We start from the raw sequence: 144,179 nt of genomic DNA, 5'->3' as shown, positions 1-144,179 counted from the left end.
ACTTCTTTATTGTTTTTGCTAGAATAGGAATCTCTCTAATGGCTTGTAACAAGGGAATCTTGATACAGACATTCTTCAATTCATCTAGAAAATCATAGTCGGGCAACAAGATTTGTTTTTCCACCCCTTTGTCAATTTGTAATCTTTCAGGAAACGGAGGTGTGGATGAAGATGCAGGTTGCTCAACTATAGGAGTTGTGGGGGTTAGCTCTTTTTCTTTTTCTTTCTGAGTGTTTGGGTTTTGAAGAGATGCTTCAGAACCCTTATTGGCTTCAAGAGATTCTTCCTCAGAAATGCTTTCATTTTGGGCATCTATAGAAGGTTTATCTAGAACTCTACCAGATCTGAGTTGTACATCATTGAAAGGAACAATCATATAGGCAGGAAATTGTTGACCTTCTACCATGTAAGCATTTTGAGGGTTTTTATTATTGGGGTTTGGCAATGGCTGAGAAGGAAGTTGATTTGACTTCTGTTGGAATGGAAGCAAGAGTTGAGAATTTGGGTTCTGTTGAGAGGGTTGTTGTTGTTGAAATGGAAATGATAGTTGTGGGTTTTGATTTGGAAGTTGTGGAGCTTGTTGGTTTTGAAAAGATGGAGGATATTGATAAAATTGAGCAAATCTCCCATAAGGATTTTTCATTCTTTGTACCCATGATTGAAAATAATTTTGAGGTTGGGACCAAGGTTGTTGCCAAGGATTCCAATTTGGTGGAGTTTGAAAGTTCATAGAGTTATTAAACCCTTGGTTTTGTTGCCCCTGCCAAGGTCTCCTTGCAACAAAACAGAGAGACTCAATTGTATTTGGATCTTCTTGGAAGACAGCTTTGAGCCCAGGAATTGAAGGACAATCCTTGGTCTCATGATTCTCCAGGAACAAATCGCACATGTTTCTACAACTTTTGCATCCAAGGGACATTCCCTGAGAGCATGTTTTTTTCTACATTTTGGGCAAAAGATGGCTAAAGCTTCAGCTTCTGCGTTCTGCTTATTGTGGATCTTAAGAGTGTCTAGTTGCTCACTAAGACTCCCTAAGATATCAGTTTTGAATTCATCAAGCATATTGCCAATCTCAACCCTACTTACTGATCCAGTTGCAGATTTGTTTGCTCTGATGAGAGAAGGATCTCTAGGCCCTTTTCCAGTTTTAGATTTTCCTCTTGAGAGATGGACACACAGTTCTGCTATATCATGAAGTGGAAGTTGAGATATGTCTCATTTTCCCATCATGTTCAAAATATCTATCCATTCATCTCTAATGGCTTTTAATAGAAGGGCTTTCAAGGTTTCCTCATCTAAGTTACTCATTTTTGCTCTTTTCAGATTGTATTGGAAACTTTCAAGTAAATCCTCCAAGTTTTCATCTTCTCGTTGTACCATTTTAAATACTTCATCCTTGTGGTTGGTAGGCATACAATAATCCATGTATCTATCCAGAAATGTTTGTTTCATATCATTCCAAGTCCTAATGGATTGAGTGAGTAATCCCATGAACCATTTCAAAGCAGCTCCTTTCAATGTTGAAGGAAACAGTTTGAGTTTTTGAGAGTCTTCCAGATAATCATAGGTTCGACACACGACCTCAAACTCAAATAGAAATGTTTCAGGATCTTCATTTCTTAACCCATGAAAGTTTGGGAGGACAGATGGTGAAATATTTTTCATTGTTGCTCGAGAATCCTCATCGACTATAGGAAATCCAAATGAGTTATCTCCATCCCTATTTCCCCCATTGTTACTTCTACCTCCTCCATTATTTCCTCCTCCCCCTCCTCTACCTCTACCTCTACCAAATCCGTTAACTCCCTCTTCTGTCATGGTAGTTTTCTCAGAGATTTCAGAGTCCTCTGGTTCCTCTACTAATGGCGAACGAGGAGGAATTTCTCCCTCTTCTTCCTCAGATGATTCTACTTCTTCAATTACAATGTGTCTCCCTGTAGAAGAAAAGAAAGGATCTTTTCCTAATTCAGATTCGATGGATGGTGAGGAAGAGTCTCCTAACTCAACTACTGTCTCTTGAATTCCAGGAATCCTAGGGCTAGGAGTGTAGGTTGGAGATGATGGAGGTGTCTCTTGTCTATTCCTTGAGGTAGAAGGAGTTGTGAAAATCGAACTCTTGGCTCTAGCTAAAAACCTTCCCCTAGAATCTCTTGCTCTATGCATATCATTTTTATTTTTCTTCAAGTCAGGCTAATAATTCTCTTTCTGATCTTCCAGGTCACTCTAGGTGCAAGAAGAGAGCATACTCAAGAAACTATTAAACCAATAACTTTCTCTTTTCTGATCCTCCATATCACTCTAAGTGCAAGAGGAGAGCATACTTTGAGAGGTTATCAATTTTCCTTGAATTTTTTTTTTTTTTTTTTTTTAAGAAATTGGCTACCTAGTTTCACTTCCCCGGCAATGGCGCCAAAATGTTTGGTCAATTTAGTGTGTTCTAAATTGCTGATTAAAATGTCAATCTGAGATTCGTAAACTGACGAAGTGAAGTGTACTATATGTACAAGATAACCATTTTCTTAGTCTTTTGTCGTTTTTGAGTTTTTTAGTTTGTTTTTGGATTTATCTTTTATGGATTCCCTAGTGTGTGATGGCGAAAATGAAAGTTAAGTATGGATGGTAATGGTGATTTCTACAGTGATTTTCTAAACTTAAAAGTGTTCAAAAAGAAAGCTCTAAAATAATTGTAATAAAATCAATTTTTATGAGGAAGTAAATGTATCAAACAGTGAACTAATGACAATGGCCCAGTATCCTTACTGCTGTATGAAAAAGAAAGTAAAAACTGAACTTAAAGCAACTCAAAGACTAAAAGTAAAGCAACTAATTCACACTACTTCAACTCTTCTGATCCTTTACCCTTCAACTCAATCTGCCTTATGGGAAGCAATCATGAACAAGTTAAGCAATATGATATCTAAATTGCAGGAAATTAAATTGCATAAAGGAAACTAATCACACTACTTCAACTCTTCTGATCCTTTACCCTTCAACTCAATCTACCTTATGGGAAGCAATCATGAACAAGTTAAGCAATATGATATCTAAATTGCAAGAAAGCAAACTAAATCACACTTCAATAAGTAATATTTTGATTCCTTACTAATAGAGTCACTTGACTATAGAAAGAAACCATAAACAAATGAGTAGTATGATGTCTAAGTAGCAGAAAAATAAATAAGCAAAACACAATTTGAAAAATGACAGTGCTGGAATTAAACTTCAGAAAATGAAAATTAGCAGGAAGGACAAGATGATCTCATATGTCAGTAGTTATCTAAAAAAATATGTAAATCTGCCCGGGCTACCTACAACAAAACCTGTAAAAGAAGCACTGATCAGCTGACAGCTATAAGAAAACATAAATGAAAATGTAAACAACAGTGAATTAAAAACATCAAAACAGCATGTTATATACAAGCTAATAATTATGAAAGCAGAAACATAATAAAATCAAATGAGAACTATACAAAGCTTTGGTGCGCAGGGGCCCTCTGCCACCTCAGCCAATCAACAAACAGTCACAAAAACGAGCTCAGGAAAGTAGTCTTCTCATGTATTAAAGCAACAACAAAACACGTAAAACAGAGTACAGTGGGGTGATAACAACAGTAAAAAATTACATCCCAAAAGCTTTTACACAGCGTTTATCAACGCATTATTTATAATGAAAAGTGTTGTAACTAACTCCTAAATCCTATGCTGTTAACTGCGTTGCCAGAGACACGTAGATCTCCTCAGCCCAAGATCTAGCGTAATGGTCCTCATGTCCATTAAATCCTCGGAGTGGTAGATGCTGGATTCAGGTTACGGGGTTGATCTCCAGGTGTGCCGATATCTCCGTGAGCTGAGGATTGTGCCACGTAAACCTTCACGTGCTTAAAACAGAGACGTGCCACCGCTAAATTCCTTGGTTGGCTTTGCCTTTGACCCTTGTTGACCGTGACCGTTTATGGATGATTTGGTTGATCTGAAGGGACACGTTCCATGTACACGTCACCTGTAGCTTGCCCATGTGGCTCGTTTCTTCATAGGACACCTGTAGCATAGCCTTTAACAAAATGGCTGCGGAAACCTGTGCTGGCTGCGGAAACTGACAAGTTTCCGCAGCTGCCTGAACAAAAATCTAAACCAAACAACAATCATAAGCATAGTTAGAAAACCATGTCAGAAGCTCTTTTTAGACTATAATGCAATGATTTAACAGCTTGGTGGATGAAGTAAGTGGAAAAAGAAGGCTGAGAGGGTGTATAAGAAGGTGCAGGTTTGAGGCTCAACAATCATGCATTAGAATCTAGGGCTTCATTGTTCATTATGTAGATAAGGATATAGCTAGGGTTTGTCATTATGATTCAATATCGATGCTTAGGGGACCCTCTTATGGTTTTCATAGTGAGGTTAAGATTATTCATGTTTTTAGTGGTTTTAACGTTTTTTTTTTTTAATTGAATATAAAATTGTGTATAGTTATTAGTTTTGGATTATATATATATATATATATGGGGGGATTTGTCTCCAGAAAAATTTATTGTTTACTTCATCTCGATGATTCGGGTATTTTGAAACTCGTCAAAAACTTTTCCAATTGGCCAGGGACTTCATCAGCGACTCGGAGACTTCCAAGCCATCCCCGGGTTGTCCCTCAAAAAATTGGGACTTTTCAAGGTACCTTAGGACGTCACTCGATATCATGCACATTAAGCTTTCAAAAAATAAAAATTTAAAACCTAAGTTCTAAACTTTATAGCCAAAAAATTAAAAAACAAATTTTGAAACCTAAACCCTATCGCAACCTAAACCTATCGACTAAACTAAACCTATCACATACTACACACTACACTACATGACGACAATGAAAGTAAACACTGTTACAAGGACACATCGACGAAAGTAAACACAGGTTGCAAAGGTTGCAGGTAAACAATGAGATCAAGCGAATGTTGCAGGTAAACACAAGTTGCGCGTTTTGCAGGTAAGAGTCGAGCGAAGTCTGAGATGGCGAGCGGAGGTAAACATTGAACAGATAACTTCATTCACAGCAACAAAGGTAAATAGAGTTGAGAGAACTCAAGCGAAGGTCTCATATGAGGTAAGAGTCGAGCAACTGTGAGAAGTGTGGGACTTTTAATTTGGGATATATAATTAAACTTTAATGACTTATTCATTATTATAGTTTACAATCACTATACTCCATGAATTAATTTGCCCTCAATTTGAACTTGTCTCTTTCTCCATGTTTGTGACAAACCTTTTCTTGGCATGAATCTTCAAAGTTTCTCAATGTCACAATCACCATGACTTTAATACCATATTAAATGTATGCAAGAGACAAGCTGGAAAGACTAGATGATATATCAATGTAATACTAAACTACTAGTGGTGTTGTCTATATATGTAGCAAGCTCCATTATTCATTTTAGGAACCAATCAACTAATTCCCTGAATACATTAACATAAACAACCTTTATTATATATAATTTATTTCACTTTATGACATTATTACTTTTGTACATAATATTTGTTACTCCTAAAATAAACATTGCTCAGTATATAATAGTGATTCTGAATGGTTATGATATACATTACACTAATGATAGGTCCCCCAAGGTTCTTAATTTCTAGACTATGTGTTCATGTTTATAGTTTTATTAAATTTTACTTTTAGTCTTTAAAGTCTAGTTGTTACTTAAATTTTCAAATGATTCATCATGCATCATAGAATGATTATGTAGATAGTGGTTGATTGTAAGTTGTAGCAAACTAGTAGTACTTCTTAAGTTCTTGACAATGGGCAATGATGACTAAATTTGTTTTTGTGATGTGCAATGATGCTTATATAGTATTAGACTTTAGTATTTTATTTTGTAATTTGGATTTCAAAATTAGTAATAGTTCTAATTTTTATATTTTAATTTATCATTCATGTTTATGCTGAATTACTAAATTTTATTTTAATTTTAAATTTTTAATAAATATAAAAACTAGTTCTCTCACTTACCATCCCCAACTTGTTGTCCCCTGAAAATTTAAGGGCGCACTCTAGTTGTTTCGGAAACTCGTCCCCTTGTCTCCACAACTAGTGCAACACACATATATATATATATATGTGTGTGTGTGTGTGTGTGTGATTTTCAATTGGGCATGTCTCTATTTGGAATATTCAAGGTTTTACACCTACTTTGATCGCTAATGTGTTGGATTTTCACACTCACCTCATTGTGTGGACTAACCGCCATTCAAAGATCCACCCTCGGACCACTCAAACTAATGCCTGCGAGTTTTGGTGTAATGGAAAACCTCAACATGGTAGTGTAATGGAAAACCTCAACATGGTATCAGAGCCTTGGCCTAGGTTTGTTTCCCTGATTTTATTTGCTTTTGAGGAGGTAGGGGTGAGGGGTGTTGGATTTTCACACTCACTTGGTTGGGAATCGAGCCCCTTATAATGATTTCGAAATTTACTAACACCCATGAGTAATTAATTTTATTCTTATTCATCGAATTAAAAAAACATTCTAAATTTTGAAATAAAAAAATTGTTAGATTAACCTCATTTCACTGAGTTAATTCCATAATATTTTTAAAATCATCAATCAAATTAAATTCAAAGCAATCAAGATAAAATACGGACAACTTGTATGACCAAACACAAAGTCAACCAGACTTGTGACTCTCACGCAAAAAATCCAATTTACAATCCAGAATTCCAATTCCAAATTAGATTGTGCAAATGCAAAGGTTAAGAAAACAAACCTTGTTACATGTGAATTAACGAGTGCCCATGCAAAGCTTAGGAAAACAAACCTTGTTGTAAATTTTGTTAACGGGAATGTTGAAACTTACGGATCGTGCTTTTCATGCTTTTTGTTTGAGTTGGGGAAAATAATATTGATGTGAACAAATAGTACAAAGAAGGTGGCCACCTCTGACTTCAACTCGCTTCGAGAAGCCAGCAGCTATCAATTATATGAGTATCGAATCGTGGGAAGAAAAAAGGTGGTAGCACGCGTTGGGAAACAAAATACAAGGGAGACTTGTGTGGAAAATAACGCTGGCTGGCAGTTTCCTAAAACTAGGAGGAAACATGGAGTGGTCTGGTCAAAAAGTAGCGGGGCCCTGAAGAAACGCCTCTGCATAATGATGTAGACTAGGCAGGGAAACTATGAGACTTCCAGATTGTTACCTTACATTACAAAAAATTGTGCATTCTAATGATTACATATATGTTTCTTAGATGAAATGCATAGAATGTAAGGATTAATAACTTCTTGTTTAATTTATATTACAAGAATGTGGTCGAAGTCAATTCGTTTCGTTTGGACGACTCTATTTCCATCGCATTGGGAAGAGAAATTCTAGAAGACATTTTAGTGGAAAGATTATTGTGTTTGTAGCAAAACATTTATTTCATTTTATTATTATTATTTTTAAATGGTAATTATTATTATTTTTAATTGAATCTGAACTTTTATTAGGTTTTACGTGTTAATATCATTTATAAATTAAAACATTTTGTTTTATGTCATTAAAAATATTTAAATAATAAAGTATAAATATAGTTTAATTCAAAGTTAAAATGAGTTATAGTGAATATAATTAGCATAATCACATTAGTAAATTTGGTTAATATAAGTCTATAGGCGTATATCAAGCATATGTACAACCACATTAATAAATATTATTAATATGCACATGCACAACCACATTAATAAATTTGGTTGATATATATAGATAAAAGCATATATATTAACACTGTTAATCATATTGTTAGATTAAATAGAATTTTTATAAACCCAATATTACATTATAAATCTAATATTATACATTATTATTATTATAAAACTTAACACAACCAAGCTAACCTATAATCTGATTACCAAAACAAATATAACACAACTACCTAAAACCTAATATTATTACAATCCTAAATTAATAAAATCTAAAATAAATCCAAATGAATAATAAAACTTAAAACCTAATTACTAAAAATAATAAACCTAAACAATAAACTAATAAAACTTTAAATAGTAAATTTTAAATTTTAAAACTAAATTAATAAATCTATGTTTTAAACCTAAATTAATAAACTTAAAGGATAAACTGGTGTATATGGCTTAACAAACCTAAAAAGGTAAAACTAAACCCAAAAAAAAAAAACATAAAAACTAAAAATAATTAACGGTTAAAACCTAAAACCTAGGCTAACCATCACACTATGAGGAAGTAATACAGATCACACACTCAGTAGCTAAGACGAGTACCATGAGATGGCGAGCTTGAGTAACACCACTAAACAAACTACTTGATCCACATGCTAATAGATTTCTTTAACCACAAATGAATGCAAAGGGAATACTACAAACATGGTACATGGAGTTTTATTTTATTCAATATATTAGTTTTTAATCAACTCTCAGGTCCAAGTGGAGAAAGTTTGGAGTGAGTCCTTTTTATTTAGCTCTCTCAAATGAAAACTTTTATTTTAGTCTGTTTGATTGTGACTAAAACTAAGAATATTTTGAGTTTATCGAATCACAATTATTAAAACAATTATTATTTTTATTTTTTAAAGAATTGAAATTTCTACACCCAAATTTTAATATAGACCACTCCTATCTAAGTAAATATGGTATACTTAATAGAAATTAGAGTTTAAAACAATTTTTATTTTTTAAAGGATTGAAATTTCTTACACCTAAATTTTAATATAGACCATTCCTATCTAAGTAAATATGGTATACTTAATAAAAATTAGAGTTTAAAAAGATCAAAGAAGATTTATGAAAGAAGATTTTTTTCATCACATTAAGTTGAAGAAAGGAAATTAAAAAAATAAGGATTATTGTTGCTTTTCATGGAGCACATGACCTATGTTAAGTTGGATCTCTTTTGAAATTAACATTATATTGCTTATTGAAACTTTAGAGCATGAAGAATTTAAAGCCCCTAAAGTTGGATCTCCTTTGAAATTAACATTATATTGCTTATTGAAACTTTAGAGCATGAAGAATTTAAAATCCCTAAAACACAAGGATATGTCTTGTGGTTAATATCAAACAAAAAATTCTTGGTATGAAAGAATTGGAGGCATAAATTGTTTTATTATATTTATAATGACTTAAAACATGATATTTATATTGTGTTAAAAGAATTGAATGTTAAAGCAATAACTAATTAAATTATTATTTTAAATAATGATTCCAACCTTAATCCTTTTATGGCTAGATGAGGATCTTGTTTTAGCTAGAAAATATAAAATAAATTGGAAGGTTTTAAAAATTTGTTTGTTACTAAGTTAATCAAGATCTATAGTTTAAAAATACAATAATCTACAACATTCTAATGAAGTGGCTAAAATCCAACCAAAGGGCTTGTATTCATTGGCTTGGAAATAGTGTCATAGATTATGCAATACTTGATATCCTTATACACAACCAAATAGTAAATTTTCACATTAAATGACCATGAGTCTAACTCTAACCATAGACCTAGGTGGGTGCAAGCTAATGATGGTCTCTAATGATGTGCTAGTGGCAAAGAAAACTTGGAAAAACAACAATTTGTCAACTTGGAAGAATGAATAGAGGTACTTACACAATGAATTTTAAGATGGTGTTAAAAGATGAAATGTAGACAAATGAATTAGCTTTCTAAATATATAATTTTTATTTATAGAAATTGGGTTTAACTATTCAAATTTTTAGATTTCCTATCATTATTATGTTGTTTTTCATGAAAAAATATAATGCATATGTTTCCTTTAGTGCAACATTTGAGTACCTAAATGATGAAACCTTGCTACAAAAGTTTTTAGTTTTTTTTTTTTTTTGGGACCATTTCTCGATTTGTGCGCGTCATCCTTGCGCAGGGGCCATACTAACCTTGCTACAAAAACTTGTAGAGTTGTAGAGAACATAATGTTCTTGTGCACAACCTTTTTTCAAAATTTACAATCTTCATTTTGTATTTTGTTTTAATCAGGAAATTCATTATATCCTTACAAAGCCTTTTTTTAGTGCAACTTAAAAGGGCCTTAAGATTATTAAACAATCCTTTTTTTTTAAGATTGTAGATCTTAATACCCTATAATGCCCCATATAATTTTTTTCCCAAATGGTTATGGCCCAAAAATTTTATAGTGGAAATTGACAAGGGATGTATATCAAGATTTTGATATATGTGAAGAGAAATTATATTAAAAACAGTAAAATTCTTAATTTATTTTTAATTATATATTTAGAATTTAGGGTTTGTCTCGTCTATACGAAAATAATGCCAACTCTCTCTTTTTGATATATGTGAAGAGAAATTATATTAAAAATAGTAAACATTCTTAATTTATTTTTAATAATACATTTAAAATTTAGGGTTTGTCTTGTCTATATGAAAGTAATTCCAACTCTCTCTCTCTCTCTCTCTCTCTCTCGCTATATATATATATATAGCGAGAGAGAGAGAGAGAGAGTGGTGCAGGTGGGGCAGAGAGTTGTGGGAGACACAAGGAGGAACAGAGAGATAGAGTTGGAGGGGCTTTTTTTGTGAAATATGGATTGAGAGAGAGAGAGAGAGAGAGAGAGAGAGAGGTGGGGGTGGAGGGGCAGAGAAAGAGAGACAGGGGAAGAGTGGGACATAGAGATATGACAGGGGGAAATAGAACAAGGGAGGGGTGACGAGTGAGGGAGGGAGATAGAGAAAGGTTGGAGGACATAAAGAGAAAGACAGAGAGTTGGAGGTAGAGTGTTGTGAATGAGGAAGGGATAGAGAAATAGAGGAAGTAGGAGGGAGGATGGGAGAGAAGGAGAGAGAGGGGGAGGGATTGAGGGGAGAAAGAGAGAAAAGGAGATGAGAGAGATAGATACATAGAGAGAGAGAGGGAAGAACAAAGACAGAGATAAAGAAAGAAAAGGATATGAGGGAGATAGATACATAGAGATAGAGGGAGGGAAGAACAAAGACAAAGGGAATGAGAGAGAACTTAATTGGGGTTGCTTTGAAGAAGGAATTAAGGGAGAAAGGGAGGGATAAAGAAGGAAAGGAAGGGGGAGAGAGAGGGGTGGTTGTAGTTAGGGAGGGAGAGAGAGAGGGTGTGTGTGAGAGAGAGAGAGAGAAGGGGGAAGAGAGAGGATGAGTGAGAGATAGAGAGAATGATATAGGGAGGAAGATAGATATATAATTGGAGGGAAATGTGAGAAAGAGAGAAGAATAAGAGATGAGGATATAGGGAGGAAGAAAGACATAGACAATTATATATATATATATATATAGAGAGAGAGAGAGAGAGAGAGAGAGAGAGAGAGAGAGCCCCATGTATCTCACCACTCTCCCTCTCCCTCTCTTCCTCCCTCTCTCTCTATTGCATTCTCACTCACTCTCTCACCCTCTCTCCTTGTTCCTCTTTGTCTCTCTCCCACTCTTCCCCTTCCCTCACTCTCTCTCTCTCCCTTCACCTGTCTTTCTTCCTCCCTTTCCCTCTCTACATTCTCACTCTATACCTCTCTCTCTCCCCATCCCTATCTCCTCTTCCCCATGAGACCCTCTCTCTCACACACATCTCTACACTTTTGTACCCTCCCTTCTCTCTCTCTCTTGCATTAAAGAAATATTTAGGTCTAAAATAGGCTTCCTAAGGAATATTATAAAATGATAGTGGAAATACTAAAATAAAATTAGATTACGTCATCAAGTTTTGGAGAGGAAAAAGAAAAACTACTTTTCAACTTGTATTATCAACTTATCTTCCTACTATTTTACTCAAGTTTCGAGCAAGAGCACTCGTTGGATGCATAATTTAATTTTTCATCCAAAGGGTACCCATGTTTTATACTTTTGGTGGACCCTACTACATGAAAAATGTGAAATACATACAAAAATGTTATTGCAATCACAATTTTCATGTAGTAAGGTCCATCTAAAGTATGCAACATGGGTATTCCTTAGATGAAAAATTAAATTCCACATGTAATAAGTGCTCCGCTTGAAATTTGTGTAAAATTGTAAGGAGATAAATTAAAAATAAACTCTTCAATTTAGCAATCAAGCAAGACTTCCCTAAACTGTTAACTCAAAGCCTTGTTGTACTTACTTTTAAAAAATGAGAATAAAAAAAAATCCATCTAATTATATTAATATTTTGATTATACCCTTTTTAACCAAATTACATATGGGAAAAAAAATCAACATATAAATAAAATCATAGAAAACGACTCTAAAAACTAAATTAAATTTAGAAACTACACTTAAAATGACTGTGAACAAGTCTTAAAATAATAAAATCAATTTTCTATATTTTCTATATTGTTCCATTAACTTGAGAAGAGCTTCTCACATAATACCTTAAAAAAAAATTATAACTAATCACATAATATGGACTAATCTTAAAATACCCTATAAAAAGATTATAACTAAAATTGATAAAGTTGTACGAGAATATAATTTCCATTTATATAATTCTTATCATGTAAAGCTTAAATAGATAACTACATTACGGTGCAAACGTGCAACTCGCCAATGTAATTATATTTTTAATATTATTCTTATCCCTAAAGTGTAGACTCGTGAATAATATAAAAACATGTAATTATATTTTTAATTACATTCTTATCCCTAAAGTGTAAACTCGTGAATATGGAAACATTAAAGTGTGAACTCGTGAATATAGAAACATTGAATGGGAAGCAAATAGGAAAAGGTGGATAAACCACTCTTGCAACGCCATTCTTCTCGGCAAAGAAAGCGTCGAGCATATAAAAAAAACCATTTTTTCCTGAGATGAGGAAAAAAAAAAAAAAACAAAACAAAACAGTGAGATTAGTGATCCATAATATCCGCACATTCACATTACGCTCTAGGCTATGACATGTCTCTTTTGTTGAGATTTTCTGTTTGTAATGAAATAGGAAAAATCTCAGCTGGTGACAACAATAGGAATTCAGGTCCTAGATTAACTCCAGGTTGTTGGGAGGGAGTTAATGCCTCCTATATTTGATGTGAGGGAATTAATGAGGCTGTTAGATTCTCTAGGCTATATAACAGGCAACCATTCGGATGTTTGCTAAGAGAGTGTGAGGATTTCTTGATGTAATCTCCAATTTGATTAATAAATTCCTGATGCCTATGTTTGGTGGACGTAGCCCAGATTGGTTGGGTGAACCACGTTAAAAATTGTCTCCTATGTGCTTGATTGTTCTGCTGTGTTTATTTAATTTTGTTGTGCACCTGAACCAACAATTGGTATCAGAGCCTGTTGGAGGTGCTGAGATTGATTGCTGTTGGTGCGTTTGACTGGAGGTGTTCAACATCGTTGCTGCGGTGGAGAAATCGATTGCTGCGTGGGCTGTTTGTAATCGATTGCTGTGGCTGCATAACGTGGATTGCTGGAGCCGTCCATTGCCCTGCGCGCTGAGCGTGGATACATTTCAAACCGGCGTGGATCTGGAATACACAAACCTGCGTTGAAGTATTATGCGCGGAAGAGAGCAGAAGGGGCGTATAGCTGTTGCTGTTGGTGCGTGGAGAGCGCACTGCCTTTTGCTGGAGAAATTGGAGAGCACGTTGCTGGAGTGGGGCTCTACAAGAAATACGCGTTAAATATTGGTATGTTGAACTGCGTGGAGCCTGTTTTTTAAATCGCTGGTGTGTGTTTTATTACATCGTTGGTGCGTGGTGGATTTGTAAACCAAATTAGGTAACTTACTTGTGAAATATAGATTGCTGCGTGTATATGGTTTTGTAAAACGGCGTGGCTATATATATTTACAATCGGCGTGCATATATATATATATTTACAATCGGTGTGGATAGCAATCTGCGTGGCTATGTGTTCAAACAGCGTGGATATATAACCATGCGTGGGTATATATATTTCAAACAAGCGTTGATTCATAGTTAAAACGGTGCGGATGTATGTTTTTTTTAAAACAGCGTGTATATGTATTGGAAAAGCATGGATATATGTTGTTTCAAAACAACACGGATATATGTGATCAACAGCGTGGGTATGGATTTGAAAAACAACGTGAATATCCATTGAAACACGGCGTAGTTTTACATATATATGTTTTAAAAGAAAAAAGGTTGAAACGCATGTTAAATGGTGGGATGTTAAAATATATTGGGGTATATATTTTGGGAACCAGGTTTGTTCAATACAGTACTCCCACGACATTTCCAGGACATCCATCAAAATACTTGAAACAAAAGTTAATAAAACAAATATTTTTCTGTTTTTGGCGGAGGTCTACTGTAATAAGGCAGGCAGTTTTTTTGTTGTGTCAAAACAAAGGCATAGGCAGTTTGGTTTTTTAATTGCTGGTATTTAAACGTTAGTTTTGGAGATTACTGTGTTTTTTTGCTGATACAAGATGGCCAAAACACAAAGTGCCCGGTTTGAAATTGAGAAATTTAATGGCAAGAATAATTTTGAGATCTGGAAGGTGAAGATGCACGATCTGCTGGTTCAACAAGGTGTGGCGAAAGCACTGTTGGGGAAAAACAAAAGACCTCCTTCCATGACGGAGGATGATTGGGATGAGATGGACGATAGAGCTCTGAGCGCAATTCGGTTGTGTCTGGCGGACGATGTTCTGTTCAACATTGTGTCAGAGAAAACCGCCGCAGGCCTGTGGTCGAAGCTTGAGAAGCTCTATATGACGAAATCTTTGACAAATCGGATTCTCCTGAAACCGCAGCTTTATGGTTTGCGGATGAAAGAAGGTACCTCAATTGCTGATCACCTGAATGTTTTTAAAACCTTATTGGTGCAATTAGACAGTCTAGATGTGAAATTTGATTCAGAGGATAAGGCAATAACTCTATTATGTTAATTGCCCGAATCCTGGGATCACTTTTTTACTTCCATACGCTTTAGTACATCAGATATCCTTGAGTTTGACGATGTTGTTGGAGCCTTGTTGGCTGAGGAGACAAGGAAGAGGTCGAATGCAGACACCTCTACATCAGAGGTAATGATGGCCAGAGGTCGCTCACGAGAGAGACACTCCGGGGGAAAGCATAGCGACTCTCGTTCGAAGTCCAAAGGAAAGAAGCCAAAGGTGAAGTGCTGGCATTGTGGCAAGGCTGGACATCTAAAAAAGGATTGCTGGAAGCGAAAGCAGGCTGCTAAAGAAGGCTCTTCGACAGAAAAGAAGGAAGCCAACACCACAGATACAGGTTCAGTATCCGGTTCAGGTATGAGTGATGAAGTATTGTCAGTTAATATTTCAAAACATGATCAACATTGGTTGTTAGATTCCGGGGCATCTAACCACATGTGTATTCATAAAGATTGGTTTAAAACATATAGATCAGTTGATGATGGAGTCGTGTACATGGGTAATGATGTCACTTGCAGTATTGTTGGAATAGGAAGTGTACAACTACAAATGTTTGATGGCACAACCAAAATATTAACTGATGTGAGGCATGTACCAGATTTAAGGAAAAATTTGATTTCATTAGGAGCACTTGATTCAAATGGATATAAAACTGTAATTCAAGGTGGAGTTATGAAAATCTATAAAGGTATCTTACTAGTGATGAAAGCTAAGAAAGTAGGAAATCTATTTCAGTTAGAAGGTAGAACTGGGTCAGATCATGTGTCTGTGTCTGAACATGACAGTAGTTCCATTCACTTATGGCATCAAAGATTGGGGCATATGAGTGAAAGAGGATTGAAAATTTTGGCTGACCGAAAGTTACTTCCTAATCTAAGATCTGGAAAATTGGATTTCTGTAAACATTGTCTGTTTGGTAAACAAAGTAAACAAAAGTTTAAAACAGGCAAACATACTAGTAAAGGGATACTTGATTATATCCATTCAGATGTTTGGGGTCCAGCCCCTACAGCGTCATATGGTGGTTCGTCTTATTTTGTATCATTCATTGATGACTTTTCTCGGAAAGTATGGGTCTACATGTTGAAACGGAAGTCTGATGTTTTTACAGTTTTCACGCAGTTTAGAGCATTGGTAGAAAACAACACTGGTAGAACTATAAAATGTTTAAGAACTGACAATGGTGGTGAGTTTTCCTCCAAGGAGTTTGACAGCTATTGCAAGGATGCAGGGATCGAAAGACATAAGACCACGGTTTATACTCCTCAGCAGAATGGAGTTGCTGAACACATGAACATGACTCTTCTAGAGAGAGCAAGGTGTATGCTGAGTAACGTCGGGTTGCCGAAGGAGTTGTGGACGGAAGCGGTGGCAACAGCTTGTTATGTGATAAACCGATCTCCATCAACGGCGATAGGCTGCAAGGTTCCGCAAGAGGTATGGACAGGACACCCTTGTGACTATTCTAAACTCAGAGTGTTTGGCTGTGATGCATATGCTCTAGTGCCTAAACATCAACGAACTAAATTAGATCCGAAATCAAAACGGTATATCTTTGTTGGGTATGGTGATGGAACAAAGGGATTTAGATTGTGGGATCCTACTACCCGCAAAATCATCATCAACAGAGATGTAAAGTTTAATGAATCCTCTCTTGTACAGTTAGATGTAGATAGAAGATTGAAATAGGATGATGTATCTGATTTCCAGCATATTCAGTTTGACAGCATTTCTAATGATAGTCATAACGACCATAGTTCAGAATCTAGTCATGAACAGGTCTCAGATGGCGATCATGAAGAAATTCCTACAGTTGATAGACAACCAATTGTGGAAGCACCAGAAACATTCTTAAGGAGGTCTACAAGGATCAAACGCCCTCCGAGAAGGTATGATGATCATGTTACTTCAGTTGCTTTGATCGCTAATGATGATGAACCTTTGTGTTATCAGGAAGCCGTAGAAGGTTCAAATAGTGACAAATGGAAAGCAGCCATGAAGGAAGAAATGATGGCCTTATGTAAGAATGGCACGTGGGATCTGGTTGAACTTCCCAAAGGCAGGAAAACTGTGGGATGCAAGTGGGTGTTTAAGGTGAAACGGGGTGTGAATGATACGGAACACAGGTACAAAGCGAGGCTGGTTGCAAAAGGGTTTTCTCAGAAAGCTGGCATAGACTTTCATGAGATATTTTCACCAGTGGTTAAAATTGTTTCAATTAGAATTGTGTTAGCATTAGTGGCTTTGTTTGATTTGGAGTTGCAGCAGTTAGATGTTAAGACTGCATTTCTACATGGTGATTCAGATGAGGAAATATATATGGAACAACCGGAAGGGTTTGTTCAGCATCGCAATGAGAAATTTGTCTGCAGGCTCAAGAAGTCATTATATGGCCTGAAGCAGTCGCCTCGGCAGTGGTATAAGAAGTTTGATTCTTTCATGTTGAGTCAGAAATATATTAGAAGTGAATATGATCATTGTGCTTATTTCAAACAGTTGAATAATGGCATGTTCATTATCTTAGTGTTGTATGTTGATGATATGCTTTTAGCAAGCAAAAGCATTGAAGAAATCAACAGGTTGAAGACTCAGATGGCAAGGACGTTTGATATGAAAGATCTAGGAGCGGCAAGACAGATTTTGGGCATGGAGATTTTCAGAGACAGGAGTAATGGTAAGCTGTGGCTATCACAACAGAAGTATGTTGAGAAAATACTTTTGAGGTTTGGTATGAATAATGTGAAGCCTGTGTCAGTCCCTTTAGCTTCCCATTTTAAGCTTTCTTCGAGTTTATGTCATAATACAGATGAAGAAAAGGTTTATATGTCTCGAATTCCATATGCCAATATAGTAGGATGTTTGATGTATGCGATGGTGTGTACGCGACCAGATATTTCTCATGCAGTTGGGGTTGTCAGCAGGTACATGGCAAATCCGGGTAAAGAGCACTGGTCAGCAGTGAAATGGGTGCTTCGGTACTTGAGAGGCACAAGTAGTTATTGTATTTCTTACAATAAGAGTAGTGAATTTGTTTGCGGATATGTTGATTCCGATTTTGCAGGTGATTTGGATAAGAGAAGATCAACTTCAGGGTACGTCTTTACTCTTGCAGGTGGAGCTATAAGCTGGATGTCAAAGCTACAGAACATTGTTGCTTTATCCACTACTGGTTTGGTTGAAAGGTTTGCTTGGTGAGTTTGGTAGGTTACAGGACAACATCAGGTTACTTTGTGACAGTCAAAGTGCAATACATTTGGCTAAGAATCCGGCCTATCATAGTAAATCAAAGCATATTCCAATCAAATATCATTTTGTAAGACAGGTTATCACTGAAATGGGAGTCTCTCTTGAAAAGGTGCATACAAAGGAGAACTGTGCAGACATGTTCACGAAACCAGTTTTGTTGGAGAAGCTACGCTGGTGTTTGGCTTCTCTTGGCTTGCAGAAAAGATAAAATAATAATAACAGGGCATCAGGCGAATTGTTGTCAAGGTGGAGATTGTTGAGATTTTCTGTTTGTAATGAAATAGGAAAAATCTCAGCTGGTGACAACAATAGGAATTCAGGTCCTAGATTAACTCCAGGTTGTTGGGAGGGAGTTAATGCCTCCTATATTTGATGTGAGGGAATTAATGAGGCTGTTAGATTCTCTAGGCTATATAACAGGCAACCATTCGGATGTTTGCTAAGAGAGTGTGAGGATTTCTTGATGTAATCTCCAATTTGATTAATAAATTCCTGATGCCTATGTTTGGTGGACGTAGCCCAGATTGGTTGGGTGAACCACGTTAAAAATTGTCTCCTATGTGCTTGATTGTTCTGCTGTGTTAATTCTGTGTTTATTTAATTTTGCTGTGCACCTGAACCAACACCTTTGTCGTGGTTTTAGTTGCATTTGGAAATTTTAGCTCAACGAAGGGCACCGATTCAAATGCCCACGAAGTTACGGTGGGAAAGGGGTGTTGAATTTAAAGAGAATTCTAGAAGAAACGGACCACTGAATTAAAAGAGTCTCACCGAAGTAAACGACGGATTAGATGAGGTGGGCTCTTTTGTCAACGTGGGATTTTGTCTTTATCTGCTCCACTTTTGGGGGTTGTTTTAGCGGTACAACAATATTCGTGGAATCTGTTGGTCATAAAAAAAATTCATATATATATAATTGTTTAAGATATTGTAAAATTGTTTAAATTAAATTTAAAAAAAAAAATTCAAATATGTAATTATTTATTGTTTTAATGATGATTTTGGTGGTTATTATTAATTTCCACTTAATTTATTATTGATTAATTAAATCCCAGGAAAAGTAATTAATTATTAAATTTAATTTAGAATTTAATGTTTTTATTTAAAATCTTTAAGAGAGAAAATTTCTAAAATATTATAAATTTAATTAATTAAAAAGAAAGGAATGTCAATATTATAATAAGTGTTTGTGAAATTCAGATTTAATGTGAGTGTATCTCACACATTCTAAGAGAAATTGTTCTTTATCTTCAATTTTTTTAGTATCATAGAGATAACAAATTCTTTTCACCTATATCATTTTAGGCATCGTTCAATACTCTATTTCAATGTGGAACTTATGAAAGTTTGTTCTTATTTTATCAATGTTCATTTTCTCCTTTATCCTAACTCACTACTATACAAAGACATTTTTAAGACAAGAAATCTTTTGTCTTAAAAAATCACTTTTTATTTTAGTTATTTTACATTAAAATTTAATATCAATTGAATTGTCTTAAATATAAAATTTGAGACAAAAACAATTTGAGACAAAAATATTTTAAGACAAAACTTTATATTTAATACAAAAATAGTTTGGGAGAAAAATCTTTTAAGACAAAACTTTATATTTAAGACAAGAACAATTTGAAACAAAAATATTTTGACAAAACTTTATATTTAAGACAAAAACAGTGTGAGACAAAAATATTTTAAGACAACTTTATATTTAAGCCAAAAATAGTTTAAGACAAAACTTTATATTTAAGACAAAAATAGTTTGAGACAAAAATATTTTAAGACAAAACTTTATATTTAAGACAACGACCACTTAAGACGAAACCCATTTAAGACAATTAACAATTAAGGCAAAAACATAACAACTTAAGAAAATATTATCTAACAACTACAAAATTGACTTTGACAATGCGCCCTAAGTCTGCCAGCTTGTAGGCTACTACTGTGTTTCGCCTATATCGAGATTGCTAGTTCACTTACCATTCACGTTATCTTATATAAAGACAACGATTTGTTGGGTTCTTCGTTTTGTTGGGGTAACCAAATCCAAAGAATGCGACAACATTTCCTGGCAAGATTTCCCGGACATCAATTCCTCTTATGTCCCTTTGATTTCTGCTGATACGATTTGAGACAACATGTCTTTCGTTGCATTCGGCACTACTACACGGAGGGTGATTTTAAGAAAAAATAAATCTTTTGTCTTAAAATTTAATTTTGTCTTAAAATTTTCAATACAAGGCGCTAGTAAAAAAGGTAAAGGATTAAGGGTCTGTCTTTACATTGTTGATGGGTTCTTCAAGAAGCAAAGCGATGGAGGCCGACAACAACTGATGGGATTTAGGACGATGAAGGCCGACAACAGAGGTGTGCTTCATGAGAGGAGCGATGGAGGAACTTTCGTTGAACGTGGATAGGCAATAACATAGTTGGAGTACTTTTCGGGGTCTCCATCAATTGTGTTTTAATATGTGTTTTTTTATTGTTTCATTTATTTTGAACGCTACTTCTATCCATTGGTTGCTGTTATCAACACATTGTTGTGTTGGAACTCTTGACTGTCATCAACAACATGAATTAGATTCACTTGAAGGATTGTTGAAAAATGCAACAACAAATTCTCAATTTTATTTTGCCTTTGATTAAATTGAGAAAATTTGAATATCCATATCAACAGACAACTTGGATGCAATTAAATTATATGACATGGCTTGTGTCACCCAGTTTACTCAGTAAATTCGAGTTGGAGAAGTTAGAGTTCAGTTAAGCATTTGTGATTGCTAATTTGTAGCAATCAAAGTCAGTTATCTCAAGTTGTTTTCAATTGAACTAGTTCTAACTGTTGGAGGAACTAGTGGAAGGTTAGTTATGTAGTGGGACTTTAGTCAAATTCAGTGATCATCTAGTTAACCAATCAATCAACCCAAAATAATTAGTGCATGCAGAGAATTCGAGTTCCGTAGTTGTGGTGGAGATTCCTAGGCAGTGTAACATCAATTATAGACTAGTCTTGAGTTTACGATTGTTGCATACAGTCAGATGATCAAACTTAGGAATTCCACAATCCATTTTGGAAGTATTCCTAAATAATAGTGGCCTAATTTCTCAAGGAATTGTGCAAGGAAATAGGGGCTCAAGCAAAGGAAGAAATTGACTAAGCCTAGGTCGGAGCTTCTTAGTGAGCAAATTGCTTCAAGCAAGCATTGGGGTTTTTAGCAGATTGCTTTCCCCAGGAAAAATATTGTTTGCATGTGTGTTATTTCTTATTGCATGTTTGAATTTTTGCTCTAAGTTGTGAATTAACTTCTGCAGAGCAGTAGAGTAAGTTTGTGTTTTGTGATTTTCAAAAAAATTCATGAGCAGTTGAAAATCTACACCACAATTTCTACATGGTATTAGAGCATGATTCACATTAGAGTGGGAATTTCAAAGTTGTTTCTCAGGAGGTTCGAATTTGTAGTTCAGTTTAGCAGGATCTCTTCATAGCTGAGAAGATAACCATCAATGGTCTGAGGCTAGAGTATGCCTTGGAAGGAAACTCTAATTTCATCGCATGGAAGGATCACATGGAGGAGTTATTTGATGACAATGGATTGCTATAATACATCAAGAGAGATGTTGCAAAACCAGCGGAATTTGATGCCCAGAACCTTGCTCAGTGGAAGAAAGATGTAAACAAGGCAAGGAGAATAATATTGGAGGGAGTATGGGACCACATTGTCACCAATCTCCATGGGAAAGAAAATCCTTATGTAATGTGGTAAGCACTAACAAATCTGTTCTAGAATAGTAGTGACCATAGGAAGCTGGCGCTCAAGGATAAACTTTGAAATATCAAGATGTAGAAGAATGACTTTATCCCACAGTATCTGAGCAGGTTCACACAAGTTCATGATGAGCTTAGAGTAGTTTGTGTTATTATTTCAGAGGATGACTTAGTAAGCCTAGCCCTTCTAGGCCTTCCCAAGAGCTAGCATAGCTATCAAGATTCAGTGAACGGGAGGGAAAAACTATCGAATTATGAACGCTTATTGTCTGATTTGGTATAGGAGGAAATAAGGCGGAATACGATAGATGGGACCTCATCCAAGGACAAGGATGAAGAAAAAATTGCATTGGTTGGAAATGGAAAGAAGGGAAAAGGGGTGAAATCTCAAACCAAACTAGAATCCAGCTAAGGGGGAAAGAAGAAAGATTTGTCAAAAATTAAATGCTTCCATTGTCATGAATACAGGCAATATGCCATAAAGTGTCCACACAAAAAGGCCAAGGAAGAAGACCTTAGGAGGAGCAGCAAGTGAAGCCTTGGCTTCACAGTTCGAGCTAGACGTTACCCTTATCGCATGGATGTCCAGCATGATAATTGAGAGTGTGTGGTACTTGGACTTAGGTGCATTGTTCCACATGATACGGTGTAGAGATTTTTTCAGTGACCTGGAGGAGAAATATCTCCAAATGCACATCAAGGTAGGGGATGACGAAAGGTACAACTTGACTGATATTGGTACAGTCACCTTTTAGAGAGAGTAAGACTCCCCTCTCATGCTCAAGGATGTCATGCATGTTCTAGGCCTAAAAAAAATCTCATTTATTGTGTAGTTTTGGAAGACTGTGGTTATGATGTGATCTTTAGAAAAGGAAAAGAATTTCTTATACACATAGCCACGAGATAGGTGACGCAGATCGAGGTTTGTGTGAAGAAGTTTTATAAGCTAGATGTGGAAGGTTGTACTGCATTAAGCACTAAGGTGGAGAAAGTGCAAGGTCGTGATGTCAGTGAACTTTTTCACAGAAGACTTGGTCATTTGCATCATGGCACCTTGAATATTATACAACAAATACCACTAGCCTCCCTAAAGGAGCACTTGAGTAGCAGGATGTATGCAAAGGATGTACGTTGGGGAAGTACACAAAATCCACATTCCATGATCGGGACAACAAAACACATGCAGTCCTAGAAAGGATCCACTCTGTTATCTGTGGACCTTTCTCAACTACCTCCATTGTTAGACACAAATATTTGTCATTTTTATTGATGACTTCTCACAGAGGTGTTGGATCTTCTTCATGCAAAAGAAAGATGAGACATTCTCCAATTTCATAGAATTCAAGGCACTTGTTGAGAAAGAAATTGGACCCATACCTTGGCAACTTAGTTTGATGTTAGTTTCATATAGCTAAAAATGAAAAAAAAAAAATGAACTTATTTTGTATTTTTGAATGCTTGTTATGGTTTGCCAATTTTTTACATGATGTTTTGAGGTCTCGAAGTCAAGACCCTCGGTGAATTTTTTTACGTTTTTTAAATGATCTTTTTGAGGTCTCGAAGTCAAGACCCTTAGTGACATTTTTTTGTTTTGTTTCTGAGGTTTTGCAACATTAGGAAAACATCAAGTTTAGGATAAGAAGGAATATCAATAATTTGTTGAGCTTACCACTAGGAGCGTGAGATTACACTTCCTCCTCACTTAACATGTGGTCCCATTTCCTATCTCCTTTACACGTTTTTAATTTCTTTCTCTCTTATATAACATGTATAAAGTTGATTGTGATATATATATATATATATATATATATATATATATATATATATATATATATATATACATATACATATACATATACATATACATATACATATACATATATATATGCTTCATGTCAACCTCATGTTAACCATTGATAGACTTGCACATAATTCTCATATACAAATGTAAAAATCAACTATTTGTGAAATAAGGTTTTTTTTTAGACACCAACACATACACACACATAGATATATATAAAGTGGATATTGAAAAATATTTTTATTATTAAAATCTTTTTAAATGTTGTGTCAACTCCATATTGCGTACAAAAGGAATTATACAACTCTTATAAAACGTCTCTTTGGCTTAATAAATCTGAATTGCACCTGCTATAAATTTAATTATAACATGCTTCTAAGAGACATGGGTGAGATAAGTTCTTAAATGGATAAATTCAACTTTCCATTTAGAAATTTTCTCCAAATTTCAATTGAAACCTTGTTGAAAGTTTCTACGTTCCGTTTTAATGATAACTTTAATCATATAAATTATCTAAAAAAAAGATTAAACCAACGAAATTAACAAAAAAAAAAAAAAAAAAAGAAAAAAAAAAAAGACGTTATGTCATCTTGATAATAAATATTTGAGGCTCTTATGTAATGTTATGTTTTAGAGTTGTTTGGGACATAATTTTATGAGAGAAAATGTTGTAGTACTTACTAGGTTGAGCCATGCCGAAGAATATCATCTATGACATTGCTTTCTAGATCAACTAAAATCCATGGCCACAATGGACAAGCCTTTAAAAGGTTTTAATTAGGGTTGTATGACTCTTTTTTCCTTGTTGATCTCTGTCAACGTTGGTCATAGCTTTACATTTAGAGTCAAGGTTTATTGTGATAACTTTCCTACTGGATTCCCCACAAGGATCTCACCTATTCTTGGTAATTTATCAAAATTATCACCTAGACAAGCTTTTAAAACGTTTCCACTAGGTTTGTACGACTCTTTTTGCCTTGTTGGTCTCTATCAATGCTAGCCATAACTTTACAGTTTTAGCCAAGGTTTATTGTGATAACTTTCCTGTTGGATTCCCCGCCAGGATCTCACCTATTACTACTAATTTATCAAAACTATCACATATTTTTTTAGTTGTTTTCATTTGGATCCCTGCAGTTGCTTATTTGAAGTTTTGGAAGACTAGATTTGGCACTGAAGAATAGATCTGGTATTGATATTATGTGGAAAATACTTTGTTTCTATGAATAGATTTATTTATTGCTTTGATGCATAAAATTATATTTTTTGGTGCGCTTACAAGAGATTTAGTTTGGAAATATTTTATTGGGAAATATAGCACAAGAATGCACCATAAACCATAATGGCATAAAGGGAGCACAACACAACAATTTGATATTTAATCATTTTAGTCAGAACTATAACAAAAACTTTCTTTTAGTAGCTAAACTAAACAAACTGCATATTAGATATTTGTTTATTCCTAACAATATATAACATGTACTTTGCAGGTGCCATGGTTGTTTTTGAGTGCAAGGATCATGATGGGAAAGGCTTATTCTATGATGAAGGACCCACTGATGACAATAGGCTTTTCAAAATGTTTGTAGAGGGTGAACACAAACATGAAGGTTGTGAGGCATTGATCCAGGTGGATATTTGTGGCCACCTGCCTATTCCACTTGGACCCTCACCATTGTTTCTTTCAGTTTTTCAATTTCCTTAATAGTAGCACAAATTACTATTTTTGGCAGTTTTTCGGGTCTTGAACTTATGGATCCATTTTTAGGCCCTAAACGAAGTTTTTTGGCAAAATTTCTTTGGTGATTGCTAATGAAATCATATCAGAAGTTGTAGTCCTCAGAAATCTCTTTCCAACGAGGTATCATACGCATCAAATAGAGATAATATGACCAAGTTACGACCCCGGGAATTTGGCTGCCCAACTAATCCCAACGGGGCCATAAACTCTTGGTGTTACATCTCCTCGGGTTAGGTTTTGGTTGTTTAGGGTTTTCTCTTATCGTTCAATAATAAAAAGGCCCTTGAGCCTCATTGTAACTTAGTTTAGAGGCATGTAGCCACCACATATCTTCTCAAAGATAAGCTACCATCGCCTGAGCTATCTTATTTCCATTCTATTTGTAAGCATAGTTCAATATTTTTCTATTAATGAAATGAAGTGTTTTTCTGTTGCATCTCTGTGTTTATGATTATATTTGTAAGTTGTAGTGTTCCTGTTTAAGTTCGGATCAAGCATGTAGAATGGTAAGTCCCACATCATGCAACTTTCCATTAGACAACAATCACGATACAGTCTCTTTAACCCAAAACATTGGCACTGATTCCAACGAAAGAACAATTGTGCCTTTTGCCTTAAGATCTAGTAAGTGTTGTCATGCTTGTTAGGTTGTGATGGCATAGTATAATACGTATTCTGAGTAGGTTTTTAACCATTCTTATTGCATGGTGCCATATCTCATAGATTCTCATGATATATAATCTATGTTATATATAGGTATAAAGGTTGTATTATTTAGTTTAATGATTCATGCATTATGATGGTATTCATTAACTTCACTAATTTGTGATTAAGACTATAGAAGTTTGGATTAATCACCATATCTATCACTCATTTTTTCCTCTCTTTCTATGCTTTTTACTATTATAGGCCCTAAAGTGGTTAGGCTTAGGGATACATGGTTGATCCAACACAACATCTTCTAACTATTATCTGATCCAATCCATTATGAATCAGGCCTCCCCTATTTGGAGGTGTTTTTTCCCCAAAAGTTAAATAATTCTAGGAATTTAGTGCCTACTCAATGTCTGGCTCTGGTGCTAGTTTTAATTAGGTCTCTCGGGTCTAGCATGTGACTAGGGTCTTTCTCAACCTCCTTTCCTGGCTCTTATTAGGGTCTTTTTTCTTTGTTGAAGTTGTATTCTCTTGCTCAACATCTTGTTAAACTTTTTCTCTCATTCTTATTATCTTTGCTAGGTCTGCAATTTTTCTTCTTCAAATTGTGTTGGTCACAGTTAATCAATTCCTTGGTGTATGTTAAAACAAAATCTCACACTTCTTGAGATAACATCCAAAAGATTAAGTGTGATATTCATTGCACCTCAGAGGGGGACACTGTCACCTCACCAACTTTCTTCTCACTTTTGGCCATCTTTCCTCTGGATGAAGGGGAATTCTCCTTGTAGATCATAGAAATCTAATGTCCCAGTCAAGCCAAGTCAAGATCTCTCCAAGGCATCTACTTCACACTCCATGGATCAAAGGATTTGATCAATTTGGGTTTAGGTGGTAGATAGGATTTCTAGGCTTCTTTAGGGTGATTAGAGTTTGAGTTCAATGGAAATGTCCCCAAACATACACAACCATAAGATTCCTTAGAGAGTGGAACCATAGCAAAACAACATGAATGACTTGCAAAAGGTATAAGGTGATAGAGAATGAATGATCAATGTCTTAGCTTATCAATGAAATTTTGGGCATATGGAGTCAGTGGGAAAAGTTTCCAAGAGAGATCATGCATGAGATTCACAAGACAATGTTGAGCACTAAGGGAGCTAAATGAAGGTCTCTCACCTTGTCAATCATGAATCTAGGGCAAAAAAAAAGGAGAGGTAAATGAAGGTCTCCTACCCTTGTTAACCTAGGAGACTCAATTTTTGAGATAAATGAAAAGAGAAAGAGGAAACAAAGGTCTCTTACTAATTCAACCTTTTGACCATGAAAACCAAGATACTATTTATTTCTTTTAAATTTTGCACAAGTAACCCCCAATCTCCTCCACATGGACATGCAGGTCCATAGTGATTATATTTCCAAATAAACCATAGGTAAGGATCTCACCGTTGTTCTGTATTTCCTTGGCAAAGGAATAGGCTTTTCAACCATGTGGACTCGCCAAGTGATCTTGTAGGTTGGCCCAACCTTCTTGTATTTAAGGTCACTTAAGAAAATATGGAAAAGTTGGCTCCAATTAAATCAAAATGTAGATCCCTGTAGGTCAGTCCCAGTTCCATTATAGGTCAGTCAAACGTTCAAATGTGTATGTGTATTTTCTCCAAAGAAAACAAGTTTTAATATTATTAAGATATAAAATGACATATAGTAGATGTTGTGCATACTATTTTGCTGATATAGCGCCCCCCCTATGATTATTCAGAATGCTAGAAAAAAAATACCTATAAAAGTGCTCCCTTTATATAAGAGGGATAACAGTACATCCTAAAAATACTTAAAGTATCAAAATAATAAGCCTTGAAGGTTGTTTCAGTATTAGTGTCGTGGAAAAAAATAACATAAACATATGTCAAAAAGGTATACATTATCAGTTGTCAAGATATCTCTGTGATAACTGTCATAATGGGGATGTTCCTTAAAAGAGTTCATGTTGTTGTCTGTCTTTTACTTTAGTGAGTTTCCAACAGTTTGGTGCCAGGTCCAATCCTGCCTTGGATAGTTTGTCAACATCTTTGTTTTGGTTCCCATATATGTGACCATAACTTTACGGATGATAAAAACCAATTTCTAGATCAGTTGGCTTAGACATTGCATTAAAATCAAGTAATGAGGGTAAAGAAATAGATCTCAAATCTATGTGTCTTGCTGCAAAAAAGCATGTTAGTGATGTAGGGTATTCACTGAACATGGATGAAAGACAACCACATGACCATAATAAAAGGAAACTCTATATTCTATAGATTTGTATTGCATAGGAGCACAAACTAAAAGTTCAAATTTTGTTTTAAAATTTGTTGTTGATGACATGGATAAACCTCCAACCAAAAATCGATCATCCTAAATATATTAATCTAACCTTATTTTATCCCATTTCACTATTTAGACTCCATCCTATCATATCTCACCTCTACTTTTATTTTTTAACATAGCTGGGTTCCCCTCAACTTGGGAATTACATCTTAGAAGTTAGAATCCCCCCCAAATGCTCATTTTATTTTCTTTCATGGAAAGGGTCATTCTAATCTTTTGAATATTTTGCATGTTCAATGCTTTTGTGAAAATATTTGCAAGCTTATTTTCAGTTTTGTAGCATTCATCTTCTCTGTGTTGCATTTTTTTCCTGTTGAAGTGATGCATGTTCTTAGTTCTTACATGAAGTCTAGTCTCTTCATGAACTTAACTACACTCTCATTATCATAGTAGAGGGGTTTGGCTTGAGTATTTTGAATGTTTATGTCACCTTGAACCATCCTTAGCAAGTTTGTTATATTGATGGTTGCATCCTATTTTCTATGTGCATCCTCAAACAGATCCATCAAGGCTATATTTACCATATTATGAAGTTTATTTTTCCACATTTATTGACATTCTATGGCCTTTTGTGCCTTTAAGGTAAATCCTAAAACTCTTCAACAGTTTCCAATTAGCTTTGTTTTTTTGAAAAATATGCCTCATATTTACAAAAAAGTATTTACAATAGAAATGCAGAAGTGTATTTGCGTGAACTTCATAACTTCTTCTTAAGAGGCACCAAAGCATAAACAAAATCAGAATATTCGTTGTGATATAAATATTTGGCTATGTGAAGGGAAAAAAAATCCTTTTTCCAAAAGGCTAAAAGGCTAAAGTTGATGGTGTACCTCATCTTTTGACAGTGTACTAAAATTAGACAGATAGAAAATATTCTGATTAAAAATAAACATACACATGAATTCCATGGTACAAACAACACTGATATCCACATGTAATTATAAGGCCCTAGAAAAGCACTATACAATGACCATCAGTGTACGAGGCAGCGTGACAATGCACCCTGCCTTCAAGTAACAGATCATGCTGAGTAGTCTCAAACAAGCCTCAACATCAATTGGAAAACCAACACTCCTAGAAAATGTGCTTGACAGTCTCCAAGTTATTTCAAACTGGGCAGAGTATATCTGAGAACTCTTGTCCAACCTAACCTTGGAAGGAATTCGATAAATGACCCACCACACAAAAACTTGCAGCATATTGGAAATTTACACCATCCAAATTCTATGAATATGACAAACCCAATGCTCTTCTAGATACTTATATACCAATCTTGTGTTAAGAATTAGGGAAAGAAGATGTCTTTAATGAAGCACTAAAAACATTATATGGGAGTCACATTGAAGAAATAGGTGGCCAAACCACCACTCCCAGTCCTGCCAAAATGGCCTAGGAATATCAATGTACTTGAAAAACTTAGATGTTGCAATAAGGGCTCACAACTCTATGATCAAGGGGGAAACAAGAGGTGAGAGGGCCATACTCCTGAGTAAGAGGTTGCCACTCCTTCTAAGCATGAGTGATAGAATCCCATATTTCCGCCTGGAAAAAAATCCCTTACAACTCAATCTTTGCACCTGAAGTGTGGCATATTTGCAACACCATCACTGCTAACTTTCAATTTTTGGAGAAGAGATTTCATTGCTAGCTTTAAAATCTGTTCAAAAACTTGTATTGTGAAACATTCAAGCTCCTCTCTGTTCACTACGATCATTGAACAAAATAACTTAGAAGCTCATTGAGAAAATAGAGAAATAAGCCATTGAACAACATAACTTAGAAGCATTTATGGGTCCTGATGGAAGAGATGGAAGATCAATTGTGAGTTAATTTTATGTCTTACATCTATTTGTCATATTGATTACTTAATAGGCTAAAAGGCCAGATGGAACATGTGGCAAGTTTATCTGTTGGCAAAATATTTTTCTGGTTTCAGGGCTTTTGCTACTAGCTTTCTTCCTCGCTGGCTTTGTAATCTATGATAACTATAAAGAAGTATGATAATTTGTGTTTATTTCTTGGTACTTTTTACAAAATTAAACTTGGCTAATTTTTCAAATATTTGCTTTCTTAGGCATAAAAAATTCTGCCTTAGCATTGACTACTATTAAGTAATTTTCATCGGTTCCTAGAATGACCTGCATCTAAGGATGGCTATTATATTTATTTTTGGACCACTCTCAGAAATTAGTTTTTGTTTCAACCCTGCCTTGCTTAATTGTTTCAATGTTTCTTATCTAGGGAGAATAACAAATAAAGCTAGGTGGGTGTTGGATTCACTAGGTAGACTGTGGCATAGTTGATAATTACCTCATTCCAGATTTCCATCATACCCACTCATATGGATTCTTATTTCATGTGATGGAGCATTGGTGGCTCTCTTCAAAGCTCGTGGGACCTCCCAAGTGATGGTGGTGAGAATATTACCTTTGAGCCATCAACTTCACCACCTTAACATTAAAAAACCAACTTGGCTCTCCTCTTCTTCCTTCAAACTTGTTATATTTCACCAGTGGGGCGGATGAAACCAGGCTTCCCAATGATAGGTTTGATGCCTATTTACCTCAATTACAGGGTCAATTTTAGTTTGTGCCTAGGTGTAGGGATCACGTCTCAATCACCCTATTTCCCCCACCATGCACTAGTATAGACCCATGGCACAACATTCCACACTACAATCCTCCATTTATTGACATAGCTAGAGCAATGAAGAGGTTGTATATACTGTTGGGTGGATAGATGCAAGAAATCACTTATGAACAAACAAGCGAGCAAGCATGGAAATATTATGTTGGTTTAGAGGCAGTTTAATTGACAAGCATGTTGTTTGATATGGTGTGCATTCTCAGTGTATCTTTAATGTAAAAGTGAGCAAGAAGATAGGGAAGTTTTGTGCAAAATATTTCAAGGGTTCACTTTTCTTCTTTTGAACTTATCAATTTGACTAATTAGACTATGAATTTGGATCACCACAAATTGACTCTTTGAATAAGAGGTCCATTGCGATTTTCTCTTTGAGAGTCTCAACACCAATGAACATTGTAACTAGGAGCAGTGTTTAGGCTTCAAATTTTCAATTGGTTAACAACTTGGAAAAAGATGGTTCATTGTTTGTTTGTTTCTATTTATGAGTCATGATTGTGCATCATGAATAACATAATTTATGACCAACAACAAACATTCAATGTCGATGAGAATATGCATTGGACTTTGATGCCAATTCTAGACTATAACTCAATGCATGCCTTGATTAACCTAAGAGCTTGGCTAATGATGGTTCAACTTTGTATTGGTTTTCTTTTTTTTATTATTGAAGACTAATTAGAATTACTATTTGTAACAACATAAATTTGTACCTTTAACAAAGCTTTCAATAATGAAGCATGACTGTATGCAGCATTGTGATGCCAATGGTAATTTACCAAGATACAATCATATGGCACCTCAACTATTATTGAATTGATTTTGAATAACACACATATGTTTGTTCAATTATTTTTCTTATGTTAAAATAAATAGGATAATAACACCCCCTCGGGCCAATTGAGTTATCAAACCTTGAATTACAATAATTTAGAAATACTAGTTGATACATTTACAAGTTGGAGTTTTGATCATGATTTCAACGAACCAAATTATATGAAGTCAACAATGCTGATAAGTTTGTAATCCACAATTAAATTCATCAGGGAAAGTCAGATGATGGTAAACTTTAAATACTCCTGCGAGTGTTTGATTACTATTGGAGTTGTGGACTTTATTATTACACTTAATTTTTCTCTACTTATAGCTTTTATTTCATTCGAGTCCTATCTATTGTTTGTCATTCTATGAGTCAAACATGAATTGTTTTGTGTATATGTTAATTTTGGTCCTTATAAACTCTTCTATAGTGGCACCCATATTCCAATCTATAAGGATATAGATATGTCGTTATGTTACAAGTAGTATCCAAGCAACAATTTTTCCTCTAGCAAAGTAGGAGCAAAAGAGGGATGAATATTGTGAGTGCATATGGGAAACAATGTTCAAGAAAACTTTGTTAAGCTCCTAGCATTCATAAGCATAGAAGCGAGAAGGTCAAAATTGTAGAATGTGAAGGTAGTATGCATCATAGTTGAGTTCTCCATCATTCCAGATGGCATCATTATTTAACTTTTTCCACCTTCAGTTCAAGTCAGTGGTCCCACATTGTTGATTTTTAAGTCAAAGGTTCCTATACTTGTTTCAATTGACATTTGATTCCATTTCAAATTGTTTTGGTGAATATAATATCTTTTAATATGAAACACTAATGTACAAAGTAGAAACTTTCCAAAGATAATTACAACTACAGCCAATATAAAAAATTGTATTCACAAGCTTGGTTGGTCTTTCTAATCTGTTTCAAAAACGGGCCATAGATCTCAAACAACTTTTCTATCATTCCTATATTTATTTTATGTTTATTGATCTCATTATCCCCTTTGGTTAATCCCTCTGCTAATATTCAGTGAAGGGCTAAACTTGTTGGTTGAATGACTTCGAAAGATGGCAGACTGTAATGGTGCAACATTCATTTTGATTTTATGCATTTTACAATACTAATTGGGGGCTGTAATTTTGTAGAATTTGCAATGGAGTAGCAGGGGATGTTTGCGGATGTGTTTCAAAAATCCTTTTTAGAAACAGAAGTGGGTTTTTTTTTTCTCTTGTTAAAGAGACATGGCCTATAGATCCATATCTTGCATCTATTGGGTCTTGTTGTTTAATAGGGGTGCTTTGTGGTGGGATAATTTATGTTGCCAACCTAGGAGATTCCTGTGTTGTTTTGGGACTACAAGAGAAATTTTTCTTGTTACAGAGGCATGGCCTACAAATCCACAGCTTGCAGTAGTGGGGTCTTGTTGTTTAATAGGGGTGCTTTGTAGAGGGATACTTTATGTTTCCAATTTGGAGATTCCCGTGTTGTTTTGGGACTATAAGAGAAATTTCTACCATGCAGTTGTCAATGGAGCATAATACAGGTATTGAGACTGTGAAGCAAGAGCTACATTCTTTGCATCCAGATGACTCTCATATTGTGATTTTAAAGAATGTGGTTTAGTGTGTGAAGGGTATCGTTGAGGTACATTTAATCTATGCTTAATTTACTGCGTTAATACTCGGCAATTTTATGTCTTTGCTATCTGGTTGGATGTAAAGTTTTTAATGCTTATTTATCTATAATACTTCAACTTGCTTGAAGAGTTTTCATGTTCTACTATGTTTCTTCCTTGCAAATGCTTTCTTTGAATAAATCAATAGTGGAGAGGTTACCTTGATTATTTATTAAAAAAAAATTAAACTATATGTCCAATTTATAAATCATCATCAAATAAATGACATGTTATAGACAATCTTATATTTTGTGACTTTTGTGTATCTATTTTGGCTAGAAAAGGAAATTTTCATGATTGTTAAATCATAGTAAATCTAGATATCCACCCAGTTATTCATGTAGTGGATAATAGAACAAGATATCAACATGATAATTCACTCTTTTTTTCAAACAACTAGGAACAGATCTCATCCAACTTTGTTTGAGAGAATGGATTTGTTCGATGGGTTACCCACTGTTGTCAATAAATTCTTCTTTTGGCTTTCACAAATATTTGGGGAGATTAGGGAGTTTCATGAATACAAGCATGACAGGGATAGGTGTATTTTTAGGGTCAAAGTCTAGAAACCAAAGTTTTAAAAAGAGACGATACTTTTCGCAAAACTAGGAGCCATCCTTCAAAGTTCCAGATATGTTCTATAAATCATATTTTTGAACTATATGATCTAAAACCTTCTAGAAGAAAAACTGAAAATGACAACTTGGGTCCAATTTACTTGTATCAGAGACATTACATCTGCTTAGGGCCATATGTCATTAAATCTACCAATCAATAAGGGCTGCATGATTATAGATTTTACAACGATCATGCCATTATGTGTTGATATTTTTTTTTTTCAAATCAATGCCTATATATGCAATTTCAAGCACTGACATAACTCACATAATTTTTTAAAGGGTGCTAGCTCAATGGAAGAACATATGCCTTACTAAGCAGGGGGTTGGTGGTTCGATTCCACTGTGCCCTAACATGAATTTATCAATGATATTGTAGTTTTTTAATTAAATACTTTTTTATATTGGTTAATTTCAATGGAGATATGTTTTTCTAGATTCATTATGTTATGTTGTCTCTAAAGAGACAAAAGTGATATTGTATTGTATTTAAATATAGTTTTTCATTGTCTTTAGAGAGACAATAACTAGGATTAAAGATATATTGTCTCTATAAAGACAATATGTCTTTAATCCCAACTATTGTCTCTGTATAAACAAAAAATGAAATTGTCTCGTAAGAGACGATAATGCTTATGTTATATATAGTCTTTATAGAGACAATTGTTTAAGACAATAATTTGAGACACTCACTTAAAGACAATATTTAAGACAATACAAAAGTTTTTTTTGTCTCAAGTTAAGACAATTTATGAAAAATTGTCTCATAAGAGACAATAATTCTTGTGTTATATATCGTCTTTATAGAGGCAATTGTTTAAGACAATAATTTGAGACACCCGCTTAAAGACAATATTTAAGGCAATACAAAAGTTTTTTTTTATGTCTCAAGTTAAGACAATTTACCCAAAAATTGTCTTAAAACCCCCTTTGTGTGTAGTAGTGACTAAAGAGAAAAATAAATCTTTGACTTTCTAATTTAGAATTGATCACCTCATTGTAATTTCATAATTTTCTTCATCCTCTAATTTTCTCTAGCATTATAAGTTCTGTTAAATTTAAACATAATAATATTTTTAATAATACTATTATTTTACAGAGTGGCATCTTCCTTACATTTTTATGCCAATTATACTTGAGTTGCTAGTGATTTTTATTGTATTTTAAAGCAATCTTAAGAAGCCTTTTATCTTCTAATCTTCTTTTTGTACATTAAATACTTTGTCATAGCCTTGGATTTTGAAGTAATTAGGAGCCTCATGTCTTTGGTGTCACTTGTCTTGTTGTTGGACATTTAATACCTAGTCATAACCATGTTTTCAATGGGGAAAAAACTTGATTTTACAAAGAAAAATATGATATGGTGTATTGCTCTCAAATTGATCATTATAAATTATAAAATAATTTTGAATTTGCTCCACCTTCTTTTCTAATTCCAACTTCAAATTTGAAATCCATTTTTAAAATAATATGAACATAAATATCTTAAATAAAAATACCCCTAATCTAAAATCAAAATATATTTATTAATTTATGATTATTTTTAAGTTTATAATAAATTTTAGCCTCTATTTTTTTGTCTTAGTTTAACCAGACTGCTTTTTAGCCTCTATTTTTTTGTTAAACTTCAAGATTTTGGGTGCCCAGAAGTTTCTAAGTACCTAGAAGTTTTTGATGGTGCTGAATCCATTTCCACCTTCAAAAACACGATTTAAACACTCCTTCTGCAAGATTTGTTGAAATTTTTTCTCTGGATTCCCACCAAAAATGGCCCTTCGAGCAATTCCTAGACCTCGGTAAACTTATCCCTAATTTTTTCCAAGATTATAATTTTAGCTAAAATAATATATATATATATAAAATATTGCATTAATAAATTTATTTTATATATTTCCATTTATACTGAAATAGATCACAATTTGAGTGGCTGGTTAGCTCAATGTGTTTCCCAGATTTAAACCAGGTTTATTTAAATTAAGTTCTCGTAAAAAATGAACTTTTCGAAATGATAAAAAATCCTATTTTTCTAACCTCTTAATATTGAATGAACGTTCTTTAATAAGCATTTTACTGCAAAACTTAATGGTCCGCATAGGGCGAAAGCAAAGATACAGAGGTATTATTGCGGAAATAATATTCATGTGAATAAATAGTACCTCTGACTTCAAGTCGCTTCCAGAAGTCTGCAACTATCAACTATATCGAAGGATGAGAAGAAATCATGTAGTAGCAGGTGTTCCAAAACAAGATACAAGGGAGACTTGTAAAGACAAGTTGGTGTAAGCATGTGGAAAATAACGCTGGTTGGCAGCTTCCTAAAACTAGTAGGAAACATGGAGTAGTCTCGTTCAAAAGTTGCAGGATAATATAAACTAGTAGGAAACATGGAGTAGTCTGGTTCAAAAGTTGCGGGATAATATTTTTTTTATTTGATTTTTCGGTAAATTTGATATTGGTGGGATTATATTATGATTATGTTTAAGAGTAACATTAAAATAAAGTAGGGAATTGAACTGGTGACTTATCATTTAGAAGTGCAACATCTAGTAAGAAAAAAATTTATTGTGTTAGTAACTAACATGTATTTCATCATTTTTTTTTTAATTATTATTTGTAATAAAAATAAGTTCACACTCTTGTAATTAGTTTTTTTCAAATAAAACACAACGAAAAAAATTATAAATAAAATAGAATTTTATTATATTTTATGTAAAAAAAATTATAAAATTAAAATAATTTGTCATGAAAAAATAATTGAGCATAAAGATTAATCTAAGTAAAAGTAAGTTATATGCCCACGAGGCTTTGGATTGACGGTGAATGGGTGAACTGTTAAGACGTGCTTACCTACCAATTAAAAAAATAAAAAAAAAATTGTACTCACTATAAATATCGCATACTTATTTAAAGTGGGAGTTTAAAAAAGTCAAGAATATTTAGTTAAAGTGACATCACCAACCCCTTTCGGTTGGAGTGATATCACCTTCCACATGGCTCCAATCCAAATATGCCATGTGTCACTCACTTTCAGACCACTTGGTCCCTCAAACCCTCAAAATTAGCTAACACTTGTCCCACTCTTCAAATACCACGTGGCTCCCAGGCCACTTCACCCACCACGCCGGCCAGGGGATCTCGTCTGGGATTCTGCACAGAAAAAATCAATTTTCCATGTTATAAGCGTTTTGGATTTTCCCAGCGTTATTTCTCCAACCGCTGACCAACAAACCTTGCCTCCTAAGTCACCCTCCTCGTAAGTCACCTCGGGAATAAAATCCCAGGAGTTTTCCTTTGGGGATCCCCTCGAAATCTCCGAGGACGAAGTTCCGAGACACGTGGACAATGCCTGTGCTTTCTCTACTCTACAGCTCAGATCTCTCCGCCTTCGCACTTGGACATGGCTGATAACCATATGGTACTTCCGCTGTGTGTCTCTGCACTTCTCATGGCCCTAACTTCCAGCAAATAAATTCAATATTTAATTTTTAAATATATAAATAAATATAATATTTTTAAATTTATATATTTAGATTTAAATTATAATAGAAGAAAGCTGAAAGATATAGATAAAGAATTGCAATTCTTATCTACATACTTCAAAAACGCTTCTATATCCTCACATACGAGGAAACAAATATGGGATCTTGAAAAAATGAAGCAAAGGATTCTAGCAGAGGAAGAATCCACATGGCGACTCAAGAGTCGAGCCATATGGCTTAGGGAAGGTGACAAAAACACCAAGTTTTTTCACAGATTTGCAAATAGGCGGAGGCAAGTGAACACGATTTGGGAGATTAAGGATGAAACTGGTAAATCTGTTTTCTCCCAAGAGGATATATCCCGTGAAGCTGTTAATTTCTTCAAAAAGGCCTACAACAGAGAGATTGGTAGTGACATAGAAGATATCCTATGGGGCATAGAGCTGTACCCTACTATGTTTGATGAAAAACAAAACGCTACCCTTTTCTCTGAGGTCACTGAGGATGAATTAATGACAACGATGAAATCCTTTCAGAAAGACAAATGCCCGGGGTCGGACGGCTGGTCTATTGACTTCTTTATCCACTTTTTTGATTTGTTTAAGAATGACATTCTAAATATGGTCAAGGAATCAAGATTAAACGGTAATATCAGTCATCGAATTACCTCCACTTATATCGCTCTGATCCCTAAGAAGACCCTCTCTGCATCCTTCTCAGATTACCGTCCTATTTCTTTATGCAACGTCTTGTATAAGACAATCTCCAAAATCATAGCAATACGAATGAGGAATGTTTTATCTCTGCATCTGACTCCTGAACAACATGGTTTTCTCAAGGACAGGAACATCTTAGACGCGGTGGCCCTCACTCAAGAATCCCTACATTCTATACATTACAGGAAATTGGATGCTGCTATATTAAAAATTGATCTAAAAAAGGCGTATGACAGTGTGGACTGGGGCTTTATTCGATGTCTCCTTGCCAGGATCGGACTTGATAACAGATGTTCCAGGTGGATCATGGCGTGTGTGGAGGAGGTAAATTATGCAGTCTTGATCAACGGATTACCCACGCCTTTTTTTAAAGCAGCCAGGGGGCTTAGGCAAGGATGCTCCTTGTCTCCACTGCTATTCATACTTGTAATGGACTCTCTCAGCCTCCATATCAAGAGGGCGATTCAACAAAATTTCTGTCGACCCCTTCCTTTATGTAGAGGGATATTCATATCCCATAATTTTTTCGTTGATGACATTCTTATCACTGCAATTCTGTGCAGAGCATCCTGGATTTGCCTTCATGAGATCTTGGGAAGATTCCAATGCGCCACTGGCATGAATGTTAACGAAGGGAAATCATCCTTTCATGTTCAAGACATAAATGGGAATCTAATTACTTTCCTTTCTCAGTTATTCAACATCAAAGCTATTCCTCTCCAGAATGGGCTCAAATACTTGGGATTTAATCTGAAATCAGTTGGATATTGGGTGGCGGACTGGTCTTGGATAGCAGATCGATTTTATAAGAAAATTGCAGCATGGGAGTATACATGTCTAACAAAAGGAGGCCGCATGATTCTGACTCAAACGGTTCTTGTTCAAACAATGGTCTATTGGGCGCACCTGTTCTATATCCCATCTGCTATAATAAACAACATGAACAGGATGATTGCCAACTTTATATGGGGATGTAAAAAAGACCAATTCAAATTCCACCTATCCAAACTATCTGCGTTGGCGCGCCCAAAACATATGGGAGGATGGGGCATATTAGATTTATCACATTTTAGGAAGGCACTTCTTTGCAAATCTATGTGGAAAGCAATTATGGGTGACTCGTTGTGGAGCTCGGCCATTCGCGCCAAATACATGGACAACAGGGACATGTCATTCTGGATCAGGGCAAATCATATTGGGACCCCACTTGGATCCACTATTTGGAGGGGCTTCAGGAAATTGGAACCATTTTTCAGGCAAAACCTTATTTGGAAATTCCAGACAGGAGCAAAGATCATGATTGGATGCGATGAACTTGCTGGAGGGGCTGGGAAAATTCAAATATATCCACAATTGCTAAAATCGCTACACAACAGAGGTATTTTCTTTTGGGCCAGCGCCATTCGTAAATGGGAGGGAGCCATTCCCATTTGGAAGACAGCAAATGATTTACAGCTCCGGGATGACTTGGAGGTTCAATGGAATGATGTTTTATTCTCGCTGCGTGCCCATGGCTTTTATCGCTCTGCCGACAAAGATTCTCTCATATGGAAGGGCCTGGGTGGATCCTCGGCAGTCCAGGTAAAACAAATATATCTGCAATTTCTAACCTCGGAGGCAGGTAATATTGGAGACATCTTTCCTCCTACTTTCTGGAAATCGGGATGCCCCACGAAGATCATAATTTTTGCATGGCTGGTGTTCCACAATAGGAACCTCACTTGGGAAAATTTACAAAAAAGAAATTGGCATGGGCCTGCAATCTGCCTTCTTTGTAGAAACAACTCTGAAAACAATATACATCTATTTCTCACATGCCCACAGGTGCAGCCTATCTGGAAAAATCTAGCGGCTCACTATGGTTTCTCTAACTGCTCCTTCCCTTCAATTCCTGAAGCTTTCAAAAGATGGAGCACCATGAACAAAGAATGGAGGCCCATCCCATTATTGACCATTTGGGCTATATGGAAATGGAGAAATGGCAGGCTCTTCAATTCAAAAGTGGAATCCAACTCTTGTTTTTACATCTATCCTATCTCTATACAACGCCCTAGATATGTCCGGACAGATCAGGAACAGGAAAGGGAGAAATCATATGGCATCAGTCAACAGGAACAGGATTGATAGAAGACACACGACATTGATGTCCACGGCTCCTCCATGTGCTTTCTTCGACGGTGCTGCACAACATGGGATGTGCGCATGTGGCGTTTTCATCAGGACAACAGATGAACAAGCATTTGAAATTCATTGGAATGCTGGACCGGGATCCAACAACAGAGCTGAGGCGGTGGCATTAGCGGGTCTCCTTTCATTTTGTACTTTCCTTGACATTCCGAATTTACAAATCTATGGAGACTCGAAGTTAATAACTGATCATGTTTTGTCAAAGCACAACATAAAAAACATTCATCTTGCTGGATGGCTGGACAGGATTGCAGCTTTATGGAACAACAAGAGGAACTATACTATTTCACACATTGCTAGAACAAAAAACAAGAAAGCTGATGCATTATCCAAAAAGGGCCTAACTTCTCCCCAAGGCGTATGGAGGATGCAGATCCAAACGGCAAGCAACTGTTTCCAGATCCAGGACTTTTGCCTCCCGGGTATATAACTCTTTATCAATGGAATTATTCTGGTATGTTTTCTATACTTGGTCATACATTGGCATAACACACAGCAAAGGTATGAACATATATATTTTCTGTTTTGTCATGGAAATCATTTTGTTTTATATATCTGGTGATCATATGTTTCTATCTCCATCAAAAACATTTTGTATAAAAGCAGGTTATTTGCCTTACAATCTTGTCAATCTCAAGATGTGGAGAAATCCACACAACAGTCTATGTAAAGGCTTTATCAAATCAAGTCATATATGCTGTTATCATCCATAACAATGAATACAATATAAATATATAGCTTTTTTTTCATGCTGAAAAATGGTGGAGATCACTGAACCACATGACACCAGTTAATAAAATTGCAACACGAGATTTTCCAGATCTTTCAGAAATTATGAGATGGCAATTTGTTTTAATTATTTATTTTTTTATTTTTAAATTCAAATTAACGATCTCAGCTGGGAAGCAAGCTTTATTTTGAAACAGTTGTAGTCTGGACATGGTAAAGGTTTGATTTTGGAAAAAACCTTTTTTTTTTTTTTTTTCTCTTTCAGTACGGAAAAAAACTTTGTTATTATACTGAAAATTATTGTATACTTTTTACCTGTGCTGGTAGAATCCTATGAATAATAAAAGTTTATGTTTAATTGGGTCGGTGGAAGTAATATTACTTTCTTCATCTAAATTTAATTCTCATAATGAACTTAGCTTTATTATTTAGGAATTTTTTAATAATCCAAATATCCATATTTTTTTCTATAAAATATGATGAATATATTAATATGATAACTAATATTATTTCAAAATCCCTGTAGAAATATGTTGCTAAACATGAAAATGAAGTGTAGAATTCCATGCCAAACCCACATTACAATTTTCGCAATAAATTTAATGTATCTTATTGTATACATTTTTATATTTAAAAAACAAGAAACAAGGAAAACACCGGCAATCATGTGTCTTGCTGGTGTGTCTTTTTGGTGCACCTTAAAATCCGAAAAAAATATTCATTAAACCTAGTTTTTAAATTTTGACTGTTCAGAAAATGTATAGTTAATCTCGAACGGTTAAATTAATAAGTGTTTATAGAGAGTGATGCTCTGTAAAGTATCTTAACTGCGTCATTTTACGAAAACATCCACTAAATGTAAAGAAACAAGTTAGCAAGATATCTAGCAAGAGTGAAATTCTGCCCTCTTAAGGATCACTAGATCTAAGGAGACCAGTTAGCAACCAAACACCGAGAGACATTTGGCAAGAGTAAAACTGCGCCCCCTTAAGGACCACTAGCGGGTAATTCCAGATGACATGGTTTTCCTTGAATACTAATTATAAGTCAACCTGCTTGGTGTGTGTGGTATCCAGTGATGGTTGATAACTAAGTTATGATGGGTTTTCCCACTATTTAAAGAATTAAGTATAAAGATAGATTATATCAAGTTAAAATAAGTTATAATGAACATAAATATGGTATTTTTAATAAAATTAAAGCTTAAAAAATCATACTAAGTTGAAGAAAGAAATTAAAAAAAAAAAAAGAATTATTGTTGTTTTCCATAGAATAAAAGATGAATGTTAAGTTGGATCTCTCTTCAAATTAATATTATATATTTTTTGAAAGTTGGATATGAAGAATCTAAGATTCCTAAAACATAAGGATATGATATATAGTCAATATAGAACAAAAAAAAAAAAAAGTTTTATTATAAAAGAATTGGAGAAATAAATTATTTTATTGTATTTACAATAACTTAGAACATAATATTTATAATGTGTTAAAAGTCTTTATGCTAGAATAACTACTCAAATTATTTTTTAAATAATTATTTCAACCCTAATTTTTTTATGGTTAGATGAGTACCTTGTTTTAACTAGCAAATAGAAAAAAAACTAGAAGGATTTAAAATGTGTTTGGTACCGAGTTAATCAAGATCTATAGTTATAAAAGTATAAACTTTTACAATGTTTTAACCAAGTGGTTAAAATCTAACTAGAGGACTTGTATTCATTGGCTTGGCAATAGTGTCATAGATATGTACTATTTGATATTACAACCAAATAGTAGATTTTTCCATTAAATTACCATGAGCTTGATGATGTGTTAGTGGCAAAGCAAACTTGGAAAAGTAACAATATGTTATTTTTTATGAAAATTATAATGTAAATGTTTCTGTCAGTGAACCTTTGAGAAAATAGCTTCTTGTGCACAACTTTTTTTCAAAATTCATAAACTTAATTTTGTTTGTTTTTTTCTTTTATTTTTTCTTTTTCTTCCCTTTAGTTATGAAGGGATTATATCATTTAAAGTACAAGGTCTTCCATTAGTGCAACTTAAAAGGGATTAACATTATGGAACAATCCTTATTTTTTTAGATTGTAGGTCTTAATGTCCTCTAATGTACCATATACTTTTTCTTTTCCAAATGGTTTGGGCCCAAATGTTACGATGGAAATAGGCAAGGGATGTATATGAATGTTTTGACATATGTCGAGAGAAAATTATATTAAAAATAGTAAACATTCTTTTTTCCCTTTCTTTCTTTTTTTAATTTTATATGTCGATTCTGCATAATCGACTTTATGTGTCTGTAGTTTTATGAACAGAGTATTTTTCTCACCTACATGAAAATAATGTTAGTTATATATATATATAAAACCCAAACTGCTAGGTTGGTGATCTTGAACCTTTATCCGAAGAAAGAAACTCATTGGGCATGTAAGCTTCTCACCTAAAATAAATTTAAATTCAAAAAAACATTTGTGCTAAAAATGATGATGCATTCCTATCAACACAGACATGTGTGTGTTCCTAGTAGTAAGAATGTGTGCGTTCCTAATTAACGGAACCCACCAACATTCCTAGTAGTAGGAACTTGAGCGCACACATTCTTACAACTAGGAATTCATTTACATTTTTAGCACCATGGACACCTATTTGTTTGTTTGTTTATTTGTTGTTTTTAATTATTTTCAATGGGGAGTTTATGTGCGCAAAAATTTCTTACTTCAATATAAGTTATCGAAAACATGGTAATTTGGGTTGCCAATATATGAAAACTTCAACTTTTGAGAAAACATATTATAAGAAACACCTCTTCCTCTTGGGCCATTAAGATGCTTCCATTCATTCCAGTATACAAGTTCTTATTCAATGAGAAGCAATTTTAATTTCGATTTGGCATGTGATCATTACTAAGGCTATTTCTCTCAGAGTCATGTGCTTTCTAGTTACAAGTAACCTTAATTTCATAAATTTACTATTTAGAAATATATAATAAAAATAAATCATTCATATATATATAAAAATGAATGTGTGTGAGAAATAAATTTAATGTGTGTGTCATGATTTTGATATGATGATTCTTTCACTCCATTTATTATTGGTTATTTGAATTTTATAAAAAGATTGTAAATTATCATGCTTGTTTTAGAATTTTATATATTTTATGAAAATAGAGAATTATTTTCAAATTATCATAGTTTTGGTTAGTTTAAAAGTGAGGAATTTCAATACTATAATAAATGTTTCTAAATTGATATTTAATATGGGGTAGTCAAGGTATTTTAAGAGAAAATATTTTTGATCTTTAATCTTTTTAGTGGTATAATCAACCTATGTCATTTAATAAATTGTCCAATGTCATTTTTATGTTCAACATTATAGTGTCACAAAAATAACTATATGTTTTTTTTTTTTATCTTTAATCTTCTTAGTGATATAAAGATGACACATTCTTTTAACCTATGTCATTTAATAAATTGTACAATGCCATTTTAGGTTCAACATTACATTGTCACAAAAACTAATTCTTTTAACCTCTCCTTTTCTAGGAATCGTCCAATGCCCTCTTTGAATGTGGAATTTTTCTTTTTAGTTTGAAGATTAAGAATTTTATCTTCAAGATTAAGAATAGAGTTGAACACCTCAATACTATAAAATCTTAATTCTATTTTGTCTTCTAATTCTTTTATGGCACTATAATTTAGTTTTAAATTTAAATAGAATAATATTTTTAATAATACTATTATTCTATAAAGTAGCCTCCTTACATTTTTATGCCAACCTTACTAGAGTTGTGGGTGGTTTTTGACTAGATTTTGAAGAAACCTTAATAAGCCTCTTGTCTTCCATGTTGTTTATCTTGATGTTGTACATTAACTACCTAGTTTTAACCATATTTGCAATGGGAGAAAGACTTGCATTTTTAGGGAAGATAGATATGGTGTATTACTCTTAATTTTAAGATTATAAATTATAAAATGATTTTGAATTTAATTTATCTTATTTCACAATATTCTAGAAACATTCTAACCCAAAACTTCATACCCATGATAACATAAGTGATAAGAATATTAAATAAAAGTTTATTCTTATACAAAGTCACAATATGAGTTGATTTTGTTGGAGCATATAACTCTTACTCGTATTATGTGTGTGATCAATTTTTAATTATTCATATTACTAGTACAACCACAATAAAAATATTATTATTAACTTTGATTTAAGAAACTCTCTAACACATTAGATTGGTTGATAAGCATTTAGACCAAGCATATGTTGAGCATATTCCATTGAGAATCAATCTAGGCCGTCAATTAAAAAAATAAAAAGTCAATAGAGCCTCATCCACCTTGTTGAAATAGGAAGCTTTTGTCTAATTAGCCATTATTAAGTAGAGTTCTAACCTCTACAAAATGAGTATGTTCATATTATTTAGAAGATTGTTGAAGCCTATTTGGTTGAGAGATTCTCTCCATATAGTTAACTTACTAGGTTGGTATTTAGTTGAAATATTTGTTCAACCAAATAATTAAGTGTCTAAGATAATTTCCTTATCTTAAAATAATATTATTGTAATTACATGTATCATTATATTAAATTAAAACACAATTCTCAATTTTTTTTATATATATACCATAAATCTCTGGTCAAACTTTAACACATTAAAAATTATTTTTAAATTCATAATAAACCACCTTTATTTTTATTATTTTTTAAATTATATTATAATTTAAATTAAATTTATAATAAATTTTATTAAAAAATAATAATATTAATAAATACACTTTACATATAAACGGTTTCTAAATATTTCAATTTTATACTAAAATAAAATTTCCCATAGAAAAATTCCTTAGTACAGCCATACAAAATGAGATCACAATTTTGAGTCTTATTACCATGATTAAAAGCATATATTTGAAAATATATAAAATTCCACTGATATTAAAGTTCTCAAACTGATTGTTTTTATAGTATTTACCGCTAAAACATAATGTTCCCCATAGATTTCAAAGCCAAATTAAATTAATATTCTTAACCTGTACCAGCAAATACAACAGTATTATGCAACCTGTTTTGATGTTGCATGGGTATTTTAAATTCCATTGGTTTGCATGCCTGATGCCTGTCGGGCCTCTGTTATTAGCGTCAGGTACAACGGAATAGGCTAAGGATTGCGGATGGTGAGATTTGCATGTTTTTTTGGCAAGATGACAGGCGTTTCTCAGAGCACTGTTGAGATCATACGAGTGATTTGGATATCCGTTTGAAGGGCCGAGTCCGTCTAATAATAGCTGTGAGTTAATCTGGATGTACGTTCCGCTGAAGTCGTATTATTCTCATCTTCCTCTATCTATTATCATCAGTTCTTGTGGGTTTGGATTGGATGTTTTTTTGTGGTACTTATTCTGCATAGTGGGTTTGGATTGGGTTCGTTTTGGGTTTATTGTGCATAGTGGGGTTTGGCTTGGGTTCACCTAGCTTTCTCTTGGTTGTTTCTGAGTGGTTTTTTTCGTTGGTTTTAACGTTTTGTATTGAAGGTAAAAATCTGTTTAGTTATCGGTTCTGGATTATATATATATATATATATATTTTTTTTTTTGCACGGGATCTGTATCTGTAAAAATTTATGGTGTTTATTTTGTCTTGACTATTTGGATATTTTGAAAGTCATCCGAAACTTTTCCAATTGGCTGGGACTCCATCAAGAACTCAGGGACTTCCAAGACGTCTCTCAAAAAAAGTTGGGACTTTTCAAAGGACTTTAGGAAATCCCACCAAGATCATGCACATTAAACTTTAAAAAATTAAAAATCTTACTGCTAAACTTTAAAGTCTAAAAATTAAAAAACAAATTTTGAAACCTAAACCCATCGACTAGACTAAACCTATTGCATACTACACACTACACTACACGACGATGAAGGTAAACATTGTTACAAAGACTAAACCTATTGCATACTACACACTACACTACACTACACGATGGCCTATCGACTAAACAAAACCCATCGCATACTACACACTACACTACACGACGATGAAAGTAAACATTGTTACAAGGACTAAACCTATTGTATACTACACACTCCATTACAAGATGACGATGAAAGTAAACTTTGTTACAAGGATAGGACAACGAAGGTAAACATAGGTTGCGAAGGTTGCAGGTAAACAATGAGATCGAGCGAAGGTTGCAAGTAATCACAAGCGAAGGTTGCAAGTAATCACATGTTCCGAAGGTTGTAGGTAAACAATGAGATCTAGCGAAGGTTGCAAGTAATCACTTGTTGCGAGTGTTGCAGGGAAGAATCTACTGAAGTCTGAGATGGTGAGCGAAGGTAAATGTTGAACATATTACTCTATTCACAGCAACAAAGGTAAATATTGTTGAGAGAACTCAAGGGAAGGTTGCATGTGAGGTAAGACTCGAGCATCTGGGACAAGTGTGTGGGACTCTTAATTTGATATTTATAATAAAATTTTAATGATTTATTCATGTTTACAGTTTACAGTCAATATACTTCATGAATTAATTTGCTTTCCATTTGAATTTGTCTCTTTCTCCATGACTGTGACAAACCTTTTCTTGGCCAAGTTTCTCTATCTCACAATCACCGTGACTTTAATACCATGTTAAATGTATGCAAGAGACAAGAAGGAAAGACTAAATGATATATCAATGTACTACTAAATTACTAGTGGTGTTGTCTATATACTTAGCATTATTTATTTTAGGAACCAATCAACTAATTCCCTGAATACATTAACACAAACATCCTTTATTATATATCATATATTTCACTTTATGACATTGTTACTTTGGTACATAATATTTGTTACCCTTGAAATAAACATTACAATCGCTAACTCAGCTTAATGTTATAAGGCAAATAGATGGATGGTAATACTCTTTGTGCTCACTAAATAATAGTGATTATGAATGGTTATAATATACATTACACTGATGATAAGTCTCCTAAGGTTCTTAATTTCTAGACTCTTAATTTGGGATTTTTAATTAAGTTTTAATGACCTGTTCATGTTTATAGTTTTATTAAATTTTACTTTTAGTCTTTAAAGTCTAGTTGCTACTTAAATTTTCAAATGATTCATCATACACCATAGAATAATTATGTAAAGAGTAATTGATTGTAGTACTTCTTAAATTCTTACAATAAGCAATGGTGACAAGATTTGTTTTTGTAATATACAATGATGATTATATAATATTAAACTTTAGTATTTTATTTTACAATCTAAATTTCAAAATTAATAATAATTCTAATTTTTATATTTAATATATCAATCATATTTAAGGCTGAATTACTAAATTTTATTTTATTTTAATTTTTTAATAAATATAAAAATTAATTGTGGCACTCACCATCCCCAACTTCTTGTCCCCTCAAAATTTAGAAGTACCCTATAGCCATTCCAGAAACTCGTCCCGTGTAACCCTTGTCCCCATGGCCAGTGCAACGGGAGTGTTGAAACTTACGGAACGTGCTTTTCATGCTTTTTGTTTGAGTTGAACTTGAAGAATTTGTATCGATTTTCTCACTTTTTTATTCGGAAATTTTAAGGTTTTCAGTTGAATTGAATTAGTAAATAATTAAAAAAAATTCACGGAGCAAAGAAGATTTTCCAGTCTCTGATTCCAAAATTTAAGCTTGCGAGTTGACCTGAACTAGTAATTTTTAATTTTATCTTAGACAAATGGTAAGCAGCGTCAAAAACAAAAATAGAGAGGCATTACTGGGGGAAATAATATTGATGTGAACAAATAGTAAAGAGAAGGTGGCCACCTCTGACTTCAACTCGCTTCCAGAAGCCAGCAGCCATCAATTATATGAATATCGAATCATGGGAAGAAAACAGGTGGTAGCACGCGTTGGGAAACAAAATACAAGGGAGACTTGTGTGGAAAATAACGCTGGCTGGCAGTTTCCTAAAACTAGGAGGAAACATGGAGTGGTCTGGTCAAAAAGTAGCGGGGCCCTGAAGAAACGCCTCTGCATAATGATGTAGACTAGGCAGGGAAACTATGAGACTTCCAGATTGTTACCTTACATTACAAAAAAATCGTGCATTCTAATGATTACATATATGTTTCTTAGATAAATGCATAGAAGGTAAGGATTAATAACTTCTTGTTTAATTTAAATTACAAGAATGTGGTCGAAGTCAATTCGTTTCGTTTGGACGACTCTATTTCCATCGCACTGGGAAGAGAAATTCTAGAAGACATTTTAGTGGAAAGATCCATTGCGTGCACTGTGTAGGAAAACATTATTTCATTTTTTTATTACTATTTTTAAACTAACAATTAAATTGTAATTTCCTTAAAATGAATCCGGATTTTTATTAGGTTTTAGGTGTTAATACCATTTATAAATTAAAACATTTTTATTAGGTTTTAGGTGTTAATATCATTTATAAATTAAAACATGTTGTTTCATATAATTAAAAATGTTTAAATAATTGAGAATAAATATAGTTTAATTTAATTTTTAATTTAAAGTTAAAATATAATTAGCATAATTATATTAGTAAATATAGTTGATATAAATTTATAAAAATATATCAAGTACATATACAATCATACTAATAGATATGATTGATATACACAAGTAAGAACATATATATTAACATTGCTAAATTATCATATTATTAAATTGAATAGAATTTTTATAAACCTAATATTACATTATAAATCTATTATAATTATTATTTTTTTAAGTAAGATTAATCTATTAATATGATACAAAAAAGGTGATTACAGAGAGGCATGGCCTCCAAAGTACTGAGCAACAACCATCACAAAATAATTCGGTCTAGTTGTGACTGCCCCAATAGAGAGGAAACCAATTGGTCTAGCTGTGACTACCCCAACAGAGGGGAAACCAGTCCAGGAATTCAAAAAGACCCACATATGGGTTAACAGTTTTGACCAAAAAACAAAATGAAATCTCAGAGATTGCGTATACTTAATCATAAAACATAAAATTAACTAAAACTCCCAGTCAGCATGAGAAACATCGACCTGGCAAAAAAGCGACACCTGGCTACCAAGTGTCAGGGCTACAGGTTGTCCGGGGCCGGTTCTTCTTCAATCCTACACGCATATTTGTACCAATCATCCTCGTCAGCGGACGTGTCCTCGCCCTGAGTTGGGTGGATGGTATCAGTGGTCCGCATGCCCGCATGCAGGCCAGACGTGTCGCCTCGTCGGCTGCCCGAAGCTTGAGTGTCACCAAGATTGCTTCCCACAGCTTGCTGATTGCCAGCCGGTGCTTTGCCATGCAGGGCGGCTCTATCAACGTCGGGTTGCTGTTTGCCCGGGATGCAAATGCCTCTGCTGCTTGGAGCTGCCCTGTTCTGCTCTTCGTTGTGTGCATGCAGAGGTTCCGACGGGTCCAATTCTTCAGTGAAAGTAATAGTAACAGTAGTAGTGATGACAGGCCGGTTCAGAGTACTACGAAAACGGAATTGAGTGGTATGGGGTGCTGGATGCGGGGGAAGGGGGAATTTTGTTGTATGAACTGCAACATCCCTCCATTCAGAGCCTTGAAATCGAGTTCTTCCCCTTCCGCTTTGGGTGTCTGGATATCGGCCATGGAAAGGTTCGAAAGGATTGGGATTGTCTGCTGAGGAAGCAGGGGAAACAGAGTCAGGGCTGGGAGTAGCAGGAGGGCAGATGATGTCACCGCGCGTGCCTCCCCTCCTGCTTCACATTCGATGACGAACCATGGCAGGATTGAAGGCGAGGTTAGCAGCAGAGGAGGTGGTGGAATAATTGCACAGAGGATGGACCGAGGAGGTTTGAGCTAGAGCTAAGTTGCAGAGCCTAGTTTGAGAATAATGAAATCCGTTACCCAGGTCAATACAGCTTAGCAGCCAGCATCGGTGGCCAGTTACAGTGCGTGAGCATGGCTCAGAGGCTTTCAGAGGACAGACACAGTAGAGAAAAGGGGGAGGGATAACAGAATGCTTTGCAGACCCCATAGTGATGAAATATGTGGTGTAGTCTCGGCCTTGGGACGCATTTAATGGCACTTGCAAGGTGCCTTGAATGTGCCTCAGGTGGGCTTGGGGGAGGACGCAGGCGGCCATGTGGCCAGCCCATCCACCGCTGACCATCTTTTCGAATTAATTACCTGGATAATCACCCGCATCCGGATATAAATCTATTATTATTATTATAAAACCTTAACACAATTAAGCTAATCTATAATCTCATTACCAAAAAAATATAACACAACCACATAAAACCTAATATTATTATAAATTTCATACAACTTAATAGTATTACAATCCTAAATTAATAAAACCTAAAATAAATCTAACTAAATAATAAAACTTAAAATCTAATTACTAAAAATAATAAACCTAAACAATAAACTAATAAAACTGTGAGTGATAAATTTAAAATTTTAAAACTAAATTAATAAATCTATATTTTAAACCTAGAGTAATAAAACGAACATGTATATGACTTTTTTTTTTTTTTTTCTGAAGGTGGCAAAACCTATCAAACTCAGGTGTCAAACTAACAGTGAGGACAGCCATCTCTGGCTGCTATCCGCGAATGTCGGTTTGACTCATCACTGTTATCAAGGAAAACCACGCCACCTGTAATAACCCGCTGGTGGTCCGTAAGGGAGCAGGCTTTCACTCCTGCCAGATGCCTCTGGGTCTTGGGCCGTTAACCTGTTTCCTTACGTCCGAGGAAGACGAGCTCTTAGCCAAGCAGAAGCAGTTTTACGGCATACTCCAGGCCGAGAACATGTATATGACTTAACAAACAAACAAAAAATAAAACTAAACCTAAAACATAAAAACTAAAAATTATAAACAGTTAAAACCTAAGACCTAAGACCAACCATCACACTATTAGGACGTAAGACAAATCACACATTGAGTACGTAAGACCACTGCCATGACATGGCGAGCCTGCGTAACACCACTAAACAAACTGCTTGGTCCACGTGCAAGTAAGACGACTGCCATGAGATGGTGAGCAGTGACTAAACAAACCGCTTGATCCACATGCTAATACATTTCTTTAACCACAAATAAATGCAAAGGGAATACTACAAACATGATGCTAATACATTTCTTTAACCACAACTAAATGCAAAGGGAATACTACAAACATGCTACATGGAGGTTTATGTAATAAAATACATTAGTTTTTAATCAACTCTCATGTCCAAGTGGAGAAAGTTTGGAGTTTTTCTTTTCCATTTAGCTCCCCCAACTGAAAACTATCGTTATCTTAACTCTTATTTCAGTTTGTTTGATTGTGACTAAGACGAAGAATATTCTCAGTTCATTCCATCATAATCATCAATATATATATTAAAGATTTGAAATTTTTATATAGATGACTTTATTACAGTGAATATGGTATATTTAGTAAAAATTCAGTGAATATGGTATGTTTAGTAAAAATTAGAGTTTAAAAAGATCAAAAAAAGATTTATAAAGAATATTTTTTTTTTCATCACACTAAATTGAAGAAAAGAAATTAAAAAAATAAGGATTATTGTTGCTTTTCATGGAACATAGGACCAATGTTAAGTTGGATATCCTTCGAAATTAATATTATATTGCTTACTGGAACTTTGGAGCATGAAGAATTTAAAATCCATAAAACACAATGATATGTCTTGTGGTTAATATTAGACAAAAAATCTTGGTAGGAAGGAATTTGAGGCATAAATTGTTTTATTATATTTACAATGACTTAAAACATGATATTTATATTGGGTTAAAAGAATTTAATGTTAAAACAATAACTAATCAAATTATTATTTTAAATAATGATTACAATTCTAATCTTTTATGGTTAGATGAGGATCTTGTTTTAGCTAGCAAATACAAAATAAATTGGAAGGTTTTAAAAAAAAAATTGTTACTGAGTTAATCAAGATCTGTAGTTATAAAAATTTAATAATCTACAACGTTCTATGAAGTGGCTAAAATCCAACCAAAGGGCTTGTATTCGTTGGCTTGGAAATAGTGTCATAGAATATGCAATACCTGATATCCTTATACACAACCAAATAGTAAATTTTCATATCAAATGACCATGAGTTTGACTCTAATCATAGACCTGGGTGGGTGCAAGCTAATGATGGTCTCTAATGATGTGCTAGTGGCAAAGCAAACTTGGAAAAACAACAATCTGTCAACTTGGAAGAATGATTAGAGGTACTTACACAATGAATTTGAAGGTAGTGTAAAAAGATGAAATGTAGACAAATGAATTAGCTTTCTAAATATATATTTTTTATTTATAGAAATTGGGTTTAACTATTTGCATTTTTAGTTTTCCCATCATTGTTATGTTGTTTTTCATGCAAAATATAATGCATATGTTTCCTTTAGTGCAACTTTTGAGTACCTAAATGATGAAACCTTTCTACAAAAACTTGTAGAGTTGTAGAGAACATAATGTTCTTGTACACAACTTTTTTTCAAAATTTATGAACTTAATTTTATATTTTTTTTAATCATGAAATTTATTATATCCTTGAAAGTACAAAGCCTTTTTTTAGTGCAACTTAAAAGAGCCTTAAGATTATTGAACAACCCTTTCCTTTTTAGATTGTAGATCTTAATAGCCTATAATGCCCCATATATATTTTTTCCCAAATGGTTATGGCCCAAAAATGTTATAGTGGAAATAGAGAAGGGATGTATATCAAGATTTTGATATATGTCAAGAGAAACTATATTAAAACCAGTAAACATTCTTAAATTTTTTTAATATACATTTATAATTTAGGGTTTGTCTCATCTATATGAAAAATGCCAAAAATTTATCTCTCTCTCTCTCTCTCTCTCTCTCTCTCTATATATATATATAGAGAGAGAGAGAGAGAGAGAGAGGTGGGACTTAGAGATATGATAGGGGGGAAGAGAACAAGGAAGGGGTGGCGAGTGAGGTAGGGAATAAAGAGAAAGAGAGAGAGTTGGAGGTAAAGTGTTGTGAAGGAGGAAGGGATAAAGAAATAGAGGAAGTAGGAGGGAGGATGGGAAAGAAGGAGAGAGATGGGAAGGGAGTGAGGGAAAAAAGAGAGAAAATCATAGGGGGCAGAGAGAGAGAGAGAAGAACAGAGACATAGAGAAAGAGAGAGAACTTAATTGGGGTTGTTTTGAAGGAGGGATTAAGGGAGCAAGGGAGGGATAGAGAAAGAGAAGAAGGGGAGAGAGGGGCGGTTGTAGTTAGGGAGGGAGAGAGAGAAGGAGATAGAGAGAGAGAGGGTGTGTGAGAGAGAGAGATAGAGAGATATAGATGGGGAGAGAGGAAAAAGATAGTGAGGGAGTGAGGGGAGAGAGAGAGAGAGAGAGATGGAAGAACAAAGACATAGAGAAAGAGAGAGAACTTAATTGAGGTTGTTTTGAAGGAGGGATTAAGGGAGAAAGGGAGGGATAGAGAAAGAGAGGAAGGAGGGGAGAGAGGGCAGTTGTAGTTAGGGAGGGAGAGAGAGAAGGAGATAGGGAAAGAGAGAGAGGGGTGTGTGTGTGAGAGAGAGATAGAGATAGAGATGGTGAGAGAGGTAAAAGATAGTGAGGGAGTGAGGGAGATAGAGAGATAAGGAGAGAGGTAGGTAGAGAGAGACAAATATGGATGGGGGAGAGAGAGAGAGGAATAGAGGGAGAGAAGCTGAGAGAGAGAGGGATAAAGTTGGATGGTGGTTATAATGAAGGAGGAATTGAGAGAGAGAGAGAGAGAGAACGGGGAAGAGAGAGGATGAGTGAGAGATAGAGAGAGTGATGGTGGGGAGAGATGGAGAGAGATGGATGGAATGGGGGAGAGTAAGAGAGAAGGATGTAGGGGGAAGATAGATATAGAATCGAAGGGCAATGAGAGAGATAGAGAGAGAAGAATAATGAGAGAGAGGGAAGAAGAGAAAGAAAGACACACACACACACACACACACACACACACACACATATATATATAGAGAGAGAGAGATTTGGGGGCAAAGAAGAGGGAGTGAGGTATATAGAGAAAAAGATAGAGAGAGATAAAGAGATGGGAGAGAGAGATCCCCATCTATCCCACCAGTGTCCCTCTCCCTCTCTTCCTCCCTCTCTCTCTATTGCATCCTTACTCACTCTCTCTCCCTCTCTCCTTGTTCATCTTTGTCTCTCTCCCACTCTTCCCCTTCCCCCTGTTCTCTCTCTCTCCCTTCACCACTATCCCCCACTTTCCCTCTTCACCTGTCTCTCTTCCTACCTTTCCCCCTCTACATTCTCACTCTATAACTCTTGCTCTCCCCCCCTCCCTATCTCCTCTTCCCCATGAGACCCTCTCTCTCACACATCTCTACACTTTTGTTCCCCCTCCCCCTTCTCTCTCTCTTGCATTAGAGAAAATTTTAGGTCTAAAATGGGCATCCTAAGGAATATTATAAAATAATAGTGGAAATAATAAATTAAGAGTAGATTACCTCATCAAGTTTTGGAGAGAAAAAATACAAAAAAACTACTTTCAATTCGTATTATCAACTTATCTTCCTACAATTTTACTCAAATTTCAAGCGGGAGCACTTGTTGGATGCATAATTTATTTTTTCATCCAAAGAGTACCCATGTTGCATACTTTTGGTGGACCCTACTACATGAAAAACATGAAATACATGAGAAAATGTGATTGCAATCACATTTTTCATGTAGCATGGTCCATTTAAAGTATACAACATGGGTATTCCTTGGATGAAAAAATAAATTCCACATCTAATAAGTTCTTCGGCTCGAAACTTGAGTAAAGTTGTAGGGAGATAAACTGAAAGTATGAGTTGATTATTTTTTCACCTTTTCACTCAAAAAATGATGAATCATCCTCCATGGTTGATATCATCATACTGAATCCTATTGGTCCTTATAAAGTTTATTTTTTTGTAAATTTTTATTTTGAGGCTCATTTTTTACCTCAAAATTTCTCTAATGTTCACTTCCTCTCTTTCTCTTCCTTGCCTCACTCGCCTCTCTCTCCAAATTCCTCCCTCTCCCTTCCTCTCTTTATCTATCCCTCTCTACCGCCCCTGGTCCCTCCTTCATAATAACCCCCCAAATATATATCTATCTCCTTGTCCCTCTTTCCCTCTCTCCCTCATGTATTCTCTCTAAACATACCTTCCTCCCTCTCTCTCTTATATAAACTTCAACTCTCCCTCTCTCTCCCTTCCCCAATATCCCCCCTCTCTCCCCGCCCCATTCTTTTTGCTTTTACCTCCTTATATTCCTCCCTCTCTCTTTCTTCCTTTCCCCCTCTACCTCTCTTCCTCCCTCTCTCCCCCCTCCTCTCACTCTCTCTTTCTCTCTCTCTTTATTTTTCTTGTCCCCCTCCCCTCTCTCTATCTTCCCCCCACCCTTTCTCTCACTCTCTTTCACCTGTCTCTACACCTCTCCCCCCCCACTCCCTATCCTCCAACTCCCTCTCTATTTTGTGTGTGTGTGTGTGTGCATGTCCATTTCCCTCTCTTTGTTTCATTCCCTATCTCTCTCTTCCCCACACCTCCCCACCCCCCAAATCTCTCTCTCTCTCTCCCTCTATCTATCTCTCTCTCTCTCCCTCTCTTAGGCTCACTCAATCTCTCACCCTCTCTGCCTTCCTCTCTCACCCACTCTACCTCTCCCCCCCAATCTCCCTCTCTTTTCGTTCCTCACTATTCCCTGCCTCTCCCTCTTCATCATGTTCTCTCTTCCTTGTCCTCTCTCTACCATACCTCTCTCTCTTACTTCTACCATTCTCTCTCCCTCTCTCACTCTCACTACATCTTTCCCTCTCTCCTTCCCTTCTTCTCTTTTTCTTAGCCCTGCCCTCTCTAGATCTTCTTGCCTCTCCCTTGCTCTCTTTTGCTCTCCTTTTTTCCTCCCTCACTACCAACCCTCCCCCCTCTCTCTCTCTTACACACACACACACACACATTTTCTCTCTCTTTACCACTCTCTCACTCCCTCCCTTCCCCCCTTCCATTCTCTCATTGTTTCCCTCCCTCTCTCACTCCCTACCACTCCCTCTCGCTCTCCCTTCCTCTATATCTCTCTCCCCTTTATGTCCCATCACACACACTCTCTCTTTCTATCCCTCCCCCCTCTCTCTCTTGCATGTTTTTTCTCTCTCTCCCCCTCTCCTTCTTCCTATTTCTCCCCTACTTCACCATTCTCCCTCTCTCTTCCTTCCCCATTATCCACCCATTCCCCTCTTTACCTCTCTTTCTTCTTCCATCTCCTTCTCTAACCCTTCACTCTCTCTCTCCTCCCTTCACTACACCTCTCTATTTTTCTCTCCCCTTCTCTAGCCACGCTCATTCATCTCCCTTCTTCTATTTCTCTATTCCTCCCTCCTTCCCTCCCTTAGCCCCTCCCTCATAAAACTCCACCCCACCAAGCTCTATTTCTCTCTCGCTCTTTTACTCCCTCCTCGCTTCTGAAAGATCATAGACATACAAGTGTGCACTTGCTTTCAAAATCACACACACTTATGAAAACGTCCATGTTATTTCAAAATCACATGCACTTTTAAAATACATATACATTCTTGAAAGCACACATTCTTTTGAAATGTGAGTGCATTCTTGAATAATCCAAGCTAGCAAGCATGTGTGGCGGTTTAGGGAGCATCAAGGCTATAGGATAGGGAGTGTGTGCAATTTTTTAATAATGCACACTTGTTTTGGCAGCAACACATTCATGATGGCCCCATTGCCACTTTTGATTCCATCGTAGCACCCACCTTTAATCCCAACTCCAAAGTTTGTTAAGCACAAAAATCCTATTGAAGGGAATTTTTATAAGTGAAAGCACTTGATCTTCAACAAAGATAAATATTATTTTTTCTAAGGATTTAAATAATAAATTAAATATCACATCGAACAAGGGTAATATTGTAGAACATTATCATAATTTTACGACAACCCTCTCTACTTCAAGTAACAAGTTTGCTATCAAGGTGTTGTGTAAAAAGGAAAATATAATGACCAACCCTTGTATGACAAAGAGTATAATATTATAATAAAATCCATTAGAGATGGTTCTAATGAGTTGTTAAAAGACGACAACATAAATAAATAAAAAGCACAAATTAAAAGAAAAATGTGGTATATAAAAAAAAATTATATGAATTCCCACTTTGAAATTTTTTATGAATCCTTTAATGTTGTGGAAAACATTCAAAGACATTCTTTAGTGAAGAATTTCTTCTATAGTAGATATAGAGTTTAGGGTTAAGTAACTAGTAATAGGGAAAGCCAAGGAAAATGAGAGATACCAAACAAAAATCTTAAAAATTGGAGGCCTCGTTCACAAGCTCTTCAATTTAGGAATCAAACATGGCTTCCCTAAATTGTTGACTCAAAGCCTTATTGTACTTACTTTTTAAAAATGAGAATAGAAGCCATCCCTCTAATTATATGAACATTATGATTATCCCCTTTTTAGCCAAGTTACATAAAATTATATGGAAAATAAGATCAACATATGGGTAGAACCATGGAAAAAAATATAAATACTAGATTAGATTTAAGAATTATCATTAACTGTGGAACACCTTTTTATACTTAGGGTTATTGTGGTGGATGAGTCTTTAAATAATAAAATCAATTTCCTATATTGTTTGTTTCATTGACTTGAGAAAAGCTTTCAGATACTTTGTTTCATTGACTTGAGAAGAGCTTTCTTAAAATAACTTATAAAAAAATTATACCTAAAAAGTTGTGATAAAATTTTACAAGAATATAATTTCCATTTATATTATTCTTATCATTAAAGTGTAAACAGATAACTAAAAAATTTATACCTAAAAAGTTGTGATAAAATTTCACAAGAATATAATTTCCATTTATATTATTCTTATAATCTAAAGTGTAAACAGATAATCATATTGTGATAAAATTTTACAAAAATATAATTTCCATTTATATTATTCTTATCATGTAAAGTGTAAACAGATAACCATATTAAGTGTAACTAGCCAATGTAATTATATTTTTAATATTATTCTTATCACTAATATTAAGTGTAACTAGCCAATGTAATTATATTTTTAATATTATTCTTATCACTAAAGTGTAAACTGGTGAATATAGAAACATTGAATTGGAAGCAAATTAGGAGAGGTGGATAAACCACTCTCGCAAGACCATGCTTCGAGTATCAAAAAACCACTCCACTCCACAAAGCAACAAAATAGTGAGATGACTAAGGCACCTCGGGTGGGACTATTTAGAGGTGTGTTCCTGAGATAAAATAAGATAAGATTAAAAGAAAACAACAAAACAGTGAGATTAGTGATCCATAGTATGCGCACACCACCCTCTAGACTCTTACATGTCCCTTCGTCGTGGAAGTCTAGTGCTGAGTTCTTTGTTGGGAATTTTTCTGATAAAATTCCAAAAACAAAATGACTAAACACAGAGACAATGCTCTGTTTTAAACACACAGGATCTTAGCACAGGGAAGCTTTAAAAATTTCTTTGAGCAGACAGAGATTTCACACACACAAATAAAGGATTTGTATTCAAAATAAACTGATACAAAATTCTTCCTCTTACACTCAGAGGGATTCACCAAGAGGCTGCTTCAAATGCAGTTCCAAAACCAATAACATACAAACTGTTACAAATTTGCACAAACAGAAAACATTTCTGCACTGCTGTGCATTCCTCTCACATTGCTATACTACGCTGCTGCGTATTTTTTTGAACATCACTCGCGCTGCTGCATTCTATTTTCTTCGCACTACTGTGCATTACAATACCTCTCTACTTACCCAAAAAAAACATTACATAATATATATGACAACAAAAGGAAATTACTTCACGTTTTCACTGGCCATACTTCCGTAAAAGAAATAATAAAAATTAAATGGTTTTTACCAGCTTTTACTTGTGCCCATACTCCCGCTGAAATAAAATTAAAGACTTCACCAAAACTTACCAACCCACAGTAAATAGCATTTACTGCTTTACTGACATTTACTGGCGGTCAATAAATGTAACTTTTACTTCACGTCAAATTTATTTAATGCTGGCCCATACTTCACCCATTGACTTCATTTAAATCGCATCGCAGAATCCCATTTGGTCAGAACACAAAATTGGGGCACACACATATGATGCGATCTGCGATATGCGATCGGATCGCATCGCACCATCGCAATCGCCATAAAACACAACACATATCAGAGGGTGACAAGGTGAGTTGCGATTTGCGATATGCGATAGATCGCATCGTAAATAAAATAAACTTGCAGTTGAAATTATATTTCAACACTCCCCTTTAATTTCAACTGCTGGGTTATCAATCATACCCAGACATTTCCTCAAAAATTCAAAGCTCTTCTGATCCAATGGCTTGGTCAGAATATCCGCAACCTGTTCCTGAGTGCTGCAATGTTGTAAAACAATTTCTCCATTGTTTACCAATTCTCTGATATAATGAAACCTTGTATCAATGTGTTTCGTTCGTTTGTGAAACACAGAATTCTTGGACAACGCAATAGCTGAGCTATTGTCACAAAAAATCACCGTTGTTGTTGCCTGCTCTTGGCCTAAGCTCCTCAACATTCTTCTCATCCAAACCGCTTGACATGCTGCTGCTGTAGCTGCCACGTACTCTGCTTCTGCTGTAGACAACGCCACGATTGGCTGTTTCTTGGAAGCCCATGAAATGGCTCCTGAACCCATGTGAAAAACGTAACCGGATGTGCTTTTCCGATCATCCACACTTCCAGCCCAATCGCTATCGGTGTAGCCAACTAAATCTGAACTTTCTGAAAAAGTATACAAAATGCCAAATCTTTTTGTACCTTTGACATACCTCAGAATTCTTTTTGCTGCCTGCCAATGTGCCTCCTTTGGCTTCTCCATGAATTTGGAAATTAAGCTAACAGCAAACATTATATCTGGTCTAGTTGCAGTCAAATACATTAGGCTGCCAACTATGCTCTTATACAAGCTAGGATCAAAATCCTTGCTGCTGTCCTCTTTGCTGAGTTTTAATCCCATTACTGTGGGAGTGATTGCTGCCTTGCACTCTTGCATATTAAACCTGCTCAACACTTCATTTACATATCTTGCTTGAGAGATAAAAATTCCATTTTCATTTTTATCTACTTCTATGCCCAAGAAGTATCTCAGCAAACCCATGTCAGTCATCTCAAATTCCTCTTTCATGACTGATTTGAAGTTTTCAATGAGGTAGTCATCATTACCTGTAAAAATTACATCATCAACATACAAGACAACAATTAAAATCTTGCCATCCTTTTCTTTGATGTAAACGGTGGGTTCTCCCTCACATTTGTCAAATTCATTTTCCAATAGATAGGAATCTATCCTACTGTACCACACTCTTGGCGCTTGTTTCAGCCCATAAAGAGCTTTCTTCAATCTGCAAACTTTGTGCTCTTGGCCTTTCTTCTCATAGCCTAGAGGCTGTTCAATGTAAACCTCCTCCTTTAACACTCCATTTAGGAATGCTGACTTCACGTCCATTTGGTAGACTTTCCATTTGTTTTGAGCTGCTATGGACAGCACTGCTCTCACGGTTTCCATTCTTGCAACCGGTGCGAAAGTCTCCTCATAATCTCTCCCATACTGCTGCTTGTATCCCTTGACAACAAGTCTTGCCTTGTGCCTTTCAATTTTGCCTTCAGCATTGCATTTGGTCTTATAGACCCATTTGACTCCAATGACTTCTTTACCTTTTGGTAGCTCAACCAAATCCCATGTCTTGTTTCTTTCTATGGCATTGATCTCCTCATCCATAGCTTCTATCCATTTCTTATTTTTAATAGCATCTTCGAAATGAATAGGATCATCAACATGACAATACAAGGCAAATAAGGAATTCATTCCTTCATTATAAATGTCACTTAAATTTCTGAACTTCTTACCTCTTTCACTTGGTGTACAAGTGCTTGAAGATGCACTTGAATTTCCTCCTTGTGGTGTGCTTGGAGAAGCACTCTCATTTATCCTCAATGGTGTTCCTTGTTGTCCTTGTGTTGGCGTTGCTATTTGGGGATGTATTTCAACAATCTCTTCATCATCTTCATCATGAGACAAACAGTTTTTAACATTAACTGTTTTCTCTATGCTTCCATCCCAAGCTTCCTCCTCAATGAACTGAACATCTCTGCTCACAAAGAATTTCTTGGTAGATGGGATATACAGCCTGTAAGCTTTGGATTCCTCACTGTATCCAATGAAGATACATTTCTCCCCTTTGCTGTCCAACTTCCTCCTTAGCTGATCAGGAATGTGTGCATAAGCCACACATCCAAAAAATTTCATGTGGGTAACTCCTTGCTTTCTCCCACTCCATGCTTCTTCCGGCACTTTGTTCATTATAGCTTTTGTAGGACACCTATTCAAGATATATACAGCACAGTTTATGGCTTCAGCCCAATAATCATTTGGCAAATGCTTTGCCTTCAACATGCTCCTCGCCATATCCATAATGGTCCTGTTCTTCCTTTCAGCAACTCCAGTTTGCTGTAAACTGCTTGTGAATTCCATTTTCTCTGCAAAAACATAAAAATTCTTTGGAGATATACTCACCTCCTCTGTCTGTTCTCAAGACTTTAATACGCAGCCCACTTTGATTTTCCACGATTGCTTTGAAATTTCGGATTTTTTCAAACACTTCCGATTTGTTCTTCAAGAAATAAACCCAAGTCTTTCTTGTAAAATCATCAATGAATGTTAGAAAATATTGGCTGCCTGCTAAAGATTGATTTTGCATCGGTCCACATAAATCTGAGTGGACAATCTCTAAGGGTGCTTTTGCCCTTATGCTTTTCCCGCTTGGAAAACTTTCTCTGTGTTGTTTTCCCAATATGCAGCCTTCACAAAGGCTGTCCGGTTTCTCTATCAATGGTAATCCTCTTACCATTCCTTTTCTGCTCAACAAGTTAAGACCTCCAAAGTTGAGATGTCCAAATCTCAAATGCCACAACCAATTTTCATCTTTTGGTTGGCTTTGGAAAGCCTCTTGGGTAACTGCTGCCATTGCATCTTTGTTTTTCAAATCTGCCCTTATTCTGAGAGGGAACATTCTGTTCCTCGTCATCCTCACTTCAGCAATGCATCTTTTGCTGGGTGGAATATCCATGATGGTGCATACATCATTCTCAAAGAAAACATTGTAACCTTTTTGGACAAGTTGTCCAATACTCAAAAGATTACATCTCATTCCGGGAACATAATAGACATCTGCTATGGTTTTCCTTTCTCCTTGCTTTGTAAATATTTTAACTTCTCCTTTACCCATAACAGAAATTTTGCTATCAGTCCCAAGTGTGACTTGTGACTTCACACTTTGATCTAAAGCAGAAAACAAAGCTATGTTTCCTGTCATATGGTTGCTGCAACCGGAGTCTAGAAACCATATATCTTCACTATTTGTTTCAGCCATGTTACAAGCTAACAATACATTATCTTGGCTCACATTTTCTCTAGTAATGTTTACACTAGAGCTATTACTCACATCATGCTGCTTCTTTCTACATTCACTGGCATAATGCCCATATTTTTTACAATAATAACATTGGACATTGGATTTTTCATACCTTTGTCCTTGAGCATGATGTTGTCCTCCTTGTTGGCTGCTGCCTTGACATTGGTTCTGATTTGGATTGCTGCCTCTTCCTTGATCATTTGCTGGACTGTTCCTTCCACCTCTGTTCTGGCTTCTGCCTCTTCCTTTCTTATTTCCTCTGCCTTGACCTCTTCCTCTTCTAAAGGACATCTGGGTCTTGAAGGCTTGCTCTAGAGATGAGTTTTCATTTCTACTCAACCTCTGCTCATGTGTGATCAGTGATGCATGAAGTTCATCAACTGAAAAGTTTGAGAGATCCTTTGTCTCTTCTATGGTGGTGACAATCACATGGAACCTTGAGGGTAGGCACCTCAATAGTTTCTCCACAATCCTCCTTTCTTCAAGTATCTCTCCATGAGATCTTATTTGTGTGACCAGGCCAATTACTTGAGTGAAGAATGAGTCAATATTGTCTGACTCTTTCATGCACAGGTTCTCAAAATCTTTCCTCAGCAACTGTAGCTTTGCTGTCTTCACTCTCTCCATGCCTTGATAGGCTGTTTTAAGAGTTTGCCATGCATATTTGGATGTCTTAGCTGCTGCTAACCTTGGAAACACGCTTCCATGCACTGCCTGATACAAGAAGAAGAGGGCTTTTGAGTCCTTCTTCTTGTGGCTCTTTAACAGATCCTTCTCTCCCTGAGTTAATGCATTAAACTCATTTTCATCTGCTGGTTGTTCAAAACCATCCTCAACTATTTCCCATAAGTCTTGGGAAGCAAACAAGGCTTTCATTGTTATTGCCCAATAGTCATAGTTTTTACCATCAAATAATGGGAGTTGCATACCCATGCTATTGCTGGTGCTGGTGCCAGCCATTTTTGCACTCTTAACTATGCTTCAAATACTTCACTGTGTAATTAAAATAATAGACTGTCTTCAACAACAACACACAAAAAAACTTTGAGTAATACCTTGGATTCTTTTGCCTGAGTCTTCACTTTGCTGGAGAAGCTGCTGCAGCAAAAGTCTTTCCTTCAGCTTCTTTGAACCCTTCAAAGAGCCTGGATTAGCTCTGATACCACTGTTGGGAATTTTTCTGATAAAATTCCAAAAACAAAATGACTAAACACAGAGACAATGCTCTGTTTTAAACACACAGGATCTTAGCACAGGGAAGCTTTAAAAATTTCTTTGAGCAGACAGAGATTTCACACACACAAATAAAGGATTTGTATTCAAAATAAACTGATACAAAATTCTTCCTCTTACACTCAGAGGGATTCACCAAGAGGCTGCTTCAAATGCAGTTCCAAAACCAATAACATACAAACTGTTACAAATTTGCACAAACAGAAAACATTTCCGCACTGCTGTGAATTCCTCTCACATTGCTATACTACGCTGCTGCGTATTTTTTTGAACATCACTCGCGCTGTTGCGTTCTATTTTCTTCGCACTACTGTGCATTACAATACCTCTCTACTTACCCAAAAAAAACATTACATAATATATATGACAACAAAAGGAAATTACTTCACGTTTTCACTGGCCATACTTCCGTAAAAGAAATAATAAAAATTAAATGGTTTTTACCAGCTTTTACTTGTGCCCATACTCCCGCTGAAATAAAATTAAAGACTTCACCAAAACTTACCAACCCACAGTAAATAGCATTTACTGCTTTACCGACATTTACTGGCGGTCAATAAATGTAACTTTTACTTCACGTCAAATTTATTTAATGCTGGCCCATACTTCACCCATTGACTTCATTTAAATCGCATCGCAGAATCCCATTTGGTCGGAACACAAAATTGGGGCACACACATATGATGCGATCTGCGATATGCGATCGGATCGCAATCGCCAGAAAACACAACACATATCAGAGGGTGACAAGGTGAGTTGCGATTTGCGATATGCGATAGATCGCATCGCAAATAAAATAAACTTGCAGTTGAAATTATATTTCAACATTCTTGTCGCCTTTGCAAAGTCAAGCTCAACGAAGGGCACCAATTCAAATGCCCACCAAGTTACGGTGGAGAAGGGGTGTTGCATTTAAAGAGAATTCTAGAAGAAAAGGACCGACGAGTTAAAAGAGTCTTACCGAAGTAAACACGTAACAAAAGGGATTAGATGAGGTGGCCTATTTTGTTAACGCGGGATTTTGTCTCATTTGCTCCTGTCCTGTTTTGGGCTTTGTTGGAATCGATTTGTAAGAGTCTCAACTCGCGGTAAAACAATATTCCTGGAACCTGTTAAATCATAAAAAAAAATTTCGCATCACGCTCATGAAAATTTATTACCATAGTTCTATTCGGAAAGCCCCGTGAGCGTTCCTCAACGTCAATTCCACAACAATATTCCAGGAATCTGTTAAATCATAAAAAAAAATCACATCACACCAATGAAAATTTATTACCATAGATAGTTCTATTCGGAAAGCCCATGAGCGTTCCTCAACGTCACTGAGTACATCAGAAAAATTCCATGTACTCAAAGACGTTTTCCATCTCTATATATCTGCTAGCTTACAGCAAACAATCTCATTCTCATTCGTGCCCGCAGATATTCAGCTGCAGAATGTAGTAGCTACTACCAACTCTACAACTTCCCACTTTCATATATTCTTGCCGTCACCATCCCTCCCTTTACAGACTTCAAACTTTCACCAGCACGTCCTCAGTTTGATTTCTCTGTAAAATCCCGCATGACTAAACCCTCCCAAAACCAGACCCGCCACAGCAGTCCCGAAAGCCTCTCAGTGAAGTCGGGGCAGTTCAAGGGAATCCGAATGAGAAAATGGGGAAAATGGGTGTCAAAAATTCGAATGCCCAATTCCAGCGGTAGAATTTGGCTGGGCTCCTATGACTCTCCCGAAAAGGCTGCCCGCACATACGACTTCGTTGTGTACTGCCTCAGAGGATCCAAGGCGAGGCTCAATTTTTCCCACTCCCCGCCGAAAATTCTCTGCGCTTCGTCCCTATCGCCGACGCAAATTCGAGCCGCAGCCGCCAAGTTCGCCGCGCAGGAATTTTGTCTGCCTTCGGAGAACAGCGTGGCATCCTCATCGTGCAGTTTGGAAGTGGAATGCCACATGGAAGACCGGCAGATTACGGAAAATCAGGGTCCAGCATTTCAGGGTCAAACAAGTTGGTGTAAGCATGTGGAAAATAATGTTGGAAGTAATGTTTATATGTCATATGTAATTGTCATTAGGAGTTATGAAGAGCCAGTCTTGTTTTTAATATGTGAGTTGTAATGGTGATTTGTTTGTGTCGAAGTTGGTAATTTATGCTTTACATATTTGCACCTGTGATGATCAATAAAAAGATCAAGCAAAATTTGTATTGTGTGTAATTGCTCTTTGTGCTCTTTATCTCAATTTCTAACACGGTATCGGAGCCATAAAAGTCGAGATCTCCTGCACGTGATTGTGATTGTGATTGCGTTGTTTGTTTTTCAATTGTTTGTTTCGACCTGTGATACACGGATCTGGATTTATGATCCTGTAATGTGATTTATTTTCTTTAGCCCAACGTACAACAAATAGTCTACCCTATCGATTATGTCAAAGGCAGTGTATATGCTACAGAGTTGATCGTATGGATGGGACAATCTTCTCGTTTTGCTTTGATCTTTGCAGCATCAGCGTGTCAACTCAAGATTGAGGAGCAACAATTCTAGTTTTGATCATAGTGGCATCTCAAGATTGAGGAGTAGCGGATCTATGAAGTGGCTATACTTGCAATCCAAATAGATTTAAGAGTGGTTTTTTTTGGAGATGGTGAGGGTGTAATAAACAACATGCCATCATGTCACGTTTTGGGGATTAGATTCCAACGTCGGTGGTGCAGGAGTAAAAAATCAAATAGTTTACTCTTTGGGACTCCTCGTCCCCCTTCAAGGCTCATATTTTATCTCCTTGCTGAGATATGGGCTACTTGAACCTATCTCCTAGCTGAGATTTGTGCTTCGCGAAGCTCTGTAGCGTGACTCAAAAGCAATACTCATTCAGTTAGATAATCTTCACGGACAAAAGCCTTCCTCAGAAAGCGAGATAGAAAGCGTGGGAGAAGAATTGATCCATCGTTTCTACAAGGTGAACAAGATTTGGCTTAATCTTCCACGAGAGTCCAGGTTGCTACACTTCAACTCTCTTTTGAGTTTGTAATTCTACTAGGCGTTAAGGTTGCTATCGTGTGTACTGTTCGGCTTAAAGTGACGCCAATCGTTGCATGTGGCACACGGCCAACCCTCAAAGGCACTCCATTTTAAAGGCCCTACATCATCAAATCCTTTAAGCTGGATACAACTGTTGACTCAGAGAACTCACGTTTACATTTTTCTTGTCTATGTAACCATTGGATATTGCAAGAAGTTTGAGCTATGTGTGATACAGACAGATCTAAAGCTTTATGCATTTGTCGACATGAATCCTGTGTAATTTTTCCAGACCTATGTGGAATGAGCAACCAAGAAAATATGATAGATCAGGAAGGTGAAGCTCTTGGGAGGCAATTGGGTGTTTCACGAGTGAAGAAATCACGGCTTGGGTGATTTCTTTACTTAATTTAGTTTTGTTTGTGTGTTTAAATGTGTTTTTTATTTCATGGTGTGGGTTTGATATTTAGTTGTGTGTAAATTCATATTAAGAAGGATTGATGGTTTTTAAACTAGAAGCCTCGATGTCTAAAATGTCAATTCGTGTGTTTGTAATTTTGGTTATGAAAAGCGTTGGTGGTTCTTAAACTGGAAGCCCCGGTGTCTAAAACATCAATTCTTGTAAGGTCAAATTGTTTGATCAACTTTTGAACACATTCAGTATCCAAACCTCCATCCTATCAACTGACCAATAGCTGAAAGCAAAATATCCAACAGATGGTGGTTGGTCCATAGGATGGTTCATTACTTGACGGCTCTTATCGCGGAAGCCCTAATGAGTCAAGGTGTCAATATTGTTGATCCTGCAAAGTTCATCAACGATGGTTAGAGGTGGTTATGTTTTAAATGGAGGTCAAGTAACAGCTTGAAGATGTGGTGGTGAAAGAGTGGAGCTTGCAAGATTCCAGAGTGGATATGACTGCTGATGAAGACCAGTCAGACAGATTTATTTATTGTTGTAATATGTTTTCCATGTAAGCACTAAGGAAGGGTGTTGGAAGTAATTCTTCCATGTCATATGTAGTTGTCATTAGGAGTTATGAGGAGTCAGTCTTGTTTCCAATGTGTGAGTTGTAATTGTGATCCGTTTGTGTCAAAGTCAATAATTTATGTCTTATATATTTGTACCTGTGATGATCAATAAAAGGATCAAGAAAGATTTGTATTGTGTGTAATTGCTCTATGCGCTCTCTATCTCAATTTCTAACAAATAACGTTGGTTGGTAGCTTTGGAGTAGTCTGGGCAAAACATTGCGGGCCCCTAAAGAAATGCCTCTGCATAATTATGTAGAGTAGCCAGGGAAAGTCCACTCTAAATATTACATATATTTCTGACATAAAATGCATAGAGTCCACTCTAAATATTACATATATTTCTGACATAAAATGCATAGAATGTAACGTGGTCGAAGTCAATGTCTATTTCTATCGAGAGAGAAATTTTATAAGATAATATTTTATTTTTTTTGTTAAATTTGGTATTGGTAAGGCTATATCATGATCATGTTTAAGAATAACATCAGAATCAGGTAGGGAATTGAACTAGTGACTTATCATCTAGGAATCTAGGAGTAACTTAACAAGACACACAATCACCATCTATCCAAAACATCATGAACAAGACAATATAATATAATAGAAAGATTCATTATATTTGTAGCAAACATGTATATCATCATTTTTTTAATTATTATTTATGATAAAAATAAGTTCATAATATTGTAAATTTGTTTTCCCAAATAAAACACAATAACAAAAAATTACAAAATAAATTATAAATTAAAATATCATAAAGTGAAATTTTATTATATTTTATATCAGAAGGAATTATAAAATTAAAATAATTTGTCCTCACAAAATAATTGAGTATAAAGATAGGTTAATTTAAGTTAAAGTAAGTTTTAATGACTATAAATATGGCATCTTTAGTTAACGTGAAAGTTTTAAAATGTTAAGGATATTTAATTAAAGTGACATCACCAACCCCTTTATGTCGGAGTGATGTCACCCTCTATGTGGCCCCAATCCAGCTATATCACGTGTCACTCACTTTCAGGTTACTTGGGCCCCTCAAATCCTCAAAATTAGTTGACATGTTTCCCACTCTTCAAATTCCACGTGGCTTCGAGGCCACTTCACCCACCACGTGGGGCATGGGTCCTGTCTGGTATTCTACATGGTAAAAATAAATTTTCCATGTTATAAGCCTTTTGGATTTTCCTTGGGTTATTTATCCAACCGCTTACCAATATACCCCACCTGCTAAGTCACCTCAGGAATAAAATCCCAGGAGTTTTCCCTTGGGATCCCCTCAAAATCTCTAGGGATGAAGTTCTGAGACACGTGGACGGCGCCCATGGTTTCTCACCTCTACAACTCATATCTTTCCACCTTCACACTTGGACATGGCTCCGAGCCATATGGTGCTTACGATGTGTGTGTCTCTGCACTTCTCAAGGCTCTAACTTCCAGCCCACACAACATAAGCATATATGGCATGGGATTTTCACCATGGAATTTGGTCACGACACCCTATCACACAGGCTTATTCAACACGAAGGTCAGGCCCTACAACTCAGCCTTTACTCTTTCCATATATTTGTTGATAAGCTTAAAACTTGGATTCGGTGGTTTTTGAAGGGAGCGCTTGGTACTATTAACGCACTTATGACGATCCCTTCCCTAGGCCTTCGAGACATAGTTCATAGATACATATATAAAAATGTATGCAGGCTCATCCGAGTTTTTCCATTTGAGCTTGAGCTACTTCGTCCCAAACTTAGCCAACAAATGCGTGACTAAACTATATGTTCATCATAAATATATACATAGGCATATGTATATCCAAGGTTATCGTTCTTAAGATTAGTGATATTCAACAAGGCTCAAATAACCATTTCTTTTAATTTTGTCACGCATACACAGGGGTATGCCCATTCGTTTTCGTTGCAACCCTTAAGCGAATATCGAGCTCATGAGAGTTCAAAACCTACAGGCCTCTACAAATGATAATAAGAAGAAAAACAAACCCATGGATACATGTAGGAATTCATTCCATTTATTCAAGAAATTTATAGGAACACAACCTTCCTCAAGTAGGTAGAAAAATCACGTTTCATGACATATCACATGCATTGAACCAACACATTAAATACATATCAATACAAGTCTTATGCCAACACATGAAATTATACCATTCCATATCCATGCATTTAAAACAACAATGATCATTCAAACATGAATACCACATTCCTCAGCATTACAAGGCATGAAAAAACAATACATTAAGCAAGCATAAAGCATTTAGGACATGAGAGTCATAATCAGACACTTATCTTTGATAAGTTGAGTTGGGAAACTGAGACTGGGACTTCAACTCTCCACCCAACCTTAGACACATTGCAACCAAGCCTTTCTTGCAATGGTCACCCCAGATCCAAAATCTTGAGCTTGAGGAAGATTGCCTAAGGGATCAAAACAAATCTACCATTTGAAATAGGAACTCCAGAGGACCATCCACCTCCACCCACCATCTACTTCATGCAGTCAACATCTCATTGGGAATCCAGAGGCCCACCACCTCCAAAATTCAATTCACCAAGGGAATGCAAAGGCTATACCTCCACCTTCAAGATAAAAAGGGAATCCAGAGGTTGTGCCTCCACCCTTAAATTAGTAAGGGAATCTAGAGGCTATGCCTCCACTTTCAAATCAAAAAGGGAATCCAAAGGTTGGACCTCCACCCTCAAATTGACAAGGGAGTCCAAAGGTTGCGCCTCCACCCTCAAATCAACAAGGAAATCCAAAGGTTTCACCTCCACCCTCAAATCAACAAGGGAGTTTAAAGTACGTCATAAAACCAAGAAAATAAACAAAGGGGGGCTAAATGATTTCTCCTACCAAGAATCCGAGTAGGTCTCCACCCAAGCCGTCAAGGAAATATGGAGAAAATGATCTCAATCCTCCAGGATTATAGGGAATCGAAAGACTGTTGTCCTCACCTGAGAGGTATTCTTCCACCTCCCAATGCTCAACTGAAAAATGGTTCTTCTCCCTACATTTAGATAACATCATAGAGTTATTATTTTCTCGTTCTTGCTCTGCTGCTTACTCCTGTGTTGTCTTTGTTTTGTTTTTTTTCTCTTCTCTTATAATTCAATCATCCTCAATGTGTGGGAGTGCTCTCTTGCCAATACTCTTTGTTATGCAGCGCATGATTATAATATCTCTCTTCCCCAAGAGTATGCTTGTCCCTTGCTTAGGTGGTTTCCACCATTTTTTGGTTGTGTTGGCATACAATGCTATTGCCCCTTCCTTCTCGTCCATGGTGGTTTGGTCTTGCGTGGTGGTGGGGGGTGTTGAGTGTCAACACTTCCTTCCACCCCACTTCCTATTGGTTGACTTCTTTGTCCCCATTGCACATGTATCCCATTCTTTATTAATTTTGTCCTTTCGCCTTGTAGATTTCTCCAAAGAAGACATGGTTCGTTTTTCCTTCTTTCCTGCTCCATTAATTTGTAAACCATTCCATTTATTGGAAAGCTTCTAGCCTTTAATGGTTGTCATGAAATAAGTAAATATTGCTTCAAATCCCAAGCAACCTCCGTCCTCAAACTCTACAATTCGTGTCCTAATTCCCAAGCCTTTTAATTATAATCAAAATATATTAATTATTTACAGTGAGGGGGAATTAGCCCAGGGTTGTCACAAAGTTAGAAGGTTTTTTGAAAGAAATAAGTTATTTCAACCTACTCTAGTATAGTATGGGTATGATTTTTAACACTTACCAAATAGGATATGTTAATTAAATTCAAAAATATCACTTAAACTAATTTTATGTATAACAAAAATGACCTTGAGGAAGTGTCTTCATACAAATATCTCATAATTAACTTTCATCACAATCCTAGTTGGACCTATAGCAATGAGAAAAGGATAAATGGATGATGGAAAGCTTATTATGGACTTGAAAATAGTGATAAATTAATAGACCTTTGGCTATGGGATAATAAGAAACTCCTCTTTAATATTATCGTCACTTCTATTCTCTTATATGGTTGTGAAGTTAGGGTCTACAACATCTCTAGGGAGTCATGGAGAAAGATTAAGAAAACATAAAAGTGCTTTATAACTTATAATCTCAAAATTAAAAGCAATACACTCTATATTATTGTCATCACAAAAGAAAACCTTTCCTACATTGAGAGTATAGCTTATGATTAGATACCTAATGTATAAGAACAAGGGCACAAGAATCTAGGGCATCTAGGTTATAGTGAGATTCTTCTGATGATGATAACAATTTGTGAAGCACTTTTTACTTTTCTTATTATCTCAATCTTCTCTTATTATTATTAGTGTGAGTTTTGTTACTTCATCAAACAATTAACAAAACAAAAGAGACAAGAACACAAGATGTTGGCTCTTAGCCAGGGTAAAACCTCTCTCTCCTAGAGAGGAAAACCCTTCTGCAAATTTCTCTTATTGAAGCTTCAATTGATAAATGCCAAACCCTAGACCCATGACCAATGGATCCTCCAAGCACAAGACACAATATTCCTTTTGTCCTTCAATCATTGCCTCCCTCTACTTTGCACCTTTATTTCTTCTTTCACACTTCTTCTGGCAACTGATAGCCCTTTTTTCTAGCAACTGCAAAAACCCTAAGTCTCCTTAGATACCTCTTTAGTGCCTTCCTTTTCTTCGCTAAGAAATATCTCTTCTTATTGATATTTCGACCAGATAATGAGCCTCTTCTTCTGGTGTATCTCTGAGTTTAGAGGTTGTTCCTATTAACCTTAGCACAGATCTAATTTCTTCACACGTGTGGCAGATCTAGAGCTTGAGATAACCCTTTTCACTTGCTCCCTTCCTTCGCTAGATGTGGGACCTCCTTCACTTGAGATGGAGCCTTATTTGGAGTCAATTCTTGGACCAATCGAACTCTATTGTGCTGATGCTCTTGTGAATCTTATGTGACTGCAGGTCTACCCTCCTTTCTTCGCACATGGGACAGAATTAGGCCCAAAAATAGTCCTCCCAAACTTGGTTTCTCTTTCCTCTTCTTCGTTGCCCTAGAATCAATTCAATGCTCCTTTTTCGCACCCTTTTTTTGTCCTTCCTTGCTTGCTGATTTCAGAGATAAGTAGTGATCATTTTTTGAGGTTGAACTTCACTATATATAGGAGATTGCCTCTCCTATTTGGGCCAACTTGAGCTAGTGAGACTGACATGACTTCAAGTGTACCAAAATTCATTCTTAAAGTTGACTTGAAGAGAAGACTTGTCCTTGTGCTTTGGAAGATCATTTTTGACACATATCTTTGACAAAATTACATAGGTTACATAGTGTAACATGCTCACATGGGTCTTCAATAATTACATTGACTCTTTTACTTTCCTAGAAGCACTTAAACATGTGCTTGACCTATCAAATGGGCAAGAAACCCATTCTTGATAATGACAAAAATAATAATTCTATTTTTTTTACAAGTACAAAGACCAAATTACATTTATGAAGACCGAACCTAGTTACACTTATGAAGACCAAGTTCTGATGATGATAACAATTTGTGAAGCACTTTTTACTTTTCTTATTAGCTCAATTTTCTCTTATTATTATTAGTGTGAGTTTTGTTACTTCATCAAATAGTTACCAAAACAAAAGAGACAAGAACACAAGATGTTGGCTCTCAGCCAGGGCAAAACCTCTCTCTCCTAGAGAGGAAAACCCTTTTGCAAATTTCTCTTATTAAAGCTTCAATTGACAAATGTCAAACCCTAGACCCTTGACGAGTAGATCCTCCAAGCACAAGACACAGTCTTCCTTTTGTCCTTCAATCAATTCCTTCCTCTACTTTACACCTTGATTTCTTCCTTCGCACTTCTTCTGGCAACTGATAGCCCTTTTTCTGGCAACTGCAGAAACCCTAGGTCTCCTTAGAGACCTCTTTGGTGCCTTCCTTTCCTTTGCTAGGCAATCTTTCTTCTTCTTGATATTTCGACTAGATAATGAGCCTCTTCTTCTGGTGTATCTCTAAGTTTAGAGGTTGATCCTGTTAACTTTAGTATAGATATGATTTCTTCGCACGTGTGGCAGATTTAGGGCTTGAGATAGCCCTTTTTACTTGCTCCCTTCATTCGTTAGTTGTGGGACATCCTTCACTTGAGATGGACGCTTATTTGGAGTCACTTCTTGGCCCAATCAAACTCTATTGTGTTGCTTCCCTTGTGAATCTGACATGACTGTATGAAGGACCTCCTTTCTTCGAACGTGTGACAGAATTAGGCCCAAAAACAGTCCTCCCAAAATCAGTTTCTCTTTCCTCTTCTTCGCTGCCCTAGAATCAATTCAATGCTCCTTTTCACACCTCTTTTTCATCCTTGCATGCTCGTTGATTTCAAGATGAGTAGTTATCCTTTTGTGAGGTCGAACTGTCCTATATATAGGAGACTTCCCCTACTATTTGGGCCGCCTTGAGCTACTAAGGCCAACTTGACTTCAAGTGTACCAAAATTCATTCTTTGAGCCGAATTGAAGAGGAGACTTGTCCTTGTGCTTTGGAGGATCATTTTTGACACATATCTTTGACAAAATTACATAGGTTACACAGTGTAACATGCCCACATGGGTCTTCAATAATTACATTGACTCTTTGACTTTCCTAGAAGCGCTTAAACATGTTCCTGACCTATCAAATGGGAAAGAAACCCATTCTTGATAATGAAAAAGATAATAGTTCTTTTTTCTTTACAAGTACAAAGATCAAAATTACATTTATGAAGACCAGACCTAGTTACACTTTCTTCAACAGTGTCAACATACTCTAGTATAGTATGGGGATGATTGTTAACACTTACAAAATAGGACATGTTAATTAAATTAAAAAATATCACTTAAACTAATTTTATGTATAACAAAAATGCCCTTGATGAAGTGTTTTCATACAAATATCTCAGAATTAACTTTCATCACAAGCCTGGTTGGACCTATAGCATTGAGAAAAAGATAAATGGATGATGGAAAGCGTATTATGGACTTGAAAATAGTGATAAATTAATAGATCTTTGGCTATGGGATAAGAAGAAACTCCTCTTTAATATTATCATCACTCATATTCTCTGATATAGTTATGAAGTTAGGGTCTACAACATCTCCCAAGAGTCATGGAGAAAGATTGAGAAAACATAAAAGTGCTTTATAACTTATAACCTCAAAATTAAAAGCAATACACTCTATCTTATTGTCATCACAAAAGCAAACCTTTCCTACATTGAGAGTATAAGTTATGACTAGATACCTAATGTATACGAACAAAATAAGCAACATGGAAGATAAGAGGCTTAGTGACACTACGTCAAACTTCAATGGAAACTGTGTGCAAGTCAAGCAGGATTAGAATAAAGATGCAAAGCCTTGGAAATTATTCCAAGGAATAAAGAAAAATATCACTTTATAGAATAATGAAAATATTAAAAATGATCTTACATCTAAATGTAAGGAGATATTGTGGTGTGATAATGAATTAGAAGATAAAAGAAAATAAGATACTAAAAAGGAATTGATCAACCCTAACCTAGTTTATCAAAAGTATCTCTTTGTGTTTTGAGTAGTGTAAGGAAATAACAACATTGCTAAAACAAGTGTTGTGGGGTAACATAGTTGTTTTGGGGTAACATAGTCCCTCCCACTTAAGTGGAAATTATGTTTTTAGAAAAATTGTAAATTGATATATAAAATAGAAAAATTAGTTTCCTACTAAAAAATAAAGATTTAAGTAAATTTGTCTTGAATATTAATAACACTCTCCTAAAAATGAAAATTTTATTGCATGAAATATGTATTAAAAAACTAAAGATTTTAAATTGAGTACTAAAAACAATCAAATTTTAATTAACTTTAAACTCATAATCTAGTTTACAATTTGTCAAATTTCAAGTGAGATTGTCATTTTTTTTATTTTATATTTAGCATTGATTATTTTATTTTAAGATATTTTTTAAAAATATTATTTAACAAATTGTAAAAATAAATTAAAATTTATTAACACAACATATATCTTTCAATGAAGAAAACGTCCTTTATTTATTTTTTTGGCTATCCATTTCACCAACATACCTTTAATCTTCTCGACCTGTTCACTAATAAAATATATAATGAAAGGGAAAAATAAATTCATCATTGAAAAAGGATGAATAGAAGCACAACATGCATCTGAAGAAGCTACTGCCAATAAAATATAGTTGAAAATGGTAGAAAGAATCACTCAAACTATATAGGTTGATCAAACAACAAATAGAAGCACAACATAAACTATATATGCATTACTTTCCATTATTCGAATAATTTACATTCTCGGTCTATTATATCGATGTTTTTTTAATCATATTATACGCTGAACACTTGTAGCATCTAAGATTCAATTGGGATGAACGTTTCCTTCGTTGTTTATGCCAAAACATAGAATTCGAACACGTATGTATCTACAAACCACTTTGGTGGTAAACAAGAAAAAGGCTTAAAACTATGTAAGGTGACTAATCATGATCATGTATATGCAACCAATGTAAGGTGGTATTTGTTCAACTTACTATCACCTTTCCATGTCCACATGATTTATTTGAGACCAGGCTTCAGATCTTGGTTGTAGAACTTAAAGTACTCTAGCGTATCCCCGTAAGTCTTGAGAAGTTCCACCAGCAAGAGCGAGGGTTTTACTTTGAAAATCTTGAAATCAATACACAAAGTCCCTTTCCATCCCTGCGGTGATCCCTATAACTGCAGCTTATAGTCCTCTGAATTCTTTAAGTTGAACCAGAATAGCTTGGTTGTCTCTTCAAGCTTCAACATTATGCTCAATGTTGGCTTAGTTGACGTGAACCTCGACTCTTCCTCTTGCTTCTCAACCTTGTTCTCGAACAACTCCGTGAGATTGAATGTTGGCGAGTGGGAGATGAGGTTGAAGGTATTAAGATAAGTCGGTTTAGGGGTGAAGAAGATTGAGCTAGCATTGCCATCTTTGTGGGTTTGTGGGCACTTCAAGCCCCTCAAAAACCAAGGGACCTACATCAGCTGCGCAACGATGATCCTTGCCTGGTGTCACGCCCCCAATTCTTTTTTTGTTTAATTGGCCAGGTGCGGCACCGCCTAAGTTAATAACTTGTTCACCGTTAATTAACTTTGCGAACTACGCCTTCAACAATTCATAATAAACATGAATTACATATTATCAATGTGTGGAAACCATCAACAATATAAGAATAATAATAACTCGACAATAATATAAAAGAAGAGATCTTTTATTATATAAGAGGAATTACAATGACCGGGAGCCGCGCTCCACCGGCGTTAATAATACAAGTGGGCGCCCGCCCGTGCAAGAGCGCACGGTGGTCTGCCTTAATAATCCACCGAATATAATAACATACACAAACTTGGCGTTGGGCGGGCGGGCGCACCCGTGCCCAAGCCTCAACCCAATACAATTGTATATACCGGCGTGGGCGCCCGTGCGCACCACTCAACCTTCGCAAATCCTACCACCGTGCACGAACAACCCTACGCCCGGCTCGGCGGGCTCATTGCCTTAGTGCGAGCTGCGGTAGACTACGCTCATCTCTTGTGCGCACAACTCCTTTGTGCGAAGAGACTTCGATGAGCTTGTTGATCGATGTCCAAATGAACGTGCGTTCCTCCATGTTTATATGCGCCCATGGTAGTCGCCTCCCCATTCAGCCAACCTCCAAACTACATAACACTTCGCCCACCAAACGCTCTTTCCATCGTCGGCTTGCCCAACATGGGGTTGCGCCCTTGGTCGGCTTGAACGCATAAGTGAACCGCCTGTCCACCATATATATGTGCGAACACTTCTCCATAATCGCGCGCCCGTGTGGATGCCTCGTCGTTTATGGAGCGCTCGCATTTTATACTTAGTCGTTTTTCATGAGGAGAGGGAGCGCGCGCCCGTGCACAACCGCAGGGCGTTACATCCTCCCCCACTGGAAATCATTGTCGCCCTCGACAATCCTGCTCTTCTCCTCAACTTCCTGTCGTACTTCTCGATCTTGTTCTTCCATCTCCAAAGTGAATCCTCCGTTTCCCAGCTGTCTTCCTCCGGTGCATCCTTCCATCTGCAAAGAAATTCCCGTCGCATGTGGCAACCAACTCCTGTAGTTCTGAGACTCAAAATCTTCTCCAACTCTAGTCCTGGTCTGTCCACAATCCTGGCTGGTCCTCTCGTCGGTTCAACTCTCTCCGGATGGTCTGAATCAAGTCTACATCTCTTCAACTGACTCACATGAAAAACTGGGTGCTTCATGTGCATATGGCGTGGAAGCTCCAGCTCGTAAGCAACTTCCCCCACTCTCTTCTTCACTCGGAATGGTCCCTCATACTTCCGTGTCAGTTTGCTCATCGTCCCCTTGGCTGGCTGAAACTGCTCCCCGGTAATCCTGAGAAACACCATATCTCCCACATTGAAGTGTGCCTCCCGTCTCCCACGATCAGCATACTTTTTCATCCTCCTTGCAGCATCGTGCAAGCGTAACCGTGCTAACTCCAAGGTCTCCTCCCAAGCCTTCATGAACTTCTTCGCATGAGGACTTCTCAAGAAGCCTCCCATCACTACGGTATGCGGTGCAACCGGCATCTGTCCATTCACCAACTCAAATGGACTATACCCCGTCGCAGAACTCTTTTGAATATTGTAGCTAAACTGAGCAATATCCAAGAGTTCAGGCCAATTCTTCTGATCAGCTGTCACATAATGTCACAAGTAGTCCTCCAACAATGCGCTGATCCTCTCGGTCTGCCCATCTGTCTGTGGATGGTAACTCAAACTCATCAACAACTCTGTCCCGACTAGCTTGAACAATGTGGTCCAAAATCTCCCTGTAAAACGCAGATCTCTATCCGACACAATGCTTAATGGCATCCCCCAATACTTCACTATGTTCTTAAAGAACAACTCCGCAGTCCGCTTGGCTACACATGGTATCTTTGTAGGAACAAAGACAGCATATTTGGAAAAATGATCAACCACGACCATAATCCCATTATACCCCTGAACTTGTGGCAACTGAGTGATGAAGTCCATCGAGACACTCATCCATGGCCTCTCTGGAATTGGTAAAGGCTGCAACAGTCCTCCTTGCCTCTGAGTATCTGATTTGTCTTGCTGACAAATGATGCACGTATGTACATACTCCTCTACATCCTCCTGCATCTTCTCCCAAAAGAATCCTCTCTCCAACAATGCCAAAGAACGACGCTGCCCTGGGTGGCCAGCCCATGGAGAATCGTGGCATTCCTTCAAAAGGTGCCTCCTGAGCCCAGATGACTTTGGAACATAGAGTCGGTTTCCAAAGAACAAGAACCCATCTCGTAGAAAGAACTTTCGTGTCTTCCCTTCCTTTATCTGCTTCACTATATTCTGCGCCAAAGTATCGGTTTCAACACTTTCCTTGATCTTATTCTGCATCTCTTCCGACATCTGAACTCGACTCCTACTCCTTGTTGCCCGGTCTTCTCCCTCCAATGTTGCAAGTTGTCCCTTCCTGCTAAGGGCATCTGCTACCGCATTGTGCCTTCCCGGTCTATACTCGATAGTCATGTCGAATTCTGCCAAGAAGTCCTGCCAACGAGCTTGCTTCGCAGAAAGCTTCGGTTGTGATGCAAAATAACTTGCTGCAACATTGTTAGTCTTGAAAACAAACGGCTTCCCAATCAGGTAATGCCTCCACACATGAAGACAGTGGATGATGGCAGTCATCTCCTTCTCATGGACCGGATACCTCCGTTCTCTATCCTGCAACTTCCGACTCTCATACGCCACCGGATGCCCATCCTACATAAGAACTCCTCCTATGGCAAAATCTGAAGCATCTGTGTGTACCTCAAACGGTCTCTCGAAGTCAGGCAACTTCAGTATCGGTGTTGTAACCATCCTCTTCTTCAAGTCATCAAATGCCTATTGACACTTGTTCGTCCAACTCGACCTCTTGTCTTTCTTCAATAAGTCTGTCAGTGCCGATGTCACCTTGGAGTACCCCTCTACAAACTTTCGTTGGTAGTTGGTCATGCCCAAAAACACCCTCATCTCATGGACATTCTTTGGTTCAACCCAGTCCTCGATCGCCTTTACTCTGCTCAGCTCCATCCGTATGTACCCTTGACCAACAACATGCCCAAGGAACGGAATCTCGATCTGAGCGAACACACACTTAGACTTCTTCAAGAACAACTGATTTGACCTCAGTGCCTCGAACACCATCGCCAAGTGCTTCTTATGATCCTCCATGTTGTCACTGAACACCACTATATCGTCCAAGTACACTACTACGAACGAATCCAAGTATGGTCGTAGAACATCATTCATCAAAGTGCAAAACGTAGCAGGAGCATTGCACAAACCGAATGGCATAACAAGGAATTCAAAGCTACCATACCTTGTTACTATCGCGGTCTTCTTCTTGTCTCCTTCAGCTATCCGCCCCTGATAATACCCATGCCTCAAGTCCAGCTTGGAAAACACTCGGGCTTTCGCAAGCTTGTCAAAGCAATCAGCAACCAATGGCAAAGGATACCTGTTTCTTACCGTCTGCTTGTTCAATGCACGGTAATCACAGCACATCCGTAGCTCATTCGAATCCTTCTTCCACTGGAACAATACCGGAGCTCCATAAGGGGACCTTGAAGGTCTAATGAAACCTGCCTCAGTTAACTCCTTTAACTGTCGTTTCAATTCCTCCAACTCAGGCCCTGACAATCGATAAGGTGCTTTAGCCGGGGGTTGCTTTCCTGGCTCAAGCTCAATGCTATGGTCCACTGCACGCCTTGGTGGAAGTTTCTTCGGAAGCTCATCAGGCATCAAATCCGCATATTTGGTCAGCACATCAGATATCTCAGCTGGAACAGGCGTCCCCACTCCATCACCTTCGACATCCTTGAACATCACCGCATATGTCTCCATATCTGACTCCTTCATAGCCTTCTCCAAACTCAGTGCCGAAACATGCTGCACCTTGACTTCCCTTCTTTGCCTATGAGTGGGCAAAGTCCAAGTTTGTGACTGTCCAACCAGCACCACCTCATCACAGAAGGGGACAACAATAGCCTTGTTTCCCTTCAAGAAATCCTGTCCGAGTATCATATCAAAGTCGTTCATCTCCATCACCGTGAAGTCCAACTGACCCTTCCAGTCTTTTATCTGCACAGGTACTTCGTGTACCAAACCCGCCACTTTAGCTCTAGAGTTCACTGCCTTGACTTCCATATTCGATGGGAAGATCATCAGTCCAACCTCTTTTTCCAACCGTGTCGTCATGAAGTTATGAGTGGCCCCCGTGTCCACCAGAGCTTGAATGGTCTTGCCATGAACCATCAAGTCCACAAAACCCAAACTGTTCATCCACGATTTCTCCATAACTTTTCCCTATTCATCAAGCTTCTTCAACCCTGAATCAGCTTCACCTGTCATAAGCAACGGCTTCACCACCTGTGAACCTGCTCTGATACCACCTGTCACGCCCCCAATTCTTTTTTCGTTTAATTGGCCGGGTGCGGCACCGCCTAAGTTAATAACTTGTTCACCGTTAATTAACTTTGCGAACTACGCCTTCAACAATTCATAATAAACATGAATTACATATTATCAATGTGCGAAAACCATCAACAATATAAGAATAATAATAACTCGACAATAATATAAAAGAAGAGATCTTTTATTATATAAGAGGAATTACAATGACCGGGAGCCGCGCTCCACTGGCGTTAATAATACAAGTGGGCGCCCGCCCGTGCAAGAGCGCACGGCGGTCTGCCTTAATAATCCACCGAATATAATAACATACATAAACTTGGCGTTGGGCGGGCGGGCGCACCCGTGCACGACCCGTGCCCAAGCCTCAACCCAATACAATTGTATATACCGACGTGGGCGCCCGTGCGCACCACTCAACCTTCGCAAATCCTACCACCATGCACGAACAACCCTACGCCCAGCTCGGCGGGCTCATTTCCTTAGTGCGAGCTGCGGTAGACTGCGCTCATCTCTTGTGCGCACAACTCCTTTGTGCAAAGAGACTTTGATGAGCTTGTTGATCGATGTCCAAATGAACGTGCGTTCCTCCATGTTTATATGCGCCCATGGTAGTCGCCTCCCCATTCCGCCGACCTCCAAACTACATAAAACTTCACCCACCAAACGCTCTATCCTCCGTCGGCTTGCCCAACATGGGGTTGCGCCCTTGGTCAGCTTGAACGCACAAGTGAACCGCATGTCCACCATATATATGTGCGAACACTTCTCCATAATCGCGCGCCCGTGTGGATGCCTCGTCGTTTATGGAGCGCTCGCATTTTATACTTAGTCGTTTTTCATGAGGAGAGGGAGCGCGCGCCCGTGCACAACCGCAGGGCGTTACACCTGGGGCTTCAGGTTCGACAACCAGAGGATGAGCATTCGAATTCGGAGGAAAACCAAGGCATATATACAGTGGTTTCCAACAAGTGTCGTGTACCATCTACCTTCAGTTAACGCACCAGCCGCCTTAGATTAGTTCTCAGATGTCAATATCAAGTGTCGGTATTAAGGATGATGCATCCACAATTGGCATTACATTTTCTCTAGCAGAGAGTTATCGATGAGACTGAGACAAATGAAGTGCTGAAATAATAAGACATTAAAATTTTTGTCCAAAAGTGTTTACAAATTATTTTTCCTAACTGTAATAAGAAATATATTATTTATTTCTAAAATTTAACATTAAGTTTTACATAATTCAAAACTAAATTAATAATAGTCAAACTGTGAATTGATTACTAAGTTTTACATAAGTCAAAACTAAATTAATAATAGTCAAACTGTGAATTGCTTACTAGAGTCTTGCTTCAATAGGGATTAATAAGAGAAAACCCTCACAAGATCCATAGTGAAACAAGACATTCGCAATTCCTAAAATGTAGTGAGTTGAAAGAATTTATCATCATTGTAACATTAATAAAGTTGAAGATAAAAAACAATTTCTCATAATATATTTTGACTATTATCACACTAAATTTCAATTCCAAAATATTTGTTACATTACCAACTTTATTAACCTTTTAACTTTATCAAAATACAACATACGATGGGTTTCGTTATGTTATTATGGCGATGGAAGTTCGGGGTGAGTGTTTCAAATTGAAGCGTCAAGCCAACTTCTTGGCTTATTGATGGTTATTGGAGATTCAAAGCAACGACGCACTACACCTCAAAATGTAACAAAGGTGGCATAAGTTTGAAGAAGAGAGTCGTTTTCTCCTCGGTTTTCTATTTATTTTTGTATTCTTCATGGTGTCCTTCATACTGGGTGAGCTTTCAAATTCCAAATTACCAGTGGCTCTCACTTAATAATTTGTATGAGTTATGGTTTATTCTAGTGTCTATTCCTGGGAGCACCATTGGAGTTGGACAAAGTGTCCCTAGGGAATTGAGTAGGCCTTTATCCCAATTGAATCCCACTCCATTGGGTCTGAGTTATATTGTGGCTCTTCGACCCACTGGTGTAGTGGTGTGTGGTCTTTGGAGGGTGTTTGTTTACGAGTGTCTCAGCCTCCTCTTGTGGTGGTGCGCTCTACTAGAGTTGAACTAGTGGTGTGTGTCCAGAATTGGGGGTGCAACGAGTTCAAAGTTGGAGGGCATTATGATCGGTGGTTGGAAACAATTACAGTCATCGCTGAGTCTGGAGTGGGAGCTAGACCCACTCGCGGAGTATGTGAAGGGAGGCCACAACCAAGTGGGTGTCAAGGTGGTCCAGGGGAGGACCACATGTGAAGTAGAAGGCGGACGTGTGTCATGGCGAGGAGTGAATTGGGGGGCAGCAAGCGATCAACAGTTGGAGCGCACACCTTGAATTTTGCAAGCATGGCTCTGCATTGCAACTCCCATTTGGAAGGTAGCGTCAGTGGAACCACAATGGAACCTAGGCCTTGGTGTTCATACCAGAAAAAGGAGGAGGTTGGATCAAGCATGACTCCAAGGTGAGCTTCATCGAGCCCTCGTCAAAGTCGTTGGCCAGTTAAGAAGAAGAAAGGCAGCCCCTCTCGTACAACTCCAACACCCCCGAGGTAGTCAGTGAAAATGCAGATGGAGACCTATGAGAACAACCATCATGAGGAACATGAGTACAATGACACTTATGGGAGTGAGTGATGGTGGTATGGTGTGGGCACATGCACATCCCAGAGAAATCCAAGTAGCTTGTGGCCTGACTAGCTCACCTGGAGCAACACCTCAGCTTTCCTTTTTGCCCTCCCCCTCCACCAGGGATATTGCCAGACAACCCAACCTCTGTCAGCATTGATGATTGAGTATGTCTTTTGGCATTTTTTTCCTTTATGATTATGATCCTCTGGTTTGTGTCTTTTTTGGAATGTTATTTTTGGTCGGGTGGCAATGGTCAACAAACCCGGTCAGGGTAGATCTTAAGAAATAGCCATATAAATATTTACATTTCCAGTTAATAGAAAGTTATGACTTAAAATAATAATAATTATTATTATTATTAAATCAAAATTACTTTATCAATTTGGTACTAAATAATTGTGTAATTTTAATTTAATTTCCAAATAAAAATAATATTATAATCAAAATATCTATAAGTTAATGAGCTTAATTAGTTTGGGCAGATTTATAATCAAAATATCTGGAACAGTATTAGATCAACAACACTATTCAAACACTCTTATGGTCAGATTTTTCTTTCAAGTTTGGCCAGATTCCTGCGATTTTTGGTTTGCCGCGCTCGCTAAACGAAGCCATTATGTTTGGGTTTAAGTTATGAAAAATTTTAAACACACTAATACCAACAAGGTTGGTTGAGTGGAGTAACCAGTAACTAAGTCAATTAAGCTCTCGGGGATCAACTGCATATTTGCTTTAACATTTGGGTTTGTTTGAGTCGAGGTTTTGTGTTGTTTAATTCGATAAATTGTTCGATTGTTTTACCGAAATCTGCATCTCAGAATTCGTCGTTCCCGCCCTTTCAACGTTTTTATAGTACCATTATCCTATGAAGACTACTTGAAGTCAGCAGGTTCCTTCCGTTGAATTTGAGGAACCGAAAATGGTCACTGTGGAAACATCAAACTGTGAGCAAATTCTGAGAGGTGGAGAACCACTCTTGCACGACCATTCTTCTCGGCAAGGAAGGCGTCGACAGCATAAAAACCCACTCCACAAAGCAACAAAACAGTTAGATTTAGTAAGCCATAGGAACAGCACACTGCCCTCTGGAGTGTGACATGTCCGTCTGTTGTGGCAGTACGGTGCTCAGTTCTGGTCGCTTTTTCAAAGTCAACCTGAACAAAGGACACCAATTCAAATGCTAATCAAGTTACCGTAGGAATGGGGCGGTGGAATAGAATTCTAGAAGAAAAGGGGCAATCAATTAAAAGAATCTTCCAAAGTAAACAACTTATGATCTTTGTGATTAAAAGGGTTGAGATAAGGTGGACTATTGGAAAAATAATTTTTGAGTAAGTGGATGAAATCAATAACAAAGTGGTTTAAAGTGTATAATGATGGCATGATATTAGTATAAATATTTAAATATAAATTATAAAAGTTTTAATTTTAATGAAAAAAATGAAATTTAACATTGTAAAATAATTTTGTTATAAAATAAAAAGATCTAGGTTGTTAATTTTGTTTTTAAATAAGCGTTAAGTAGTAGTTAGTCTCTGTCACTTAATTTAAATATAGTTAAACTAAAACAAAAATATTGAATTCAAGTTAGTGTTAAGGTTAAGAAAATGTCAATTTAGGCTTTACTAATTGATAAATTAAGGTATTTTGCTAATTTTATTTGTTGAAATAAGAATTCATCCACCATAACTTCTTGTCATGATTAAGTTAACGAGTGATTTCATTAAAATATTTAACCTAAAAATATATGATTTGTTTGTGACTAAATATATAGTTATTTTATTAGTTGTATTCTTAGAGGATAAAAATATTGAGAAGATTATGATGATGATGATGATGATCGTTAACGTCCGCTGAGACCAAATAATGATCTATCGGACCTAAAAAGACAAATTATTTATTTTGATTTAAGATTTTATTCCTATGCTCAAAAAGCTTGGAGAGAAGCCTCCCGAGCTCACTATAATTTTGGCATTGTAAAAGGCTAGGAAGGTCAGTATTGTAACAAAGGTTGTGAAATTGAGATCTAATGTGGTTGTATGCAGGGCACTCTAAGAGGAAGTGGTTTTCATCCTCGATGCTCCTATTCTCACAAATATGGCAGATCCTTTCCATCCATGGCGTTTTAGGAACTACCCAGCGGCCAGTTTCACTATGGAGCTCATGAGAATTCGTTCTAATCTTTGCTATATTAATTTTCTTTTTTGAGCTAGTTAGAATAGAGAGATACTTTTGATCTTCAAGGGTGGGGTTGATGACCTTCTTATAATAACTTAATTTTCTTTTAGACGCTAAATCTTTCTCACACCACAATTTTTCTTTGAACTTAGAAGTAACAATATCTTTAATGTTATTTATGTTTTGCAAAGCATCATTCTCATTGATCTCCCAATAGTTTAACCAGGCCCTTGTGTCCTTATGCCATCCTCGGTTAAGCCTTAGGTGATTTTGGCTGGAATTTAAAGCTAGCTTAGGAAGTCTATGATTGTCTATGTTATTGAGCTTGTGCTTGTACATCAGAAACCTGAGCATAGCTAGGCTCTCAATAGAAGAAATACCTGCTTCTATAAGGAGAATAGGATAGGGTGTATTACTTTTAATTTTCAGGTTATAAGTTATAAAACGCTTCTGGATTTGCTCAATCTTCCTCCATGATTCTCTGGAGATGCTGCAGCCCCAAAATTCACAGCCATATAAGATAACAGGAGTGACTAAAGTTTCAAAAAGGAACTTCTTTTTATCCCACATTACGAGGTTTGCCGTTTTACAATTATTTTCAAGACCAAAATAAGCTTTCCATCCCCCATTGATCCTTTTCTCAATGCTATGGTTCCAGTTGAGCTTGTGATGGATATCAATTCCTAGGTACTTGTAAGAATACACTTCCTCCAAGTTATTATTGTCATACGTAAAATTAGCGCTAGTGTCCTTCTTAGATTTGATAATCATAACTTTTGTTTTGTCTGTGTTAACAGTCATACCCATGGTAGAGCAGAAATCCTTAAGAAGCTTGAGTTGCTTATCAAGATCAGAAGGGCACCTTGCCAGAAGAACAATATCGTCAGCATAGAGAAGAAGGATAATGACTATCCCAGCTAAGATTGTGCCACCACATCCTGCTTCTTCTAAATAACCTTCGAGCTTATCGATGTAAATGCCAAATAGAGTAGGGGAGAGGGGCAACCTTGTTTAACTTGTATAAAAGATAAGTCAAGTAAAATCTATATTATATATATATATATATATATATATATATATATATATATATATATATATATGATTTATTTATTATATATGTATATAAAGTAAATATAGATAATTATAAACTTTCACTTTATTTTTAGTATATCATAAAATTGCCAAAATATTAAATTCAAATTATTAATTTAAAATTTGCTTTATTATTTATAACATCATTATTCGTTTCTTGTACTTTTCATGTCTTTAATAAATAGTTCATGATGTAGAGCGACTACATTTTTTGGAATTAGTAAAAAAAAAACACATATACTTTAGAACTATTATGAGAGTAGGTGAGTGAAATGTAGGCTTGGTGGAGTTGCTGCATGCATTAAAATCTCATTATATAGAGAGGAGATGAACTTATTTCTAAATCTCCTATTTGGGGAGGAAAATTTATAGGACAATGGTGTTTGGCAACAATGGTAGAGGGAACAAGAAGACACGAGGAATTAACAAGAGAGGACATGCAAAAATAAATTTTTGGGAGGTAGTCAATAAATTGGTCACATGCATATCAATGCAACACAGTGCATCGAACTTGTGGATTTCATTAATTTTGAATCTCAAACAACATTGTATTTGAAATATGGACGCAAAAACTCATTTTCTTTTATGGACCATGTAGCAATGGTTAATGGGATGTTTGTGAATCAAAAGACTAGGTTGATGCATGAGATTCTATATCACTTGCAATAGATTCATGTGTAATCATTCAATCAACCTAGTTAGAGGAGACTTGAACATATACCTCCAAGACTATGATTGTAATCTTCAATCTTGTATAACAAGATATGTTACAATTGGAATGATATCAAAATTATTTGGCAACAATTTATGAGAGTTTATGATTTATTATCAAACCCTTAAACATTTGTATGTAACCATGCATTACATTTTTGTATGATTCATATATGCATTGCTTTCCCCAAACCTTACACTAAATGTCAAACTCAAGAAAAACCAATAGTTATGTTTTTATGGATTACAAACCAACTGTCTTGGTATATCCATTCAAAATTATCCATTGTTACAGATATCCAACTTAAAACGATGTCTAGAAGAAGATCATTAAATCAACAATACTTCCTACCTCATTAAGACCATGCAAAATTGATGGAGACCATTAGTAACATAAAAGATCTAGACAATATACTTGAATGACCTAAGGTAACTATGTAGCAAAGGGAAAATGACAAGTTTTTTGGTTTTAATAACCAATGGTAAATACATACAAAATATAAAAACAAGGGACTCTAATAGTTTGCACACATGAAACACTACAAGGGAAATTATAATTAAATTAAATCATTCCTATGTGTGTTTTTATTATACAATTGATCCCTTTATATAACAATAGATAATCATAACAACTATGTCATAAGTAGATGTTTAGTTCAATCAAATGCATAACCATCTCCATAATAATCTCTCCATGAATCTATTAATTAATCACAATCTCTAGTTTCTCTCGATATTTGATTCTTACATAGACTTCTATAATCCGTCTACATTACGACAAATTATCATATAATTTAAACATTATCCATTATTCACAAGTAGGATTTAATCCTTCGTAACCCCCTTAACAAGTACCTATAATCCAATCATTTATCTTTGTCTTTTCAACTAGTTCCACTTTTATTTTCATTTTCCATAATCATTGCTTTTAATGTTCTTTGTCTTCATCTTCTTTCTTTTGCAATATTTGGTCTTCTTCACTCTCAATCCTCAATCTTTTTCAATTCTCATCCTATACCTACAAAAGATATGCATTATGTTTTTTGAAGTCCACATAAAATAGTTACCATCTACATGAATACATGCGTCAACCACCATTGTATCTGTCAATTCTCTGGCAAACATTTTCTCATACATTAGTTGGCAACAATTCTTCAAACACAAGCATTTCACTCCCCATGCATCATCATCGATGATCATCTTGGGGTTTTTTTTGGTTTACTCGTAACCACACTCTATGTTTTCTTTATCTTACTTATAACCATCTTATGATATTTTCTAGGTTACCCTCAATTATTACATTCATTGGGTTTCTACATCATCTTACCCATAGCTATTAGAATCCTTGAGTGATTTCATTTTACCATGAACCATACATTGCATCAAGTGGTTTCTAGCTAACCATGAACCTTCCTTTGTGGGAATAGTGTGTTCACTAAGGACTTAGATTGATACAATTCCCTAACTTGTTCCATAAAAATTTCACCATAACTTCTTCTGAAAAATTCAATAATATTGAATTTGAGAGACACAACCATATTTTTCTATTTTCCTTCTAATCCAATCTGCTTCAATCTTCTTTCGACATCCTCGTTGTTGAAATACCCAAATCCATATTGATCCACTCATCTTTTTCCACTAAAATATATTCCATTTAGAGCTTCAACAATCAAAACTCTACCCGTTGAATTTATCATTCTCTTTCTTTGAACTTCTCATGATTTCTTTTCACCACAAGAATCGATTTCATAGATCTTCCATTGTAATAAGGTTTATCATAGATCCGAGTCAAAACCCTTAGCCACAAAGGGATCCCCTTGAATCAAACTGCTTTGATGCAAAATGTTGGTTTTAACCTTATGGATTTAATTGCTACATATGGATTTAAAGATGCAATTGTGCACACATACATACACATTTAACACAGATTCTAGAAACCCAAATTGGGAAGACTAGAAAGAATTTTCAGATTCCATGCCTCCTATTTTTCCTTGTATTAGATTTCTTTGAAATGTGTAATACATTATAAAACTCCATTCCACCAATATTGGATTAGAATACAACTATAGTTCCTTAACTAAAATTACATTACCATGGACCACAAAATTATGTGCAATAAAATCATCGAAAGGTGAAAACCATGACAAGAAAAATCACTTTATAAACTTATTGATGATTTTCATTTGGTGGGACTAGGTGCCTTTGGATCTTGCATAAGAGCTACCATCCCTTGTGCAACCCCCTTGTGGCCCCTGTTGATCAACTTACATAAAAAATTGTGCAAATCATTGTGTTGTTACCACGATTCCTCCTCCTATGAAGACTTAAAAATATTGTCCCTAAAATAACTAAAATCCTAAGCCTTAGTAGGTGCAATCCCCCTAGAGAAACTAGAAGTATTGATATAATTGAACAATTTGTATTATTACATCAACACTTGGCGTTATATGGATGTTTTACATAGTCATACATGTGATTTGTCTCATTAGGGGATTTTTGAGGTCTAAAATAAGCCTCTTAAGGAAATTATAAAATAATAGTGGAAATAATAAAATAAGATTAGATAACATCATGAAATTTTAGAGGGAAAAAAGACAACTATTTTTTCAACTCGTATTTTCAACTTATCTCCATATGGGTTTACTCAAATTTCGAGTAGAAACACTTTTTGGATGCATAATTTGATTTCTCATCCAAGGAGTACCCATGTTGCATACTTTCGATGGACCTTGCTACACGAAAAATGAGAAATACATGAAAAACGTGATTGCGTATTTCTCATTTCTCGTGTAGTAGGGTCCATCGAAAGTATGCAACAAGGGTACTCCTTGGATGAGGAATTAAATTTTGCATCCAATGAGTAGTCTCGCTCGAAATTTGAGTAAAAACTTAGGGAGATAAGTTGAAAATGTGAGTTGAAAAATTAGTTTTATTATTGATCTAGGTGGATATTGGTGGCCACCTGCCTATTCCACTTGGACCTCCAATACTATCTCTTTCAGTTTTTCAGTTTCCTTAATTGTAGCACAATTTATTATTTTTGGCAGTTTTTTGGGTCCTAAACTTCTGAATCTGTTTTGAGGCCCTAAACGATGTTTTTAGGGAAAACAGAGAGACTGAAAATGTCCCGATTCAAGCTATCTTTTTGTTATTGGCCTTTTCTTCGAGATCTTCGAAAAGAGGTATTATGGTAGCCAAATGGAGATCGTATGCTAAAGTTATGACCCCAGGAAGTTGATGTACCGATTTACCCATACAGGGCCCACATTTTTGGCGCTTCATCTCCTAGGGTTAGCTTTTTGGATGTTTAGGGTTTTCCATTGTTTCTTAATAATAAATAGGCCTTTGAGCCTCATTGTAACACAGTTCATAGGCATGTAGTTACCACATATTTTCTCAGAGATAAGCTACCATCGCCCGAGCTAGTCTTATTTCCATTCTGTTTGTAAGCATATTTCAGTATTTGATATTAATGAAATGAAGTGTTATTTATACTACATCTTTGTATTTATGGTTATATCTGTAATTTGTTGTGTTCCTGTTTAAATCCGGATCAGTGGTATTAGAGTGGTTTGCTCTTTCTCTGTTTTTCTTTGCATGTCCCCAACGAGGTCGGGATATAAGGAGTTAGGGCTTGAACTGGTCGAACCTTTGCAAGAACAGCCTCGCAAATCTCGATGGCCTCCCATGGCGGATGAAAAGAAAGACGAGGGGGTAGGAGATCCTATCAAAATCTTGCTCGAAGAAGCCCTCGGTAGACAAAGGAATGTGATGATGGACAATTTTGTCCAGATCCTTCAGCGGCTACCTGAGGGCGATGCATATACTTCCGACAACTACTCTGGAAGCACCACACTCTTTAAGGTACAAGTTAACTTTGACATTCCCATATTTGAGGGTCAGATAGATGCAGATGTTGTAAATAAATGGTTAAATCTGCTAGAAGGATATTTTTTTGTTCATGATTTTTCCAGCCAGGAAAAGATCACTTTTTCATTTCTCAAAGTAGCCCCCCACATCAAGGACTGGTGATAAACTTACTGTGAGAAGAAGGATGAAAGTACAAACTTACTATTTTCATCCGCACCCACTTGGAACTCGTTCCAGGATGTCATCAAGGAGCAATACTACCATGTCGGGAGCTATGAGGATAAATACATAAAGTGGACAACGCTGTGACAGGGAAGGGACCAAAATGTACCAAAGTTTACCAATGTTTTTCATACCCTTCGCACGAAGTTGGGTATCAAGGATTCTAAGAACCATTTGGTTCTCAAGTACCGCGACTGCCTACACAAGTACATCGAGGACAAGATGGATTTTCTAAACATCTCCTCGCTTGGAACAACATACCGATATGCCATCAAAATCGAGCAAAAGTTTAAAAAGAAGAAGCGAGACTTTGGAACTGCGAATTCGAAGCAAGGGAAAGGTACCCCCAAACTACAAAACAAAGGACAAAGCCAAGGCAGGGCGGGCCAGGAAAACCTGCCAAAGCCACAAGCAAAGAACAACACCGCGAAGCCGAAGAAGGACATGGGAAAGTGGTGTGAGTTCCATAAGAGCTCCACTCACAACACAAGTGAGTGTCGGGCCAAACAGTCACTAGTGGCCGAGCTAAAGGCTTTGGAATCATATGCATGTTCTGACTCTGAGTCAGAACCTGACAAGGGGAATGACAAAGGGAAGTAGATTATCGATGCGGAGCCCAATGTCATCGTTGCCACCACGAAGATCCAGAAGGAAGAAACCAAAGATCCAGAGGAGGAGGAGGGTCTCTTCCACTCCCAGATGTGGGTAAAGGGTTCCTCGCTACAGTTCATTGTGGACAACGAGAGCCAAAAGAACCTCATTTCGGTAGATGTCGTGAAGCGGTTGGGCTTATCGACCACAACACATCCACAATCGTACACCATCGAGTGGCTTCTCCAAGGACATGATCTTCGCGTGAGCCAGCAATGTCGTCTTCCATACAGCATCAAGCCCTTCACAGATGAGGTATTATGTGACGTTGCTCCCCTTGATGTTTGTGATGTATTATTAGGCCAACCATACTTATAGAAGCAACATTCTGTGTATTATTCAAGGCCTCGTGATGTTATTGTTACTTTGGGAAATAAGTTGTACAGAATACTGGAGGTAGCACCATCTACCTCCATCTCTTTGGCAACTGCAAAACAATGCAGTAAGCTCATTTCCAAAACCAAGAAATTTGTTTTCTTGATGATACACCCTCAAGGAAAGAAGAAGACGATGGCCACGACCTCCAGACAGGGCCCCTCCACACGACAACAACAGATGGACAAGGTCATGGAGGAGTACGAGGACATCTTCACCTCCCCCGCAGGGGTGCCTCTGCACTGTCAGGTCAAGCACTCCATCGATCTGACCCCAGGTGCGTCGCTACCCAATGGACCAATCTATCAACGCTCCTTTCTGGAGATCGACGACATCAAGAGGCAAATTCAGGAGCTGCTGCAGAAAGGTCACATATGGCCGAGTTCATCGCCCTGTTGGAGCCCGATCATGTTGGTACAGAAGAAGGATGGGACTTGGAGACTCTGTATTGACTATCGGACACTGAACAAGATCATTGTCTGGAATAGGTACCTAATCCCACAGATTGATGACCTTGTGGATCAACTGAAGGGGGAAAAATATTTCAGCAAGATCAACTTGAAGTCAGGATATCACCAGGTACCAATCGAACCTTTCGATGTGTGGAAGACTGCCTTCAAAGCTAAGGAGGGCCTTTTAGAATGGTTGGTTATGCCTTTCAGGTTGACGAATGCTACTACAACCTTCATGAGGCTGATGGATGACATCTTACGGCCATTCACCAACTCATTTGTAGTGGTATACTTGGATGACATTCTGATCTTTAGCCAGAATTGGGAAGAGCTCCACCACATTCGATAGGTTCTCCAAACACTGCAGCAACACAAGCTATGTGCCAATTTGGAGAAATGCACTTTTGGCATGACCCAGGTTCAGTATCTGGGATACATTATTGATGAATGAGGGGTGCATGTGGATCCAGCCAAGATCCAAGTCATCCGGGATTGGCCAGCTCCAACCACTTTGACAGAGCTCCGCAGCTTTCTGGGTCTTGCCAATTTCTATCGCAGGTTCGTGTTGGGATTCTCTCATATCACTTGGCCCTTGAGTCAAGTCACCAAGGGAGGAGCGAAAGCAAAATTCTTTTCGTCTGAATCTCAACAGAAGGCATTCACAAAGTTGAAACATCGCCTCTGCTATGTAATAGTGCTCACATTACCAGACTTGCAACATCCATTTGAGATCGAGACAGATGCCTTTGACTATGCCATTGGGGCAGTCCTTACTCAACATGGCATCCAGTGGCATATCACAGTGAGACACTTTCAAACACAGTCCGAAAGTATCCCACTTATGACAAAGAGATGTATTCCATTGAGCAGGCTTGCTGACAATGGAAGCATTACATTTTTGGGAAGGAAATGGTCATCCACACAGACCATTGGCCCCTGTAGTTCATACAAACGCAAGGGAAGTTGCAGAATGATCGCCATCATAAGTGGTCCACATACCTGCAACAGTTCCTTTTAAATCTCAAGTACAATAAGGGTGCACTAATAATGTTGCAGATTGCCTCAATCGACCACTGATCATGGTGTTAACCACCATGCTCAACTCTTATGGGCACGAGACTTCTGATTGGCCATTTCTCTACAAAAGCGACCTAGAATTCGGCCACACATACCATATGCTCTTGGAGGGTCAGCAAGTTCCAGATTTTTACTTCCAATATGCCCTATTATGCCACCTGGGACACCTTTGTGTTCCTTCAAGAGAGCGTGCCAAGATGATTTTGGAAGCACACTACAGTCTGGCCGCTGGGCATTTCGGGGTCGAGAAAATGATGGCAGTACTGCAAAAGTATTTATATTGGCTGAATCTTCGACAGCATGTCGGGAAGTACATCAGATCCTGCACTGCCTACGCCATTGTCAAACTGACCATCAAGAAGCAAGGCCTCTATACTCCGCTGCCTACCCTAGTCGATATTGGGAATCCATCTCCATGGATTACGTGTCATGCCTTCCTTCTACTAAGCATGGCAACGACTCTGTTTTTGTAGTCGTTGACAGATTCTCGAAGATGGCCATTATGGCGGCCTGCAAGAAGTATATCACAGTGGAAGCCACTGCTAAACTCTTCTTTGAACGAGTGTTGGTATAGTTTGGGATCCCACAGTCTATCATCTCAGATCAGGACAGCAAGTTCCTCAGTACATTTTGGTATAGTCTTTGGTCGATGTTGGACACCAAGCTCACTAAGTCCACAACTTTCCATCCCCAAACTGATGGCCAGATAGAGGTTGTCAACAGGATGATCATACACATTTTGTGCATGTACAAATCAAAGCATCCACGCACATTGGAAGAGAGCCTCCCCTACGTCCAGCACAACTATAATCAGGCTCTCCATAACTCGACTGGCCACATCCCTTTTCAATTGAGCTTGGGATTCCAACCACTATGTCCCATTGATGTGGCCATGCCATTTGCAGCTACACATGCAAATTCGGCTCATGTCTAGTCCGAAACCGATAAGGCAAACAAATTCCTTGAGCACATCCAACATATCCGCCAACAAGTCCACGAAATTCTGGAGAAATTAAATGCCAAGTAGCAGCAACGACATGATCAACATCGGGTGCCACACAAGTTTCACGTGGGCAGCAAAGTCTGGTTGCATTTGCAAAAGGAACGCCTTATCGGAGCCTATCGGAAAATCAGACCACTCTGATATGGTCCTTATGCCATTACCAATGCGGTGGGAAACAAGGCATTTGAGCTTAGCATTCCCCCATTCCTTGGCCTGCACCCAGTGTTCAATGTGGACCGCCTTCGACCATACTTCCCACCATTGCTAAACACATCAGACATTGCAGAACAGCTCACACCTACAAAGTTAAATCCAGATTGCATGGAACAAGCCACAACTGATTGGATCATGGACATGTAGATCAAGAACACCTGACAACAAAGGATCCAACTATATCGAGTTGTCAAAGCAGGCCAACTCCTTCACCAGGGCAAGTGGCTCACCAAGGACTAAGTTCAGCAAAATTTTCCTCATCTCATGGAGGAACTCAATGCAATGGGGACCATTGCTTCTTAAGGGGGGAGGAATGATCCAGGTGGATATTGGTGGCTACCTGCCTATTCCACTTGGACCCCCAACACTATCTCTTTCAGTTTTTTGGTTTCCTTAATTGTAGCACAATTTACTATTTTTGGCAGTTTTTCGAGTCCTAAACTTTCGAAGCCGTTTTGAGGCCCTAAACCCCGTTTTTAGGGCAAACAGAGAGACCCGAAACATCCCAAACTCTCTTTTTAATTTCTTTTTGGCCTTCTCTTCGATATCTTCGAAACGAGGTATTATGATAGCCAAACAGAGATCGTATGCCAAAGTTACGACCCGGGAAGTTGATGTACCAATTTACCCAAATGAGGCCCACAGTTTTGGCGCTTTGTCTCCTAGGGTTAGGTTTTTGGATGTTTAGGGTTTTTCATTATTTTCAATAATAAATAGTCCTTTGAGCCTCATTGTAACACAGTTCACAGACATGTAGCCGCCACATCTCTTCTCAGAGATAAACTACCATCGCCCAAGCTAGTCTTATTTCAATTCCATTTGTAAGCGTATTTCAGTATTTGATATTAATGAAATGAAGTGTTATTTATATTACATCTTTGTATTTATGGTTATATCTGTAATCTGTTGCGTTCTTGTTTAAATCTGGATCAGTGGTATCAGAGCAGTCTGCTCTTTCTCTATTTTTCTTTGCATGTCCCCAACGAGGTCGGGATATAAGGAGTTAGGGCTTGAACTGGTCGAACCTTTGCAAGACTAGCCTTGCAAATCCCAACGGCCTCCCATGGCATATGAAAAGAAAGATGAGGGAGTAGGAGATCCTATCAAAATCTTGTTCGAAGAAGTCCTCGAGCAACAAAGGAACGGGATGATGGACAATTTTTTCCAGATCCTTTGGCGGCTACCTAAGGGCGACGCATCTACTTCCGACAGCTACTCTAAAAGCGCCACACACTTTAAAGTACAAGTTAACTTTGACATTCCTATATTTGAGGATCAGATAGATGCAGACGTTGTATATAAATGGTTAAATCTGCTAGAAGGATATTTTTTCGTTCATGATTTTTCCAACCGAGAAAAGATCACTTTTTCACTTCTCAAAGCAGCCCCCCACGTCAAGGATTGGTGGGAAACCTACTGTGAGCAGAAGGATAAAAGTACGAACTCACTATTTTCAACCGCACCCACTTGGAACTCGTTCTTGGATGCCATCAAGGAGCAATACTACCCTGTTGGGAGCTATGAGGATAAATACATAAAGTGGACAACGTTGCGACAGGGAAGGGACCAAGATGTACAGAGTTTACCAATGTTTTTCATACCCTTTGCATGAAGTTGGGTATCAAGGATTCTGAGAACCATTTGGTTCTCAAGTACGCGGCTGCCTACATAGGTACATCCAGGATGAGATGGAGTTCCTGAACATCTCCTCGCTCGACATGGCATACCGATATGCTATCAAGATCGAGCAAAAGTTTAAATAGAATAAGCGAGACTTTGGATCTGCGAATCTGAATCAAGGGAAAGGTACCCCCAAACTGCAGAACAAAGGACAAAGCCAAGGCGAGGCGGCCCAGGAAAACCCGCCAAAGTCGCAAGTAAAGAACAACACCGCGAAGCCGAAGGACATGGAAAGTGGTGTGAGTTCCATAGGAGCTCCACTCACAACAAAAGTGAGTGTTGGGCCAAGCAGTCACTGGTGGCTGAGCTAAGGGCTTCAAAATCAGATGCATGTTCCGATTTTGAGTCAGAACCCGACAAGGGGAATGAAAAGGGGAAGCAGATTATCGATGCGGAGCCCAACATCACCGTTGCCACCACAAAGATCCAGAAGGAAGAAACCGAAGATCCAGAGGAGGAGGAGGGTCTCTTCCACTCCCAGATGTGGGTAAAGGGTTCCTCGCTACAGTTCAGTGTCGACAGTGGGAGCCAAAAGAACCTCATTTCAACAAAGGTTGTGAAGTGGCTAGGCTTACCAACCACAACACATCCACAACCGTACACCATCGGGTGGCTTCACTAAGGACGGGATCTTCGCGTGAGCTAGCAGTGTCGTCTTCCATACAACATCAAGCCCTTCACGGATGAGGTATTATGTGACGTTGCTCCCCTTGATGTTTGTGATGTATTATTAGGCCAACCATACTTATGGAAGCAACATTCTGTGTATGAGTCAAGGCCTCGTGTTGTTATTGTTACTTTGGGAAATAAGTTGTATAGGATACGGGAGGTAGCACCACCTACCGCCATCTCTTTGGTTACTGCAAAACAATGCAGTAAGCTCATTTCCAAAATTGGAAAATTTGTTTTCCTGATGATACGCCATCAGGAAAAGAAGAAGATGATGGCCACGACCTCCATACATGGCCCCTCCGCACGACAACAACAGATGGACAAAGTCATGGAAGAGTACGAGGACATCTTCACCTCCCCTATAGGGGTGACTCTCCACTCTCAAGTCAAGCACTCCATCGATTTGACCCCAGGTGCGCCACTGCCCAATGGACCAATCTATCGATGCTCCATTCTGGAGAATGACAAAATCAAGAAACAGATTCAAGAGCTACTATAGAAAGGTCACATCCGGCCGAGTTCATCGCCTTGTGGGAGCCCGATTGTGTTGGTACATAAGAAGGATGGGACTTGGAGACTCTGTATTGACTATCAGGCGTTGAACAATATCATTATCTGTAATAGGTACCCGATCCCACGGATCGATGACCTTGTGGACCAACTGAAGGGGGAAAAATATTTTAGCAAGATCAACTTGAAGTCAGAATATCACCAGGTACCAATCAAACCCTCCAATGTGTAGAAGACTTCCTTCAAAGCCAAGGAGGGCCTTTTCGAATGGTCAGCTATGCCTTTTGGGTTGACGAATGCTCCTGCAACCTTCATGAGGCTGATGGATGACATATTGCGGCGATTCACCAAATCATTTGTAGTGGTATACTTGGATGACATCCTGATCTTTAGCCAGAGTTCGAAAGAGTACCTCCACCACATCTGACAGGTTCTCCAAACACTGCGACATCACAAGCTATGTGCCAATTTGGAGAAATGCACTTTTGGCATGACCCCGGTTCAGTAACTGGGATACATTATTGATGAACGGGGGGTACATGTGGATCCAGCCAAGATCCAAGTCATCCGGGATTGACCAACTCCAACCCCTTTGATAGAGCTCCATAGCTTTCTGGGTCTTGCCAATTTCTACCGCAGGTTCGTGTTGTGATTCTCTCATATCACTTGGCCCTTGAGTCAAGTCACCAAGGGAGTAGCAAAAGCAAAATCGTTTTGGTCTGAATCTCAACAGAAGACATTCACAGAGTTGAAACATCATTTCTACGCTGCACCAGAGCTCACATTACCAGACTTGCAACATTCATTTGAGATCGAGACAGATGCCTCTGACTATGCCATTGGAGCAGTCCTTACTCAACAGGGGCATCCAGTGGCATATCACAGTGAGACACTTTCAGACACACTCCAGAAGTATCCCACTTATGACAAAGAAATGTATTCCATTGTGCAGGTCTGCCGATAATGGAAGCATTACATTTTGCGGAAGGAAATGGTCATCCACACAGAACAATGCCCCTTGCAGTTCATACAGACACAAAGGAAGTTGCAGAATGATCGTCATCAGAAGTGATCCACATACTTGCTACAATTCCATTTAAATATCAAGTATAAGAAGGGCAGCACCAATAATGTTGCAGATTACCTCAGCCGATCATCGATCATGGCGTTAACCACCGTGCTCAACTCTTGTGGGAACGAGACTTCTGATTGGCCACTTCTCTACAAAAGTGACCTAGAATTCGACCACAAATACCTGACGCTCTTGGAGGGTCAGAAAGTTCCAAATTTTCACCTCTAGTATGCCTTATTGTGCCACCTGGGACACCTTTATGTTCCTTCAAGAGAGCATGTCAAGATGATTTTGGAAGCACACTACAGTCGGGCCGCTGCGAATTTCGGGGTCGAGAAAACAGTGGCAGTACTACAGAAGTATTTCTATTGGCCGAATATTTGACAGGATGTTGTGAAGTACATCAAATCCTGCACTGCCTGCGCCATTGTCAAACTGACCATCAAGAAGAAAGGCCTCTATACTTCGTTGCCTACCCCTAATCAACCTTGGGAATCCATCTCCATGGATTACATGTCGGATCTTCCTTTTACTAAGCATGGCAATGGCTGTGTTTTTGTAGTCATCGACAAATTCTCTAAGATGGCCATTATGGTGGCCTGCAAGAAGAATATCACAGCAAAAGCCACTGCTAAACTCTTCTTTGAACGAGTGTGGGTACACTTTGGGATCCCACAATCTATCATCTCAGATCGGGACAGCAGGTTCCTCAATACATTTTGGTCCAGTCTCTGTTCAATGCTAGACACCAACCTCACTAAGTCCACAACTTTCCATCCCCAAACTGATGGCCAGACAAAGGTCGTCAACAGGATGATCGTACACATTCTACACATCTACAACTCAAATCATCCACGCACATGGGATGAGAACCTTCACTATATCCAACATAACTATAACTAGGCTCTCCACAACTTGACTGGCCACATCCCTTTTCAGGTGGCCTTGGGATTCCAGCCACTATGTCCCATTGATGTGGCCATGCCATTTGCAGCTAATCATGCAGATTCGGCTCATGTCCAGTCCGAAACCAATAAGGAAAACAACTTAATTGAGTACAACCAACATATCTGCCAGCAGGTCCATGACATTCTGGAGAAATCAAATGCCAAGTACAAGCAGTGACATGATCAACATCGGGTCCCACACAAGTTTTAGGTGAGCGATAAAGTCTAGTTGCATTTGCAAAAGGAATGCCTTACCGGAGCCTATCGGAAACTTAGACCACTTTAATATGGTCCTTATGCCATTACTAAGGTGGTGGGAGATAATGCATTTGAGCTCAGCATTCCCCCATTCCTTGGCCTACACCCAGTGTTCAATGTGGATAGCCTTTGACTATACTTCCCACCATTGTTAGACACATCAGACATTGCAGAACAGCTCACACCTACAGAGTTAAATCCAAATTGCATGGAACAAGCCACAACTAATCAGATCATGGACACGTAGATCAAGAACAATCGATAATAAAGGATCCAACTATATTGAGTTGTCAAAGCAGGCCAACTCCTTCACTAGGGAAAATGGTTCACCAAGGACCAAGTTCAACAAAAGTTTCCTCATCTCATGGAGGAACTCAACGCAATGAGGACCATTGCTTCCTAAGGGGGAAGGAATGATCCAGGTGGATATTGGTGGCCACCTGCCTATTACACTTGGACCCCCAACACTGTCTCTTTCAGTTTTTTGGTTTCCTTAATTGTAGCACAGTTTACTATTTTTGGCAATTTTGCAGGTCTTGAACTTTCGAAGATCTTCGAAACAAGGTATTATGATAGCCAAATGGAGATCGTATGCCAAAGTTACGACCCCGTACCAATTTACCCAAACGGGGCAAACAATTTTGGCGCTTCATCTCCTAGGGTTAGGTTTTTGGATGTTTAGGGTTTTTCATTGTTTCTCAATAATAAATAGGCCTTTGAGCCTCATTGTAACACAGTTCACAGGCATGTAGCCGCCACATCTCTTCTCAAAGATAAGCTACCATCGCCCGAGCTAGACTTATTTCCATTATGTTTGTAAGCATATTTCAGTATTTGATATTAATCTAATGAAGTGTTATTTCTACTGCGTCTTTTTATTTATGGTTATATCTATAATTTGTTGCATTCATGTTTAAATCCAGATTAGTGGTATCAGAACGGTTTTCTCTTTCTCTGTTTTTCTTTGCATGTCCTCAACGAGGTCAGGATATAAGAGTTAGGGCTTGAACTGGTCGAACCTTTGCAAGACCAGCCTCGCAAGTCCCGATGGCCTCCCATGTCAAATGAAAAGAAAGACGAGGGGGCAAGAGATTCTATCAAAATCTTGCTCGAAGAAGCCCTTGAGCGACAAAGGAACGTGATGATGAACAATTTTGTCCAGATCTTTCAGCGGCTACCCAACAACGACGCATCTACTTCTGGCATCTACTCTGAGAGCGCTACACCCTTTAAAGTACAACTTAACTTTGATATTTCCATATTTGAGGGTCAGATAGATGCAGACGCTGTAGATAAATGGTTAAATTTGCTAGAAGGATATTTTTCCGTTCACGATTTTTCCAGCGGGGAAAAGATCACTTTTTCACTTCTCAAAGCAGCCCCCCACGTCAAAGACTGGTGGGAAACCTAATGTGAGTAGAAGGATGAAAGTACGAACTCACTGTTTTCAGCCGCACCCACTTGGAACTTGTTCCGGGATGCCATCAAGGAGCAGTACTACCGTGTGAACACAAACATGAAGGTTGTGAGTCATTGATCCATGTAGATATTGGTGGCCACCCGCCTATTCCACTTGGACCCTCACCATTGTTTCTTTCAGTATTTTAGTTTCCTTAATTGTAGCACAATTTACTATTTTTGGCAGTTTTTCTGGTCCTAAACTTCCAGAGCCGTTTTGAGGCCCTAAACGACGTTTTTTTGACAAAATTCCTTTGATGATTTTTTAGGCATTCGCATTGACGGTTTTATTCCTCGGAAATATCTTTCCAGCAAGGTATCATACACGTCAAATGGAGATAATATGACCAAATTACGACCCCGGGAAGTTGGTTGCCCAACTAACCCTAACGGGGCCCATAAACTCTTGGTGTCACATCTCCTCGTGTTAGGGTTTTCGTTGTTTAAGGTTTTCTCTTATTGTTCAATAATAAAAATGCCCTTGGACCTCATTGTAACTCAGTTCAGAGGCATGTAGCCACCACATCTCTTCTCAGAGATAAGCTACCATCGCCCAAGCTATCTTATTTCCATTATGTTTGTAAGCATAGTTCAGTGTTTTTCTATTCATGAAATGAAGTGTTTTTCTGTTGTATCTCCATGTTTATGATTATATTTGTAAGTCGTAGTGTTTCTATTTAAGTTCGGATCAAGCTTGTAGAATGGTAAGTCCGACATCATGCAATTTTCCATTAGATAGCAATTGTGATACAATCTCTTTAACCCAAAACACTGGCATTAATTCCAACGAAAGAACAATTGTTCCGTTTGCCTTAAGATCTAGTAAGAGTTGTCATGCTTGTTAGGTTGTGATGGCATAATATAATATGTATTCTGAGTAGGTTTTTAACCATTCTGATTGTTTGGTGCCATATCTCATAGATTCCCATGATATATAATCTATGTTATATATAGGTATAAAGGTTGTATTATTTAGATTTATGATTCATGCATTATGATGGTATTCATTAACTTCACTAATTTGTGATTAAGACTGTAGAAGTTTGGATTAATCACCATCTCTATCACTCATTTTTCCCTCTCTTTCTATGCTTTTGACTATTAAAGGCCCTAAAGTGGTTAGGCTTAGGGCTACATGGTTGATCCAACACAACGTCTTCTAACTATTATCTGATTCAATCCATTATGAATCAGACCTCCCCTATTTGGAGGTGTTTTGTCCCCAAAAGTTAAATAATTCTAGGACTTCAGTGCCTGCTCAATGTCTGGCTCTGGTGCTAGTTTTAATTGGGTCTCTTGGCTCTAGCATGTGACTAGGGTCTTTCTCAACCTCCTTTCCTGGCTCTTCTTAGGGTCTTTTTTTCTCTGTTGAAGTTGTATGCTCTTGCTCAACATCTCGTTAACCTTTTGCTTTGGTTCTTATTACCTTTGCTAGGTCTACCATTTTTCGTCTTCACATTGTGTTGGTCATAGTTAATCAATTCCTTAGTGTCTGTGAACACAAAATATCACGCTTCTTGAGATAATGTCCAAAATCTCAAGTGTGATATTCACTGCACCTCAAAGGGGGACACTGTCACCTCACCAACCTTCTTCTCGCTTTTGGTCATCTTTCCTCTGGATGAAGGGGAATTCTTCTTATAGATCATAGAAATCTAATGTCCCAGTCAAGCCAATCAAGATCTCTCCAAGGTATCTACTTCACACTCCACGAATCAAACAATTTGATCAATTTGGGTTTAGGTGGTAGATAGGCTTGCTAGGATTCTTTAGGGTGATTATTGTTTGACTTCAATGGAAATGTCCCCAAACATACACAACGATAAGATTCCTTAAAGGGTGGCACCATAACAAAACAACATGAATGACTTGCAAAAGTTGTAAGGTGATAGAGAATGAATGATCAATGTCTTAGCTTATTAATGAAATTCTAGGCATATGGAGTTAGTGGGAAAAGTTTCCAAGAGAGATCATGCATGAAACTCACAAGACAATGTTGAGCGCTAAGGGACCTAAATGAAGGTCTCTCACCTTGTCAATCATGAATCTGGGGCAAAAAAAATATGAGAGATAAATGAAGCTATCCTACCCTTGTTAACCTAGGAGACTCAATTTTTGAGATAAATGAAAAGAGAAAGAGTCGAACAAAGGTATCTTACTAATTCATCCTTTTGACCATGAAAACCAATATACTATTTATTTCTTTTAAATTTTGCACAAGTAACACCCAATCTCCTCCACATGGACATGCAGGTCCATAGTGATGATATTTCCTAATAAACCATAGGTAAGGATCTCACCATTGTTATGTATTTTCTTGGCAAAGGAATAGGCCTTTCAACCATGTGGACTCGCGAAGTGATCTTGTAGGTTGGCCCATCCTTCTTGTATTTAAGGTCACTTAAGAAAATATGGAAAAGTTGGCTCCAATTAAATCAAAATGTAGATCCCTGTAGGTCAGTCCCAGGTCCATTATAGGTTAGCCAATCAAGTTTTGTTCCATGTTCAAATGTGTGTGTATATTTTCTCCAAAGAAAACAAGTTGTAATGTTATTAAGATATAAAATTACATATAGTAGATGTCATGCATACTATTTTGCTGATATAGCACCCCCCTTATGGTTATTCGGAATACTAATAAAAAATACCTATAAAAGTGCTCCCTTTATATAAGAGGGATAACGTTCCATCCTAAAAATACTTAAAGTATCGAAATAATAAGCCTTGAAGGTTGTTTCAGTCTTAATGTCATGGAAAACAATAACATAACCATATGTCAAAAAGGTATACATTATCAGTTGTCAAGATATCTCTGTGATAACTGTCATAATGGGGATGTTCCTTAAAAGAGTTCATGTTGTTGTCCGTCTTTTACTTTAGTGAGTTTCCAACAGTTTGGTGCCAGGTCCAATCTTGCCTTGGACAGTCTGTCAACATCTTTGTTTTGGTTCCCGTATATGTGATCATAACTTTACGACTGATAAAAACCAATTTCTAGATCAGTTGGCTTAGAAAATGCATTAAAATCAAGTAATGAGGGTAAAGAAATAGATCTCAGAGCTATGTGTCTTGCTACAAAAAAGCATGTTATTGATGTAGGGTATTTAGTGAACATGGATGAAAGACAACCACATGACCATAATAAAAGGCAACTCTATAGTCTATAGATTTGTATTGCATAGGAGCACAAACTAAAAGTTAAAATTTTGTTTTAAATTTGTTGTCGATGACATGGATAAACCTCCAACCAAAAATTGGTTATCCTAAATATATTAATATAACCTTATTTTATCCCATTTCACTATTTAGACTCCATCCTATCATATATCACCTATACTTTTATTTTTTAACACAACTGGGTTCCCCTCAACTTGGTAATTACATCTTAGAAGTTAGAACCCCCCTCCACCCAAATGCTCATTTTAATTTCTTTCATGGAAAGGGTCATTCTAATCTTTTGAATGTTTTTCATGTTCAATGCTTTTTTGAAAATGTCTGTAACCTTATTTTCAGTTTTGTAGCACATAAATTAATCTTCTTTGTGTTGCATTTTTTTTTCCTGTTGAAGTGATGCATGTGCCTAGTCCTTACATGAAGTCTAGTCTCTTCATGAACTTAACTACACTCTCATTATCATATTAGAGGGGTTTGGATTGAGTAATTTGAAGTTTTATGTCACCTTGAACCATCCTTAGCAAGTTTTTTATATTAATGGCCACATTCTCTTTTCTATGTGCCTCCTCAAACAAATCCATGAAGGCTATGTTTACCATCTTATGAAGTTTATTTTTGCACCTTTATTGACTTTCTATGGCCTACTATGCCTTTCAGGTAAATCCTAAATCTCTTTCATAGTTTCCAATTACCTTTGTTTTTTTGAAAAATATGCCTCATATTTACAAAAAAGTATTTACAATAGAAATGCAGAAGTGTATTTGCGTGAACTTCATAGCTTCTTCTTAAGAGCCACCAAAGCATAAACAAAAGCAGAATGTTCTATGTGATCTAAATATTTGGCTATGTGAAGGGAAAAAAAAAATCCTTTTTCCAAAAGGCTAAAAGGCTTACGTTGATGGTGTACCTCATCTTTTGACAATGTACTAAAATTAGACAATAAATAAATAAATAAATAAATAAATAAAAAATAAAAATTCTCTTGATTAAAAATAAACATGCACATGAACTCCATGGCACAAACAATAATGAGATCCACATGTAATGCCAAGGCCCTAGAAAACCACTATAGAATGACCATCAGTGTACAAGGTAACGCGACAATGCACCCTGCCTTCAAGTTACACATCATGCTGAGTAGTCTCAAACAAGCCTCAACATCAATTGGAAAACCAACACTCCTAGAAAATGTGCTTGACAATCTCCAAGTGCTTTCAAACTGGGCAGAGTATATTTGAGAACTCTTGTCCAACCCAACCTTGGAAGGAATTCGATAAATGACTCACCACACAAAAAATTGTAGCATATTGGAAATCACCATCCAAATTCTATGAATATGACAAACCCAATGTTCTTCTAGATACTTATATACCAATCTTGCATTAAGAATCAGGGAAATAAGATGCCTTTAATGAAGCACCAAAAACATTCTATGGGAGTCACATTGAAGAAATAGGTGGCCAAACCTCCACTCCTAGTCCTGCCAAAATGGCCCAGGAATATCAATGTTCTTGAACAACTTGGATGTTGGAATAAGGGCTTGCAACTCTATGATAAAGGGGGAAACAAGAGGTGAGAGGGCCATACTCCTGAGTAAGAGGTTTCCACTCCTTCCAAGCATGAGTGCTAGGATCCCAGAATTTCCGCTAGGAAAAAATGCCCTTACAACTCAATCTTTGCACTTGAAGTGTGGCATATTTGCAACACCATCACTGCTAACTTTCAATTTTTGGAGAAGATCTTTCACTGCTAGCTTTAAAATATATTCAGAGAACTTGTATTGGGAAACATTCAAGCTCCTCTCTGTTCACTATGGTCATTGAACAAAATAACTTAGAAGTTCACTGAGAAAATAGAGAAATAAGCCATTGAACAACATAACTTAGAAGCATTTATGGGTCCTGATGGAAGAGATGGAAGATAAGTTGTGAGTTAATTTTATGTCTTACATCTATTTGTGATATTGATTTCTTAATAGGTTGAAAGACCAGATGGAACATGCAAGAAGTTTATCTGTTGGAAAAATATTTTTCTGGTTTCAAGACTTCTGCTACTAGCTTTCTTCCTCATTGGCTTTGTAATCTATGATAACTATAAAGAAGTATGATAGTTTGTGTTTAGTTCTTGGTACTTTTTACAGATTTAAATTTGGCTAATTTGTCAAATATTTGCTTGCTCAGGCACAAAACATTATGCCTTAGCATTTACTACTATTAAGTACTTTTCATCGGTTCCTAGAATGACCTGCATCTAAGGATGGCTATTATATTTAGTTTTGGACCACTCTCAGAAATTAGTTTTTGTTTCAATCTTGCCTTGCTTAATTGTTTCAATGTTTCTTATCTAAGGAGAATAACAAATAAGCCCAGGTGGGTGTTGGATTCACTAGTTAGACTATGACATAGTTGATAATTACCTCATTTCACATTTCCATCATACCCACACATATGGCTTCCTGTGTCATGTGATGGAGCATTGGTGGCTCTCTTCAAAGCCCATGGGACCTCCCAAGCGATGGTGGTGAGAATATTACCTTTGAGCCATCAACTTCACCACCTTAACATCACAAAACCAACTTGGTTGTCCTCTTCTTCCTTCAAACTTGTTATATTTCACTAGTGGGGCGGATGAAACCAGGCTTCCCAATGACAGGTTTGATGCCTATATCCCTCAATTACAGGGTCAATGCTAGTTTGTGCCTAGGTGTAGGGATCACGTCTTGATCACCCTATTTCCCCCACCATGCACTAGTATAGACCCATGGCACAACATTCCACACTACAATCCTCCATTTATTGACATAGCCAGAGCAATGAAGAGATTTTATATATTGTTGGGTGGATAGATGCAAGAAATCACTTATGAACAAAAAAAATGAGAAAGCACGTCAATATTATTTTGTTTTAGAGGTGGTTTAATTGACAAGCATGTTGTTTGATGTGGAGTGCATTCTCAGTGTATCTTTAATGTAAAAGTGAGAAGGAAGATAGGCAAGCATTTGTGCAAAATATTACAATGGTTCACTTTTCTTCTTTTGAACTTATCAATTTGACTAATTAGACTATGAATTTGGATAACCACAAATTGACTCTTTGAACAAGAGGTCCATTGCGTTTTTCTCTTTGACAGTCTCAACACCAATGAAAATTGTAACTGGGTACAGTGTCTAGGCTTCAAATTTTCAATTGGTTAATAACTTGGAAAAATATGGTTCACTATTTGTTTGTTTCTAATTTTGAGTCATGATTGTGCATCATGAATAGCATAATTTATGACCAACAACAAACATTCAATGTCGATGAGAATATGCATTGGACTTTGATGCCAATGCTAGACTTTAACTCAATGCATGCCTTGATTAACATAAGAGCTTGGCTAATGATGGTTCAGTTTTGTATTTGTTTTTACACTTTTTATTTTGAGTGAAGACTAAATAGAATTACTATTTTTGACAACATAAATTTGTTCCCTTAACAAAGCTTTAAATAATGAAGCATGACTTGATGTAGCACTGTGATGCCAATTGCAGTATACCAGGATACAATCACATGGCACCTCAGCTATTATTGAATTAATTTTGAATTACACACATATGCTTGTTCAATTATTTTTCTTATTTTAAAATAAATAGCATAACAACGCCCCCCAGGCCAATTGGGTTATCAGACCTTGAATTCAATATTTTAGAAATAATAGTTGATACATTTACAAGTTGGAGTTTTGATCATGATTTCAACGAACCAAATTGTATGAAGTCAACAGTGCTGATAAGTTTGTAATCCACAATTAAATTCATCAGGGAAAGTTGGATGATGGTAAACTTTAAATACTCCTGTGAGTGTTTGATTACTATTGGAGTTGTGGAATTTCTTATTACACTAAATTTTCTCTACTTATAACTTTTATTTCATCCGAGTCCTATCTACTCTTTGTCATTTCTATGAGTTAAACCTGAATTGTTTTGTGTATATGTTAATTTTGGTCCTTATAAACTCTTCTGTAGTGGCACCCATATTCCAATCTAGAAGGATATAGATATGTTGTTATGTTACAAGTAGTATCCAAGCAACAATTTTTCCTCTGGCGAAGTAGGAGCAAAAGAGGGATGAATATTGTGAGTGCATATGGGAAACAATGTTCAAGAAAACTTTGTCAAACTCCTAGCATCCATAAGTATAGAAGTGAGAAGGTCAAAATTGTAGAATGTGCAGGTAGTATGCATCAGAGTTGAGTTCTCCATCATTCCATATGGCATCATTATTTAACTTTGTCCACCTTCAATTCAACTTAGTGGTCCCGCATTGTTGATTTGTAAGTCAAAGGTTCATGTAATTGTTTCAACTGACATTTGAGATCATTTCAAATTGTTCTAGTGAATATAATATCTATTAATATGAAACACTAATGTACAAAGTAGAAACTTGCCAGAGAGAATTACAACTACAGCCAATCTAAAAAACTGTATTCACAAGCTTGGTTGGTATTTCTAATTTGTTGCAAAAATGGGCCATAGATCTCAAACAACATTTCTATCATTCCTATATTTATTTTATGTTTATTGATCTCATTATCCCCTTTGGTTAATCCATCTGCTAATATTCAGTGAAGGGATAAACTTGTTGGTTGAATGACTTCGAAAGATGACAAATTGTAATGGTGCAACATTCATTTTGATTTTATTCATTGTACAATACTAATTGGAGGCTATAATTTTGCAAAAGTTGTAATGGAGCAACAGGTGATGTTTGGAGATGTGTTTCAAAAAGCCATTTTAGAAACGGAAGTGGGGTTTTTTTCTCTTGTTACAGAGACATGGCCTATAGATCCATATCTTGCAGCAGTTGGGTCTTGTTGTTTAATAGGGGTTCTTTGTGGTGGGATACTTTATGTTGCCAATTTGGGAGATTCCTGTGTTGTTTTGGGACTACAAGAGAAATTTTTCTTGTTACAGAGGCATGACCTACAGATCCACAACTTGCAGTAGTTGGGTCTTGTTTTTTAATAGGGGTGCTTTGTGGTGGGATACTTTATGTTGCCAATTTGGGAAATTCTCGTGTTGTTTTGGGACAATAAGAGAAATTTCTACCATGCAGTTGTCAATGGAGCATAATACAGGTATTGAGACTATGAGGCAAGAGCTATATTATTTACATCCAAATGAATCTCATATTCTAATTCTAAAGAGTCTGGTTTAGTGTGTGAAGGGTATCATTAAGTTACATTTAATCTTTGCTTAATTTACTGTGTTAATACTCGACAATTTTATGTCTTTGCTATCTGGTTGGATGTAAATTTTTTAATACTTATCTATCTATAATACTGCAACTTGCTTGAAGATTTTTCATGTTCTACTATGTTGTTTCCTTGTAAATTCTTTCACTGAATAAATCAATAGTGGAGTGTTTACCTTGATTATTTATTAAAAATAAATAAACTATATGTCCAATTATAAATCATCATCAAATAAATGACATGTTATAGACATTCTTATATTTTGTGACTTTTGTGTATCTATTTTGGCCAGAAAAGGACATTTTCATGATTTTTAAATCATAGTAAGTATAGATATTGACCCAGCTATGCATGTAGTGGATAATAGAACAAGATATCAACATGATAATTCACTATTTTTTTCAAACAACTAGGAAATACAGACTTCGTCCAACTTTGTTTGAGAGAATGGATTTGTTCGATGGGTTACCCATTGTTGCCAATAAATTCTTCTTTTGGCTCTCACAAATATTCGGGGAGATTAGGGAGTTTCACGAATACACACATGGCAGAGATAGGCTTATTTTTAGGGTTAAATGCTAGAAACCATAGTTTTAAAAAGAGACGAGACTTGTCACAAAACTAGGGGTCATCCTTGAAAGTTCCAGATATGTTCTATAAATCAGATTTTTCAACTATATGACCTAAAACCGTCTAGAACAAAAACTAAAAATGACAACTTGGGTCCAATTTACTTGTATCGGAGACACTACATCTGCTTAGGGCCATATGTCATTAAATCTACTGATCAGTAGGGGCTACATGATTATATATTTTACAATGATCATGCCATTATGTGTTGATAAATTTTTTTAAATCGATGCCTATATATGCAATTTGAAGCACTCACATAACTCACATAATTCTTTGAAAGGTGCTACCTCAATGGAAGAGCACCTGCCTTACTAAGCAAGGGGTTGGTGCTTCAATTCCATTGTGCCCTAACATGAATTTATCAATGATATTGTATTTTTTTAATTAAATACTTTTTTATATTGGTTTATTTTAATGGAGATATATTTTTCTAGATTCATTATTTTTTGTTGTCTCTAAAGAGACAAAAGTGATATTGTATTGTCTTTAAATATAATTTTCCATTGCCTCTAGAGAGACAATAGCTAGGATTAAAGACATATTGTCTTTTTATAGAAAAAAATGAAATTGTCTCATAAGAGACAACAATGCTTGTGTTATATATCGTCTTTATAGAGACCAATGTTTAAGACAATAATTTGAGACACCCGCTTAAAGACAATATTTAAGACAATACAATTCTTTTTTTGTCTCAAGTTAAGACAATTTACCAAAAACTTGTCTCATAAGAGAATAATGCTTGTGTTATATATCGTCTTTATAGAGACAATTGTTTAAGACAATAATTTGAGGCACCCGCTTAAAGACAATATTTAAGACAATACAAAAGTTTTTTATGTCTCAAGTTAAGACAATTTACCCAAAAATTTGTCTCAAATATTGTCTTAAAATCCTCTTTGTATAATAGTGACTAAAGAGAAAAATATATCTTTGACTTTCTAATTTATAGTTGATCACCTCATTGTAATTTCATAATTTTCTTTGTCCTATAGTTTTCTCTAGCATTATAAGTTCTTTTAAATTTAAATATAATAATATTTTTAATAATACTATTATTTTACAAAGTGACATCTTCCTTACATTTTTATGCCAATTCTACTTGAGTTGCTAGTGATTTTTATTGGATTTTGAAGCAATCTTAAGAAGCCTTTTGTCTTCTAATCTTGTTTTTGTACATTAAATACTTTGTCATAGCCATGGATTTTGAAGTAATTAGGAGTCTCTTGTCTTTGGTGTTTCTTGTCTTGTTGTTGGACATTTAATCGCTGGTCATAACCATGTTTTCAATGAGGAAAAGACTTGCTTTTACAAAAAGAATATGATATGGTTTATTACTCACAAATTTATCATTATAAATTATAAAATAATTTTGGATTTACTCCACTTTCTTTTCCAATTCCAACTTCAAATTTGAAATCCATATATAAAATAATATAAACATAAATATCTTAAATAAAAATAACCCTAATCTTTTTTTTTTTTTTTTTTTCCACAGGAAAAAAGCGGTAACCTTTTATTTAAAAAATGAAAAGTTACACAAAACATATGCATTGCAGCATTTCCATAAGTTGCCCATTGGGCTCGAGTGCTTTCGCACACAATGCAACGTAGCGAGGCTATCGTGCATTTAGAAAGAATGAGAGAAAAGAAAAAAGAAAAGAGGAAAGGACAGAAAAACTGGTTCCCGGTAGTGAGTAGAGGACTCACACCTCATGTTTTTCTCCCCTTCTTCTTTTCGACCTTGCGCCACTCTCCTTGAGTGGGCTCGATCGAAGCCAGGACTAACTGTGTTTCTGCTTTCTGTGGAGCTGTATCCTTGTCTGAGTCTGAAGTATCTGAGGGGTGATGTCGTTTGATCCCTCCCATACTCAGGTCCTCGCTTGTCTTCTATGCCTGATTTGAATGGAGCTGTGAGCCCTTGTTGGCTGATATGTTTTCCTTTTGGGTCTCCTTTCCTTGGGAAGGCTCAGAAATCTCTGTGGGGGAAACTTCCTCCTCTGCTTCTGATTCGTCGTCTTCTGAGTCAGGAGGGGGAAATTGCCATCCTTTCCTCTGCTTCCCTTTCTGCTTCTTTTTACTGTTTGCTTTCTTGGCTTCTGGGCATGTACTTTGCAAGTGTCCTGTCATCCTACAGTTCCTGCATCTGAAAGCAGTATTTTCCTAGTCTAATCCTTGCAGCCAGTTTTGTTGTTTGTATACCAGCCTTATACTTTCCGGCAGACCTTTACTTAGATCTACTTCCACGCAAATGCGTGCAAAGGTGTAGATCCTCTCATCAGTCCTTTCCATATCTATTTTGATATATTTCCCTATGTTGTTCCCAATTCCTTCCAAAACTCTTTCACTCCAAAAGTGAAGGGGAAGGTTATATATGCAAACCCAGACCAGCATTTTGGAGACAGTCATTTTGTTTGGATCAAAATCTGGAAACCATGGGGTCATAAAAAGACCCGATGTTCCCCAAAACCAAGGCCCAACACTGATGATTGTATCTCTGACTTCCGTGGAAGCGAATTTAACAATGAAAAACCCCTTGGAGCATAAATGTATATCACATTCCATGGTCCAATTGGTGAAGATCCAGTGAAATAGATCCATTGGCTTTGGCCAAAAACTGTTAAATCGGCAGATTAGGGCCTGTGTTTCATATGACTTAACGAAATCTTCAAGTCCTGTAGAATCAAAGTTGAGGGCTGGGGTTTGCCCTAGCTGATCTACTATGTATGGCCTAGGTGTATATCCACCTTGATCTGGAGGGGACCCTGGATCTCTGTTACCCTGTAATATGTTTTTGTAAGAGGAGCCTCCCTTGGGTTGATGCTGAGATGCTGTCTTTTTCCCCTTGTCTCCTCCTGAGGAGCTTGGATGTCCCTGGGGCAGAGCCCCTCCTCTCAGCCTAAGGTTTAAAGCAATGGTTGTTTCTGGGCTAATATCATAGTTTTTCAGGGTTCTGCTATCCTGAAGGGACCACCTACCACTGACCAAATGTTGGATCTGAACAGGGTATCCCATCAATGCCTGGATTTGCTGTTTCAACTGCATAATGGTGCTTTCTGAATGTACCCACACTAGACTGGTTTTCCCCACAGGGGGTTTAATAAAAATCTGAAAACAAGTTGATGTTACCTGTTGCCTGGGTTCTGGCTGTTCTAGCTGCCCATGACATTGCGCTGCCGCGACGCTGAGAAGATCAGAAACCCTAGCCGTGTTGTTCTCCCGAGCCGCAGAGCTACATGTCGGATCAACCTTATTCAGGCCCCGATTTACTGGATTGTAAGCCAGATCTGGCGGATCGATAGCAGATCTAGGGTTATCTGCCAGCGTCAGAGTCTCACTCCCGTCTATGAAATCCACGCCCTCAGCTTCCAAGATCTGGGTCGGTTCTTCAAGCAGATCTGGCTGGTTCAAGAGAGGAAGCTGCTTCAGATTTGTGCCCGTCTGAGATTGTCGCCTGATGGTTGCATGCCCACAAATCTGATTCTTTTAAGGCTTCTTGTTCTTCTGGGCGTCTGATCTGCATGGTCGATGATTTGTGTAGCTATTTGTGAATTGAGGGGGCCCAACTCCACAGCAAAGAGCATACTCCTCGACCTTTGCATCTGCGTCGCGATCCATTTCAGAAAGACAGAGAGCTCGATGGACCAGAGATTCATGTTGATGATTCGGTCTTCCAGTACCCAGTGGTCATAAACCGCCTTTAGCGCCGTTTCGTCCTTCTGGCCCTCCGCGATCTCCTGTCCGCCTGTCAAAACCCTGACGGGCTTCTCCAGATCTTCAATGGCCCTCCGCAATCTCCCGTCATAGCTGAGACAGATATGCTTGCCGCAGCAGAGCCGGATGACCTCCTTCAACCCAGATTCAAACGTCATCGAGCGACCGTTTTTCCAGGCCGAGATTGCCTGCACCACCACTTTGATCTCCAGGCACTTGAGCTCAGTCATGGCCATCGTCGACCCTCCTGCATACCCTGCCTCGATGCGGCAAATCTTCACCATGGTCGCGAGTTCCATTGCCCCTGAAACCCTAGTTGCTCTCTTGGACCGGACAATGACCTACTTGTTCTGAAAAATACCCCTAATCTAAAATCAAAATATATTTATTAATTTATAATTATTTTTAAGTTTATAATAAAATTTAGCCTCTATTTTTACATGTTATAATTTAAAAAAAATATATATATATTTTAAAAAATATTATATTAATGAAATTATTTTATATGTTTTAATTTACACTGAATTATATATATATATATATATATATATATATAAATAAATATTAATATTAATATTAATATTAATATTAGAGCACAATTTGAGTGGCTGGTTAGCAAAAGGTGTTTCCAATATTTAAATCAGGTTTATTACCAGCTCAAGGTGTTTCCAATATTTAAATCAAGTTTATTTGAATTAATTTCTCATAGAAATTGAACTTTTCGAAACGTTGAAAATTCCTATTTTTCACCATTAAATCTAACCTCTTAATATTGAATGAACGTTCTTTAATAAGCATTTTAATTTTTAACTACAAAACATAATGCTCCGCATAGGGCGAAAGCAAAGATACAGAGGCATTATTGCGGAAATAATATTCATGTGAATAAATAGTACCTCTGACTTCAAGTCGCTTCCAGAAGTCTGCAACTATCAACTATATCGAAGGATGAGAAGAAATCAGGTAGTAGCAGGTGTTCCAAAACAAGATACAAGGGAGACTTGTAAAGACAAGTTGGTGTAAACGTGTGGAAAATAACGCTGGCTGGCAGCTTTGGAGTAGTAACTTGATTATTACGGTACATTACAAAACTTCGTTCATTCTAAATATTCCATATATTTCTTACATAAAATGCATAGAATGTAACTTGTTATTTTAAATTATCAGAATGTGGTCGAATTCAATGTCAACTTCTGTCGTATTGGCAGAGAAATTTTATAAGATAATATTTTTTTATTTGTTTAGTTGGATATTGGCGAGGTTATATTATGATTATTTTTAAAAGTAATATCAAAATAAAGTGAAGAATTGAACTTGTGATTTATTATTTAAGAGTATAAAATTTGGTGAATAATATAATATAATAAAAAAATTCATTATGTTGGTAGCAAATATGTATATTATCAATTTTTTTAATTATTATTTATAATAAAAATAAGTTCATATTATTAAAATTAGTTTTTCCAAATAAAACATAATGAGGAAAAAATTACAAAATAAATTATAAATTAAAATACCATGGAATGGAATTTTATTATATTTTATATAAGATTAAAATTATAAAATTAAAATAATTTGTGATGACAAAATAATTGAGTATAAAGATAAGTTAATTTAAGTAAAATAAATTGTAATGACTATAAATATGGTATATTTAATTAAAGTGAGAGTTTTAAAAGGTCAAGAATATTTAGTTAAAATGACATCACCAACCCCTTTCTGTCGGAGTGATGTCACCCTTCACATGGCTACAATCCAAATATACCATGTATCACTCACTTTCAGACCACTTGGCCCCTCAAAATTAGCTGACGCTTGTCCCACTCTTCAAACACCACGTGACTCCGAGGCCACTTCACCCAGCACGCCGAGAAGGGATCTCGTCTGGTATTCTGCACAGTAAAAATCCATTTTCCATGTTATAAGCGTTTTGGATTTTCCATGCGTTATTTCTCCAACCGCTGACCAACAAACCCCACCTCCTAAGTCACCTCGGGAATAAAATCCCAGGAGTGCTTCTTCGCGTAGTCTAACGAGTCTAACAAGGCGGAAAAGTTGCCTGGAAAGTTATGGAAATTTTGGTTATATTGAGAGAAAATCTGACAATGAACGATTTTTGTAAATCCAAGTTATAGTTGTTAAACTTCAAAAATTTTGGTGTCCTAGACGTTTTTGATGGTGCTGAATCCATTTCCACCATCAAAAACACCAATCCATTTCCACCATCAAAAACACGATTCAAACACTCCCTCTACAAGATTTTTTAAAACTTTTTTACCTAGATTCCAATCACTTTTGGCTGTGTAAGCAATTCCTCCACCTCGATAGATGACTCCATTTTCCTGATCCCCTCAAAATCTCGGGGATGACATTCCGAAACACGTGGACAACGCCTGTGCTTTCTCTCCTCTACAGCTCAGATCTCTCCGCCTTCGCACTTGGACATGGCTCATAACAATATGGTACTTACGAATCACGATGTGTGTTTCATCCGAAACACGTGGACAACGCCTGTGCTTTCTCTCCTCTACAGCTCAGATCTCTCCGCCTTCGCACTTGGACATGGCTCATAACAATATGGTACTTACGAATCACGATGTGTGTTTCTGCACTTCTCATGGCCCTAACTTCCAGCAAAAAAATTCAATATTTAATTTTTAAATATATAAATAAATTCTATTTTTAAATATATAAATAAATTTAATATTTTTAAATTTATATATTTAGATTTAAATTATATTAATTATACATTTTTATTTTACTTTTCCAACGAATCTATAAAAATTAAACAAAACCAACTTAAAAGAATATATGAATTAAATATCCAAATATATATATTTTTAATAGACATGATCACACTATCACAATAGTATCATTAGTTACGCATGAAAATCGAGAAAGCGATGAAACAAAATGGTGGAGATGACTGAAGCACATGACACCAGTTAATAAAATCGCAACACGACATTTTCCAGATCATTCAGAAATTATGAGATGGCAATTCGTTTTAATTATTTTTAGATTCACATTAACGATCTCAAGTCTGGACATATGGTAAAGGTTTGATTTAGGATATCTCTTGGAATAAAGCCTGGTTATTATATTGAAAATTATTGCATATTTTTTACGAGTGCTGGTACAATCCTATGACTAATAAAAAATTACGTTTAATCGAGTAGGTGGAAGTAATATTACTGTCTTCATTTAAATTTAATTCTCATTGCGAGGTAATCCGGTCATAATGAACCTAACTTTATTATTTAGGAATCCTTTAATAATCTAAATATACATAATTTTTTTTATAAAATATGATGAATATATTAATATAATAGCTAATATTATTTCAAAATCGCTGAATTATATATAGATTCTTAAAAATCAAATTTTATTGCTAAATATGAATTCCATGCCAAACGCACATTTCAATTTTCACAATAAATTTAATGTATCTTATTTTATATATTTATATATTTAAAAAACAAGAAACAAGAAAAACACATCTTTCTGGTGTGTTTTTTTGGGTGCACATCTTTCTGGTGTGTTTTTTTGGGTGCACCTTAAAATCCGAAACAAATATTCATTAAACCTAGTTTGGAATTTTTTATTGTTCAGAAAATGTATAGTTAACCTCCGACGGTTAAATTTATCAGTGGTTATAGAGAGTGATGCTCTGTAAAATATATTAATTGCGTCATATTACGAAAACGTTCTGACCATGACATTTTATGATTAATTAGTTTTTATCCATTATTACAAATGCACCGTGGCCAGATCTATCTTTATTTTGAAAATTCTATGCCATTAATTACTAAGTCTTCACCAAAGATGCAAGCTATCTGATCGACGACCCACGGATTATCTTTGAGCTCTGTTTTTTTAGTATTATCGTGGAACTAAGAGAAAATCTGTAGAGTGGGCACGTCATCTGAAGCTAATCTATCCACTTATCTAGACAATTCCTGTGAAATATATGACTGCAACTACACAATTCTCCTGCCTCATCCTCATCATCAGATGGACTAAAACAAAAAGTACAGACGAGATCATCCCATCGACTCGCCTAATACCTCTGTAAACATCCGGGATTGTGGGATTTTATCGATCTATCTGACGCCCTACACACAAAAACATAAGAAGATTTACACAACATCAAAGCCCGGCCGTCAATGTGGCGGCACCTGCGAGTACTGTGGCGGCGAAACCACAGTCGACTCTGGCTGGATATCCATGGGTGTATCCTTGCGAGTATCCTGCAATGGCCAAATGTATCTTAGCTCTGTCTCATTATCAAATCTTAAAACCTTATTTAATTCACACGTTCTCATGAAAAAAGAAATCACAAAACCTAGCATAATTAGACACCCAAACCACAGCCACGACAGTTCTCACCATTCATATTTAAACAAACGGTTGATCCAATATTAATAGCTATAGCCATTCTCATCAGAGTGTAACACATTGAAGCCTGCCAGTAGAAGCTAACTGCCAGAGACACAATTTCGAAACATCTGCCTATGAATAAAGATTTCGATTTCGAAACATTTGGGTATGCATAAAGAATTTGAACATCAGGGGGCTGGGGAGAATTACAGGGTGAGGACAGATGACAATTATTTTGGGATATACTTATAACGCTTGAAACAATCGCCCTAATTGAAAAGCAGGTTAATGCCGCTGACACGTGTTATTGAACCACGCAAGGGTAAACTATCCAATTCCAATTGTCCCAATGGTTAACATTGCAACTAACGAACATCACCATTGGGTAATCTAACCGATTCGAATTGTGGAGACCATTCATCAACCCGCATGAACCCGTGCCATGATTTAACCAATGGAAGTGGTGGCTCTTCCATTTCTACGTACTTGTTAAAATAGTTAATTATCCCTGTATTGGGAGTTATCTAAAATTACACAGTGAGTGAACTGAATCCCGTGGAATTAGTTAACTCATATGTTAGATGTTAGAGTAAAGACAAATTTAGAGTGTAGTTGCATGTCAAATTATTTTAGGTGAGTTGTTAGTCAAAAAATGTTTAAATGCTCTTCATTGAGTTCATTGTAATAATCAAGTTTTCATGTGATCAATAGAAGAGTCGCAATTGTCTGTGAATTATTTGTGTTATTTTGTGCTTTACCTCCTTTGCCTTTCCAACAAATTGGTATCAGAGCCGAGAAAGGATCACATGACCTGTGGTGCCCGTAGAGCTAGTAAGGAGAGGACCAAGTGGAGAATGCTGACATTTTTTTTTTAATTGCATTACAAAATCGTCGCTGTTAAGGAGTGACAAGTGCGCAGGGGAGTGCAAAATCTGCATCTTCTTAGTACATAAAGTGCACAAATCTTTGAGGAGCATGAATCTTCAAGCAAATCAATAGATTGGAATTCTCCTAGCAATCAATTAGGTGATGAATCAAGCAATGAATGGTAAAAGAAAAATGAGAAGTTTGAAAGATATTTATGATGATTTGGATGTTAGCTCAAATTTTGCATTGTTGTCATTCCAAACTTCTTTGTTCGAAGAAACAATCACAGATGAAAGTTGTGTGCATGCCATGGATGAAGAAATTGAAGCTATTGAAAACAATAATACATGAGATTTGGTTGATTTTTCAAAGAATAAAAATCTCATTGGTGTAAAATGGGTGTACAAGACAAAGTTGAATGAGAAAGATGAAATTGATAGATTTAAAGCAACACTTGTAGCAAAATAATTCTCACAGCAACTGAGAATAGATTTTGGAGAAAAGTTTTCTCCGGTAGCCAGATTGAATACTGTAAGAGTAGTTCTAGCCTCATTATCTCAGAATAAGTGGAAAGTATATCAGAGGGATGTGAAATCAGTCTTCTTGAATGGAATTCTAGAAGAAGAAATTTATTTGCAACAACCTCCAGGATATGAAGTTGAAGGATAAGAAAATAAAGTTTATAGGTTCAAGAAAGCACTCTATGGACTGAAGTAAGTACCTAGAGCTTGGTGTAGCATAATTGACAACTACATGATCAAGAATGGATTTTGCAGAAGCAACATTGAGCCTACCTTGTACACAAAGGTAAATGAACACGAATAGTTTTTGATTGTTTGTTTATATGTGGATGACATGATTTATACTGGTGATCTTGAGTTATATGAATTTAAAGTAGTCATGAAGAAAGAATATAAGATGACAGATCTTGGTCTCATGAAATATTTTCTTGGCATAGAAGTTGATCAAATTGAAAAAAAAAAAAAAAAAGATTTTTTTATTTGTCAAAATAAATATGCTAGAGATTTGTTGAAAAGATTCAGGTTGGAAAATTGAAAACCTTTTTCGACACCAGTTGCAACAGGTACAAAGTTAAGCTAGGATGATGAAGGATCAAATGTCAATCCAACTTTATTCAAAAGATTGGTTGGCAAGCTCATATATCTCACAGCGATAAGACCATGTATTATGCAAGGAGTGAGTTTGATTTCTAGATTTATGGAGACTCCAAAAGACACACATCAGAGAGCAAGAAAATGAATTCTGAGATACATAACACGAACTAGAGATTGTGGCATAATGTATGCAAGCACGAAAAATAAGGATTTGATTAGATATACAAATAGTGATTTTGCAGGTAGTTTGGATGATAGGAAGAGCACTTTTGGTTATGTGTTCCATCTTGGTCTAGGTGTGATAGCATGGGCATCTAATAAGCAACCTATTGTGACACTTTTGTCAACAGAAGCAAAATATGTAGCAACAACATCAACAACATGTCAAGCAGTGTGGGTAAGAAGACTATTGGATGGACTCAAGCAGAAAGAACAAAGATCATCAACAACATATTGTGACAACACCTCAACAATTGCACTATCCAAGAAAAGTGTGTTTTATCAAAAGAGAGAGCATATTGATACTAGATATCATTTTATTATAGAACTTGTGAGCAATGGAGAAGTTCACTTGAAGCCTTGTAAATTGAGTAATCAAATGGTTAATATATTTACTAAGCCATTAGAAAAAACATGTTTGAGTTGCCATGAGTCATGTCTTAGTTTAGTGTTCATAATTAAGGTGGACTGTTAAAATAACTAATTAGTCCTGCATGGAGAGTTATCTAAAATTAGACAGTCACTTAACTGGGTCAAGTTCAGTCAAGTTGAGCCAAGTTGAGTTAAGTCTTGTTTTGAGTAAAGTTGAATTTAGTGTGTGGTTGCATGTCAAGTTATTGTAGGCAAAAGAAATTTAAATACCCCTCACTGGGTTTATTGTAATAATCAAGTTTTTGTGTGAATAATAAAAGAGATGCAACTCATGTTATTGTGTGTGAATTATTTGTGTTATTTTGTGCCTTACCTCCTTTGTCTTTCCAACATTATCCACCATATTGACTCGACCACTTAACACAAATGTCAATTGTGCCTAAGCTTTCAAACAAAACATATTGGCAACACATAAATCATTTCCATTGATTTAAAAAGTCAATGATGGCTCATCCACCCAAAGTTGACATATACACACCTTCAGTGAATTAGCAAGGTAAACTTAAGACTTCCAAATTGTTCCATTACATTACAGAAATTTGTCCATTCTAAATATTAGACATGTTATTTAGATAAAATGCATAGAATATAATGATTATTAACTTATTATTTAAGTTCACTTGAGGCCCCTAATCCATGAGGGCCTTGATAGCAAGGAATTTCGTCCCCAAAAATTTCGGGTTAAAGCTTCATTGAATAAATAAAAAGGAGCAAATATTGTATCATCCTAAAAACACACACATGTTATTTAATGTAAATTAAAAAAAAGTCGAGGTCAATTCGTTTCGTTTCGACGGGTTTATCTTGGTCGTATTGTAAGAGAAATTCTAGAAGACTTTTAAATGGAAAGATTCATTGCGTTGGTAGCACACTCTCTGTTTTTTTAAAGATAGGATAAAATTTATTATATTGTAATTATTTATTTATTTTCCGATGAAGTAGAACTTTATTAAGTCTTTCATAATATATTTGTCTAAAGAAATATAAATTAAAATATTTTGTTTTATGTAAATAAAAATTTTAGAGAAAATAATTAAGTATAAGGAGTATGTCCTAAAACTATTTTTGTTTGGCTAAGAGCTCGTTTTTTTATGTAAGGAAACAAGTTTGCAGCCCAAGGCCCAGAGGCATCTCGCAAATAATTCCACTAGCCCTCTTAAGGACCACTAGCAGATAATTCCAAGTGGCGTCGTTTTCCTTGAATAACAGTAATAAGTCAACCTGCATTGTGTGTAGCATTCAATGATGGTTGACAACTAAGTTATGATAGGTTTTCCCACTATTTAAAGAATTTAGTATAAAGATAAACTAAATCCAGTTAAAATAAGTTATAATGAACATAAATATGTCATTCTTAAAAAAAAATAGAGCTTAAAAACATCAGAATATTTATAAAGAAGACTTTCTTTTATAACACTAAGTTGAAGGAAGTAAATTTAAAAAATAAGAATTATTGTTGTTTTCCATGGAACAAAAGATGAATGTCATTAGGGGAATTTTGAGGTCTAAAATGAGCCTCCTAAGAAAAATTACAATCAAAATAAACTTTATAAGAACCAATAGGATTCAAGATGATGATGTCAACCATGGAGGATGATTCATCATTTTTGGAGTAAAAAAGTAAAAATATTAAAAAATAATAAAACTATTTTTTCAATTCATATTTTCAACTTATCTCCCTAAGATTTTACTCAAATTCCAAGCAGGAATACTCGTTGGATGCAAAATTTAATTCCTCATCCAAGAGTATCCATGTTGTATACTTTTGACGGACCTTACTACATGAAAATGAAAAGAAAAAAAACATGAAAAACGTGATTGAAATCATGTTTTTCATGTATTTCTCATTTTTTATGTAGTAGGTTCTATCGAAAGTATGAAACATGGGTACTCCTTGGATTAGGAATCAAACGCTGCAGTTGACGAGTGTTTCCACTCTAAATTTGAGTAAACCCATAGGGAGATAAGTTGGAAAAAATAGATTTTTCTTTTTTCCTTCTAAAATTTGATGATGTAATCTACTCTTATTTTATTATTCCCACTATTATTTTATAATTTCCTTAGGAGACCCTTTTTATACCTCAAAATTTCCCTAATGTAAGTTAGATCTCTCTTGAAATTAATATTATATTGTTTATTGAAACTTGGGGGCATGAAGCATCTAAGATCCCTAAAACATAAGGATGTGATATATGGTCAATATAGAAAAAAAAGAGTCTTATTATAAGGGAATTGGAGACATAAATTATTTTATTATATTTACAATGACTTACAACATGATATTTATAGTGTGCTAAAAGTCTTTATGCTAGAATAACAGCTACTCAAACTATTTTTTGAATAATGATTTCAACCCTAATCTTCTATGGTTAGATGAATACCTTGTTTTAGCTAGAAAATACAAAAGAAATTGGAAGGATTTAAAATTTTGTTTGGTACCAAGCTAATCAAGATCTATAGTTAAAAAAATATAGACTTTTGCAATGTTCTAATGAAGTGGCTAAAATCTAACTAGAGGACTTGTATTCATTGGCTTGGCAATAGTGTCATAGATTATTTAATGTTTGATATTACAACCAAATAATAATTTTTCCCATTAAATGGCCATGAGTTTGACTCTAATCATAGATCTGAGTGGGTGGGTGCAAGCTAATGATGGTCTCTAATGATGTGTTAGTGGCAAAGAAAACTTGGAAAGACAACAATATGTTAACTTGGAGGAATTATTATCGGTACTTACACAATGAATTTGAAGATGGTGTAAAAAGGTGGAATGTAAGCAAATGAATTAGCTTTACGAATATATAATTTTTGTGTTTAACTATATGAATTTTTAGTTTTCCTTTCTTTGGTATGTTATTTTTTATGAGAAATATAATGTATATGTTTTTGTTAGTGAAACTTTGAGCACCTAAATGATGGAATGTTGTTACAAAAATGTGTAGAGAAAATAACGTTCTTGTGTACAACTACATTCAAAATTCATGAACTTAATTTTGTTTTTTGTTTGTTTTTTCTTCGCTTTAATTTTAAAACTAATTATATCATTTAAAGTACAAGGTCTTCCATGAGTGCAATTTAAAAGGGCTTAACATTATGCAACAATCCTTATGTTTTTTAGATTGTAGGTCTTAATTTCGTCTAATGTACCATATACCTTTTCTTGTCCAAATGGTTTGGGTCAAAATGTTACAATGGAAATAGGCAAGGGATGTGTATTAATATTTTGACATATGCAAAGAGAAAATTATATTAAAAATAGTAAACATTGTTTTTTTCCTTTTTCTTTTGTAATTTTATATTTAGACTCTGCATAATTGACTCTATATGTTTTTGTAGTTTTATGAACATGGTATTTTTCTCGCCTATATGAAAATAATGCCACACACACACACACACACACATATATATATGCAACCCAAACCACTAGGTTGGTGATATTGAACCTTAAAATAAAGAAAGAAACTCATTGGGCATGTAAGCTTCTCACCTAAAATAAATTTAAATTTAAATTAAAAAAAAACATGTGCAGATTCCTGGTGCTAAAAATGAGGATGCATTCCTAGCAACAAGGATATGCGTGTGTTCCTAGTAACAAGAATGTGCGTGCATTTCTAATTAAGGGAACTCACTTACTTTTCTAGTAATAGGAATGTGAGCACACACATTCTTGCCACTAGGAATGCATTTACAGTTTAAGTCCATAGACACCAACTTCTTCTTGTTGTTGTTGTTTTTTTCTTTAATTATTTTTAATGGGAAGCTTAAGTGCACAAAAATTTGGCTACTTCGAATGTAGGTTTTGGATCACAAACATTGTGGTTTGGGTTGCCCATACATGAAAACCTCAACTTTTGAGAAAACATATTATAGGAAATACCTCGTCATCTTGGTCCATTAAAATGCTTCCATACATTCCAAGTATATAAGCTCTTAGTCAATAAGAAGCTATTTTAATTTTCAGTTTCACATGTGATCATTACTAAGACTATCTCCATTAAAATCATGTGCTTTCTAGTTATGAGTAACCTTAGTTTCATAACTTTACTACTTATAAATATATAATAAAAATCAAATTTAAAATTTAGCAAATTATATGTATAAAAGATATTATTATTATTATTATTTTGATAATAAGGATCCTCCCACTCCGTTTATTTGAAAATCGAGAACTATTTTTAAATTATCATAATTTTGGTTAGTTTAAAGGTAAGGAATTTCAATATTATAATAAATGTTTCTAAAATTGATATTTAATATGGGTGTACTCAAGGTATTTTAAGGTAAAATGCTTTTCATCTTTAATAGTCTTAGTGGTATAAAAATGACACATTCTTTTAACCCGTGTCATTTAATAAATTGTCCAATGTCATTTTTATGTTCAACATTATAGTGCCACAAAAATAACAAATTCTTTTAACTAGCATTATTTTAGAAATTGTCCAACGTCTTGTTTTAATGTGGAATATATTTTATTTTGAAGATTAAGATTTTTATCTTCAAGATTAAGATCAGGGTTGATCACCTCACTACTATAAAATCTTAATTATGTTTTATCCTATAATTCTTAGGGCACTAAAATTTTGTTTTAAATTTAAATAGAATAATAATTTTAATAATACTATTATTCTATAGAGTGGCCTCCTTACATTTTTATGCCAACCTTACTAGAGTTGTGGGTGGTTTTGACTAGATTTTGAAGCAACCTTGATAACTTTATTTTCTTCCATATCATTTATCTTGATGTTGTAAATTAAATACCTAGTCTTACGCATATTTTCAATGAGAGAAAGACTTCCATTTTTAGAGAAGATAGATATGGTGTATTACTCTTAATTTTAGGATTATAGATTACAAAATGATTTTGAATTTAATCTATCTTATTTCATAATATTCTAGAAACATTCTAACCCCAAACTTCATACCCATGATAACATAAGTCATAAGAATATTAAATAAAAATTATTCTTATACAAAGTCAAAATATGAGTTGATTTTGTTGGAGCATATAACTCCTACCTGTATTATGTTTGAGAACAATTTTTAATTATTCATATTATTAGCCATTATTAGGTAGAGATGTAACCTCTATGAGAATGAGTTTGTTAATATTACTTAGGAGGTAATGTACCTGAAACTCTGAGCGCACTCCACTTGTATTACAAGCAATAGCTTTCAGTATACATACAAATCAATCTCATTGATTTCTAAAATGCTGGAATGCTGATTTAAAAACTCTGTTTCTTCTTAAACATAAAAACTGGATTCTTTTCTTGTTTCATACAGAGCGCAGCCTTATAATTCTTTTATAGACATATGACAGATTTAAACTGCTCACACAATCAATTGAATAACACCTTCTTCTTTTTTTATATGAGTCAGAACCCAAAGTCATAGAGACTAACACAACACGAACATAAACAGGCAGAAGCACTACGAATTCATGGCAGAAGCACTACGAACATAAACATGCAGAAGCACTACGAATTATTCGCAAAACACCAGCATGGCCCTCAAAATTTCACATAACTCTGTATGCGCTTTCTTCCATCTGCAATGATTTGGAATGGCGCTGTGTTAATCATCGATTTCTCCAGAAATGGTTATTTTCAAACTCCAACGCATAGATAGCCACCAGATTCTGTCCAATATCGCATCCACTACTTTTTTAACTCGATTGGCAAAGTAAATGGCGTTTTCTGTGCTCTAATACGCAATTGCCGGAGTTGCTGGATGCAAGTTAATGAATATCCAATCTATTTTGTTACCACAGGTCTCTCTTGTTCTGAACAACAGCTCGAATCACAACTGGCAATTAATGATATCCGGGATTTTTATGCGAGATTTTAGGAATCGCAATTTCCAAAATCCGGTGTTGTCCCTAAGAGTCCGCGCAGTCTATTCCTCGTTATTCTCTGTAGAAAGAGATTCCATTCACAAAACTTCACAACCCATTAGTCATAACACAGACATTCTAACATATTTAAATTAAAACCACAGTTTTAACCAATTCAGGGGATTGTCAACGCATGAATCTACACACCATTTACACAGGCCATGTCTATTTCATTTATAACACAAATCAACCATCACACATTGGGCGCAAACACTATATTTTTTTTTCATAAGCAGTAATAAAACAAAGATTTTCTTTGATGCCTTTTCACCAAGAACGATCTCCGGTTTTCTTCAAAAAAAACACAGTCTTCTTTATTAATCGGAGTTGTTCGCCCATACAAACAACCACACCACACCTACTCTCCTCCCAAATCTCTTTGCTTATTACATTTTTTATGTATTTCCTCCACTAATTGCTCTAACAAACAGCTAACATAATCTTCTATTATTAAAGAAAATCTCAAATGAAACAGTTGCATTTATCACAATAATAACAAACTATATGAAGAATCGACCTCCCCAGTAAAACTGAAATTGAACAAACAGTAATAAAATTCACCCTGTCAAACCACAACATGTGGACAATTTTCCACATTGCTGGTCAGTTCCGATGCTCCTGCATCAGACTCCCGGAGAAGAAAAGATTGGTTCTTTAAACTTTCAGGATTTATGCCGTATTTTTGCAATTCAGTTGCTGTCAACCAACTGGAATCTTCCATTGGCTGCTCTTTCCACTTGACAAGATACTGAAAATATGTCTGTCTTCGAGTTTTCTTGGATATCCTTTGATACAAAACAGCTTCAACTTCTTTCTTAGATGTTTTTGGTACCTGTTCTTCCCAATCCACAGTTTGAACTTCATCGCTTGTAGCTTCAGTCTGTAACTCTGTTTCGGCCTCTCTGAATGGATACAAGTCTGCAATATTAAAAATGGGGGATATTCCGATCCCTTCCAGCAACTCAATTTCATATGCATTGGCTGAAAATTTCCTTTTGATTTTATAGGGTCCTATCTTCTTCAGTTTCAACTTATTATAAGTCTTTGTAGGAAATCTCTCTTTCCTCAAATATGCCATGACCAAATCTCCCACTTGAAATTCTTTTTCTCTTCTTTTCAGATCTGCCTTCTGCTTGTATTTCTTGTTGCTTTCCTGTAGTTTACCTTTAACTTCTTCTTGTAGCTTCTGCATTTGTTCAACAAAATCTTCAGCACTTGCACTTCTGGCTTCTTGTTTCCCCAAGTCTCTTAGCTCATATACTCCTCTCGGATGCATTCCAAAGACAATCTGAAATGGACTCATTCCAGTGCTTCGGTTTGGTGTGTCATTGTAAGCAAATTCAGCTTGAGCTAATGCCAAATCCCACTGTTTGGGATTCTGATGTACCAGACTTCTTAGTATATTTCCCAAGCTTCTGTTCACAACTTCAGTTTGTCCATCCGTCTGAGGATGGTAGGCTGAACTAAAGCTGAGTTTAGTTCCCATTTTCTTCCAAAGTGTCCTCCAGAAATGCCCTACAAATTCAGTGTCTCGATCTGATACAATACTTACAGGCAAACCATGCAATCTTACAATCTCTGAAAAGAATAAATTTGCTATGTGTGTGGCATCATTAGTCTTCTTACAAGCAATAAAATGAGCCATTTTAGAAAATCTATCTACAACAACATAAATAGAATCATTTCCTCTCTGAGTTTTTGGTAAACCTAGAACAAAATCCATACTCACTGCATCCCATGGTCGATCTGGTATGGGCAATGGCTGATATAGACCGGTATTCTGACTCCTTCCTTTGGCATACTGACATACCCTGCATTTCTCAACAAACTTTTTAATATCAGTTTGCATTTTAGGCCAATAATAAAAAGCATTCACCTGAGCGAAAGTTTTGTCTTGTCCAAAATGACCAGACAATCCTCCACTGTGCTTCTCTTTAATGATGTTCTCTCTCATGGAACATTTAGGAATGCATAATTTGTTGCTTTTAAATAACAGGCCTCCTTGAATAAGGTAATCCATCCATTGACTTTTGTTATGGCTCACTGGATTCTGCACTATTGTGTAGATGTCTTTAAAATCCTCATCATCCTTATACATTTCTATCATTTCATCAAAACCTACAACACCCACTTTAAATTCTTGCAAAAGAAAACTTACCCTGCTTAATGCATCCGCCACTTTATTAGACTTACCACTTTTATGCTTTATTACAAAAGTGAAACTTTGCAGAAATTCCACCCACTTGGCGTGCTTCTGACTTAGCTTTGGTTGATTATTAATAAACTGCAAAGCGTGGTTGTCTGAATATAAGATGAACTCCTTCGGCAACAAGTAATGCCTCCACTTTTTCAATGCCTGCACAATAGCGTAAAATTCTTTATCATAAGAAGAATATTTTTTCTTTGCATCATTTAACTTCTCGCTGAAATATGCTATCGGCCTTTGCTCTTGGCTTAGCACTGCACCAATTGCTTCTCCACTTGCATCAGTTTCCACTTGAAAGACTTTCTCGAAATTTGGCAATGCCAAAATAGGCTTTTCTGTTATCTTCTTTTTCAGCAAATTAAAATTCCTATCAGCTGCTTCTGTCCATCGAAATGGCTGATTGACCTCCTTGATTGTCTCAAGGATTGGTGCACAAACTTGACTAAATCCCTTTATAAATTTTCGATAGAAACTAGCAAGTCCATGGAAACTTCTTACCTCGAATACACTCCTGGGAGTAGGCCAGTTTCTAATTGCTTGTACCTTCTCCGGATCCATTTTCAAACAGTCTCTGTAAATCACAAATCCCAAATATACCAGCTCCTCTTTCATGAAACTACATTTCTTCAGATTGATTAGTAGTTTCTCTTTATGCAGAGTTTTCAAAACTAACTTCAAGTGTTTCAAATGCTCCTCTTTACTTTTGCTGAAAACTAGAATATCATCAAGGTAAACAACAACAAATTTACCTGTATATTCTTTCAGAACCTCATTCATTAGTCTCATGAATGTGCTGGGCGCATTAGTGAGCCCAAAAGGCATCACTAACCACTCATACAGTCCACTGTTGGTTTTGAAAGCTGTTTTCCACTCATCGCCTTCCCGAATTCTGATCTGATGATACCCGCTTTTCAGATCTATCTTAGTAAAGTACCTGGATCCACTTAAACAATCCATTAAATCATCCATCCTGGGCAAAGGAAATCTATACCTGACTGTTATCTTGTTGATAGCTCTGGAATCGGTGCACATGCGCCATTCTCCTCCCTTTTTCGGACTAAGCACCGTTGGCACAGCACACGGACTCAGACTTTCTCGAATCAGCCCCTTGTCCATCAACTCTTGAACCTGTCTTGCAACTTCTGCGTTTTCCTGAGGAGTTAATCTATATGCAGCTTTATTAGGTAGACTTTCTCCTGGTATTAAATCGATATGGTGACTTATACTTCTAATCGGTGGTAATTCATTCGGCAATTCATCCACAATGATATCCATGTAACTATTTAACACAGATTGAATTTCTTCAGGCAAATCATTTAAATTTGTGGAGGTTAAAATTACCTTTGGCCTTCCCACGATAGCGAAATGCATCTCTTCGCTTTTATCCACCTCTTGTAGCAATTCCTTACCACTCACCAACATGATACTATTTTCAGGCAGCTCTTTATCAGCATCATTCTTCACTGGCAGCAACGTATGCTTAACTCCATCCTTTTCTATGGTGTATGTATTTCTTCTTCCATCATGAATCGCCTTTCGGTCAAATTGCCATGGTCTCCCCAATAACAGGTGACATACATCCATGGGCATTATGTCACATAAAATCACATCTCTGTATGTGCCAATCTGCATTTCCACATTACACTGTTCTGTCACGATGACTTGATGACCCTTCTGAAGCCAAGATACTTTGTAAGGTGCAAGATGTGCTTTCCTTGTTAACCCAAGCTTTTCCACCATCTTTGTAGACACAAGATTGTCAGTACTCCCGCTATCAACTATAACCTTACAACACTTACCCTTTGATTTGCATGTAGTTCTGAACAAGTTCTTCCTTTGCGCAGGTTCTCCAATCTCTTTTTCTGATCTCAGCAAAGTTCTTCTGAGTAGCAGTGATTCACCTTCTTCCGGTGGTTCTTCCTTCTCTACAAGTCGAGGTGGTTCCGACTCTGCCTCAGCCACATTTGCACCCCTCTGGCTTGCTGATTTGTTATGAGGACAGTCCCGTGACATATGTCCCCACTCTCCACAGGTATAACACCTAACATCTCTTCCTCGCCCTCTTCCTCTAGGCGCGATTCTCCCTCTACTAGATTCACCCATCTGTGGTGATCTGCTGCTTGAACTTCCTGCTTCAAACTGATGTTGTGTTCCTCTGGATCTGGCTGATCCTCTACCTCTTGCTGAGCTCTTTCCTCTGTTTCTTTGACTCTGTTTCTGCAGTATTTTCTCCTCTGCTTTCAAACTTGCTTGATAGGCATCTTCAATAGTTTTCAAACTTGCTTGATAGGCATCTTCAATAGTTTTCAAACTTAACAGGCTAATCTCATCTTGGATCTCATACCTTAGCCCATTAACATATCTGGCTACTTTCTCCAAATCATCTTCTACATGCCCTGTTCTAATGCTTAACCTGTAAAATTCTTCAGTATATTCTTTAACAGACATTCCTTTCTGCTTCAGATTTTGCATTTGCTTAAAAAGATTCAAATGATAGTCTTTAGGCAAAAACTTGGCCTTCAGTTTGCTTACCATTTTATCCCATTGCTTGATCTTAGATTTCCCCTTTCTCGTTCTTGATGTCTGTAACTCGTCCCACCAAATGGCTGCATGAGCTCTCAATCTAGTGACTGCAAATTTTACCCTTTTATTTTCTTCAATCTCTTCATAATCGAAGTACTGATCTATGGATCTGATCCAATCCATGAGCTCCTCGGCATTCAGACTCCCTTCATACATAGGAATCTCTATTTTGGGTTTGCTTCCAACTTTCGCCAGCATCTTCACGAGTTTAACGTTTTCATTCTCTTCTTCTGCTTCCACATCTTCCTCAGATTCTTCTGAAGAACTTTCAGCCCCCTCATCAGGCGCTCTTCTCTGGGTTGTTTCCATTGTCTCCATTCGTTCACGCAGTCTTCGCACTTCTTCTATCAGGACTGCATTTGGTTCTGGTCTCCCTCGACCAATTCCTCTCCTTGGCGGCATCTTTGCTGCAACACCTGTAACTCTGGCTCTGATACCAAAAATAATGTACCTGAAACTCTGAGCGCACTCCACTTGTATTACAAGCAATAGCTTTCAGTATACATACAAATCAATCTCATTGATTTCTAAAATGTCGGAATGCTGATTTAAAAACTCTGTTTCTTCTTAAACATAAAAACTGGATTCTTTTCTTGTTTCATACAGAGCGCAACCTTATAATTCTTTTATAGACATATGACAGATTTAAACTGCTCACACAGTCAATTGAATAACGCCTTTTTTTTTATATGAGTCAGAACCCAAAGTCATAGAGACTAACACAACACGAACATAAACAGGCAGAAGCACTATGAATTCATGGCAGAAGCACTACGAACATAAATATGCAGAAGCACTACGAATTATTCCCAAAACACCAGCATGGCCCTCAAAATTTCACATAACTCTGTATTCGCTTTCTTCCATCTGCAATGATTTGGAATGGCGCTGTGTTAATCATCGATTTCTCCAGAAATGGTTATTTTCAAACTCCAACGCATAGATAGCCACCAGATTCTGTCCAATATCGCATCCACTACTTTTTTAACTCGATATGGCAAAGTAAATGGCGTTTTCTGTGCTCCAATACGCAACTGCCGGAGTTGCTGGACGCAAGTTAATGAATATCCAATCTATTCTGTTACCACAGGTCTCTCTTGTTTTGAACAGCAATTCGAATCACTACTGGCAATTAACGATATCCGGGATTTTTATGCGAGATTTTAGGAATCGCAATTTCCAAAATCCGGTGTTGTCCCTAAGAATCCGCGCAGTCTATTCCTCGTTATTCTCTGTAGAAAGAGATTCCATTCACAAAACTTCACAAGCCATTAGTCATAACACAGATATTCTAACATATTTAAATTAAAACCACAGTTTTAACCAATTCAGGGGATTGTCAACGCATGAATCTACACACCATTTACACAGGCCACGTCTATTTCATTTATAACACAGATCAACCATCACACATTGGGCGCAAACACTATTTTTTTTTCATAAGCAGTAATAAAACAGAGATTTGCTTTGATGCCTTTTCACCAAGAACGATCTCCGGTTTTCTTCAAAAACACAGTCTTCTTTATTAATCGGAGCTTTTCGCCCATACAAACAACCACACCACACCTACTCTGCCTCCCAAATCTCTTTGCTTATTACATTTTTTATGTATTTCCTCCACTAATTGCTCTAACAAACAGCTAACATAATCTTCTATTATTAAAGAAAATCTCAAATGAAAAAGTTGCATTTATCACAATAATAACAAACTATGTGAAGAATCGACCTCCCCAGTAAAACTGAAATTGATCAAACAGTAATAAAATTCACCCTGTCAAACCACAACATGTGGACAATTTTCCACATTGCTGGTCAGTTCCGATGCTCCTGCATCAGGAGGTTGCTGAAGCTTATTCGATTGAGAGATTCTCTCCATTTAGTTAGCTTATTAAATTGGTGTTTAGTTGAAATATTTACTCAACCAAATGATTATGTGTCCAAGATAATTTCCATGTGTTTAAATAACATTATTCTAATTACATATATCATTATAATATTAAATTAAAATGAAACTCTCAAGACATTTGTTATATATATACAATAAATCTCTACTCAAAACATAACACATTGAAAATTATTTTTAAATTCATAATAAATTTTCCATCTTTATTTATTTTTTTAAACAAAATTATATTTAATTTAAATTAAACTTATAATAAAATTATTAAAGAAATATAATATTAATAAATACATTTAAAATATAAATGGCTTCAATAATAATTATTTAGTACAACTCTAAAAAATTAGATCACAATTTTGAGTCTTATTACCATGATAAAAAAACATATATTTAACAAACTTGGAAAATATAATTCCTACTTGTCTTAGTTGTGATTCTTTCTATGTAAAGGAGTTTGTTCATATTCCTCAGGAGTTGTTTAGATCTAGTTGCTTCCTAGATTGGTGTGTGGTTGAGATATTCTTTTAACCAATTGATTGTATGTCTAAGTTAGTTTACCTATCTTGAGACAACACTACATGTATTTATATAAAACATTATTTGATTTGAATATAGAATTAGATGCAGTATTCAATTTTAAGTTGGTATTGAAGCTCATATGGGCCTAGTCCCGGCTTCCCTCATGGGAGTGCTAGGGAAATAAAAAATATATGCGTTTCTTGAGAGTAAGCTGAAAAGGTGTGTATTTTTTTCCATCATTCGATTGCTTTGTTGATTAGTATTGTGAAAGGTATGTATTTTTGTCCATCATTCGATTGCTTTGCTGATTAGTATTTAAACAAGAGCTTCATTGTGAGCAGCGTGTGGGTCACTTCAGATCTCTGACTTACAGTGTACATGAGTAGTGTGAACTTTGGCGTACTGGAGCTGAGCCGAGTGGGGTGTCAATGTGTGCAGTCACCTGCAAGGGTTTACATAGTTTTTAATAGTTTCGGAGCAATATTTTTGCTACAATTTTTGTGAAAGAAAAATGAAACGTTCATGGGTGGTATTGGTGCTTGTACTTATCAGTCTCCTATGTTGTACAAATGTGTTTCTGACATGTTTGATGGCCTAATCAGATGTATGGAAAGGGGGGTTCATTCCTCCCTCAGCTCTGATATATAATAGTGCTAAAGGCCTCACAAGATATCTTGATTACAGTTGGGGATAGTAGGATTAGTTCTATATTGTTGCAGGTAGAAGATGAGAGTGTTTGATGATGGTTGCTGATAATTCACACTACAAGATTTCTCCCTATTCTCCCCGCAGCATGTTCTCCAAGGATTTGACAACAAACTAGTAATTTTTTTCACTTCTTCTCCGACTGTAGACGCAAGCTTGTATCAACACTCTGAGCTTGATTTGAAAGGACACCCGAAGATTGAAGTGTTGTGGTGCCGCTACAGTAGTAATTCATCCAAATTGTCACTGAGGGAAGGATTCTGGGTTCAAGGTTCAAGCTGAGTCGAGAGTGTATTGTTTTAGTTTATTTTGTTTGTTCATCGATCATCATTGTGAGAGTCGAGGGAGTGTGGTGTTATGTGATGGTAAATTTGTTGCCCAAGTATCTATGTGAATAGAATTTGGTGAATGTTGTGTGCTGCCTGAAGGCCGAGCTTGGGGCAGTTGTGAGGCGAATTGCTAGTGGCCGATATGTGAGCCTCTCAAGAGATATTTGCTTCATGTCATTGTGAGTCTTACTTAGGTTGGCACTCTTTCTCAATAATATTTGGTGATATTGATGTTCTGCATTCATGAATCCCTTGAAAGCACAGATTGGGCCACTCGTAAAGTGGCATATCTCGATGTAGGAATCCTAAAACAAGCAGTTACGTACAAATCCATTGCCTGTTGCAATTGTGGAGTCTCTGTCGGACAAAGTTGTTGTTAATCCAAAGCAGGAGGTCGTTCCGGGCATGCTTCCCATTACGGCACCGGTGCCACCTAGATGGAATCTGGGAATGTCGATCGAATGGCCAGCCATACCCCTGGTGTAAGGCCTTCGGAAGATTGGTGCGACGGACGCCGGCGAGTCATCATGCACGAGGGCGCGGGCGCGCACGAAACGACAAAGCGACGGAGTTGCTGACATAATGTGATGATATGTGCGACGAAAGGAAAAACACTTATGCGACTAAGTGTTGAACGCCATACATATATATGCGATGGAGTGCGACTTGAGGCCGACTTGTATGCAAGGCTTAGGGGCGCATGATGAGTGGTTTTGGGGGTCGGCCAAGGGGCTGCACACCCCATGTAAACCCACGCTATGTAGTGTATATATATGGGAGCCTTGAGGCTCATTTGAACAACGAACTTCACATCTCTTCTACGCATAGATCAAGAGACAAGTGAATAGTGCGCAAAAATAAGAGGAGTCTGCGCATATCTCATGCGCTCCTCTTGAGGGTGCACTTAAGGTGTTCTTGAGGTGATCTTGAATCGGTCGAAGAGTGGGCAAGGTGTAGTGGATGTGCATATTTGTGCAGGACTTGGTGAGGAGGATTAAGTGACTCGGGTGAGTACTACTCTTTGTGCAAGGGTGCACATGTATTGTAAAGGCTGGTTGCCTATGTTGTAAATTATTCTAAGTATTGGCTTGGAGCTTGCCAAGCATTACTTATATTGTATTATTGAAGAAAGATTGAATATAATATATTGTCGGGCAGACTTGTTTGGGAGTTGCCCCTCCCCTTTATACTTGTTGCAATTGTTGATGTTCTTGTTATAATTGCATGATGATAATGAATGAGTATGGGCTTCATTAAGTATAAAGGATAATTTCATTTTACTTGGTTGCGAAAAACAAACTAAGTAAGGACAAGTGAATTAGGCGTAGTCCACGAAGGTTAGTATTGGTGAAAAGAAAGCGTTCGGTGGTGCCGCACCTCACTATAAGCAGTTGGAAGACTACCGCAGGTGTAGGGGCGTGACATGTGGTGTCGGAGCTCGGTCTAGAGCTGGTGAGCAAGGTTTGCTCGTGACATGTTGAAGCTTGTGAACAGGTTCAAGTGTTGAAGCATTGAAGCCGGTATACACTTGACAGGTGAGAACAAGACTTCGGTTTGAAACTGTTGGGCAGGGTTGCTCGTAACAATGGAAAAGGTGCTTGCAGGTGAAAGAAACTGTTTCACACAAGTGGAACAAGGGTTGGTTCAAGTTGCAGGTGACTTGGTGAACATGGAGAAAGCTGAAAAAGCAGTGATGGTGGATGAAGGTGAATCTAGCCATAATGCGGTTGAAGCTCTCCGGTACGAAGTGTTGGAACATATGAGTCGATGGACTTCTAACTGGGTTGCGATGAGGGCTGAGAACATGAAGATTCGAGAAAGTTGTTCGGAACTAAGAAGTGAACTTGAAGAACTTAGAAGCCAATGTGGAAGTACGATAGATGTTGAACTCAAGGAACTTGATGAGGAGATCCAACGAAGTGGTCTTGATCTTCAAGAGCTCTTTGATGAAAGGGCCCGGTTGAGGAAGGAAAGTGCCAAGGTGGAAGCCGAAATCAAGCAAATTGAGGAGGAGATAAGGAAGAAGCTTCTTGGTAAGAAGGTTGTTGTGATTGAGCAGGAAGAGCTCGACTACATTGACAGGTTGGGAACTCACTACCGAGAACATCCAGAGGACATTCGGAAGTTTAGTTCTATGAACTTGGTCAGTGGACACTTGGTTGGTGCACTTGAGCAAGATGCGATGAAGGGCAAGCTTGAAGGGAGTCAGGCTGGACCAGGATCGGGTTGCTTAGAGGAGCCAAGCAAGGAGGTGAAGTACCTTAGGAGGAATGTCAAGGTGGAGCATGAGCCAATTGACACTTCTGAGGCCGAATTCTTGAAGAAGGTTGCTGATGTGAGGCGCAAGACAAAGCCAACAGAGGGAGGTGATTCCTTGAAGCTAAGTTTTGTGCAGGTGACCGTGAAGGGCAAGAGATTTGCAGCTTTGGTGGATACGGGGGCTACTCATAGCTTCGTGAGCAGGAAGGCAGCAAAGTCTTTTGGGAAGAAAGCAAAGATAGAGAGGGAATGGAGTGCTTTCAAAGTAGTCAACTCTACCATTAGAGCTGTTGATGGGGTGTTGAAGGACACTCAAGTGAAAGTAGGATCGTGGTTTGGAAAGTTGGACTTGAGAGTTGTGGACATGGATGATCATTCTATGGTGTTGGGGCTGGACTTTATGGAGCTTGCACAAGCCATACCAATGGTGGACCGGGACATTCTCTTGATCACAGCTGAAGGGAAGACCATGATGGTACCGATTAATAGAAGAAGTTGCTTGGGGTATAGACCAAGGATGGCTTCTATGACTTTGTATCCCAAAGATCCGCATGTGAAGCATGAGGATGTGGAGCAAAGAGGACTTGGGAGTGTGACTCAAACAACGAAGGAAAGGAAGCTTGTTGACTTCGTTGCAAGAGCTGGAAAAAAGAATGAAGGAAGTGAGAAGAAAACCTCACGAACATGGAGACACTTGCTGGGAGCATCTTCTACTGATGATCTTCACAATGGAGCTACAAGTGAAGGAAGACCGAGTGCTACTTCAGAGGTAGTGGTTGATGAGGATTATGGAGGTAGAGATCTTGCCGGGATAGTGGACTTTTGTAGATATGCTATGGGCATATATGACTTTCAGTTGACAAAGAACAAGCTAGGCGAGCTTGGATGTACATGTGAGGAGATTGAGGCTGTGCATAGATACTTGAGGACACAACATCAATCTGACACATGGGTGGATGAGAGTCAGGGAGGAAACTTCCTGGCCTTCCTTTCTCTTTAGATAACCTTGGAGGAAGGTTGGTGTGGAGGCCTTGGTAGGAAGGAACCACACCAACTTTACAAGGGGCCTTGGGAGGAGGCTTCTTTATGACAGATGCAGACTTGGGTGCAGATGACCAGAGGTGGGGATGGAGTCCACATGGGTTGGACATCATGGACAACTAAGAGTCATGGGCATCAGGTTGGTTATATGGAGCATGTTGCAGATGGGATGGAGTTTCCATGGACCTGAGCATGGGATGATTGATAGATTCTTGATGAGTCCGAGATGTAGCAGAAGTCAGGGGAAGACTTGTGATGGCATAAGGATGTGCATTCTTATGGTTTGGGCATATGGTTGGACTGATCACCCAACTAGTTCGAGTCATGAGGGGTACCAATGTGCAGAGAAATGTTAGCATAAGGCGAGATGAGTTGACACATGGCAGAGATATGTTGACATTAGTCAAGACATGGTGACACATATGTGTTGGCATCTGACAAGGAGACTACGTGGAGGAGGGACACATGATGAGGTCGACACAAAATGTTGCAGTGGAGATGTGACAGAGGGGTCAATGATCATGGATCGAGATGATATCTGATGGAGAGCATACCGTTGAGGTGCATACCTTGGTATGGTGAGCTTGGTGGCAGTTGGTCACTAAGTCGAGGCATGATGGAGATGAGGCTCTACATATGTTGCAAGGATGTTTGCTTTGTGTGGAGGAGTCGACATCGTGGTTGATGATGATCTTGGTGGATGGCTACCGGGATGGTATGTTGTCGAGGACGACAACGATTTCAGGTGGAGGAGGATGTAAGGCCTTCGGAAGATTGGTGCGATGGACGCCGGCAAGTCATCGTGCACGAGGGCGCGGGCGGGCGCGCGGGCGGGCGCGAAACGACAAAGCGACAGAGCTGCGGACATAATGCGACGATATGTGCGATGAAAGGAAAAACACTTATGCGACTAAGTGTTGAACGCCATACATATATATGCGATGGAGTGCGACTTGAGGCCGACTTGTATGCAAGTCTTAGGGGCGCATGATGAGTGGTTTTGGGGGTCGGCCAAGGGGTTGCACACCCCATGTAAACCCACGCTATGTAGTATATATATATGGGAGCCTTGAGGCTCATTTGAACAATGAACTTCACATCTCTTCTACGCATAGACCAAGAGACAAGTGAATAGTGCGCAAAAATAAGAGGAGTCTGCGCATATCTCATGCGCTCCTCTTGAGGGTGCACTTAAGGTGTTCTTGAGGTGATCTTGAGTTGGTCGAAGAGTGGGCAAGGTGTGCCCGAGGTGTAGTGGATGTGCAGATTTGTGCAGGACTTGGTGAGGAGGATTAAGTGACTCGGGTGAGTACTACTCTTTGTGCAAGGGTGCACATGTATTGTAAAGGTTGGTTGCCTATGTTGTAAATTATTCTAAGTATTGGCTTGGAGCTTGCCAAGCATTACTTGTATTGTATTATTGAATAAAGACTGAATATAATATATTGTCGGGCAGACTTGTTTGGGAGTTTCCCCTCCCCTTTATACTTGTTGCAATTGTTGATGTTCTTGTTATAATTGCATGATGATAATGAATGAGTATGGGCTTCATTAAGTATAAAGGATAATTGCATTTTACTTGGTTGCGAAAAATAAACTAAGTAAGGACAAGTGAATTAGGTGTAGTCCACGAAGGTTAGTATTGGTGAAAAGAAAGCGTTTGGTGGTGCCGCACCTCGCTGTAAGCGGTTGGAAGACTACCGCAGGTGTAGGGGCGTGACACCTGGGATGGAAGCATGGTGATCGCGTTTCGTTGCCTCCAACCATGAAAGTCCCTGCGGGTTGGAAGCCTGGATATGTTGTGGTGTTTCCAAAGCCAAAAGGGGGAGTGCAAGCACTGCCACTAAAGCCAACTTCTGTTGCAAGACCTGTCGAACCTATTCAAGTTTGATACGTGCAGCTTGATATCAATCCTGATATGCAGGATGAGTATAGTAGTGAATACACTAGTGAGATAGATGCTCAACGGAGGAGTTCACTAACTATGTTGTGAAGCCGTATTGCTAAAATGAGGTCATCCCTGTTAATTTAAGGGAGATCGGTTTGTGATGAGTGTTGTTTGAGGAGTCCGTTGAAGTAAGCCATAGATCAGTGGGAGGCTTGAGTTGACAGTCTGGTAGAGACGAGTCTCTGTGGAATTGTCTCGTTGAAGCCTATGTCCAGGTGGAAAAGTCACTCTACCTGATGAGAAACGTGCCTTATAAGAAGGTCGCCGACCGTGAGGAAATGTGTGTTGCATGGAAGCTACCGAAGCGCTTGTGATTCTCTATTCCTTTGCACTCCAGTGGCTGGAATTGGTAGCAAAGGCAATTGCATAGTGAAATCCTAGTGTGATTTATGTCTTGATGCAAGTGAATATGGTGTATCAGTGGTAACCCTAGAGGAGAAGCGATTTGAACGTGTGAGCCTAGGTTGTTGCAGCATTCTCTAGGTTGGATTAAAGCTACAAGTTATCGATTTAAAAGTAAGTTGTATGCGGAAATTAATGGTGCAGATATACATGAGCACACTCACAAGGAAGACAGAGCTCACATGGACGAAGATCTAGAAACCAACTTTTTTCACAATGTCACATACTAGTGTATGTGTTCTTGATTTTTTTTTTTTGAGTTTTGCAAGTAAAACTTGTTGAGCCTCATCAACTCAACATGTAAATGCAATTGGTTAGAATTGATCACTCTAGCAATTGCAAATTGAAGTTGGAAAGATTCAAGGTGAAATGCTAAGTATGATTTTAGAAGAAGTTAATATTGTGTAAAATTTGTCTGATATTAGTTGGTTGAAACAACAATGGATGGACAAACAAGGTAAATGATTGTGTGTGGAAGAATAAAGCAGACTCAATATTATGTTGTAATGTGAATCACATGTAATAGTAAGCAAGAATGATGTTTTGTGTGGTCTTTGGAAAGTATGTACCTGGCAACTCCATGAGTTGGAAAGTGTAATGTAAGCCTAATGAGGCATGTGTACCCCCATGAAGTTCGTGGTAATCTTAAAATCACTTTGTGATTGCAGGTTTGTGGTAAGCCAAAAACCACTTGTGACATTGTAAGTGCAGGTTTGTCGTAAGCCAAAAACCACTTTGCATTGTAGGTTTGTGGTAAGCCAAAAACCACGTCTGAAAGTGAAGTGGACAGGGATTCTTGTAGGCATGGTTTAGGGTCAGCCGACAAAACCTTGAGCATGGTTTAGGGTGAGCTAAGAAAACCCTGGGCATGGTTTAGGATAAGCCGATAAAACCCAAAGCTTGGTTATGGGTATTCCAAGAAAACCTATGATGACGATGATGGAGGGGGATTTGCAGGTACATGTACAAATATGCAATTATAATAGTTAACAGAACCAT

This window comes from Pinus tabuliformis, chromosome 4_1 (genome assembly GCF_031772625.1).
Source record: "Pinus tabuliformis cultivar Carrire ecotype Pingquan chromosome 4_1, CPIR1, whole genome shotgun sequence".
Lineage (NCBI taxonomy): Eukaryota > Viridiplantae > Streptophyta > Pinopsida > Pinales > Pinaceae > Pinus > Pinus tabuliformis.
Note: the sequence above shows the minus strand (reverse complement) of the source record.